General features: G+C 37.7%; 4 protein-coding genes across 14 annotated transcripts in view; 2 read left to right on the plus strand and 2 right to left on the minus strand.

The window, feature by feature from the left end:
- The window catches only part of LOC113530861 (teashirt homolog 2), a 47,876-nt gene extending 34,124 nt beyond the window's left edge, over window positions 1-13,752 (plus strand). Inside the window, exon 2 of the mRNA XM_034312065.2 lies at window positions 9,926-13,752. Within this exon, the coding sequence (XP_034167956.2) occupies window positions 9,926-12,951 (3,026 nt within the window). The 3' untranslated portion in view covers window positions 12,952-13,752. The remainder of the gene's footprint in view (window positions 1-9,925) is intronic.
- Window positions 13,753-58,335: 44,583 nt separating this feature from the next.
- Window positions 58,336-73,472, minus strand: znf217 (zinc finger protein 217). 6 transcript variants are annotated; one of them, XM_034312078.2, is made up of 8 exons: window positions 73,231-73,472; window positions 71,770-71,788; window positions 66,925-68,540; window positions 65,909-66,031; window positions 64,490-65,243; window positions 62,565-63,118; window positions 60,855-60,946; window positions 58,336-60,137 (listed from the first exon to the last, which is right to left on the minus strand). In XM_034312078.2, exons 3-7 carry the CDS (start codon window positions 68,246-68,248, stop codon window positions 60,861-60,863), a joined length of 2,841 nt encoding a protein of 946 aa, XP_034167969.2. In that variant the 5' UTR covers window positions 68,249-68,540; window positions 71,770-71,788; window positions 73,231-73,472; the 3' UTR covers window positions 58,336-60,137; window positions 60,855-60,860. The 6 variants fall into 6 exon arrangements, 5 of the variants coding, with proteins under 5 accessions (XP_034167969.2, XP_026777222.3, XP_026777223.3 ...); XR_004579746.2 differs by lacking the exon at window positions 71,770-71,788 and having other exon boundaries at window positions 62,552-63,118; XM_026921421.3 differs by lacking the exon at window positions 71,770-71,788.
- Window positions 73,473-81,039: 7,567 nt separating this feature from the next.
- On the minus strand, window positions 81,040-107,533 carry bcas1 (brain enriched myelin associated protein 1). Of its 6 annotated transcripts, none has more exons than XM_053240918.1 (21): window positions 107,430-107,533; window positions 106,606-106,709; window positions 105,957-106,035; window positions 104,441-104,793; window positions 102,343-102,630; window positions 99,880-100,167; window positions 98,242-98,529; window positions 97,362-97,649; window positions 94,877-95,164; window positions 93,226-93,513; window positions 89,661-90,215; window positions 88,634-88,786; window positions 86,990-87,049; window positions 86,224-86,259; window positions 85,946-86,137; window positions 85,671-85,751; window positions 85,067-85,105; window positions 84,637-84,762; window positions 84,460-84,543; window positions 83,799-84,017; window positions 81,040-82,318 (listed from the first exon to the last, which is right to left on the minus strand). In XM_053240918.1, exons 2-21 carry the CDS (start codon window positions 106,642-106,644, stop codon window positions 82,253-82,255), a joined length of 3,810 nt encoding a protein of 1,269 aa, XP_053096893.1. In that variant the 5' UTR covers window positions 106,645-106,709; window positions 107,430-107,533; the 3' UTR covers window positions 81,040-82,252. The 6 variants fall into 6 exon arrangements, with proteins under 6 accessions (XP_053096893.1, XP_053096894.1, XP_053096895.1 ...); XM_053240919.1 differs by having other exon boundaries at window positions 106,606-106,644; window positions 107,430-107,527; XM_053240920.1 differs by lacking the exon at window positions 85,671-85,751.
- A 7,385-nt stretch (window positions 107,534-114,918) lies between these two features.
- Window positions 114,919-119,679, plus strand: pfdn4 (prefoldin subunit 4). The gene is made up of 4 exons (XM_026920971.3): window positions 114,919-114,990; window positions 116,985-117,092; window positions 117,191-117,331; window positions 119,313-119,679. The coding sequence occupies exons 1-4, from the start codon at window positions 114,964-114,966 to the stop codon at window positions 119,442-119,444; spliced, it is 408 nt and encodes a 135-aa protein (XP_026776772.1). The 5' UTR covers window positions 114,919-114,963; the 3' UTR covers window positions 119,445-119,679.
- Window positions 119,680-125,994: the final 6,315 nt, after the last annotated feature.

Consider the following 125,994-nt stretch of genomic DNA (forward strand, 5'->3'; position numbering starts at 1 on the left):
TTCACCAGCTCAGCTCTGAAGACTAGAACGGACAAGATATGACAGGAGCAAGAACATTCAGGAGCGTTTGAAGGAAGAAAATGATTCGTCCACATGACATAATGAGGCTAAGCATGCATATACTGCATATTAAACAAACACGAAGTTCATGTTAAACAAAAATGGCTTTACAAAATTAGACATCTGTCTAATTTTACTAATGGTTAAGTGTCTGATTTCACTCAGAGGGAGAATTCCAGCCTGATGGATTATTCACTGTAGCATAATTTAACTCTGATTAAGCACATGTCCTTTACAAATGTGACTACTTACCTTTTTCATCACCATGCAGATCGAAGGCACAGAACAAATAATGTGTTTTTCTGCTGCCAAAACATCGCAGAAGTGGATTAGTCATTCATGTGCTGGAACTGATTTATCCACCATGTCAGAATGAGAGTTAAGGAAATGACTCATGGTATTTCATTGGGTGTTGAGGGATCAGGGAAAATGGACAAGGATGGGACTGACATTTATTACTAACCGCCAAGTATTCTGGGTTCTGGAGGTTCCCATAAACGCTCTGTGCTCTGTAAGGAGTGCATACAGGAGTTAGTCTTTCATGAAGTAGTGAATAGTTTAACTCCAGGAAGGTCTGTCATTCTCCCACACTTCACTAAGAGAAGCTTTGTGGCCTTTCAGTTGTTTGGCTTCCTTTTTCATTCTAATCAACTTGATATCAACGTGACAAAATATCCACTAACTGCAGAAATACAGCTTTAAGGGGTGGAGAGGGGGGGGTCTTTTTTTTTTTTTCCCAGGGACGAGCTTGCCAACCCATCTCACAATACGGGCCGCCATTGTGTGCTGTCATGGATTGACAATGCTCACCAGGCGAATCTTGAAGTCAGTGCTTCGCAGCGACTAGCGGGCCTAATCATTACGCCGAGGGTGCCTGACAACAGCTCGCGACAAATTTGCCATTAAAATGAATGCCAATGGAGAGGACTATGTTTTGGAGGCATTTTCTCTCCCCTTCAGTGCATCTCCCTACTAGCTTTTTGGCGGGACAGCCTTCCTTCCATTTCTTTTCACTCGTGCCACCAAACAGCCTTTGGTCTCTCCAGAAACTGACAGCACCACGCTCCTGGCGCAGATTTACCTGCGAGCCTCATTGCATTTAATGAAAGCGGGAGAAAGTGGCAATCTCCTATTAATGAACTTGGAATATAAAAAAATGCCTTCTTTGCTGAAAACTGAACAAAAAATGCTTGTATAAGGCAAAGTGGTGTCTGGAGCCTGGCCAGAATCTAATGAAAGATCCACCGAGGGCTAGAGGGAGGGTTCGGAGGAAAGGGGAGTCAGGAAAAATACAAATTGTTATAATCTCTCTTTTCCTCGGAGTGCGAGAACTGCCATGAGTTGACTTTAATGAGAGATTTCAGAGCCTGTGTCGAAAAATACTTTATATACAGGAGTGTCCTAACGTAAATGACTGATTCCTGTGTGAGTGGAAAATCAGCCAGATGTCACCACTGTCACTCATACACTGTCAAAGCAATTTCCTTAAGCTGTCATATAGGCCTTCGAAGTGGCGACCATCAGCCCAAACATGTTGTCTATCCATGGAGTCAGTTTGAAATCAATTAACACTTCCAGACAAAATCTGTGAAAATTAAACATCAAATCCTTAGGCAGATGAAGGCTGACATATTTAAAGTAGTTTGCCACATGTTCTGCGAGCCTACTTCTTTGTCTTTTGAAAGTCATCTTTACGTCCAGGCTTCTATATGTGTCAGCGAAGGTGACTGAGACAAAGGCCACGCAAGAGCTTTGTTTCATATCAAGCACAGAGGACAGGCTCGGGAGTCCCAGCGGATCTGCTTCCGCTAGCAGTTCTTGCCTACTTCCACTCGGAGCTCGTCGAGGACACTGCCAAGCGCACACAATACCTCCACATGGAGCTCAGGGTGAGCATTGAAAAACGAAAAACAATGTGCAGGTTCTCCCATTCTCTCCCCTCTCATGGTGTGACATTTGATAATGTCATGATCTAGTACTAGCTTGATCCGTTCTGAATATCTTAGCATGCTAGATGGTTAAATCCATTTATGAAACATTGCGTTCCATATACCCAAACTTCTCACAATAGCAGACTGTTGTGAGAAATCCATAGGTAAATATCAAGTGGAACAGCAGACAGTGTGTTAGCCTACGCTGAGGTGCTCGTGTTTGTCTAATCCTCTCTGCAGGTGTCGTGAGATGCATTGTAAACCTCAGCGCCGCTCAGCCAGGCTACATGGGCTATATCCTCCTCTCGTTTCAGCTCGTAAAAAAAAAAAGAGGCTAAACAAAAGCAAGGCTAATCAGGCTCAGAGGAGGAGACGGCTGCCTTAAAACGAAAAAAAAAAAGTGCTTTCTGTCTCTCAGCCATGCAAACATTCCTGAGTGACATTCGATCAGGGAAATTGGAAGCGAAGCAAGATGGGCTTTTATTAGCGCTGCCCCTGTTTGCTTGACTGGTCAGGTGTGTGAGAGGGAGGAGGAGAGAGGAGGTACAGTCTGGGGTTTTGGGTTTTAAGCTTGATAAAGGTGAATAAGTACTCAAAGAAGACACTTCTCTGTTCAGCAGTTCTTTCACACAAGTTTATGTTGGATAGAAACGGATCCTAGACACTGGGAGTGAAGTGGGAAAGGATATTGGACGATGATAAGTGTGACCTGAATGGTGCATTATTCATTATGAGTAATAAATGTGTTCCACATCCAGACTTTCAGTCTGATTCTGAGTGACTTTACAGGAATCTTAGGTTATTGTCTGTCGGAAACAGATTGGTCATCGTTTACAGTTTCAGTTACACATTCAGTTTATGCTGACAAGGACATGTCTCAGCATAGGCCTCAGTTTTACAGTAAAACTGAAACTGATTGTAAGGAAGTTAATGGGAGATTCAGCAGGAGTTAAAAAAAATAGAACAGGTCAGTCACTCCGGATTTGAGACATTTCGTTGGTAGTTTTGTTAAACCTCTTGCTTTCTTTGTTTATCTAAAGCTTGTTAAACGTTTTCTGACTCACACAAGGCAGTCACTTTGACATCTGGTGCAGTACGCCTGTTAACACTAGTGGTGTAACGGTCAGGATGATCCCGACGATCGTGATAGATGCATGGAATTAAAAGGCAATGATTGAAATTCACCAATGCAACAATCATAATTTGGAAAAAAAAAAAATCCAAACTGATGCGTAAATAATTTAATAGGCTAGCAAGGCGATTTGCCATTAACTCTGATACTTTTAAAATAGTCCTTCTCTATGTCATCATTCATGATTTAATTGTGGTGTAATCCAGATTCTGAAAAAAATTGGTCACGTATCAATCTGATGCTACTAAATCATATGTATCGGAGCAGATTCAGCGATATCATTCGTAATTGATATGCTTAGCGTGTGGAAGCCTGCGATTTCTTTTGTAAATACTATACAGAGTGTCTGAAAAGTCCAGCGAGGTAAAAAAAGAACCAGTGAGAGTAAAACTACATATACTTCATTTGGCATTTATTATTTACAACATATGCGCTACATGTTCACCCTTACGCCCTATGCATTTTCTCAGTATCATGTTGTTGAGGAATTTGCTCAACATATTCGGATCGACATATTTGCTCAACATGTTCCCATTGGACTTTTCGGACACTCTTTAGATTCTACGCAAGGTTTGAGTAAGAGGAAAAAGGGCCACCTTTCTCCTCATGATAAGAATATAGGAGTGTATCCTCAGAGCTCTTCAGCCACAGATGCCGAGTGGCACAACTGCGATTCAGACCCAAGCCATACCTCTGCGTTTGCCTACTCTACCTTTACTGGGTGAGAAGTGATAGGAAGCATCTTTCATTCGTTTGATGCGGCAAAGTGCACAGCTGGAGTCGCCGTTCATCCGCGAGCATTGCAGCAATTCCACTGTTGTGCACGCCTCTGCAATTCTCCCCGTGTCCTCCTCGACTTGGGAACCTGAAGTTGATTATATTAGAGCATTAAATATTTAATGTGCGGTTGTATGAAAGCCAGGCATTTATCCGCATGAACGGCTCGTGTTTAGTGAAGGACGTAATGCACTTTAAGTAACATCTCCTTCATGCATACAAAAATGAACTCTATTCTAGTGCGTGTCCACTTTCCAGTCTGAAACCTGGAAGAGCAAAAAAAAAAAAAAAAATAGTGCACAGCAGACAGGGGCTTCCTGCCGACTACAATAGCTCTGTAATCAGCTGTAATGTCTGCATGTATGCATGACTGTCTGGCTTCAGAGCAGCACATTAGCCTACAAAAACATGTCTGTGGAGAAAGATGTGAAAATGACCTGGAATATAATATTACACTCTGAATTAGATCTGATTTCCAGCCATGTTATAATGCTTTGTGTATGTTTTTGGCAGCCATAAAGTGATTATGAGCTTTTTAACCAGTACCTCTGGCAATTCTCACCTCATCTTGACACATAGCAGAGCTGGCAAATGTTTGCACAGCTCTGTCTTTGCCGGCTGCTCAATATTGGTAAATGGTTTAATTGAGCCTGTTACGGATTAACCGAGGAAGCGTGAGCAGAGGAGGCGTATGGATTTCTTAAAAAAAGAAAAGAAAAGCTTTAGATAATTTAATGAAAAGTGAAATACCTGAGCTTGGCTTGTTAATTATGGAAATTTAATCAGACGGTGTCAGAAAAGAAAGTCTTGTAACCATAAATGAGTAAATAAATAATTTCATTAATTAAAGCTAAATAACCAAATGAAGCCATTTGAAGTGATTGTTAGGACTAAGGTCATTTCTCTTTATGGGTTCGCACCATTTTTTTTTCTTCTGAGTGCACAGTAGGGCTGGGCGATATGATGATAAAATATCGATATTATGATAAATTATGTCACAGTATGCTTTTCTGAAAGATCATTGACATTGTGATATATTTTTGTAATTTATAATTAAAAATAATTGCAAACTGTCTAGACACTGATTTTTTTTTTACATTTTGTACGTAATATTGAAAATTGTAAAATGTAAAAAAAAAAAAAACAATTTCTCCCTTTCAATGTTATTAAATTAAATTAAAAAAAAAAAAACATTAAATAAATGTATTTTTGTAGACATTAAATAAAGTATCATCAAGCAGTTTTTGTGCGCAAACTTATATATCATGATACATAAGGTGTATCGTAGAAATGCCTGTGAGAATCATGATATGATATTTTTCTCATATCGCCCACCCCTAGTGCACACGGACCTTTCATGCCCACTCAGAACTTTGCCCACATCTAACACAGAACGTTTGCATCCGCCGTATTTTTTTGTGCTACATAGCAAGAAAGGAAGCAGGCCAGAATAAATGAGAGCTTCTTGGTGCTACTGCGATTTATCAAAGTCTCCTTGTGCTGCAACTCTGCTGGCTGTAAGACTCTTGAACTCTATATAGGGCACCGTCAGGTAAATCCACAGCGGACTTGGCTGTCATAGCTGATGACAAAAATCAATAACCAAACCAATATATCCAACAAAGGTATGCCTCTGTACGGCCGAGTCTAGCACGAGATTTCACCAATCACCTGACCTGGGTCATTAGCATATGTCAGTGTATGCGTAGTGTATGTGTGTACGTGCGCACTGCATTCTTATGTGAGACACGACAACCCTGTCTGTCTGTTCCCCCTCTCTCTGTCTGTCTCTCTCTCTCTCTCTCTCTCTCTCTCTTTTTTAAAGCATGGCATAAATCCAGGAGATGAAAATGTCATGGAGCAGGTTCATTTTGCAAAGAGGTTTTGATTGCCATGCGCGTGTAATTGATTGTCCCAAGGACAGGGGGAAATCTAGAAATGTCATAACAGCCTCTGCTTAGGTCGCTCCCACTGCTAGGCAATCAATGAGAAGTAAAAAGAGCTATCGATTGGCGTGGGGCAAAAGAAAAAAAAGAACCCTGTAGCCTGAGATGGGCAAGCGAGCCATGGCGAAAGTGCCCTAGACGTGCAGACCTGTCAGCGGCACCTCGAAATTAGAGCGTCTCGCGTGAAGATAGTGTTACCTCTTGGGCCCTGAATGCTTCTGCTGTCTCCTGGACACAAACGTGCTCCTGATGGAAATGTTACAGCTACAGGGATGTATGTTGAATGCTAGTAACACTACCAGAAGGGCACTTGGGAAGGACACAGAACTCTAGCTGAACTCTGAGGGTGAAGGATGTAGTGATGTTGTTTCCCAAGAACTGCAGTGATACAATACTGTAAATACTGTAAATGCTCTCTAAATGAATGCAAATCAAGCCGCTGACAGGTTTACTTCTAGCTTGTTTCAAAACACACTCCCAGTGTGAAATACTAGCAGTATTACTATAAGAGCAGTTAAAGAGCACTTGTAATTAGGCAGGCGTAGCAGCAATACTACAGAAGGCTGTAGTTTCACAATGGTTTATATGCTCTCAGGCCCTTGATTGACAGATTTACACCAAACACAACTTGGGCTGTCTCATCAAGAGCGATTAGCCTACAGTGTTGTAATTCCTAAACGCCAGCTCCATTGAGAATTAAGATATTGACCACCCTTGGTTTAACCCAGTGTCAAAATGTGTGACTGAGTTGCATAATGTTTTGCACTCCCTTAAAAAACAGTTGGAGTGAAACGAGCTATTTTTGTTATGGCTGTTTTGGATTAAAACGCGTGATCAATCAAACATTGCATGGATATCCAGAAACAAAATCTTTTAGTCACCAATTACAAGTGTACAAGGAATTTGCCTTGGCGTTGGACTCAACAACAGAGAGTACAATTCACACAATATACAGTAATTTACAGTAAACAGAGTTCTTTCAGAATATTTGCAAAGCCCCTAATATATTATAAGAGCTTATGTGAGTTTAAAAATAAAAACAAATGCACAAGACATCAAAACACTGAGACTGCTTCTCTTGTCGCTATGATGAACATCATATCCAGTGAGAAGCAATATTTTAGTTGGCCTATTAATCCTGATGATATTTTCTTTTTTTTAACTGTGAGCATTGTTGAATTTAGTATGCCAGATTGGGTAGTGGAACATTCAGTGTTTTGTGATTTTCGTTTTAGCATTGCCTTTCTATTGACCAAGGGAGGAGAACTTACAGGGCAGGGATTTAAGACTAGTTACCTAGCACCCTCTTTCGAGAAAAGGAAATGACTTTATGGTCTTTGGTTGATAACAATTAAAGCAGACTCTTACACAAGCTGAATACACACCTTTCATATGAATCATACGTGAACTGCCCAGTGTACGCTCTGCTGTCTAGTCCTGCACAGCCATTTGGCCGACAACCAGGAAGCTCTTGAAATCGAGGTCTTGTTATGCCAAGAGTCCGTTCCAATGGATTAATGTTATAAACACTTCAAGTGGCTGATTTATGACAGACACCTTAGGTTTCTTGACCTTTGCATATCTCAGTCTGAAGATATAAATTTGTTTTGACACAGATTGGAGGGTTTACAGGAGTTTATGACATGCTAAATCTCAGCATCAGCATGCCAGCCCCTTATTTTGCGCGCCTATTTAAATCGAAGGCAGCCTTCACGAGTTTGAAAGAGCGCAGAGCACCAAAACAGCCTCATATCATCACTTCGTCTGATAGCTATTCCCAAATTCAAAGAGGGTTAAAACACAAGGGTGATCCTCACATTTATGCACCGCTTAGGCTAAATTAAAATAATATATAGTCTGGTGAACGTTAATAAAAACGAATACAAATGGTCACTGTCTTGGTTCTAGTTATGCTTTACTTGTTTTATTGACTAAAACATCAATGATTGATGGTAACAGCATGGGATATCATTGTAATTACCCCGGCTGTGGTATTGTGTCCTGATGTCGCCGTAGCAGTTTAGCACGGCAGACTGGCCTAACTCTTAATGTCTTGAGGGCCTGTGCCCTTGCATTTGATCTTGTATTCTGGATCCCTGCTGCTTGGCAGAGATCAGAGGCTGGCAAAAAGAAGCTTACTCTTACAAATGGCTTAGGGAGGAAAGACTAAGGGATTTTTTTTTTCAAGACATCTGGGGAGGCTTGAGGTTAATTTGTGCTTTTGGTGGTATTAAAATACAGCGACACATGCAGCTTAAAAACAGTGGTTCAGTGTTAGAAAGAGTGGCTGTTTTATATTTAGTATCAAATCATGATTATAAGATCTAATCTAAGTTGAAATTAATCGTTAACATGTTTGGTTTTAGGTAAAACTGTTGCAATTAATTGGAAAGTTCAAGGTAACATTAGAATGCAAGTGCTTTACATTTACTTAGAGTTCAGACAATTAATAGCTGCGTTGGTATATCCATGGTGTCAAAAAGCATAATTTATTAATGCTTTATTACTTTAGTAAAGAGAATTCGCCCTCAGCCTCTGTTATAGGTTAAACTACATGTAGCAGTTGTACACTGTATGTTCCCCTGCTTGTTCTTACAGTGTAGCTCACGAAAACATAATGTTTTCCTCATACAGTTAAAAGTTCATCAGAGCAATCCTGTGCCTACAGAGAGAATATTTGTAAACAGTTTTGTTCCCATCATTACAGCGCTATTAAAAATGTCACGAACACGCAGAAATATTCCAGTCTGTTTTTAAGACCTGAAAGCCTCCATGAAACTACAATTACCTGAATTGTTTGTTAATACCTGGCATTGTGTATCCGGTTATAGCTATGCAATTTGCTAATAATGCTATTATTACATGTGCCAAATCACAGAGAGATTTTATACATATATAAATCTAACATCACAAAAAGGAAGAAACATCAACCAGTCATAGTCTCTAAAGTTATGTGAAATCTATATATACTGTTTACACCCATTTCAATACATAAAACATGATTTCCTTCTCGAGCACCAGGAGATGGTAAGAGTATTCCATGAAGCATTCACTCATCTTGGTCTGCTGGATGTAAAATCTTGATGGTGTTGGATCGAGGTCACCACACACTGGGAGTCCGTTTGCCTGTGTGCAAGGCCTCCATTCTCCATGCATTCTCCATGTTTGTTTTCAGAGTCTGAATCCCGTTTCCATCTTCATCCATTAGCTGGCAGCAGTTCACCTCCAGGCTTCCTCTTGAGGCACCTCTAAAATATTGATAAAAAAAGTCTTATTTTCAGAGTCCAAATGCTGAAGGCCTAGAGGGGGCTGCACAGAGTAGTACTTTTAAAGCTTACAATCGACAGTTCTCCGTGTTGAGTGTAACTCAAAATGGAATATTAACCAGAGGAAATGCAAGTGTCTGGTCCTATATATATTTCACTAAAAGCTCTTATGCCTATAACCACTTTTGAATTTTTTGAACGGGCAACTAAATGTGTAGTTGTTGGAATATATACATATACACAGTATAGTACAGAAATCCGAAATCTATGTCTAAAAAAAGAGAGAATCGAATGAATCTTTTTTTTCCAGTTGCAAAATTTTTCTTTTTTTTTTTTTTTCTTTTTTTTTTTTTTTGGTAGTCTTACCTTCTTGTACATTTTACAGTCCTTAAAAGACCTTATTTGCTTTTATTATTAGCATTTTAGATCCTTCAACTCTATCAATTCTGTTCACCTCTAATTGAATTTTGGAAGAGATTTCATATGGAAAACAGTGCACTATAAGATTGTTATGCACCTTAACTTTAATCAGTTGGGAATAGATTATATAGTACATTTGGAATAATATTTATCTAAATCGAAAAAATTAATTGCTTTTTATCACACTGGTGCCAGATCATTTCTTGACCTATACCATGATGTACACAGGACAGGCTTTTACAGCACTGTTTAGATCTTTCTGAATAACAGATACATCACAATATCTCTCATGCTACAGCCAGAACTCAAAGCTGTATACTGACAAATGTTTATATGTATATATGATTATATGTAAAAATGTTTATATGTATATATTTTTTTTTGCTTTTTCAGTGTATGAGCCAGATGATGATGTTGGTGCCCCCGAACCAGTGGCAGAAGACGATGGGGGAAATGACATGCAGAATGAAGAAGAGGGGTCTGAAAAGCCCAGCACTAAGATTCCTGAGGACAAGGAAACCGACAACAAGAGCAGCTACAGCTTCCAGAATTCCCCTGTCAGTGTCTTGTCCAACCAGGAGGTCGAACTAGAGTCCCGTCTGAGTGATGGCAGCGACAGACTATCTGACTTCAAGGCCTCTTCACCACCAGAGAGCCTGAGGGACAATGAGAATCATGGTTCAAAACCGAAAGACGAGATGTACAGCAGCCTTGAGAAAATGAGGGCAACTTATGTCAACTTCCTCTCAGACTCCTACTGGACAAATATTGGACTAGACCTTAAGGTTGGTAACACCAGCAGCAAGCCAAACTGCGACAGCTCCAATGCAAGCACTAAGCGTGAGTTTGACTGGCATCAGGATGCACTGTCCAAAACCTTACAGCAAACACTGTCCCCAAAACCTGTCTCAAAACCCAACCTGTTCAGCTCAGTGCACCTGTACAGGCAAAGCAGCAAAGCATGTGGTACAGTCTTCACAGGGGCCAGTCGCTTCCGTTGCAAAGACTGCAGTGCAGCATATGACACCTTGGTAGAATTGACAGTGCATATGAACAAGAGCGGTCACTACCAAGATGATAACCACAGCAGACAAGGAATTGCCTCCACTTCATCTTCCAAAAGTCGGAAGAGGAACCTACAAGACATGGAAGGCAAGGAGGATGCCCAGAAAGTGCTGAAATGCATGTTTTGTGGCCATTCTTTTGACTCTCTCCAAGACCTAAGTGTTCACATGATAAAAACTAAACATTACCAGAAAGTGCCTTTGAAAGAACCTATTCCAGTAATCACTCCTAAATTAGTTCCACCAGCAAAGAAGCGTGCCTTTGAAGCTACAAGGCCTTGTTCCCCTGACTCCACCACTGGTACTATAGGCTACAGTGAAGCCCAAAGGTCATCTGGTCTTACAAATGCTCCAAACAACAGATATGGCTATCAGAATGGTGCTAGCTACACATGGCAGTTTGAAACATGCAAATCTCAGATTCTAAAGTGCATGGAATGTGGAAGTTCACATGATACTCTTCAACAGCTGACCACTCATATGATGGTCACTGGCCATTTCATCAAAGTGACAAATTCAGCATCCAAGAAGGGTAAACAGTTAACTCTTGATCCATTAGCAATAGAGAAGATGCAGACACTAGTGGAACCCACTGTTAATGATTCTGAGGGACAAAAGGCCTCCCCAAAAAGTCCTGCCTCTGGGGATTCTCAGAAATCTTCCCCAAAGGAAAAGAGATCTGACCAAGAAGAAGAGAGAAATAAAGATGACCAGCAAGATGGGGCAGATCAAAAGTGTACTGATGCTAGTTTTAAATATCCATACCTACGAGAGGAGGACCTGGAACAAGGAGCTAGTGGAGGGGGTGATATACTGAAATCTTTAGCCAACACAGTGGCCACAGCAATTAATAAGGCTCAGACGGGGACACCCAGCTGGAGTGCTTACCCCAGCATACATGCAGCTTACCAGCTATCAGGCGTAATTAAGAGCGCCCCTCTTTCTGCCTCTCCCCCCATACAGGTTAAACAGAGTCACAGCCACAGATTGAGGCTCATTGCCCCCAAAGGAAAGTTTTATCAGGGACTTCGAGGACACGAGAGTTTCCAGGGACATCACAGTCCGGACATCAAAAAGGAGAGGGGTGGTGCATCCGATGACAAAGAGAGCCAGAACAGCAAGTTTGATCTGGCAGAGAATGATGACAGTGATTGTCAGGATGATTCCTCTTCCTCTTCAAAGCTGGATGCAGACTGGGTAAGTGAAGGGAATGACACGATCAAAGGGAAGTTGAGCCCAGCTTTCTCTGACACAGCCAACCATTCACCAAGCCCTCCTGCCAGCAATGGGCACAGCAGTTCCTCAGACCTTGTCAGCGACTCTCAGGAAGTCCCTACTATAAACCCTTTAAGTGCACTACAGTCTGTCCTGAACAATCATTTGGGGAAGGCAAATAAGCCAAGGCAAGAGGGGGTTTTGTCTCAACGCATCCAACCTATATTCTCAGAACTAAGCCGAGGCCTTGAGAAACCAGGCTCAATCCTCACATCCTCTGCTGTCATCAGGGCCAACAGCAACTTCATGTTCACAAATAATGACCAGCCAATAGACTTAACAAAAAACAAACATAAACTGAGTTCCTCTGTCTCGTCGCAGTCCTCCACGCCTATGCCTCAGAAACATGCACTGTCTGACATTGCTGACATGGTAAAGGTTCTTCCCAAAGCCACAACGCCAAAGCCCTCAATACCATCTAGAGTGCCTGCAATGAAACTGGAGTCAGACGTGAGGCGGTTTGAAGATGTATCCAGTGAGGTGTATTCTGTCCACAAACGTAAAGGCAGGCAATCAAACTGGAACCCTCAGCACTTGCTCATTCTTCAAGCCCAGTTTGCTTCCAGTCTCTTTCAGACCTCCGAGGGCAAGTATCTTCTCTCTGATCTTGGTCCTCAGGAACGGATGCACATCTCCAAGTTTACTGGACTCTCTATGACTACCATCAGCCACTGGCTAGCCAATGTTAAATACCAACTTAGGAAAACAGGTGGGACCAAATTTTTAAAGAACATGGACACAGGCCACCCGGTCTTCTACTGCAACGACTGCGCATCCCAGTTTAGAATGCCGTCTGCTTTCATTTCCCATCTTGAATCCCATCTTGGTTTTCAGATCAAAGACATGAGCAAACTGCCAGTTGAGCACCAGACAAAGGTAGCAGAGCCTGAACTGGCGAAAACTTTCAGTGTTAGAGTGACAGAAGCACTGGTGACAGAGGAAGACATTGACTCTAAATTCAAATGCAAGCTTTGTAGTCGGACATTTGCCAGCAACCATGCAGTCAAACTTCACTTGAGTAAAACCCACAGCAAATCTCCAGAGAATCATTCACAATTTGTTGAGATGGACAAAGAGTAGCCTGGTTGGTTTTTATTATATGTAGTTTTGTTGTTAATAACTGTAATTGCTCTGCTTTTATATATATAAAAAATAACGGGTGAAATTATTTTTTTCATGTTACATGTAGCATTAAGTAGTATGCTCATAAATTTAAAATGAAACATTTCATCATGTTAAAGAAAAATGGACACACTGGCTGGATTAGAAGGAAGTGTAAGTAAATGCATTACAGAAGATTCTGAAATGAATCCATTGACATAAGTCTTTGCACTCTGCTCAATTGCATCACCAGTAATGAACTGTATTATTGCTTGAAACATAACTGCAGATGTTTGCATGCGGTAGCTCTGGCTATGACTATTTATTTGTATGATATGGCAAGTTTTAATTGTAATACTTTTAACAGCAAATTGATTGATGCATTAACTGTAAGCTCTGATGATGCACCTGAATGGACAAATGTTCAAACAGGTAGCCAAACACACATTTCCAAAAAAATAAATAAATAAAAATGCAAATAAAAAATAATAATAAATGAAAAAAAGAAAAAAGAAAGAAAAATAAATGTACAGTACATTATTCTGTAAAATATATGTGTTGCAATGATAGAACAGACAAGCACTTTAATAAATGTTTAATCACCAGTTTAGGCTCAGATTCGGTATGTGAGTTAACAGATTTAGACAACTTTGACATAAAGATGTCTCACATCAATGTATATATAGCACTGCAGAAAAATGTGTCTCATCAAAAGGAGGATAGTGAGACAGAACATACTGCACCTTTTATACCAGTAAAAATAAATCATTAACATTTTTCTACCTGCCTTCCTGCATTTATTTTAAATATGGCAACAATATTATGAGTTGTTTTCAGGGGAAATAGACGAAGACATGAGGAAAATAAGTTGGACAATTGCATTTTTTTTTGTGTTGTTTTGGCTCTTGTTTTAGCACATTTGACTGGTTTGTTGGCCTGCTATGTGGCATAATGACAATCCATGAATGCATAAAAAAAGCTACAGGTCTTTACATCTGTAGCCTGTTACAGCTATTAACCAAAAAAAAAGTTTTGCTGTATTAAAATTTGCTGGTACAAGGTTAAATACACACTTGAAATTTTAGCAATAGCAGATTAGAAGAACACGGTAGTTATTTCTCTTCCACCGAATGTTTTTTTTTTTAACCACTAATATCTTAGATATGCTAATGAACCTTCATTTCATTACTGCATATGCTATGAACCGTGCCTATATCATAACAATTAAAAATATCTCCCTCAGCCTCTCTCGTTTCAGAGCTATTAAAGAATAATTACCGTCTAAGTACATAAACACTTTATGCTTTTTTATTTCTTTTTTTCCCCTAGCAGTCAAGTCCTCAATTACTACTCCCTATCATATCTGTTTTATAACTGGCAACTGACATTTGATGGCAAATGGGAGGAAGCATCTGTGCTTTGGTGATTTGAGCATTCTGACACCAACTCGCCCTCCATTGCTGAAAATGAGGAGGCAATCACGCCGTTCATCAGACGACTCCTAATGCAGTTCTAGTGTTCAGCAATAATTCCACCTTGCATTTATAATTGCAGGCATAGATCCCACACCTCAGTGCACAGATTAAAGCCATAAATTATTTAGTGCCTTGCTTCGCCGATGGATCCACAATTCCCCTCTGTCAAGGCATTATCCTTCAGCTTAGCAACTTCTTTTCAAATGGAAGCCAGAGGATGATTTAAGATATGGTTGAATAATATGACAAAATAAATGCGATATTCTGGCCATTTGTGTTCCTTAATTAAAACCGAGAGTCTCTGAAGTGGCTCGTCAAATGGAAGTGTGCCGTGACTGCAGTAAGTCACAGCCGAGTCATTTAGCCTTTTGCGCTTAATGGGGAAATTTTAAATGACCATGCTAGTGGATGGGCATTTGTGGCATGAGGGCATTTGAAATGGCTTTTGGAGGTAGCAGCTCAATGTCAGCGATTCACATTAAGCCATAGAAAGAATATCCTTTCATCAATGTACTCAGGGCTAGGAAATTAGCTGTTTCTAATATTAATTCAGGCCAATAATTCAAAGTCATTTGAGATTTATTGCCACATTAAAGGCGTGCTTGAATCGGATGCACAATCATGAGCTAAAACAACCCAACAATTAATTGTGCCTTGTATGTTTGTGCACAAAGCAGAGGGGGAAAAAAAGGACTAAACAAATAAATAAAAGTGCTGATTATGATACTAACAGCACCATCGTGCCTAAGAAATATAACAATTTTATTAATGTTGCATTTCAAGAACCTAATCTTTGCATATGTAAACAATTTGAGAGTATGTACCCATGCATTTGTCTCATTTTCTTGCAAATAGATCAACACAGACAGATTATTTTCGAATGCTTAATCCAGCAAATGGGCTCCACTTCTTTTTTTTTTCTCCAGGCCCGTGTGTATCAGCTTGTCAGGCTGCCACTTGAAAAGTGTCAGTCCTCCACCTAATTAAGTCACCGTGCTGGAAAAGGGCTGTGTGCATCTAGACACTGATTTAAAACCACGCAGAAATAAAACATTTTAACTGCACTAACTGGACTGAAAATACACTCGAATTTATTGGGGAAAATGTCATGGAGCAGTTAAGTGTCACATGTCAAATGAGCAGCAAAATAATAGGAAGAACCCAGAGATGGATGTAGGAACCAAATGATTTTATTAGGACATTTCGGTGGTTTTTACATATTCCCCAAGACAGATGCAAAATTGGTCATATTGTTTAACCTTGGCTGTCAATTATTGTGAATCTTTTTTTTCCATCTAAGTGTGCATCACAGTCTCACTAGGTGCTGACGATTTTCTCCCACATCATGGTTAAGATTACAGCTCTTCCTGTTATAAATCGTTTTCAGTTTCTTGAACTCAAAATCATCAAAAAAAAAAAATACAGTTGGCCTGTTGAAGGCACTTCAGACATAGAGAACGGCGCTGTTTCTTTAGGAAACGGTTGGAGGTGGGAAATGCAGGGATCGCAGCTGCAACCTTGGCAGACGGGCCATGTTTGAGCTTTAGGTCAGCGAACTCTGGCTGTGTTTACAGGACGAAGGGGAACGGCTGAAATCTGTTGGAGTCGCTGCTGATTCATGTCACAGTGAGTGGCAGATAACCTGGAGGCGACCGGAGCCTGACAGCCAAAGCTATTACAGCCCCACATAAGACCAACATCCCTCTGGTGCACCCCGACGCCTTCCTGCCTTCCTGCCTTCCTGCCATCCTGCCTGTGCACCCCATCAGAGCCAGCATATGCCAGAAGGATCGAGCATCACACTTACTGTACGGGGTTGAGCACACGCCCTAACAGGAGGGTCAAAAATAGATTTTAACGCAATGTTCATTCTAATACATCACGTTCAACTTGAAAATAGCCTTAATATACACTCACCACTTTATTAGGAACCTCATCCCCTTTCATGCAACTATCCAATCAGCCAATCATGTGACAGCAGCACAATGCATAAAATCATGCAGATACAGGTCAAGAGCTTCAGGTAATGTTCACATCATTGATCTCAATGACTTTGACCATGGCAGGGATGTTGATGCCAGATGGGCTGGGAATGATGTGAAAAAAAAAAAAAACATCCATTGTGTGAAAAAGCATAAACAAATATTACAAGATAAGATACAAGACACACATATACTAAATAAGTGGCAAAAAATGTTGTTATAAATAAAACTGAGTATTGCACTGTGCTAAAGGAAGGTGTAAAGTGACAATAGAAGTACACTGGACATGTAAAGTGACTCAATAGACTTAATATCTACATGTGCAGTTTCAGGCCTTAACCTGTTTTTGCACATGATCACATGACATTATCAAATATAAGAAACCATATAATTGATTTTTTTTTTCATAAGGGTAGAGAGATCTCATTTAAAAACCTACTAATGTTTTAGAAATCAATCAAAACGAGTGAATTATTCTAGAATTTGTGCTAAATAGTAAGTATTGTATGGGGAGTGTTTTGACGCACTGCTGTGTGTGGCAACAGGCCGCGTTCTGGCTCTGCGCTCTGCTAGCTAGAAGCATCTGGAGAGCTGCAGGCTGGCGGCAGAGCTCATTGTGGCAGTCATGATTGTGCTGACGACAGCACAGGGGCCCGGCCGGGAGATTAGGGCCCGACTAAGGAGTATGATTTGTTGCTTTCATATTTTGGGCGATGTCAGCTTCAATCGGAGGCAGTGCAGTGCCCTGGGCTAGGCACACTGACACATCTGCGAGACGCACTGATGAACTGCTGGCAATCAAGTGTGAGCTCTGCTCTATCCAGCCTGAGTACACTTCCACTCTCTCTCTCTCTCTCTCTCACACACACACACACACACACACACACACACACTGTTGTTCAGCTGTAGAGTCAGCATGCCTCTGCTGCTTTCCAGATGGAGTATTAAAACTCCTACAAACTGATGTAATAATGTTTCGGCACCTCCGATGAAAAGGAAAGCACACTGTAAAAGTCTCACTGTGAGTTGAAATGATTACAGGATCCATTGGTTGATGCAGTACCAGCACCAGTCTGCAGGGTGCAGCAATTCCCGACTAGAACCTTTTGAACTGCCAGTGGCAACAGATTAAATGTAGCATTAGAGAGATGTAGTTTCTGGCAGTGTAAAGGTTACTGAATCAACCAACAGTGTATAGAGTGTGTAACATTGATACCATGCTCGAAAGTGTATTATGTCCACATTAATGTCCTGTGTGTGGGATCAGCTTCCTCACAATAAAAGACTGTAATAAAATGTTCTTAACAATAACCCCTGACACCACCCACACACCACTTTTTTAAAATAATATTTATGGATATTATCATTATGCAATATCAGTAGGTGGGTCCTTTTCCATTTGCTCATTCCGAATTAGTTTTTTTTTTAAATTATTATTCCTGAAGTTCTCTTCCAAAGTAAAGTGAGTATTTTCAGCCATCTTTCAGCTATAGTTACATTCATGTTGTGCAGTGAAGCCAGACATTCAGTCCCCAATATGGTGACTGCAAGAGAAAAATCACATGACTTGGATTAGACATGTTAAAGTTATTAGGACCCGATTAGCCAAAAATTAATAATACTGAAGCATTAATGTTAACGTTGTTACAAATAAAAAAGGAACGGCTGAAAAAGGAACCATTATATAACATACTCAGTACAGCCAGAAAAAAATGGAAAGATTGATTATTCTTGGAAACAAATGAATTGCAACATTCATAAAACATTTAGAAAATGTTCTGAAAATATTGCACATCAAAAAAATAAATAAAAAAATAAATAATGTCCATAGAAAAAAGTAAAGGCCTGTTTGTAGAAAAATGAAAGAATTTATAGGCTTTCTAGAAATGATAGAATATGTAAAAATCTTTATCAAATTTCTGTGGTGCTCTCTTCTCATTTTTCTAATAAAACAGTGGCTAAAATAATACTTCATCATTTCAATCCTGCTTTTCTTTTTAAAGAACCTGCACTCATCTCCTACACACAGAGCCACGGAGGCACTTCTACTGGCCTTGTTGGTTTCAGTTCAGAATTACCTGAACATACTCAGAAGTAAAATAAGTTTTGAGACAAGCACATTTTTGTCAAGAGACATTCTCATGTACATTGAGTCACAAGGCTTTAACCAGTATATAAAGGTGAAAAATACATTCCTTGTTGAAGTCAGTGAACAGTGGTGGCTCGTCCATAGGGGCAGGTGAGGCAGAACCCCACCATATATATAAGCCATTCAACTAATTTTAAATCTTCATAAAGTCCACATTTACAACTCCATACATTTTGAATTAAATTGGAATAATTATTACCACTTTTGAGTGTCCAAAGATTAAAAAAAGTTTTGCTATTTGACAGATATAATCTGATTTTTCTTTGATTTATTCGCCTTTCTAGATGTTGCACAATTGTGGGGCAACTCACTGCTCCATAGGAACTACAACAAGCTAACAGAGGCCAGCTGGGGCAGGAATCACCCCGCCCTATGCTCAGGGGAGGAGCAAAGGACAGGACAGGTAATGACAGGGCTGCCACAACAAACAAAATTGGGTTAGTTTAAAAAATGTGGCTTTTTGTTGTTATCTTGCTTTATAGCAAGTAATCTGAATTAAATCTAATCAATTTCTACAAACAAAGGCAAAGTGCAAGTGCAGACAGTGTGTTTATTATGCACAGAACCATTTCTATTTTAAGATTTTTTTGCAAAGACTGGGAGAGGGAAAGGGGGATTATGGAGTGGATAATGTCCGTACATCAGAAATGTGTATGCACCACAGTGCTGCTAGACTGTATGCTGAATGTTGTAGAATCTCACCTGCCTATTATGGAGTTACTCAAAAAAGTTAACTATATAGTAGCCTATAGATTAAGTCAAGTGTGAAAACCTGTCAAGTTAATTTTATTTGAGGTTATGTTGCTATTAATCTCATCCTGCCCCATGAAAATATATGGCCATGAATGTTAAAAGGAGAAACAACAACAGTTTATATATATATATATATATATATATATATATATATATATATATATATATATATATATATCATGACGTTATAAGTGTGTCTTTAGTACCTGGTAAAATCCTAAATCATTTAGAGTCTGTATTACAGTAAATGAACAGAATATAACAGATAGAACATTAACACATTATTCCATTTTTAAACACAGGAAGTGTTCTAACTAGACTGTCAGCCATTCTGAGTAAAAGTTCAAAATATTTTAATCTGTAGACTATTGTTCACATGGTGTAATTCCTGTTTCTGACGGACTCACTAACTCAGCTTTTCCCACAATGAACTGCAAGCAAGCATTGATTTTAAGACTAAGAAATGCAACCTGCAGAGTTGTTTAAGCATAAAATTAGTTCTTATTCTTTCAGATCCTGTATCTTCAGTTAGGCTTGGCTGAAAGTTTTTTTTTTTACATGAACTGGTGATGAATACATTAGCTTGCTTTACTGTATTTCCTGTAATAATGGTTTGTTTCACAATGTTATTCTTGTGTGACATCACACTGCATAATGGTTGCTATTTTGAAGACTGAGTCAGGGACTGCATTAATGTTGTTGAGTCTGTGTATCTAAAATTATTACTTGGGAATGCCGCCGAACGACAGATTCTCTCGAGATCTATCGTTAGTATGAATTCTCATAAGAATTCCCATAGCAAATAGGATGCCTAAGTGTTAAGGATACGCTAAGAGCTTTAAGTCTACACACATATTTCCTGTCTGGTTCATGTTGCTGTCTCTGCTCCTTGGCATTGCACTCTGTTGCTGACTGTGCAACATACTTTCTGAGTCTCATGTTTGAAAGATTACTTGAATTGAGTGATGCCCTGCCTAAGACTTTCAAACACTTTCTCACAGGTAGACGATATCAAGCGTGTCTTTTTGGGTCTGCCCAGTGACGACCATAGAAATGAAACGTGATGAATATTTAAAGATCACCATTACATGTCAAGCTCACCACAATGGAGACATAAAAAGAGGAAGCTGCAAGAGGAAAATAGCAACAGCCCTGAAAATTATGACCCTGACAGTTTAAAATAGTATGATGAAGAGCTGTGAGGAAGAACCTGAAGCTCAGCACTGCCATTATGAGACTTCCTGAATTTGAAACATTTTATTAAGGGATTTGGGTGGGTTTTAGATTGATAGTTATGCGATGGCAGTTGTGCTTCTTGTGCAAGATTTTGCAGATTAAGAGAGGAAATGAACTTTTAAAAAATGGATTGCGGTAGATAAGTAAGGAATAAAACACGATGGGTCATGCAGGTTACAGGAAAATAATCAACATGTAATGTGGTTTAATCAACATATAATACACCAAACAAGTGCAAGTTAAAATGTATTTTAGCTGACTAAGAAGCCTATCTTTAAACGTTTTGATATTCTCTACACCCTTGTCTTTAAAGCCTAATTCCTGAACGTAAACAACATACAGTAGCTGTGAGGACTGTTTAAGCCATGTTAACTTATGAAAGCACATTGTCATCTAGCTCAGAAAAGAACCACTGTGAGGCAGACAGGAAGTTTCGAGTGTATTCAACCGAGGAAAATTTGATGCCTATTTGTCCCATTACAGCACATCAGCGTCAGAGACAGAAGCGAGACGCTGGATTTGTCCTTATTTCATAACATGTTTAATGACAGATTGACAGAATTTGCAAATGCGATCTGCCACGAATGTTGCTAACTCAGGCCCTCTGTGAAGCGAGCATGCCTATGTGCATAATTTGATTTTGCAATGGACTTTGTAGGATTTTAAAATCAACTCGAATCATGCTAATGTTTTGAAGCCATCAGACAATAAATAATAAGAATTATGACATTGTAGCAGCTTCATATGATTGTGCAGATAAACAGAAAGTATATGATGGTGTAGGCAAGCTGTTGCTTCTGATTGCAAAAATAAATCCATCCAAAGTAGAATCTGAGCTGTAATGTTTCCTCGTGTCACAAACAAAACCTAATACACTGTTCAGAATATGATAAATGTATTTATAAGGTTGAGTTATCATGCACTATTTTGCCTTCTCACTTCGTACACTTCGAATTGTTGTTTGGAGCATTGAGCTACTTAGTTGGCAGGACAAAAAACTACATAAAATACATAAAAATTATTGTATATTATTATATAATAACATATAATAATTCTGAGGTAGTGATCGTATTGTTGATAAATGATAAGAGACTAATTTTATTGGGGCTGAGATATTGTCGAGAGTAAAAGATGGACTATAGTCATTTTCATAGTCAGTTATTTACACCCACAAAGTCACCTATATAGTAGATTTACCTGTACCAGTGAGCGTAGAGCGTAGTATGTAATAACCTCTAAATTCAGTGTCAAGAGATATATGTGCTAGCAGGAAATATATAAATTTATAAAATATATATACAAATACAAATTGTTACAAATCGCAGTTATCATTTTCTGAAGGAAAGAAAGTAATTCTAGGTTCAAAATGGCAACTACTTTTTGCATATGTAATGTGTTTTTGTCAATTTTATAAATAACAATGTGTCAGAAACTATAATCAGGTCTGTTTGAGACAACTTGATGTTGTTTAAGTTCAGTGTGTAATTGAGGCTTGCAGTTTGCATGATGCTAAACTGGATGCTATAAGGTCCTCTTCTTTGTTAGCAACATTACACTTTCAGTTCCTGCGCACAACTAAACAAGCAAATGACTGTGAGCTCAACGACAACATTTGGGGTGAGGGGAAAGTTGTCTACATCGCATTTTTGGCTAAAATATTTAATTGAAGCAACGTGGAGTTTCCCACCACTTTTACAATCACAAAATCACAGAATCGCTGACTTATAAACCCGTTCTTATTTTTAAAGCAAGTGCACATTGAGGGGGGAAAAAATCAAGATAAAATAGCTTGATTGCTTTCACTGTTACATGCAAATAAATCTTAAAAGTTAAAGTTAAATGCTAACAGTCTCAACATACCATTATGTGTAATTTACATATAAAAATGAAACAATAGTAGGATCCATTTTTGTGCATTTATGCAATCTAACCACAATGATTTGCAGCAGCAGCTCCTGACCACAGATTTTCATAAGCCAGGAAGACATTAATAATGACATCGCCTCAAACAAATTTAAGTCGAGATGCTATCACACTTGACTTATGCTATAAGCTACTATCTAGTGAATTTTTAGAGTGATACTGTAATAGGCGGTTGAGTGTTGACAACATACAGTCATCCAGGATACAGTCTAGCAGCTCATTTGGAACAGTTTTAAATGTACCTTTGTTAAACTGGGTTCCCTACAGCAGGTTCGTGTTCTATCGCCATTGAGGAGCACACAAGAATTAATCATCATTATCCAGGGTTGCTAAGTTTCAGCAAAACTTCCAGCCCAACTACATCTTAAAAACCACACAAAAGACCTGAAACTAGCACAAAAAATCCAGGCATTGGAAAAGGGAGTCAAATGTTTCTTCTTTTTCTAAGCCATTGCGTGGGAAACAAGGTCACCATTGTGCACACGCATTTCTCATGTATGGAGATTTTCCTCTCCATAATCCCCTTTCCCTCTCCTAATCATCGCAATATATCTTACAACAGAATTAGTTCTGTACTTCGTAGACACACTGTCTGCTCTTATACTTTACCTTTGTTTGAAGAAATGAATTAGATTGAATTCCAATTATTTACTATAGATAATTTATAAATGAGTATTTTTAAACCAATTGTACATAAATATTTTGACAACCCTGTCATTAACTGCTCTTTCTGCTGTTCCTCCTTCACTGAAAATGTTCGCAGAGCAAGTATGGGGCAGTAAGATTCCCACCCCAGTGGACCTCTATTAGTGCATGATGTAGTTCCATTTTTTACCACTAGGTGCAATACCAACTGTATGGATCTGTCAAGCATTTTTTTTTTTTAACATTTGCAGTGTAAATGAATTAGCATTATATTGATACACATATTGTAGATGTACAGTTGTACACATATAATAGCAACATTTGTTATGTGCAATTATTCTAGAATTGTATATTTTATTGCCTACAATAAGCTAAATTGCAATATATACCAGTATATTTCATTTCCGTGTGAGTGAGCGAATGAAAACGCTCCCTCTTTGTCTCATGCTCAGTGCACAGATTGCTGTAGATGAAGGTTAGGGAGAAGAAAGGCTGTAATTAAGGAGGACATGTTAGATATTAGATTAACTATATTAATATGAAAGCACCTGAATTGAATAAACATGAACCTTCCGATAAATTGCTTGCCAATTGCTTGACACTCATTTGACAGAGAAATTTGCAGACATAGAGAATTTATGTGTTCTGATAATAATAATAATAATAATAATAATAATAATAATAATAATAATAATAGAAATCATGATAATTGTAAAAAGTATATATTTAATGTAAGCTTGCAAATTTTAATGTAAGATTTAAATAAAGTCAGTTTGAAGGTAAAATAAAAGCATGGAGCATACACTGTACCTAAAAAAGAATTATGCATGCCATGGAGTCATTAAATTAAAAAAAAAGAGAGAGAGAGAGAGAGAGAGAGAGAGAAAATGGCAGGGAAATCACTATAACATTTTATTATCCATCTTTATATCAGCATTTAAAGAGAAAGATTATATGTCAGGCCCCGGTCAGACCGGACCGAAGCAGACATATGTCACTGTAAAGAATATGCAGCCTTTTGTGTGTAAATCACGTGTCACATGGTCAGCAAGTTCATCCTAAGGCCACAGAATACATTTCGAATGCAAACACAGGTCTTCATTTTTCTCTTTTGATTGGCTGCTTCCTGCAGACTAAGTAGATTATTTCACAGCAGTGTATTTCCCAGATATTCATTGCCATCAAACTGGGCATATTTCATACACTGACTTTGGAGACTATTGTTATCTGTTGTGCTCATGTAATGGGTTCATTTTTAGAGACCATTACAAAACATGAATCTTCCTGATACACAAATAAAGGAAGATATCATTGGATGGTGGGGGTAAGAGTATTACTGCCAGAGGAAAATAATAATAATAAAAAAAAAACTCATCTCTGAGCATCTTAGCTTTCAGATAATCCTCCTTCATCTAAACCCTTGTATACAAAAGCATTGGAAAAAAAAGACTTTACAGATTTAGATCAGAAAAGAAATTTTTGTCACTATGATATGTGCAGTATATTAAAGGTTAAAAGGTGAAAATAAGGATTGCACATTTGCCAAAAAATGCTCTTGGCCACTACGTTTAAAAAATTTACCCAAGAAAATCAGCTGATGGTTGAAAATAGATGATTCATCAAATGTAACTACAAACACAAAATAAACACAGACATGACATGTTTTAGGGAGGTGGGAGGAACCTGGAGAACCTGGAGGAACCCCACGTGGACAACATGCACAAGACAGTAACATAAGCTCAGGATCAAACTGAGGACCCTGAAGCTGTGAGGTGGCAATGCCATGGATATTAAAAAATCTACACACCCCTGTTACAAGTGCAGGTTTTTGTGATTGATCACTCCAAGGTGGAAGGGGAGGGGCACAATATCAAATTATAATAAATATAGTTTGTGGTTAAATATATGGAGTGGATATAAAAGGTCTGAACACCCCTGTTACAGTTGCAGGTTTTTGTGATGTAAAAATTAAACCATTAATATAATTTAATTTAATATTTAATATTGAATATTTAATTTAATTTAATTTAATATAGCAACCAACAAAATTCAAGTGAAAAGCAAACAAACATTGTAGGGAAAAAAAGAAAAACTTACAATAACCTGACATGATTTATTTTGATTTAATTTTTTTTAGATCACAAATAACTGCAATTGTAACAGGGAAGTGTAGACTTTTTATATCAACTGTAAATATTTTACCACAAACTATCTTTTCTGGCGCACGGAAAACGGCACACGGAAGTGCAGAGAGCCAATCAGATTGCAACCTTCAACACTGAGAGCTGCAGCCAGAAAAGTGTACAAAAGATGTACAGACAATACAATGATTCATAATAATAATATACTTTTTTATTTTAACATAAAAAGGTTACGAAAGGTAAGTACCGGTTAGGACGACTTCCTTTATGCATGCACAGGTGGGGAAAAACAATATTAACCAATAATATCATGCCATCTTTCATCTCCACTTCCCTCACCATCAGCTGTCACTGAGGAAAAACACTGAGCCAGTTTCAGTATAGCATTGTGAAAGAAAAAAATGCACTTTTTATTTCACTTTGCCTATAAGATATAAGCGACAGCAAATGAGTTAGACATTTCACCCTCACTGTCTCTTTAAACCCCCTTTTGCTCCTCTTCACAGAGTTTCCTACACATGCAGGACACAAACCGCTGAGAGAGCAATCACTCAGTGTTACAAGTGTCACCACAATTGTGTTGAAAAAGGAGCTTACAAACTGAGTCAACTCAGTCGGTTTGAGCTGCGAGTCATCACAGTGCTGAAAAAGTCAGCGAGAGCTGTAATTGGCAGCCTGCTGCAGCTCTAAAGCATCCTCTATTAAATTGAAGTGTGCTGCAAAGCACTTTCATTTCGATTTAATGAAGTTTTTAAAAGTTTGACTGAGCTGGAGTGTAAGTCATCGAGAGCAGCAGACCATTTGTGTTCAGCTCTCTCTCTTTTTTCATTATCGCTCTCTCCGTTATGATTCTCTCTGTGAGCTTTGGCACGGTTATATACTAAAAAAAAAATGGCGGCCTCTCTGTCTTTGTGGCTAAGGCCCGATGCTTTAACACTTTGTCTCCAGTCACCTATGTCCTTACAAGGAACAAAGGCAATCCTGATGATGGGCTCGAATTCTTCGTGGCGACCTGGGAAAACTTTTCAAATTTGAACATTTTCTACTATATATAGTTTTGAGAACTACACATTTTGCTGAGCTGAAATCTTTCTCTTTTGGATGCATTTCAACAACAAATGAAATTATGGCATTGTAAACAGTGAAAATGGAGAAAATCAAATTTAAAAATGTATTCATTTCAACTCCACTGAAAAACTCCCTGCCTCTACAGTCATAACCTACTGTACTTATGGAAAAACAACATTTTAAAGAATTATAAATGTACAACGGGAAATGTGTTCTTACTTTGATTATCAGCATTATCCACATTAATGTCATCACCTGAGGTAAGTCACTGCCAGCATTTGTCCCACCCACCATGGACAATCCCCCTCCCACTAGTCTAGTCCTTTGCTTTTTTGATAGTTTTGTTCCTTTCACTGCCATAGTTTTATTTGTTAGTGTTTAAGAAAGACTGTCTGCACTGCATCTCAACCCGCTTGGATTTGTTACAGCATTTAAACACAAGCCTTATCGTCAGCTCTTCAACTAAACTCTGTTCAAGCTAATATCAGTAGGAAATAATTGATGATTTATTCACTCACTTCTTTCCTGTTGGCTAAATTTCTTGTTAGTACTGTCTTTTTATTAGGTCATTGAAACATTTCAAAACGTTGCTGTTATCTGTACAGTGTGTAAATGCTCTTCTCTATTTTGATGATCATGTGATGGTGCAGGAGCATTACAGACAATTTGCCAGAATCTGATTACAAACTGAACTAAATAGACTTATGTCCATTTCACTATGGCACGTAACTATCCAAAAAACTCGATCATATCATGAGAAAAGTACATTTAGCTAACAAGGTTTTAGACCAGTTTTTGGGCAAACTGACTGCATTTACTTCTGTGGTTGTTAAACGTTCTCATTACCCAACATGATCTTTGCAGGCTGACTTAAACATAACCTAAACTAAAACCATTATCATGTCTTTTCTGTAAAACATATTTATGCTTTCTTAAAGTTGAAGTGTTTGGCACTGAGGGCATGGTCAAGCCCTGGCTGTGAAAAGAGTTGCAGAGGGCAAGCGGGTACTGAATGAGTGGTTACACCTCTGTGTGGTTATGAATGAAATTTATTTATAGTCTCTTTGTGTTGCAGTGAGTGTCTTGAACCTGCAAGATAGAGCCATTGGACAAGAGAGACCAACAACAATGACAATGTTGTTTGTTTTTGTTTTTGTATTGTTAAAAATACAGCTTGTTTGGCTGTTTTTCAAGAAAGAGACATTTGATGGATTTTCCTAGCCCACCACACTGCCAGCAATGTCAGTAGGTAACATCAGTAGTAACATCACTTTTTACTATTGGTTCACATGATTTAATGCTGTGTGATATCCAGAGTAGATCAATTTCACTTTGAGAATATCAGTAAGAGCTAGAGAACAATTGTCCAAAATCCGCTTTCACAGTTTGAGGCTTTCACAGACTGCATAAACATGTCAGTTCTACAATATTGACTAGAGTCCATCTGAAGGAATACTTGATCATAATGAATATGAATACATTGAAGCCATGGAGGCTTTCAGCTGGCAGATCATGACGCAGGAAAGAAAAGCATTTGAAGGCCTAAAGGCTTCCACTAATACAAAAAGTCTAATCAGACCAGCAATCCCTGATGTTAATGAAGGTGTCACGCGTCGCACAAAGAAAGTTGTGCCTGGCAATCTTCCATTTTTCGGCTGCCTACACCAGTGACATTTCATCTCACATTCAAAGAGCGCCCGGGCCCTTAATGAAATGCATAATTAACATATTCTAATTGTGCTGAGCACCGTGATGGTTTTGACAGAGCTCACTTTCCATGTCTAATTCAATGCTAATTTAATCTGTTCTTTTCCCGCCGACATGACCTTTCTTGATTGAGTTTCACCGCGAAGAATTTTTTGATGGATTGATTTATCAACCTCACGGAATGCAACAAAAGTGTCGCCTGGAGACAGGAGAGGAAGGGGAGAAAGAGAGAGAGAGAAGAGAAAAAAAACAATTAAAGGAGTAAAGTCACGCTGCCTGAAGAGTGTGTTACTGATGTTTTGCTGTGCTATTAACCCTCTCACAGGTAACGCATGGCTTCATTTTTCTTCATTCAGCCTGAATGGCGAATTTTACTCAGCCGTTTAATCTTGCTAGAGTGTGGTGAAGGCAATGCCAATGCTTTAGCATGAACATGTGAATTAGTGAGTATGGCTGAGAAAGACTGAGCGAGTGTCGGGCCTTCAGCTGGAGAAAGATGAACTGAAACCTCTCAGGACCATACATTTTATTTTCAGTGGGAATATTCAGTCTGGCTTGGAAAAATGCAGCACAGCAAAAAAAAAATTACAGTAATATTGTGATTCATTCTGTGAAGGTTTACTGTTTTATAGCAAATGACTGGAAATCAGCTTTTTTTTTTTTTTCAAAATAATTGTGGGATTGATATTTCATTTTTTTTGCCTTGTTTGCATGAAGGCTGAGCTCATTAAAAAAAAAACATAACTTTTTTCTTTTCAGAATGTTATCGTTTTTATTGTTGTAGCAAAGACCATTATTATTATTACTGTTATTGTAAATTACTGTCAATGCGAGTTGCCAGTACAATTCTGTATGAAATGTGATTGATTTCAACAACTAATAACTAAATTGATATTACTGTAAAATAACTGTATTGTAGTTTTCTTGAACTGTGAAATTACAGCATTGTGCAATAAGTACATTATTACCGTTGCTTGTAATTTTATTCAAAAGCTTGTAATTTTTACAGTAGCTTTCTGTCAACTTACTTATATATACTGTATATCGTAAGAATATACTGTAAAATCTACAGAATATTTTTACAGGAACATTCAAAAAGAAGTTCAGCGTAGTGCAGTTCTAGTCCAGACAGTGTTTGTAAGACTGATGTTTTCCCACATTCAGCCAATTTTTCCAAAGCTGAAATCTTATGACATGCCACCTGAGAGAACCCAGGTACCTGCATTCAATGTGAGCACTACAATGTGAAAATCACATGACGCTTTATTTCTGCTGTGGCAGGTTATTGCTATCATAATGATAGACCCAATTACTACCGACTGCGTATAAGCATCAAAATGCCTAAAAAGTACTTTTAGTCTTTCAAAGCTCACACACACAAAATCTCTCTCTTGCTATTTCAGAACAACAGGATCTCTCTCACCCACCTAGATTTTACTCACCTTTAGATTCCATCAACAAATACAAATTTCGCTGCTGCCAGGACAGCTGACACCTGCACACAATAGTGCATAAAGCACGAAAAGCGTGAAGTTCGGCTTCACTTCTAATTCCCTTCACCTGCCTTTCTGCTTACTGCCACATTTAGTATGTGGGTTCAAGCTGGAGCAAGGCTGGGGAGTTGCATTAGAACTGCAGCTGTCTGTCATCAATGGAGACAGGGGATTATGCACCCATACACACAGACTCACAAATACACGTGCATGCACACACAGCTGTACGTTACCCACCCTTCATTTGCATTGCTCCCTTCTGCCTGCTTTTGATTGGCACCTGTACATGAAATGCCACAGCGGCTGAAAGTACGCTGCAAAGCTGGCACTAACAATCCAGTGGCTCCGGGGAGACCTGCCATATTGTAATTTGGTTATCAGGTATGAAGGAAGTAATTCCGAGTGCCAGGAAATGTGAGGCAGAATAAGTGCTTCATTCCTGTATGTTGCCCAGGGTGACAGTTCTTATTTAATGTACAAGAGCGTCCTGTTGTCAGACGGATTTGGGGAAAGGATCAAGGGAAAGTGGGGGAATTGGGTATGGAAGGAAAGAGGAAGGTAACATCTTTAATTTTTTTTAAAGCACTGGGAGAAGTAGAGAGGAAAATTGGAATTCCAGTGGGTTTTCAATGCCGGAAACTTGGTGCATGAGAGAATGTTCTTCTTCATTGGGCCGACAGGTTTACAGAGACATCATCCCCTTACGTTTACCTTCATCAAGTCAGCAAACACAGAATACAATCTAAGCATATAGCTGAGCGTGTAAAAGTTAAGGGCCTCGCTTGAGGTCTTGCCAAAAGTAGCTCTTTGGCAGTTTTGGGATCTGACCTCACAGTGGTAGTGGGAAAAGTTACCACTGCCCACATCATTGACTTTGAGAGATTGCACTGAATTGCGTGCCAGCCTTGCCATACTGCCTTCCAAGAGAGGGAGAGTGACTACAGTGGATTAGCACATGTACTCTTGCATCACTGGGCCTGATGTGTTGTGAAGAGGAGAATGGGAGTTGATCGCTCTTCTGTCTCTTAAGTGGCTGGGGCTTTATTTGGTTTGAAGCACTGGTTTTGCATGGGAAGGCAGAACCCTGGAGACAGAGCTGTCACACTGCAAATGGAGGCCCCCGATGCTGGCAGGAGCCCTCTGGCAAAATGAAAATAAGTAAGTGGCACAGATACATCATGCCAGCCAACTGTATATCTGAAGAATCCGGTGAGACTGGAGACAAGCTAGAACAAACGGGTGTAATGGAGAGTCAAATGGCAATAACCTAAGTTTACTGCCATGAATGTAAGGGGAAATGAATGGATGGGTGGGTGGATGGATGGAAGAATGGATGGATTAATGTAAGGACAGATGACAGATGGATGGGTGGATTCTAAAAGTTTATTGAGAAACAGTTGTGTTGTTCCAGAATGTTTAAATATTTTCTGAATATTTCCATTTTCATTAAGCACAGGCACAGACAGATAGATAAACAGACTAATGGGCAGACAGACAGACATACAGATAGATAGATAGATAGATAGATAGATAGAAGGATGGATGGGTGGATGGATAGATAGATTCTTACAGTTTCTTGGAAAACAGTTGTGCAGTTCCAGAATGCTTGAAAATATACGGAGTATTTCAAACTTTCTATTAAGTACAGCACAGGCAGAGATAGATAGAGAAACAGACTGACAGACGAACAGACAGACATAGATAGATAGATAGATAGATAGATAGATAGATAGATAGATAGATAGATAGAGTCTCTGCTATTCAGGTATTCAGATGATGTCTGGGATTTGGTCACCCTCTGCTTCTTCACACAATTAAGCTAATTATTAATGAATTCGTGGGTTAAGAGAGCAGGCCCAGCCAGCGTCCTTCAGGTGAGCTGATTGAAAGTTTGACATTCCCTGGCAGAGCACAGATCATTTGTCCAGGGGGATCAGAGGCGCTCTGTTCCAAATGCCATGAGTGGGGGGCCACACACAATGGGCCCAATGCGCTGCTATTATCTCTGGTGTCAGCCACTGGTGCCCTCCTGCTTGAAGAGGTCCCCTTCGTCTGCAACTGTTGCCACTCAGGAACACATCATTAGCCAGTCTGTCAATTCCCCCACCCCACCTGAATGTTATCAGAGCTGCTATAAATACAGCAGATAAATACAGCACAGTCATCCTGAACTTCCTTCATAGTAGTGTTCATTTATCTGAGTGTCTTCATGTGCTGCTTCACTGATCTAGATGGGTAACATTCGATGCGTGTACGAAGCTTCAGTTCAGTCTTACATGAATGGAAGCCTGCATGGAAAGTAACAGAACTGGATGAAAGTGACAAGTTCAGTTACTTTGATTTTTGTATGCCATTTGTGCATGTTATATAATGATATTTTTATTAGAAGTTTTAAATATCACAAAGTGTATGTAAATGTAACTAGCAAATTTGGTTATTTTTGAATCAATTTGGTTATTTTTAAATTAATTTGGTTATTTTTGAATAATACAGTCCAATTAAATGTGCCATAAAACTTCGACAGATTTTTTTACTTCCTCATTTAGAAGTGTTTCTTACATAAGGTCTGAACCAGCCTAAAGTGAACTGAGTGCTAACTCCATATAAATCTTAACACAAACACTTGTACCTATTATTTTCATTACTCTCACCTTCAATGCAAAGATATCTAATTTAAAGTAAATCTGCATAAATGTTCCCTAGTTAGACCATACTTTTCTATCCCAAGTCACTTTACGTATTCCTTGATCAGAGAAAAAAGATTCTCTCCCTTAAGCAAAAAATGAAAACCTCAGACCCGATGACCTCGCTCCCAGAGCCTGACTGACTGGCAAATGAAGAAAAGATGATTGATCTGATGCCAGACTGCTCAGAAGCTCAGAGTTCGCTTTGTGGTTAGGGGCGATATCTGTGGAGATCACTACGCTGTTGTACATGGGCACTACCTGATCAAACAGACCCCACAAAGTGCCCTCGCTCAGGACATCATTAGCAGGCTGGGTACCAGTCATGCTTTGTTGATGCCTGGAGAGATGCACGGCTATGTGGGTGGTCCACTACACGATCCTTCACTTCAGGGGAAGCAGAAGGCCTCTTATTAACTATCAGTCAAGAACTACAGCCTCACTATAAAGAACTGTGAAGGCCTAAAAAGATTTGGCTAGTACTCATCAAATGTCATGTTTTCCAATTGCTATGATCCTAAACCTTTTTTTTTTTTTTTTGCAGTACACTAGATGGAACCATCTACACAATGCCATATGGTAAAATCATTAAATGTTACACAGTCTTTCACTGGCATCCACAAGGCCTCAAATTTATGACAGCTCATATACTTTTAGTGAACTGGCAAGGTACACTAGAACATGAAGTTAACAGCTAGCTGAATGACGTACTGTACATCTAAGGTTCGGTTTTCCTATATGGAGATTGGTGTAGGATTTACACATAGCACATGACAGCTTCCCCATACTCGTTCTCACAGGAAGTCTTTGTTTTTCCCTTTGGCATTGCCAGACTAAGTTATGTGGATTTCTCAAGATGAGGAGCAGTGCAAGCGTTCCGACAGCCTCATGGGAATTATCATCTTGAGGGGAGGAATAGACTTTGTCACCAAGGGTTTTCAAGATGCAAGACCATGTTTACATTCTAGTATTCTCTGTAACGTTGACTGATAATCTAAACCAGAAGACGTCACTTTGGATTATCACAGAAAATAATGTTAATAATACATTAAGAGCACCAACAGAAATGATTGATTGATTGATGAAACTATATGCACTAAAGAAAGCTTTCATTGATTCATTCATCTTCGGTAACCATTTTATCCTGGTCAGGGTCACGGTGGAACACTGGGTGTCAGATGGGAACACATCGCAGGGCACCATGGCATGTTTTTGGGAGGAATCATCTGGAGAACCTGGAGAAAGCCCATGCGGATACGGGGAGAAACAAAAGAGTAACCTGAGCTCAGGATCAAACCAGGGACCCTGGAGATGGCACCACACGAATATTAACAAGACGCACAATAAATGTACAGAAATCATGTAGTGGGCCAATACTTATTATATAATAAGTATTGTAATTAAAATCTTTCAGTTAACAATGCTTGGTATAGTATAATTGCTTGCCTGGACATAATCTTAAAATATGTACAAATGTAGTGTCTAAATTAAGGATGCACAGTATTAAAACAGAGCTATGACTGAAACTGATTAATGTCAATGTGCATAGAATTATTATATACTAAGAAACTAAAAAAAAAAAAAACATGTGTTCTTTACTCATAAGTGAGAATCCAAGCACTTGCCCCACTCCTCCTTTTATTATGGACTTCAAACCATCAAGGCTGACTTTTGATGCAGGCGTGGCAGTGCGGAACTTCACGTTTAGCTTTGACATCTCAGACAATTGGTGGAGAAAGAGAGAAAGAGAGAGAGACAGAGAGACAGAGAGAGGCAACCTTCACAACTTTGAAGCACACATAAAACTTAGATCAATTGTATTTTTAAAGGTGCAGTGGGGAGAAACTCGCCATCCTCAAACCAGGCCTAAATCAACATTTCAAAGTCTTTACAGAGCTCTGTGCTTTCATGGCAGATCAGAGAGTGGTGGATTGGCATGGCTTCATTTACATGGTTGTGAAATAGGCTGCTATTCCATCTCTGAGAGGAGAAAGTGGAACTCTATCAGATAGCCATTACAGGACTGTAAAAATGCCTTTCTTTCCTCTTTTGCACAAGGGGGCAAAGTTGAAAAAATAAATAGAAATAGACAGCACTTTTCCTGACAAAAAATTGATATGTTACATACGTTTAAAAGGACTGAAGTTCAGGAAGACTTCAGAGAATGAAACCCATGGCACTGAAGAACACTTCTGTAGATCTCCTGTAAACATGAGAGATATGACCTGAATTGGAGCGGAAAGAATGAAAGCGAGAAAGAATCGAGAGAAAAGTTTGAGTGACTCATCGAGAGAGCCGGATCTGTGGACCTGTCACTTGATTAGTCCTCTTGATTAGCATTTATAAGAGGCCCTGGTGCTCTATTATTTGCATTCCTATTTAGCCATGATTTTGTGGAGGGCACTCCGTGATTAAACTTGTCACTAGGCCTGATTGACAGGGTCAAATCTTCAGATTCCATTTGCCTGAATAAAAGGCAGAGAGAGAGAAAGAGAGAGAGAGAGAGAGAGAACTAAAATGAGGAGGGGAGGGGGGGTGAACATGTCAGCTTTTCTTTGCGCTCCTACCGAGTTTTATGTGGATTCTCTTTCCTCTCTTAACCCTTCCCCTCTCTCTAGATCTCTCTTCTCACTCACCGTCTCGGTGTTTTGTCATTTCACATGGGTCAGGAATGTTTTAATTTTAAGGATAGACTCCATCTGTCATCAGTGGAAGTGGAGTGGCATGTACATCAGGAAATGAAAACTGAAGGATTAAAAACAAACACACAAACAAATAAATAATTAAAGTAAATATTAATAATAATAATAATAATATTAATAATAATATTAAAATGGAGAACAAAGATAAAAAGAACCCGTGTTATTGGACAGATTTAATTATTATGAACAGAGATTTAAACAGGCAGTTCACTGGCTGTGAAAATAACCCTTGATTACTGATGAATCTTTAAATCTTGGCAAAACCACATTTTTTTCTTTCAGCTGTAATTGTTTTTGGAAAGGGGATCTCATTTCCCTTTAATTTCTACATACCATTGCCAGAACAGGCTGATGCTAGGTGACTACATCACTAACCACGGCCAAATTGCTAACTGAGGAGGACACGACATTATGTGCAATCCAGAGCAGCGGTTGCATCAGGTAGCACTAAACTCAGAGGGCCTGGGCTCGCTCCCAGAGGACAGGCTCTGGAGAAAAACACCACAACAATTAAACACAGTGTGCTGCATAAGGCGCTTTAGATCCGATTTCCTCTTTTTGTTTCAGATTCAGTACGATTGGAGCTTGAGATATTAAAAATAACCAATAAATAAATAAAGCATACACTGGCCTGATTTATTGATTCACACTGGCAACACTGGCTTTATGATAAATCAGCAGGAAGAGCTGCAGTGTTAACATAAACAGCATTTTCAGCAGAGAATCATCACACTGTATATTTCCAGACAAATAATATTCAGTGTTTTGTTTCAGATCCAGTGTAATTTCAGCATGAAACCCTAGAAATAATCAAATGGTAAACTGCATGTTCCATTGATTTATTGATTCACATGTTTGTGGGTTGTTGAAATGACAGTAGCCAGTTCTCCATGACCTGACATGGGTTGCTCTTGTATGTGTCGTATGACAAATGATAGATTTCTGTGGGCTCTTCTATTGAACTTTGTGATTCCTTAGTGAATACGACCAGTTCTAAACAAATGGGTGATATTTAATTACTGGTGTAATTGCATATATGGTGGCGAATCCTCAGATAAAGCTAAAGCACGTGTGCATTTTGACCTTGAGGCTTTGCCATTGAGCTCATCACATGCATCCCACTGTAAGCCAAACAAGGCCTTTTCTTCAAAACTGAATCAGGATTTCTTTCACCTGATATACTGAGGGGTTTTGAAAAATTGTACAAGAATAATCCCTGACTGTCTGACTCCTCACTATGGAAAAATAAGGCAGTTTGTGGATTGTAAATGATAACATATTGATGACCTGCCCCCTATTGTGGCTCCAAAATGAATAATATTTGGGTCATTTCTTATATGCAATGTCTTTTGCAGGAATTTAAAACTTAACAGTGATGATATACTGTATATATAACATTATATAATTATACCACAGCACTGCTGAATTCTCAAATCTGATTGGTCAGAAGGTGTTAATTTTAATTTTTTATAACAGCAGCTTTGACAATAGGTCTGGCATCATCTAAGCCAAATAATAGACAGTTTAGGAAAAATATATTATAATTTAACAAAGAAAATCATTAGAATGTTGAAGTTTTCTCTAAGGAGATGTTTACTTAACATTTATGGAAGGAGTCTCCAGTGTCAGTGATTGTACACTGCAAAAAATGACATCTTAGCAAATACAAATATCATAAATATACTCAAATTTAGCTAGAATACTAATATAAAACATACTTCTTTTAAATATATTTTAATTTATCTTTCCTACTGTAAGATTACAATAAACCAAAGATATAATTATTAAACTTATTTTGAACATTTTTGCTCATTTCAGGTTTGAAATAGTCTTATTCTATTGGCAGATAAAATCTTATATTTAATTGATAATCTCATAATAAGAAATATTAGATAAATATGAGATATTTTCACTTGCTAAGATATATATTTTTTGCAGTATAATGATCTGTAAGTTTTTCAACACAGGAAAATCTTCAGGACTTTGAACCTTCTGGTTTCTTGGTAATATGACAAGCTGCGTTTTATTATTATTATTATTATTATTATTACTATTATTATTATTAACTTCAAGAGAAAAAACAGCCTGCTCAGGAAATGACTGTTTATAGCTGTTATAATATAACAGATAACAGGCCTAAGCTCTCTCACAGACATTTCATAACTATAAATGGATAAAAAGTATGATATAGTATTCTTTAATAAATTAAAAAATCTGACTAATTTTTGTGGCATAAGAGGAATAAATAGATTCAGGACATGCTGTTTTAGGAAGATAAACTTTGGGGTGGTAACAGTAACCCCGCTTCCTTACATATATTACACTATTCGAAATGAATTACTGGTGTGAGAGGAATATTTACATATCATGTATATGTGATTTCCTGTGTATAATTTGAGTGTGAATGAGTGGGACATACCAAATGTCATCGTAAACTACCAAAAATAATAAAAAAGAAAGAGTGTTAGGACTTAACCAGCTTAGAAAGTTGAAATTAATTGAAAGGACTCAACCAGTTAAAATTTTTTTTAAAAAACATGAAATATAATTTATTAAAAATGAAACATTTGTTATTAAAGACAAATACACATAAAAGTTCAGTGGTGCAAAATCCACAGGTCCTGGTCTACAGAGATGTGGAAAAAGTGATGTGGTCAGATGAGTCATCCTTCACCACATTTTCGACGAATGGGTGAGTGGATGTGTGGCATAACGCCAAGAGAATGGTACAGGCCCTGAACCCCTACAGTGAGGGGATCTGGTGGCTATGTTATGCTGTGAGGTGATTTTACTGCCGTGGTTTGGGCCCACTTGTGCGAAGAGGCACTGCAATTCAACAAAAAAGTTTTCTGACTTAACCTATGATGAAACATTTCTATCCTGATAGGAGTGGTCTCTTCCAGGATGACCCCACCCCCATCATGTTAGCCAGCTCTTTACAACACCATCATCAAAACACCAACTGAAGGAATATCTTTTGGGAGAATGGTGTTCTTCCATCCATTACACTTCCACAGACGTGTAGATTATATCACAAGGTGCATTGAAGGTGCTCTGAATCTTTGTATATACAGACTGAATGTAGTAAAAAGCAGTCTAAAGTTAGGGTATATAGTTACACGAGATATAAGAAATGACCCACTAAACACATTAAATGGCTTTCTGCTATAAAGAGGGATGACTGTGCTCTTAATAATCATAAAATTATAGGTAGCTAATTAAACAGATGAATAACATTCAAGATATTCAGTGATAATTTCAACCTATTTTTAAGATTATTACTTGTCAGATTGTATGAGATCCCAATAAAATCTTGGCCGAATTCTATAACAGACTGTGTGATAATGTGTTCTCCATGTCATTTACAGTATATGACGAAGATCTTTTAGCGATAAACCTGCAATTAATGAAAATTAAAGACAATTCTGCTTACTTCACCAATCAGTGTGATCGGACTTGTGCAGAAAATGGAGTCACATAAACGCAAACATTGTTCAAAGTGAACTTGAAGTAAGAAGGATTTTTTTTCTCTCCATTAGCACATTTCATTTACAATTTCAACATTGCCACTTTTGTATTTGTTGTATTTGTACCGTGAGTTAGTTGTAGAGTCCCGTGAATCATTTTTACACAAGGGTCATAGCAGAGCTCACACTCTGAGATTTTAATCTAAAATTTCTGACACTCTCAGAATTTTGTTGCCAGTTTTTGATTATGATTCTTTGTCTGACACTGGCTGTGTTTACATGGACACTAATAATCCGATTGTAATAGGACTAGAAGCACAATCAGATTTAAAAAGTCACATGTAAACACGTCAATCGGAATGAATTGGCCAAAACTGATTAAAATTTCATTCGGATCGTAAGGGGTGGTTTAAACCTTTTCTAATCCGATGGAGAGGACATGTTAACACTTCATCGGATTGAAAGTGAAACCAGATAGTTCTGCGCATGTGCAATGACGTACAAACACGTAATGACGTATGACGCACGGCTGTCAGCGGTATTGGGGCTCTGACCGTAGCCTCACCAGGTGCCATGTACCCCTCCACCATTGAGCATAGTGTCATAAATGACTGTCGTGTCATCCCAAAATTCTCCTTCCACTCCTCGTCTGTGAAGTGGTACAAGACGACGTCGTCCCACCGGTCCTTGCTTCAGACCCTCATCCACAGACGCCTTGTTCTGTGCTCGGGAAGGGGCATTTTAATTGCTTGATAAATACACGTAGTACCGCACAAGACATCACGCGCTCGCCGTCTTCTAATTAGCAGCTGAAATAGGCAAATGTTAAGTCTGCTTTTTAAAACGAAAAAAAGAAGCAATGGCAAGAGAGTAGCTGCTAGTATCTGCATGTTGGAACGGCGGGAAACGTGTATTCGTGCACTGTGCGCATGTCAGAAGATCAAATCTGATTCTGTCATGTAAACGCGCATATCAACCCGATTACTTTATTCAGCGTTCTTGTAAACACTGCGATCGGATTAATCAATCTGATTGATTTCATTCCAATTGAAACAAAAAGTGTCCATGTAAACGTGACTAGTGGCACAATATGAAACAAAGTTAGCCACATTGTCAAACAAAGCTACGAATGACAGCTAGCTACAGTGTCTAGCTTTGTTTTGGGAATAAACAATAACAGCTAGCTGACTAGCAAATGCTGACTGTGAGATGTTGGTAGAAGGTGATAGCCTTATGCATGCTAACGTGTAATGTTTCAGAATAAATTCTTAGCTTTGGTTTGCTGAGTATGAAGGACAATTTCTTGTCACTTTCTCTGTATCACTTCTGAACACAAACTCCTGGGTCAAAAAATTAAGGTTCTCTTAGACAAAGTGCACCGCTGATGCTTTTCAAGTCCCACTGTTTTACTATGCATGCTCTGAACAACTTCTCAAATATCCAATCAGTGGACTGCAGTACAGCTATAATGAGGCTTGTGGAGGTCATATAAGTGGTACAACGGTGTCTAGACAGAGACTAGATACACTGATAACAGGCTGAAGGTCACAGCTGGGAGACTGATGTATGGATAAAATTCAAAATTCAAATACAGATGTGGATGCTTCAACAAAAGTGTGTGTGCGTGCATGTTCATATAATTAGTGGTAATTAATGAAGAGAAAGTGAAGACTCGTTTGTATTTCAAATTATCCCATTAGCTCTTGTCATACCCGTGTACACAAAACAGCTTGAGTTCAATTAGTTTTTTGTCACACAAAAGTGATTATAAGCGGTGTGCAACCTGATTCATGAGGTAGTGCCTGTCTAATTTCAACAGCTGATGGAGCATAGACATTGGTACACATTCACTGTGACCTTCTTAAAAATGACCTTTCTTTGACCTTTGAGATAGTTCATGTATGACAGGCATGATAATATATGATGATATATGATTAAAGTGTATAATAGACAAGTTTAAAATGGTAACAAGTATTGACAGACTTAAAATTATGGTCCAAACTCTGACAAGTACTGGCTGTTCACAGTACTGAATGGGAGAGCTAAAGAAATCTGCTACTTATCAGTAACTCAGTGTTACTATTATAAGCCTTATAGCATGGCGTCTCGTGATAGGCATAAACCAATTACGCATACACACAGGACACATATCCAATACCATTCATGAATGCAAAGTGTTTCAAGTCTGTAATCATGCCATGTCTCTTCCGAATAGGAATGTATGGAGACTTTTGGGGCACCTGTAGTGCAGCTGAACTCTTAAAGTGGTCACTTAAAATTACATAATGTTAGTCAGTCGGTCTTAGTCAGTGCATGCTGATCTTATTTAGATCCTTTTTGGATATATTATTATTTTTTCAGGAATAATCCTGATACAGTATGTCTATAACTTAATTAATATAATAATATAACTTTCTTTAGTGCTGCATTATACCATTTGTAATATTGTACCAATACATTATAATAACCTGGTGGCAGTGGTAGCTCAGTAAAGACAGTAAAGACTGCTGTTTGTAAGGTCGTGAGTTCAAATCCCAGCGCTGTTACTGCTGGGACTTTGAGCAAGGCCCTTAACCCTCAACTGCTCAGATGTATAAATGAGATAAATGTAAGCCACTCTGGATAAGGGTGTCTACCAAATGCCTGAAATGTAAACTTGGATATAACATAGCAAATTGGAAATTCAGTCAAATTGGACAATGTGAATGTGTTCCATCTGAAACTGCGGCTTATGAATGAATGACCAATGCTTCTTGTTGTCCTACTAACTGTAAAAGACCTCTGCGTTACTCTCTACTTGTCTCCTTTACAGCTTATGTGAAAACCTCTTTCTTAATCTTCCTAAATGTGTATGTTTGTACTGTGTGTCTGGATGAGCAATTTGATGATATAATATCTAAATTAACTGAATATTAAATATTAAATATTTTATTTTTGTAGATATTAAATAAAGGTATCATCAAACTGTTTATTATTATTGCAACACTACTATTTTCCTGGCAGTTTGTTTTCAAACGTTCTGTATATACTGTGATACATATATATGATACATACAATATTTTGGTCATATCACTCACCCCTAGCTCTATGGTTGCAATAAGTAATTATTTTACACACTGGCACGCCTTATATTAATGTCCCTTACTGGCTGAGAAACATATTTCAATCAATCGTGTTAAAGCTATACTGCTGATTTATATTTTCTATATTTGCTTAGCTGTGTATTGTAAACCAGTGAAAGCAGTTTCCTCACTGTTCTTCTGAATGGCGAGTCTCAGCATTTGGTGTGTGTCTGCGTTCGTCCCAGTGTGCTTGCACTGGCCTGCTATTCAGAGGCGGAATAAAACTTTAACAGATGTTGCTGTTAATTACAACAGGAGGGGGAAATGCAATTCAAACACTTTTATTAATTAGTTCCATTGGAAGTGCAGGGCCAACGAGAAAGAAAAGCTTGGGGGGATAGTGTGAACCAGAGGTGCGTCATAAACAGTATCAATGTCTTAGATCAAAATAAAATGCTTCAGATGTGGCAGGAATGTTCAGATGGCCTGTAATGATATTAAACATACATATTAAACAATAACAGCATAAACATGTGACTGGTCGGAAAGTTGGCAGGCTTGGGGTAGGAATTACTTGAATGACTTTAATGCTGGCACCTCTAGCTCAAAGCTGAAGTCAGAAGAATATATTGAAGATTGTTCTGATTCATAAAATCACAGGCAGCCGCATGGGGTGAATATTAAAAATACCCTTAACTGTATGTTTTTCTAGGCAGCACACACCTCCTGTGCCTCTGGCTCCAGTCAGCATATGCTAAGTAAAACATTTACAAAACCCTATATTGAAATGTTTGTAATGAATTTAATGAACCTGTGCTAGTTTTTTGGTTGGTGTCGTATTTTCGCTATTTTTGTGAAACTTGTGCAGACTGACGTCACAGGAAATGGTGTTAATAACAGAAAAAATTCAACAAACATAAGGAATAATAGTCAGCTTTGGCTGGTAGCTCCTAAAAACAAAAGTACAAGAGCTTCTTTTCTCATTCACTATTTTCAAGCTATGTTCAACATCATAATAATAAGAAATCCAGCATAGAAATATGACATACCAAACATGTTTCTATTGATGATTGTATTAGTGTGGAAGCTGAAGCTTTGGAAGCTGATCAGCATTTGAGCAAAGTGTACAGAATGGGAGGTAAAAGAGCTAAAGGACTAAAGTGCTGCTGCATCGCTCTCTTCAGGTAGAGATGCAATCCCACTAGCGCCACTATCAGCAAGTAGTTCAACAGCGTTCGAAACCGTTAACCAAAGTGAAATAGACTAACGTGTTGATAAAAGAAGTCTAAAAACTTGAAATACAGTGAAATACAGTGCCATAATGAATCTAAAAGGCATAACAGATGACTTGAGAGAAGCAAGGTAGGACCTAATTCATGTTAATACATTTAATGCTTCATGACAGCCTGTCAATCATCAGTCTATCATTTCAGTAATCTGGAATGGAGTTTAGAAATTAAAAATACTTAATTTCCTGCACTTTTTTGCTTAGCCAACTATGGGGCCAAAAAAATAAAAATTGGGCCAAGCAAAAAAGTACATGAAATTTAGTAGCTTTGATTGAAGAATGAATAAGTAAAGACTGAAGCAATGTGGAACATAAGTTAATATTGAATATCTTTTCTTTTAGATATTTTCAAATAGTGAAGTCTTTTGGGGTAAGCTTAAAGGTAGCCTTTTAGACATGGACGTGTCAGTGTTGTTCCATTCAGTATTAATGGCCTCCCACAGATGACAGACAGGCTGTCAAGTGTATTAACATGAGATTAAATGAAACTTTAAATGATCTGCACCTTGTCTGTAGCAAAAAAAAAAGCTCATCTTTTTTTTGCAACTGAGTGTACAGATGAATAAGTTTCTGTATAAATGAGACACAAAAATGGACACAGACTTAAAAGGGTGAGTGGAGAGAAGAAAAGTGAGCCCATGTGCAGGGCTTTGTGAAGAAAGGTAAGATAATCAATTAATCGTGGCAGTAATTGGATGGCGGGTAAAGGCATAATGCTGGAGCCTAATGAAAGTCATCCGTTGTACAGATTCTCGCTCGTCGGCCTACCCAACTAACCCCCCCCCCAATCATCGGCGGGATCTCAGGTGCTTAGCCATGCAGATCTGTCTGACAGCCCAGTACATCTCTGTCTGCCTAATTGGACAGTATAGAGTTGTTTATGGATATTGAAGACATTTAGGGCTCAGTCGGGGGCTGCTCAAAAAATCATTAGCGCAGGGCCTCTGAAACTGGACTATCTGCTTCCCACTACAAAACGCTGCCTTTGTCATCCACGCAAAAATGGGCTTTTTAAAATTTCACAACCAACATTTGAATATGGGAGTGTGTGAAAAGTCCAGGCTAGTGAGGCAGCGGTGGTCCAATTAGTGGTGTCTGGAATTCGAACGCTCCATTACAATATCGAATAAGATTTTTCTGCTTGTCAGGGATAATTTCATTTCCTCGGCTTACATAAATGCAATTCTAGTCCAAATGTTATGAAAAGCTGATTAATAAACTCAACTGTCATTTTATTAAGGAAACCTACCATATAGGTGCACTTTATTATTAACTATAACCCATCTGTTTCTATACAAAGCTCTTCAGCCACCTTCTACTGAGTCCAATACTGCAAACGCAACACCACAGGACTATCACTAACCAGATATCATTTGGAAGGTGGACAATTCTCAGCACAGTAATGACACAGGAATGGTAGTGGTGTGTTAGTGTGTGGCGAGGGTTTTAAACACTCAGGTTTACTGCTGAGATGGGAATCAAAATGATCCAGCTAACAGCAGCCCTGAGGTCAGAACAAGGGCTAGAGGACACACTACCATGTCAGTATCACTTATGTTGTGAGAATGGTCCACCACCCAAATAATATTTGGTCAGTGGTGGTCACATGGTGGTCCCTTGTTAGATGGGATACAAGGGGCTGATAAACTGCATAATAAAGGATGGGCCGTAGGTGTTCCTGATCAAATGGCTGTTGAGTATAGCTAGAAGGGAGGTGTGAATAATAAAATAGCCACTAAGTGTAGACCCTTGGCTCTCAAATTGGGCTATGGGGAGCCCCAGAGGTCTGTGAAACATGCCAGGGGGGTCCATGATTTTTTTTTTTTTTAATTTTGTTACAACAGTGTAAACCACAGCCCAACGAGTTATTGTTGTTGTTTTTTTATTGTTATTAACTGACCATTGCCAGTTATAGCTATTTGACTGGTCAGTTTAATTGAATGGGTTTAATCCAAACCTCAGTAACTCAAATACAAGTAGTACCAAGGGGGTCTCTGAAATTGAATTCAATTCCACTAACTGGATATCTGTATCTGTTGAGTGCTTCAAATATTTGTATCTGTATCTGTATCTGTTTTTGGATTTAAACCTGATGTGTTGTGGCCAAAACTGCATTTTTTTAATTACATATGAACCCTGTCACTATGCCCCCAGGAAACACTGGGAATAAAAGGGGGGAAAAAAACAGAGAGGAAGAAATGCCAGGACTATCAGCATGGTGTTCATAATATTTTTTTTAATCACAATCACACAGTTATTATTTTTGTTTGCACCTGCCTGTGATATTTTGTAATGAATTTAGTTGGTTCTATTTCCCAAAATATAAAGAAACTAATAGCCTAATTTAAACCACTGCAACCCTGACCAGGCAGGTACTAAGGATGAATGAATGAATGAATGAATGAATGAATATGTTAATGAATGAATGGTCTCTGTTTGTGATGAAAGTTTCAAATGACCACTGACTGCTCACTCAAAACTACATGAAAGTAAAAAACTTCCTCTGGTCTGATTTTTTTTTTTTTGTTTTATCCCGTAAGACTCCAGTCCTGATGCACATTTCAGTTCTCAACTAGATGCCCTATGAACACAATATCTGTTCATTCCAAATAATGTATTCATTCATTCCAAATAATATATTCGGTTACAGCCCTAGTGTAGACCATATTTTCGGACTACAGAAAATAAAAAACACTTTACACTGCAGGGGGGCAACCGCAATCATACACAAAGCCAAAATCTGCAGCATAAAGTGTGAAGAGAAGGAAAAACCTGTGTCTCTTTATCTCTTTCACAGCTATAGAGCAAGGCCAAATAAAATAAAGACGCAATCTATTGTCTCTACTCTCTCTCTCTCTCTCTCTCTCTCTCTCTCTCTCTCTCTCTTACACACATATACACAGAGCCACACACACACACTACAGAAACATTTCTACCCATCAGTGCCTTTACTTATCACTTGCCCGGTGACATTGAACTTCCCATGCCCTGGCCACCGAGACACATCTCTGAACCCGCACAATCACTCTTCATCCTCTCTAACAATTTAGTAATGAAGTATTGATTTCCAGATTCCCCTCTTATGGATGATATTAGATTTGGTTTGATAAACTGTGTCGAGGCCCCCTAATCTGCACTGTCCCTTTTCCCCCCTGCTGTCTGTAAAACAAAGTGCCACTGGAGAGATAATGACCGGGGAACATCGATGAACTCATTTCATCAATTTGTAACACTTGACAATGAAAAAAGACTCCCATTTTTCACGCCACCAATGTCAAAGTTTATTGCTCAGGGTAGGGTCTTATTGGAAACTCGACATCTTGGCTGTAATGTATGGGCCCCCGTGTGCCGCTTACTTTGAAAGGAAATGTTTGGCTACAGCGAGGATATTAGTGTTGCACCTGGGTTGGCTGGTTGCACGTGGCCACCAGGGATCCATGCATCACGTCAGCAAATATAACAACAACAACACAGAAAGAGGCTGGAACTACTTGGCCGTTAGGAGCTAGTGGAGGGGGCTTATGACATGCATAAGTCATGAAGCGATGCTCTATCTTGGTCAAGCAGACTGCTGAAAGAACAAAAATAATGCCAAGCCAGTAACAAAGGTCCTTGTTCCTGGAACCTCATACACAAATCCTGCAATTTCTGTGCAGCTTAAAAGACTTAAACACAACTGATCTGTCAATTTTCTGTCTATCTATCGCACATATCCTGGAAAATCTCACAAACTGCTTATGATATGAAACAAAAGTATGATGAGGACTTGAATGAGATGAATTCTGACTTTATGATGCTTCATATGCCAGATATAAACCCAAGTTTGAATGGATAAGAAGTCAGGAGACGGTACTGACATCAGCTCTGTTTCTGAAACACTGCACTTTGAGCTAATCCTGCAGCCGAACCCGATGATGGACAGCTGAATCTCTTTAGGCTTTGTTCTTTATTTACGACAGCCGGGCTGTACTACAGACCAGCGTGATTTCACAGGTGAATGCACACCAGTCCTAAAGAAAAAGCAATGGGGGGGAGGGGGGGGAGGAGGGGGGAGGAGGAGGAATGAAGAGATAAAGACAGTGTATCTGAAGTGTAGATAGATGATATCTCACTTAAACAGCCTGCAAACCCCCATAACACACTTCCTCTGCATTCAATAAACCCAGCTTATTCCTGCTTCTTGGTACAAACCATTAGCAGAGTGAATGTCGTTACATGGTTGGGGAGTCGAACGGCTGCTTTGCTTTTGTCTTTTTTTAAGTGCGTTTGTTAGTACGGAGAGCTAGACTCCTTCCTTGGAGCTACAGAAGCCTTTCCCCAAGACTCCAGAGTGTTCAGTCCTGCTCGCAGTAATTTCATTCCCTCTCCCACCCATCCCCCAGTGATCTACATGCATAGTGCTTATCAACTGGATTACCGGCAGGTAAAGACACGTAACCCAATTTGTGGCTTCTCGTTTCGCGTGTGTGTAGTATTCAGTGTCAAGGCGCATTAGCCAATGCAGGGGATTGTTTCGGTGGATAGATGGTGCAGCAGCCTCCTTTCCAGCAAGCAAGCAGGGGACATCATACTGATGCTCATGTGTGTGAAATTAAAAACCTGGCCCCTGAATGCAAATAATATCTCAAACTTGCGATTCGCTTGCAACCACAAAGTAGTCACCTGAGCGAGCCAAAAACAAAAAAGCTATTAGGCCTTAATTTAATATTTCGTTCATGTCTGCCAATAAATAAAACATAATTCCTGGATAACACCATAGTGGAAGTGATTTTTAGTCCCCTCAAAGGGCCATCTACTGTGTTGTTTCTATTCCTCGCACGTCAACACAAAGTGGTTGGTGGCGGCTCCTACAGCAACGACCCATAACATGCTTCTTTATTATTGATTGCTTCACTGTCCATCCAGCTACTGAGGTCAGCCTTCCTCAAACAGGTGCTGCGCTGCCCCCTGCAGTGATTACTGATAAAAGATGACATAAACAGAACAAGGAAATATGCACAATGTCCAAGTTTTTTTTTTTTTTCTGGATGCTGCATACCTTAGCGGAGAGAGGCCCAGCGTAATAAAGAAACACAGGAGGCGAGTTTCGCCTTCATTCATCAGCCTCATCATCGTTCACTCTCAAGCAACGGAGTGTGGACAGAGTGGAATCATTAGATATTCAATTCAATTTTATTTGCATAGCACTTTTAAGAATAGACATTGCCACAAAGCAGATTTAGATTTAGCATTGTATCCCTAATGAGCAAGGCAGAGGCAACAGTGGAAAGATAAAACTTCCTGAGATGACATGAGGAGGAAACCTTGAGACTCAAAAAAAGGAGCCCATCATCTTCTGGGTGACACTGGATTATTAATCATTACTCTTCTACAAGTATATAGTGTAAAGTCAAATGGTCAAAAGATGTTCAGGATGAGCATATTTTGAATAAAAGTAAAAGATGAAATGAATGAAAAGTGAAAATAAAAGTCCTGGGATGAACACAGGACAGTCATTATGATTACAGCAGCAGTTCTTCGGTATAAATCTGCAGTATCCAGGTGAGTTTCTGTGAAGCAGGGGTGAGACTTAAACTGTTTTTGGGGAGTGCGATCTTGGGAAATGACAAAAATTGGCCAGAGATCTGTGACTACAGTTTTCTAAACAAGAGCCAGCTTCTGTAGCAGATCCTCTGGTGAGCTTATCCAATCACATAAGTGCATGGCACTAGTCAAAAGTGTTAGGGTAAAGCACCACTAAGAAACAAAATGCTTTGAATTGTTTTATTTATAGCCATAAACTAATCCTTAATGGTTAAGCATTAAGAGATAACTGCTGTTGTCTATAAGCAGTCATGTTAGTAGCTTAGCTGAACTGTTGTAAGCAAGAAAATTAATGTAACAGGACCTTTACAAATTTTAGTTCAATACCCCTGCTTTAGGGTATCCATTATACACAGAGGCTTTGGGAACAGACGCTGCTGATGGGGCCCAGGCTGTTCTTCCTGAAATAATATAGGGGAGCTTTATAAAGAGAAGCTATTTTGCTGTCCTGGTAAAACAAATAGCACAATGTCATTGTGTATCAAAATGAAACACTAATAAAAGTACACTTGGTCTTTTCAACTAAATGGGCTTTTTAAGTTCAGCCTACAGTATACTGCCTACAGTATGTGACCACTTCATCTTTTGCACTCGTTATTGTGGGGGACTGTATGCAATATAGTGAACATAATTTAAAAAAAAAAAAAAAAAAAAAAAGACAATGAAGATATCCTTAAGATAAGGATATTCATTTTACATATTTCGACAACTTTATAAAAAACAGTGGAGGAGAAAGGCTGTACTGAAAAAGCTTGTGCATGCACACATGAGCATGTTTGAAATATTAGGTTGTTAGCAAGCAACATTATGAAGTGAGAAAGTGAGGCAAATGAAGAGTGATTCTTCAGCGAGGAGGTGCCATGTCCTAGCCATCACAGTCCAATGGCACCTGAGGGGGAATCTCATGGCTGTCATCCCAGAAAGCCTCCTGCACTGATGCAGGCCTGCCATCTGCTCTCCATATGAGATAAAAATGAGAGATTGTCTCTGAAAAAGCATCTTTCGCTCTCCCTCACACACGCTTGCTCTCCCCCCCCACCCCCCCACCCCCCTCCTTGGGTTAGCACATGCATCTGATAAATTGCTAAGACAACAGTTTGGATTTAAAAAATAGACTAGCACACAGAGTTAGGCCAACAACATGGCAACAAATCATTTGATTCTTTTTTGCGCAGTTCTGTCTCAGGATGTGAGGTGTGCAAAAATGGAAGACTAATGCAGTACCTTTCCAGATACATCCCAAACTTATCTATCCATGTCTTTAGTTTTAGAGTTCTGCACAAATTATTCTCAGCCCCAAATGAGTCGAGAAGAAACAGCATTATTTTATGACACAGAGAGAGAAGCAGAAGAAGGGGGGAAAAAATGTTAAAAAAAGGAGAAGAGTGAGGGAGAGGAAAAAAAGGAAGATGGGCAAAAGGGGAAAAAAAAGGTCCTTCAGGGAACATGGTGTAAATGAACTTCCAGGAATGACACTGGCGAGCAATGAGGCGTGGATAGAAAATATACGCTGCACATCATCGGATAGAGATGCCGGTGGAAATGGCTTCATTGAAGTGTCAGCCCTCATCCATCAATCAATCATCCGCGAGAAACAATAACGGCCGCAGCGGCGGGGCGGCTTTTATGGGGCTTACTCATGGGTATCGGCAACAGCACTTAAGTGTGCCTCTGACACAGGCAGAGAGAGCAGGCCTGAGGTGTGTGCAGGTAGGGAGGGAGCACACTTAGCAGACATGTGCTCCTGTTAAAAAAAAAAAAGAAAGAAAAAAAAAAACGAAGCAAAAAGAGTCCCTATGGCTGAAAAGAGAAGTCCCATGCCTGACTCAGAGCAAGAGAAGATTAAAAACAAAGTGTGTGTGGTTCATTAGAGTTCATTATTTATGGCAAATGAAAAGAAAGAAGATGAGTTACTGGTAGCTGGAGTGGAAGCTGTCGAACACAGATTAGGGATGTAACCTAATATGAATACATTATTCAGAATAAACACATTTTTTTTGTGAAAGCTCACCAGAAAGATTCGCAGGCCTAGAGGTATGTATCTGGACCGGTATCCTGCAGGATGCATCAAAAATGTTGCATGAGCAGGAGATTCTTCCTTTCATGCAGATGTGAGATGCGAGAGGTCAGGTATAAGGCTTGTGGGAAAAACAAAGACTAGTGTTCATTCAGCAAACTTTAATAGCTGCCTGGTCAGGGTCACAGTGGTTTAAATTAGGTTGCTAGGTTGTTTCTATTATGGCAAACTTAATTTGTTAGAAAATACTGGAAGCAGGTATAAGTAAAAAATAATAACTGCACGAGCCACACATCTGTAGTTGAGACCAGTTGTGAATTGGAGTGATGCAGCTGAGGTACACTGTCAGAGCCACAATTCGCACACCATGCTGACACTGCTGGCGTCTCTACCTCGGGTATCTCGCAGTGTTTTCCGGTAGGGTATTTACTTCAGGATGTTTGAAGCACTAAACAGATACTGATACAGATCGACAAAGTGGCTTTTTGTTACACGCGTTGTCTAAATCAACTTCAAGCCCTGATTTCATAATCATAATCATGTGTTTTTCCTTAAGCGGTAGCAAGAACAAAGCTAAGTAGCATCTGACTGAGGCTTCAAAACTGTGCTTTATCTATACCTGTGTTATCACAGAACTGGCCTAAGTGCCTCGGGGAATACGCTATTGTTCAAAAAGAATAACATTTCAGATCTATTCCCCTGCTGATCCACCTTTACAACAGAGATGAAGATACTCACTTAAATTATCATTCCATTAACGGCGACTACAAACCGTTGAGTTAAAGAACGAGTGAAACACTGCAACAGTCACTTTTACTGTACGTGTGCCTTTTGATTTCCCCAAACTGAGTCTCTTGATGGCTTCTCGGCAACATGAAACATGACACATCATCCATTATTCGGAACGCATGCCTTGCTATCATAAGCCCGCTCCATATGGCCCTGGTTGTCTCCAGACACCCAAATCCCTTTCCTGAGGCCAGGGGCTGTTTTTTAGCAGGAGCCATTACATCGCTCGTCTTTCTCACAGGGATCCGCTGACAATGATGAGCACTTGCGGCGAACGCCATCTTCCTGCCCAAAAATGTGACAGCACATTCTGATGATCAGACCATGGCATGCTCTGGTGGCCCAATTGCTAATTCATGCAAGTTCACAATCTGGAGGCAACCAATCTGAACCAAAACAGAGAACAATGTATAGCAGCTAGCCATTTAAACAATAAATTCAGCAAAGTTTCCCAGTTACTTAACAACCTTAAAAAGCTCACATGATAGGAAAAACTAAGAACGTATCTCAAATGCTTGTGATTGATGGAAGTTTGGTTCTAAAAAAAAATTTTAAAAAGCACATCATACTGAACAAAAAGGGGCACTAGAAAAAGGAAACGTCATAACTTGCTAGCTAATCAAAAATAAACATCTCCTTAAAGCTAGCTTTACCATCTCAATGATTATACATCATACTTTTTTCTTTAACAACAATAACAACACATTTTTAATCGGTTTATTATTAGTCTTAGGGTATTTGGTGCATCTGCCATACATACAAATCCCTGTAGATGAGCTGTTACTATAGAAACAGTAACATATTAGAACCAGCACATTAATATAAACCTGTTAATTGAATTACAGCCAGAACTATTGTCAGAGCTGCTATTCTAGAAAATGAATCTGACCAATCAGAATTGAGTATTCAACAGCACTGTGGTATATACACGGGAAACTTTGAGTTACTTCATTACAAATCATTTGGATGTTAGATTTGTAAGCCAGTTCACAGCTTGTAGTCATTTCTCAAGCATTCTCGGTCCAGCAGTGCATTATGGGTAATACACACAGCCTTTTGATTACTGACTCCACATCATAGGAAAACTTGGCAGTAATGATTATTAAATTGTCTTGTTAGACAGGATTTTATGCGTTAAATTCCCTAAAATGGCTGGTGTTCTAGTAGAAACACTTACTAGGTGTGGCATTTGGTAAAGATCCTGATCCAAATTATTGGAAGGAGATTTGATATGCTCTGAAGATTTTCTACTGAATTTTTATAAGTGCCTCATATGAATAAAATATGTTAAATTTGTCGAGGGCTATACAAACTCTTTGAAAGATCAGTTAATAGAATATTTGAGATGATGATATTGTTACATGACATCTGAACATTTTCATAAACAGCCTGTCAAGTCAGGTTTTGGCCTTCCATTTCCAAACAACCATATGTAGTAGTCTCTGAGGTGCACTGAGAGTCTGAGCAGCAGCTAGAGTTTTACTGTATACATATATATATATATATATATATATATATATATATATATATATATATATATATATATATATATGTAGACACATATGTTTGCGATGAAGGGAGGCGTCCCTAGAGAAATCCTCGCTGCACTTCTACACGTGTAGACCGTCTCGAATATTTCACTCTGTTGTACGTGAATATAGTTTTTCGTACAGCTGAGCAACTACTAAGGTAGGCATGAAAGAATATTGGGAAGTGATTTGTGCACTAAACTAGCTACAGATTGGGCAAAATGGTGGAGATGAGTCAGTTAGGAACAGAGCCATTAAAACACAATGGGTGCTTTGTAAATGAACAGTGGAACAAATTGAGAATCTGTCCTCAGTGGAGATCAGCCTAAAGTAAAGCACTCGAACCAAATAAGGTAGGTAATGAAATGGGTTTCGAATTCTATTACAGATCATACTAAACACTAAAACTGGTATCACTGTAATAAAATGAAACTGATTCCATAATAGTATAAAAATAATAATATTTATACCACAGCGCTGTTGAATTCTCAGATCTGACTGGCCAATAATGTCGGCTGGAATATAAACCACAGGTTTATATTAGTATAAATATGTATATGTATGTATCCCTTCTATAGTAATAGCTGATTCACTTGGCATTGTATTGTGGAGACTCCACGTGATCTATGCCTAATAATAAAAAAAACAATAAATAATAAAATAAATAATGAAATAAAACATTGTTAAATAAACAAATTGTTTATTTAACATTTATGGAATGACTTCAGTTTCAGCAGTTTGTCACAGTCAGAGTTAGAAAACTGATGCATGACATTTTCTGCTACAGGAAAGTTTTCAGCACAGAGGATATGGCGTTTGTGGGTTCTCGTTAACGTGCTGCATTTTTTAAAATCTAATTAACTTCAAGAGAATGTAAGGGAACAATAACAGGAGCGAACTTGTTTCGCAGATGTTCCACAACATTAACCTAACTGTAAACAGATATGTAATATGACACATTGTTCTTTATTTAAATAAAACATTTTCATGTTTGGCAAATTGCTGTTTGCTGTGGTGTAAGATGAATAAAATATTTCGGGACATGCTGTTAATGGGAAATAATCAAAATAATCAGCTTTGCGTCAAGATCCATGGCACTACCCCATCTTTGATTATTTTCCTATCACAGCATACCTTGTGGTATTTTATTTTTTTATTCCTTACATAATACTCTTTTTAAGAGTACACACAGGCAGGAGATCTCTATGTAGCAACTAATTTGTGGAGACTAAAAATGAAATTATTTACATTTTTAGTCTCTACAAATTAGTTGCTACATAGAGATCTCCTGCCTGTGTTTACTCCTGTGTACTCTTAAAAAGAGCATGCCTTGTGACTAAAATATGGATTGTGGATGGACGGTAACAAATAAATAACCATTTACGGTGTGCGCATGACGGATTACAATGCCTAATAGAGGCAAAATAATCTCAGTAAAATAGCCCTACATCTTCTGCAGGATCTTTACTGTTTCTTTTTTTTTGTCTGCAGGGAAAACACTTTGCCCCATTTTTCCCCCCTAACAACTCCTCTACCTTTCATGCCACAAATGGTAAAGCCTGCCTCCCAAATACTACAGGAGGCAATGGGATAACGACATGTGCCGCAGCCCCTGGTTGCACATAACTCTAATTAAGATCTAACAGTGTTACTATTCATTCTGTACATTACCTGCTGTGTGCCGGCCCCATTGTGCATGGCCCAGCATGCGTTGCAGAGGATGCCTGCGTCAGCAAAAAAAAAAAAAAAAAAAAAAAAAAAGCACCTCCTGGAGTGAATAAAGCAAGACTCCAAGGAAATTTATCTCTAGTCCTCGGGTGCAACCTCCGGCACAAAATGGCCTCCATTCGCTTCACAATAAACAAAGTAGAGAGGGAAAAATATTTAATCATTAATAGGGCTGAACTAATAGGATGTAGATTAGGTATCAAATATATATTATAATATTGTAAGACATGTTTCATTTATCAGCTTTGTATATTCACTGGCAAATGCATTATAGTTTTATTTCAATGAGATTGATTCACCTTTTCAGGCCTTGTATTCTGTTTTATATATACATTATGAGCCATATTATATTTCTATAGCATGGGCACAGGCACACCATATTAGACATTTAGATGACTACAACCATCTAAAATAGAATAAGCACACAGATGTATGTATAATGTGGGGTCTGCAGAAAGTGCAGGATTATTTAGCCCGGTAAAAGAATCCACTTACTCCACAACACAGGTGATGCAACTTCCAACACAAATACGGTAACATTTGGGGCTTCCAATTAGAGTGAATAATTTATATGGAGTTTATTATGTGCGCTCGAAATATTAAGAAATTAAACACTGAGGTTGGTACCACATACTGGACACAGTAGACCCACTGTGCTGCATGGGGTGAAAGCAAATAAACACAGGAAGAGGAGGGGAAGAAGAGTGTAAACCACTGCTCGTTAAAATCACATCTTTTTGACATAGAACCCTTGAGCAAGACTTGAGAGGCGGAAAACTACGAGAATCATCATGGACTTGTGGGGGGGGGGTGCAAAACAGGAAGCGTGTCAGAGGCAGAGGCAGAAGTCGAGCTTCCTTTTCTTCTCTCTCTCACACACACACACACACACATACACATTTGTCTTACTCTCTTTGTGAGGAGTTTGCACTGGCATATTTATTAATGCAGCTACTTAATGCTGTGTCTACACCTAAATCTAACCCTAACCTTCACCTCAGTGACTTTAAGGCTCTTTTAGTTTAGTCTTAACACTTTCTATGGAACGTCACATGTATAATATCATGTTATAATGGATTCATCATGCATCTTGCTAATGCATTACACTTTATAGCTATCTTTATTGTACTATGAACTATTTCTTGATAACTAGGGTTCATACCATATTATATTACCAATACCAAAGGAACCCAGCTCACCTATTTGTAGCATATAATGAGACCTGCCTTGATTTTTGTTCTCTAATAAATGAAATATACCAGAGACATTACCAGGAAAGCATCCTATAGAACGTTTACAAATTCTGAAAGAACTTTTGTCTAAGACTAAATACAACAGGGCTGAATGTCTTTGGTTCTGGCAAAATAATGTGTGATATAAACCATTCTGTTAAAAAAAATACAAATACATTATAAGAATAGCTATAAACTGTAATTATAATTATAATAATGTGTATAATAATTATAATAATGTGTATAATACCTTGTTATGAACATGTTATGAATGCATTTCTAGGTCATTCTACATGTGTATGGCCTTCACAGAAAGTGAGATTACTTAGTCTCGTGAGGACCAGCCACATGGTCAAAAATGTCAGATATTTCTATCCTTGTGGGGACATTTGGTCCCTAGCAAGATTCAAAAGCATGTGCACACACATACACACACACACACACACATACACACAAAAACACGTTGAGCCTGGGTATGAAGGGCTGCCAGGGTGACGCTAAGTGAAACGCTCATTTTGTGTTTGTGATTATCTGGGCCCATGGGCGATATGCCCACTAATGTGAACTAATGCAATAGATTACACAGCCAAGGCCCTGGGGAGACGACAGCTAGCAGATGTGCTGTGGTTAAAAAAAACTGGAGGAGGAGAAAAGAAAAAGGAAAAAAAAAAAAGATAGAGTGGCTCTCGGGAGTGTTTAATGTGCCGAAGACTGTCCCTTGTAATTTGCTGTCGTCAGGATGCGCCAGTGTGAAATGCCCTGCCACAAGCATCACATCAGTGCGGTTCAAAGCATGTCAGCCATTCTTCAAAACACCATTCATTAATGAAGCATTACAAACACTGCAAACTTTTGCCCAAGTTACAGTTTTCTCTTGTGATTTATTATCAAAGAAATCCTACTAATCATATGGCTTTGCAATAGGACCCTATTGTCTAAACATTTTGTCAAAGAAGTCAGTGCTTTCACTTGTTGGCAAAGCACGACACCTAGTGGACACTACGACCCAGTGCACATTGGGAGCAATTGATCGATACACTTTTATATATTACACCACCAGAATTATACACGCAGTTCAATTTTGGGTTGTACATGTACACGCTTGAGACATATACCACAAAACTGGATGTCTGGATTAGCAGTATTTGGTTTAACTAAAAGTACAGCGTGTTTAAATGCCCCAGTGTCACAGATTGTGCGATATCAAACTCATACAGGCCGAAACTCTTGAACTAATTTGTGGCTACAACAGTAAAGAATGCAATATGTGGGTTTATGTGTGGTGACCTGGGAAAACTATATACAGTATAGTTCTAAAAACTTTCCAGACTTTCTTGAACTGAAATACGGTTCACTTTTTTCTCAGGTTCTAGCATTTTTATCGTCTGATTCCCTGCAAAAGTGAAAGGGGAGAACGTTGCATTTAAAGATTCCATTCCTGCATGTTCTTTCCGTACTTCGGGGGGTTTCCTCTGGGTACTCCGGTTTCCTCCCCCAGTCCAAAGACCTGCGCAGGCTGAGTAGCATTTCCAAGTTCTCCGTAGTGTGTGAATGGGTGTGTGAATGTGTATGATTGTGCCTTGCAATGGGTTGGCATCCCATCCAGGGTATCTCCCGCCTTGTGTAGGATAAGCGGTACAGAAAATGGATGAATGGCCGGATGGAAGATTGAATTCCTACTGTGACACAGGAACATTACGGACATTTTGACAGCCGGTATCTGATTACGAAACAAAATGATCTAGCTTATGTCTGTTTCACTGTGGCATGCAGCTATCCAATCAAAGTGTGCCTTTTGCTGTCTGATGAAAAATCACACTTATAGCTAGCAAGCTTCTGGACATCTTTAGGTAGACTGACTGTTTTTACCACATTTATTAAACTGTAAAGTAGCATTTAATGAATAGCCTAGGCAAAACTTATAAAGAAATTTAAAAAAAAAACAGTTCCATGCCTCCTTAGTGACATATATTTATGGTTTCTTAAAGTATTTCATAGGCAGAAAGCCTTGATTTTTCAGGTTTTTTAGGCGGGGTTGTTTTCCAGAATTCCGCCGCCGTGACATCCAACTGACCAACTTTCCAGGATGGCACACGTCCTATTAAAAGGAAAAAGGATACTGCGACATGCATTCACAAAAATGCAGGCTAAAATCATGCAGCTCTAAAATAAAAGATTATTTTGGGTTTAAATCTAGTAGAGAATTGACATTCAGCTCCTGTAAGTAGAAGACATACAATCAAAAAAGTCCCTGTAATGGAAAACACTGATATTTTACATTTTGGTTAGTGCAATGACAAATATAAATTCCAATACACACACTTCAACCTCATTATTTTTTAGAGAACTTCGAAATCTAAAACCAGAAATAGTAAATAATTAAATACTAATAGAATTCTTTAAAAATTCATCATCAGTATCTACTTTAGCTGTGGTCAGTTTAATCCACCATGCGTTGTGAGAATATACTCACAAAGCACCATGCACACACTTTCTCTCTCATTCACATCTAGGGGCAAATTAGCATTGCTAATCCTCCTACTCTAATTTTTTTTGGGAAGTGGAAGGAAACCCACAGTAACCCCAGTGACATCATTACCCTGTTGTTCCTCCATGCTGCACACTACAAGCAAATGTAATTTACAATTCACAGTACTAACCATCATGTTTAATTTTTGCAACTTAAAAATAAAAGAGCAAATCAGACATGTCCGCTAGCACACACCATTGCTTTATTCTGCAACTGAACAGTCAGAAATACACTCGTAAGTCTCATGAGCATGGTTACAAAGGTATAGAAAAATGGGAAAGACCGGAATATACATACTGAACAACAGAGCTGAAATCTTTGCTCGTAATTATGTTTGTGTTTTCCTGTATAGCTGTAGTCTGTAGAAGTTCTGGGGAGACGATTGCATTTACACTGCTCTGCTCAGTGCATGGTGTTCCCAGAACTGGGAGAGGGCAAAAACCGCTCCAACTGATCGTACAAAAAAAAAAAAAAAAAAAAAATTAGTAGTGAAAGTGCAGAAGAATAAAAATAACAATGGAGGGCAGAATAATCAAAAACACACGTATTTACATATGGCGCATATCAGTGATGTATCCATCTTAGCTAAGCAAAAACAATATTAAACACTGACAGAATCCAATACTGAGAGACAACAGAGGTTAAACAAACACTCAAGCTACACGTACAAATATTACTCAATTTGAGCCACGTTAGTGGCCAGCATGTTAAACGTCGACAGCAGGCTTTTCTCCCAGTTTAACAGATTACACATATGGTGAAAAAGCACAAAAGGCAAAGAAGGAGAGGGAAAGAAGAAAAAAAAAAAAAAAAAAAAAAAAAAAAAAAAAGAGGTGGCCTTTCCATTGAACTGCCAAAACAAAAACATATTTCAAGTTTATCTGATGCAGCTCACAAAAGTCCCCTAAATATAAGCAAATAAATTAACATTCTGGTGCTATGAAACAATGCAACTGTAGGGTAGGTGGGTAAGGTAGTTTCAGAAAAGCAGACCATAACACAAGTTGGTCAGTAAATAAGCCACTATCACAGGCTCCGAGAATGCCATATTCGCATCCACTATCTTTTCCACACACAAATGACTACAAAACAGACAAAGCAGGACATTCGCTAGAAAAATAAATATATATCCTTGACCCAAAAAAAAAAAGGATATAAATCAAAGTGTGTGAAAATGTAACATCAAACCAATGGAAGCCCTCGACAGAGAGTTCTATCATCCATCTGTTCCAGTTCTGCCGTCCATCAGACCTGAGGATGCCGTGGATGCGTATCACAGTGAGAGGTTCCAAGCAAAGTCCCCATACAAAGAAAGTACACAGTACGTCACCATTATTTTGTGTGTCTCAGTTTTGAGACGGGAGGAAAAACAAAACAAAACAAAAAAAACAGCAGCTTTCATTTGCACAAATGGGGGGGAAACTGAAACGGTTTTAACTGCGATATAAAACTCTGCCAGAAGCTGCACGGCATAAAGTCGACCCTTTTTCAGCACAGCCTAAATAGAAATGTCTTAACATTTACAAAATATAGTTTATCTATCTGAACCAAACGTGGGTCAAGTTTATTTGGTCTATCCTACCTTTGTGTAACAGCATTTAGATCAAGTAGAAGAGGCACTTATTTGATGTAATATTGTGGGCAAATCAAAGCTCTGCCCCAAAAGCATTTGATTTTGAAACATGTCCAAATTTTTACAGTAAACAGGAGTGCATGATATGTTGTGTTTTGCGTTAAGTGCAATACCACATCTGTACGCTGTTGATATACTGGAACGTTATGACGTGTAAAATGCAACACTGTTCAAGGCCAAGTTCTGAGTTCACGCTGCCTCTTAACCAAGGTCGAGATAACAAATGAAACCCCCACACAGCCTTAATATCACATCTTGGTCACATGTCTGTCTCTAGAAGTAGTGTCAGGAGTAAACTTTTCTTCCAGTCATAGTTCCCATGGTTGGTTTTTTTCAAAACAGGTCAAACCTAAGAAAAAAAAAGTGAGGAAAATGAAAAAGCATTAGCATTCATCTAAAATAACCTGGATGAAACAGATTAGTATATCTGCTAGTGAAATAGCAGCGTAACGCAATTACACCAAGGGTCTGCTTAGTGCTCCAAATATTCATCTGTATTAGGATTTAAACACGAAGTGGGTGTGGCCTAAACATACAGCTTTTTAAAAAGAACATTATTCCCATGGAAATAATGAAAAGCACTGGAAAATACCCCAGAGGTAGAAATGCTAGCACTTAGCCTCAGCTATATCATTTGAAAGATGTAATTGTTTTTTTTTTTTTAATCTCACTTAATCGCACAGTTAATATTTTTGTTTGTATCTGTGTGAGATATTTTCTAACAAATTCAGCAGGTTCTGTTTCCCAAAAGAGAAACAAAGTAGTAGCCTAATTTAAACTACCCTAACCAGGCAGTTACTAAGGATGAATAAATGAATGCTAAATAAATAAATGATCGAATGTAGCGCCTCATGAACGTGGTCTTTCTTGGTCCTGCAAGCTTCATATGTGACTGCTTGACCGCTTGAAGTAAAAATTTCCCACTTGTGTCCAACAGTGACACCTCTCAACCAGATGTCCTGTGCGGGCAAGCTTTCCTCTTATTTGACTTTGTTTAGAACACGCTATCTGTTCGCTCTGAGAAATGTACTGATATTCAGCTACACCCCAAATGTGACAAATTTACCATGTTCTAAGAGGTGGCGTCAGGAGGGTTGGGGTGGCTTCTCCGCTGAATGATGTTACCCGGGTAATGTGAGAAGGGCAGAGCCCTGCTTCCTAAAGAGACAGACACATAAAGGACAGTCATTAATGACACACAACCACCAACAAGTTAACCAGCAGAAAGGTTGTGGTTCATATTACAGAGGAAAAAAAAAAAAAAACACTTTCAAATTTGCCTTCTGTTAATTTCTAACAAAGAAATCGATACTAATTAATAGCGTAGGCTATAAGGCTAAATGACCCCTGATCAATACGGATGCCTTTGTACGGCTCTTAAGGCTTTTCTCGATTTAAAAGATGCAAAGAATCAACATCATATATCGCTCATTATAGGAAACAAGTTGCATCACATAGCCATAAGAGAGAATCGTGAAGTATGAAATAACAATTATGCAGTTTTCCTACAATTGAGGCCTACGCTATGCCAGACACAATCATGTGCAATCAAATTTGTGCTCCAATATTTCCCCTCACACTTCAGAATTCATCCTGCTACTTCTATCAACAGTCACATTATCAATAAACCCCAGTGACCCAGTTCCATTGGCAGCCAAACATGCCCATGCCATAACACTGCCTCCACATGTTTGACGGATGATGTGGTATGCTTTGGATCATGAGCCCTTCCTTTCCTTCTCCATACTTTTCTCTTCCCATCATTCTGGTACAAGTTAATCTTGCATCAGAACTGGTCAGGCTTTTTTTTAGAGGTTTTTTAGCAAAGTCTAATCCGGCCTTTGTGTTCTTGAGTGTTACCAGCGGTTTGCATCTTGAGGTAAACCGTCTGTATTTACATTCATGAAGGTGGCTCTTGATTGTAGACTTTGACAATGATAGGCCTACCTCCTCCAGAGTGTTCCTGACTTGGCTAGATGTTGTGAAGGGGTTGTTCTTCAGTAAGAAAAGAATTCTGCAATCATTCACTTTAGTTGTTTTCTGTGGTCTCCCAGGCCTTTTGGTGTTGCTCGCCAGTGCATTCCTTCTTTTTAAGAATGTACCAAATTGTTGATTTGGCCCTCCTAAAGTTTCTGCTATCTCTCTGATAGGTCTGTTTTGGTTTTTCAGCCTAATGATGGCCTCCTTCACTTGCATCAACACCTCTTTGGACGGCATATTGAGAGTTCCCATGAACAGCTACCAAATGCAAATTCAACACTTGGAATCAGCTCCAGACCTTTTATCTCCTTAATTTATCATGATATAAGGAGGAAACAGGCCACAGCTGGCCATGAAACTGCTTATCAGTCAATTGTCCCATTACTTTTGAGCCTGTGAAAATGGAGGAACTCTGTAAAAAATGGCTGTAATTCCTAAACAGTTAATGCAATATTTTTGTTAAACCCCTTGAATTAAAGCTGAAAGTCTACGCTTCAGTCACATCTTGACTGCTTCATTTCAAATCCACTGTGGTGGTGTACAGAGGCAAAATTACCAAAACTGTGTCACTGTCCCAATATTTATGGACCTCACTGTATGTAACACAAAACCATATCATTTCATGCATCAATACTATGTCAAGCCTGAAATCTGAAAAGACTAACCTAGGCTTGCTTTACAATTCAGGCTTTGCCAGAAATAAAGACAAAAACGTATTACACAATTCTTCACAAGTGAGTACTAGTCCAAATCACTGCTCAGTGTCATGGTTGCTTCACGTACAGTATTTGCTTACCAGCAGCGGGCGAATTTCCAGTCACAGCATGGCTGGAGCCTGGAATAGCGGGTTGGTACAGGGATGCCAGCTCATTGGGCGTGTATGTGCGTAGCAGGTTGATTACATTCCAGTCAGTGTCCAGGCTACTTCCTGATCCTGAGGGTGACACACGAACAGAAGCCAAGGGCAGGAAGTTTTTCACGTTCCTGTCCGAGGGCAGCTCCGCGATTCTCCCTGCACCCTGCAGAGGCTCAGAAGGTCTCAACCTTTTGCTGGAGGGTTCACCCAAGTCCGTTTGTGCCAGGTTCCTGAATCGATCGGACAGACACAGCCTGTTTGCTTCCGAGGGCCAGACGACACCATTTTTAACTGGAGCGGGCTTCTGAGAGACCGCGGGAGAGTTAAATTTCCGGTTAGTTTCAGCCACTGACTCTGGAAACCTGTTTTGGACGCCTATAACAGATTCGGCAGCCCTGAACTTCTGGGTTGCTTTCTGCTGCTCTCTCCAGGTCTCCTTTGCAGGGGACATCTTTGAAATCTCTGGTTTCTTCGTACCAATCCCTGGAAGAGTCCTGTCATAATAAAGGTCACAGTTCAATGAGTACAAGGTTGAGTTGATGTTTTACATGGACATATTTTATAAGAAAAACATAAAAGAATTTTGTGTAATAACACAAATGACGTGTATAGCTGAATTAAAAAAAAAAAAAAAAAAAGAAGAGAAATGAAGTTTACTTGAAACCCCTTATGATGGAAATCTAAGGCCTGGTTTATACTTGACATGTTGCGTGTGTACTAGCAACACGAGCGCATTGTTCACCTATTGTTCACATATACTTCATGTACGTATTGGTGATTAAAACCATCATCCACTAGATGGCACATCAGAGCCAAAATATCCCAGGTTTCCAGGTCAAACTGTAAAATGTTAACGATTTCATGCACAGCAGTATTAAACACAACGATGAAGTCTGTTTCTCTATAAAAGCGTCGTCGTGACTGTTCTCATGATCTGCGTCTCAAATTTGAAAAATGTGATCTTATATTCAGACGTATTAACTAATCCAGAAGCTGAGACGTAAAACAAACTTTTGGTAGGTGTGAAGGCTACATGAGAGGTTCAGATTCAAACACTAACCACAACAGGAAAATCATTTAAAGTTAGTACTCAATAACGGTCTGGAATAGTACATATGTATGCGATTTGATACACAACGCTAGTTTGTTTAGCGAGTTGCGGAGACAGGGTCACAAGTGACGCAAGAAATGACAGTAAATGTAAGTAAACAGGCAGTAAATAAACATTTTTTTATTTGAGTTCATTTTATTGTATTGTATTTTTGTTCATTATTTATAATCAAACACCCTGAGATGGCCTCTCTCTGATGAAAATGCAATCCCACACTGACTGCTTTTCATGTAACGACATATGTCACATGTCACATATTCTCTGTTCACACATTTTCTGTTCTGCATTTCAGAGTTTTGCTGGAGATTTTTCAGACCTGGTACAGATTCTACTCCGTACTGAACAACTTTTTTTAAAAATAAATATTTTAAGCATTACTTTTATTAGACCTACAACTAAACATTTGCCATCTTCGATTCATTACACTGGAATCTTTTTTAATTATGCTTTCTACATAAGATATAAGGTAATGGTGTTACACACCTCGTGTAATGCACAAACTACAAGCGCGCCTCTACTTTTTGGCTCCAATTCCTCCTCACATAGTCTTGCTCCTCACTGGTTATTTAGTATTTTGCCAAACAGCAACAATTTCTTTCAGTCTAATAGCTAACAGCAGTGAGCTTTCAGTGATGTTCTTATATCCAACTTTTAAACCCTTCACAATGTGTTTATTGTGATCATAATAAAAATATGATTAATCATGCAAGCCTATAAGCAATCATATGAGAAGGTGATTCATCAGATTCAATACCTGTACGTGTCCTGAGGAGGTTTGGAAGATTTTCCAGGTTGGGGTGTTGGGGATTTGGTCCGGCGAGGATGTTTTCGGTTGATGTGAGCCAAAGGGGCCACGTCTTTGCCTTCGAGCGCCGGGGGACACCCAGTGTAGCGCTTCAGCTTTAGTGGGGGTCTGTACGAATTCTTTTTTGCATCAGATTTCTCCTTATGAAGAAGTTTCCTGTGCATGAGCAGGACTTCGGGATAGAGGGTTTCATAAGGACAGGAAGTGCAGGTGTTGGTCAGTAACATATTCCTAGGTATGGAGGTAGCAGATAAAGACAGAGACGCTTTGAGGGAGAGGTTTAATGGTGCCTCAGAGGCTTCTTTCCCCTCTGACTTCGGGTTGACTGGCAAAGAGCCATTCACGTGCGGCTCGTTAGGAGGAGTGTAAGGAGTCGTTGCGGCCATGTTGGCACACTCCTCTTTGACACGGGCAACAGGGCTGGTGATGGCAATGCCTGCCTGGCTGGGGACTGCTTCATGTTTGACGCTTGCACACACAGCGCTAGGGGCAGGCCATTGTTTAGCTGGTTTTGAGGCTGGCTTGTCATCCATGTTGTTAGGAGACTCTTGACCTTTGGCACTGTTAGCAGCAGGTGCCGTCACTGGAATGTTGGGGATCTCAGTATAAGGCTTGTCTTTGTGACGTCGGTCCAGGTGATACCTCAGAGAGGTCTTCTGAGCTGCAGCATAGTCACAGTATTCACATTTGTAAGGTTTTTCACCTGGATAAAGAGAGGCAGTGAGATGATCAGTTAGCGCTTACAACAAACAGTATCAAGCTGTAGAGCTGTAGTAGTTGATCAAAATCAAAACAATAAAAATCATTATTGTTGTGTGAAAATGACCGACTTCAATCTGAAGTACATAACACATGAATGTAATAATAATAAAAATAATAATAATAATAATACATACACAAAGTGCTTATCTAATATATTTGGTCTATACCTGAAGCTTTAAAATTAGCGTTTGGTTATTGCTAATTGGAAACTCCATTATTACACCATTATTCTCTTGCTGGATAGAGCAACAGAGTCTTGACATAGACTCAACAGGCTCAGGTTCACCATGCAGCTCAGTCAGAACAGCGTTAAGTGTGGGTTTTATAAAGAGCTACTGTACACCAATATTTAATATTTACAAATGCATCTTAAGTAAAGTGACTAGCTTATTAGTTAAAGCATTGTTTGTTGAAATCCTAACAACCTCTGACACACCTAGTTCCAAAGATATGTTTTGTCAACAGTGTAATAAGATACACTAAGACTTCCCATTCGAAATGGTAAGCAGTGTAATTACTACAGAAATTGTTTACAATAAATCTGTTTTAAAAGTTTACTACAAATTTATCTAATGACCATATCTGCGTGGTTGTTGTTCTATGTACCTGTATGCGTCCTGAGATGAATATTGAGGTAATAGTTGGAGCGGAAGGTCTTGCCACAGTAACAACACTTCCTTGGAGCAAGAATTTTCAGTTTCATTTTGTGTGAGCCTTCTTCAATTTTATCTGCAAACAACAAAAACATTAATTCAGACATAGTTCTTCCAACCGAAGTGTAAAAAATATATATATACATTATATATACATTTTCCAAATGGAACGGCAGTACTGAAAGAAAAACGGTATCTTTTACTAACTGAGCCATTTTTAAACAACCAGAAGAGGGCGCTGTTGAGGACTAATATTTGCCCCAGTCATGTCATGGCTGGGCAGGTATGCAAGAGTTGTTACTTCAAACAAAAAGTTAATGTGCAAGCCTCACTACACTTTTGAAACACCACAATCATGAACTTTATCAGTAATATAACTGTAAATGTATTTATAATAAGTCCTTACAGGTCAAACTGAATCCCCACTGTAGTGTATGTAGGCCTTCGATTTAATGTAATTTTATACTAGACGTGTACTTACTGTATTTTTTTAAACAGATTCCTCTTTACAGCTGACACAAGGAGACTATTTCAAGTATTCAGAAGCCATGCATTATAATCACAAATAGTCACCTGTATCACCTATATTATCTTTACACAAGATCTTTTATTCAGAAGTCATTCCTTACAAAACTCTCTTTTAAATAGAACAAGCTATACTGGGCCTACTTATTATATCTATTCTTTATCTATGATAGATTCACATACACTGAATTACACACAAATAAAAAACTGGAAATAAAGCCACACCCAAGCTACTGCGACTGGGCTGCATTCATAAACTAAATGTCATCTGGAAAATCGGGATGTTGCCAGCTGTAGTACAGTGATGCCAAGTCGTCTTCTGTTACCAATTGTAATTTGTTGCATTGAGAACTTTCAACCGGATAGATCAGCCAAGAATGTATAAATGAGTCTGGAAAAACACCTATAAATGTGTGGTTTGAAAAAGCATTTCAGAAATATTACCTGACTGAAAAGCTTCAACAGGCACACCTTCTTCATAGCCGTCCTCAGAGCCATCTTCCGCTCGATCCAGTGACGGACTCCCGGCGGAGCTGACGCTCGGAGTCCTCCCATCTACGGGTGTGGTGGGGCTCTCGGCTCCTCCTCTCTCTCTTTTGTGAACTCTGGAGTGCAGGACCAGCTGATGGTAGGTTCTGAATGTTTTGCCGCACTCCTCGCAGTCTGTGGGCTTGTCTTTGCGCAGACTCAGACTCTTCTGCTCTGTCAAATCACCACCACTGAGTTTGGCCTTCAGCTCACTCCTCAGGCCCCGTCTCACCAGTTTATCACCGCTGCTAGAGTCCCAGATAGAGCCGAGCTCCTCTTTGTCTGAACCAGACTCCTCGTTGTCAGAATTGGAGTCGGCATTGAGCTCTTTGCTCAGGTTCGGCCCTGCGGCAATCTTGCCTTTGGTGGCCAACTGCCAGGCCTGGTAGGTGTTGAACGGGTCCAGCTGCGAGATCCAGCGGCCGGGTTGGCATTTTTGCTCAGCATTCTCAGATGTTCTCTGTAAATTGACGCACTGAAGAAAGCATTCCTGAGAGACAGGCACCTCCGGATTCAGCTGGCTTTTATCACACACATTCTCCTCAGCTTCCGGCTCTCGATTGTGCACTTTGCTGTGCTCCGCTAGCACTTCCTTGTTGAGGAAGAAAAACCCGCAGACCATGCACATTTTGTAAGCTGTCATCACAGGTGACACTGGTCGATCTTGGACGACGCCGTTGACAGTGATGGGCACCTCGGCGTCCTGGCCCTTGCTGGATTTGGATTTGCCGTGGGTCCTCATGTGATTCTTGAGGAACCAGGGCTCCTTGAAGCGCCTGCCACACAGGCTACAGGAGTAAATGAATGAGTCCTTATGCTTCCGCATGTGAGCCTCGAGCACAGCAATATTTTCAGTTGCTTGGCCACACACATCACAGCTCAGCTCCTCGTTCGGCTCGTTTTGGCATGTTTTGGAGCGAGTCCTCTCGCTGGGCGTTAAGAACTCGGCCTCGACACGCAGCACAGCAGGAGCGTGGAACGTGGTGGGGTGCTGGGAGAGGAGGTGCGGCCCGAGCTCATCCTCATGCTCAAATGTCTCCTCACAGAACATACAGGCCAGGGGTGAGCCGCCTGGTACTGGCACTGCCAACTGCATTTCAACCTTCTCTGCCAGGCTCACGTGGGCTTTTATACTAGAGCTGGAGCCAGAGCTAGGCATAGTGGCACTGCTGTGGTTGAGGACATCATGGCCTAGCCCATCAGGACTCTCCACATGTGGAATCAATGGGTGTGTGGGCATGGCAATGACAATCCTTACTCAACACCTTCAGAAAATACGTATCGAGACTGCAGGCTCTGTGAGGCACGCTCATGTAATACAATTCTTGGAAGACACGAATGTGGAATTCCCTTTCCAAAGAACAGACTGACAGTCAGATTTCACACAAACCTCCAAAAAAGTGGATCCTCCGAGAGTTTCATTATGAACCACGCAAAATAGTTAGGGCTTGTCACCAGAAGGTGTTTACAAGTGAAATCTCTTCAGATATCTTGTGATTCACACAAAGGAATTATGTCCTGGCAGGCAGAACCTGAAATGAAAGCAAGAGTAAAGAGAATGTCAGGTGTGGCCTTTTCTGTGCAACATGATCTTCAAGTTTAACAATGAATTATCATCAAAAATATTCCCAATAAGTACTCAATATGCATGCAATGACATGACATGCAATGACATTAACACAATCCATCAGAAACCTCTCAAAATGTTTTAAACCTTCTATATGAAAAGGTTTTTTTTTTTTTTTCTTTCAATTTTGGGGTGAAAATCAATTTTTATTATTACCTCTGATGAGGGTTAGTAAAAACATGTTGTTTGGTATACAAACACAACAACGTTTGATTTTGAAATGGGACTGCCTTTAGTTTGGTAAATTTTAACATTTTATGCACTATATGATGAGTGAAAAAAGTAAAAAAAATACAAGTTTGCAATAATTTTACATTTACTCCCCAAAACATGCAAACAATGTTAGAACAATACCATTAGGAAGTGTCAGTTTAGAAACTACCAGATTAGTGAACTAAAACCATAAGTTTCAAGTCTTGCTTGACATCAATAAATTAATGAATAAAAATATCCAATATAATAAAATCTTCTTCAAAATTCTCTTAAAAGGCAACGATAGTGTGTAAGTTTTAATTTCAGTAAAGATATTCTTTTGAAAACAAATACATGCGTCAATGAAATACTGGGTTAAAATTTGAAAATATTTATTTTCAAGTAATGATTAACCAAGCAAGACATAATGAAATATTAAAACTGATTGAGTTTCTCATGTCAAAACACATGTTTTTAGCACCCCTCATATTGTATATGCTCACTTTTACAAAATTGGCACACCCTAATATTACGGTAAATAATGCTGATTTGAATCAGAGAGTCAAGTGCAGCTTTACTCATTACAAACTCATACACATGGAGCAGGAAAAATGCTTCCAGCCTTCATATTCTCTACCAACAATCCTGTTTAGCCTATTTAAAATTGTGTCCCTGTTTACCTACACCAAATAAAGTGAAAAGAATATACAGCACACAACATTTCAGACGTCTACTTTCACATCTGCAAATAACAGGATCCAAAATCAGAAGAGGACAAAACCGTTTTCTCTCTCTAAAGGAAAAATGTTGAGTATGGTAGCGACACAAACTGCACCACAAATCTACCCTAACCATAGAATTTCTCAAAAATGTCCCAAAAGTAGAGCTCAGTAGATCTCTTCTGCACTAAAGTGCAACAAAGGAAAAAAAATCCACCCTGAACGACTTAAATAACAATCATAACACAACAGTCAGTTCTGGTCCAAGCGGCATTCCAAGAGGGCTGATATTTTGTTTTCAGCACTGGTACTTTTCAATTCAGTTTTATTTGTATAGTGCTTTTAACAATGGACATTGTCACAAAGCAGCTTTACAGAAATAAATACATTCAAATTAAATTAAATCAAAATAAATTGTAAATATGTGAATTTATCCCTCATGAGCAAGCCAGAGTTGACGGTGGCAAGGAAAAGCTCCCTGAGATGATATGAGGAAGAAACCTTGAGAGGAATCAGACTCAAAAGGGAACCCGTCCTCATCTGGGTGATAACGGACAGTGCAATTATAAATAATTCCCTTCTATAACTATGGACAAATAGTGCAATTGTGCAACCAGTAAATTCAGCACAGTTTTCAGAGGAAGTCTGGTTTGTCGAGCCTATTCATTGTCCACTGATGATGATGTACTTTTCACTCGTTGTATCACTCTGCTGGTCTGCGTTTACTACATAAAAATCTAATTCTAGCAATAGTTCATTACACTGAAACCGTTACTACACTTACTACGGGCTGTCAATCAGTGTAGTAAGCATGGCAAGATACAATGCTCAATCCAAAAAAATTGCCATATTGTGCCTGAAATGTCAGATTTTCCGATGAAATTCTGAGTTGACCTTTTCTTTCATCGACAAGTTGGTCTATTATCACTCTGATTAATGGTTTACTACATCACCCAAGATGCTGTTCGACTACTCTCTAATCGTGGTTCAAAGGGATTAAGCCATTGCGTCATCTCTACCTAAACACAGCGATGCAGCAGTGCTTTAGTCCTTCAGTCTATCCAGCTCTCTCACCTCCTCATCTGTACAATCAAACAGATAAAATTCATAAAATTCATCTCTAACTATGTCTCCAAAGCTTCTGCATCGGATTTCTCATTACTATGACATAGCTAGAAAAATGTGACTGAGTAAAGCAGCTCATTGTAACTGTGCCAGAAATGTCTTTCTGTGATATCAATACAGCAGACAAGCACTAACTTCTCACAGGAATAAATTTGCAACAGAATTGCTCAACTCATCACAAATATTTCAGATTTTGAGTGGATTTTTCCTTTAAGATTTAATTTTCTCAAACAAAGAAAGTACAGAACAATTCTCTTTTTAACTTTTTTGATCTTGTAAACAAATGTTTTTTTTTAATCTTCCAGTCAGCACTCAAATTCAGTATTACACAAAAAAACTCTCTCTCAAAACATACATATATATATATATATATATATACACACATATATACACACACACACATATATATATACACATTATATAAACAGAATATACCCTTGGATGATTTTAATCTTTTGAGCAAGACTAATGTTTTTGTAAAACTACATAACTAAGGTGTGGTTTGGGGAAAAAAATCTGTTTAAGAAAGCTTCACTGTTTAGTTATCTCTTAAATTCATTTCCTCTCTCTCCTTCACTTTTGTGCTCTTCATTGCATAAACCTGCTTCACAAACAGGCTTGTGATAACGTTTGTGATAACATTCCTAGCTATAGCCTGGACAGTATGCATTCACCATCAACCAAAGCTAGTGAATTCAGCTCTATAGTACTATTCATTCATTTCATCCTGCTATAGCACACTGAAACCACCAGAAGAGAAAAGGCGACACAGTGCATGAATCACTTGTTGAACTTCAACTACAGAAAAGGTGTCTGTCAAAAGCCCATGTGTTTTAGAAGCCTGTGGTGGAATAATTAGTATAATCACTGCTGATAATATGAAAGAAAAAAAAAACAAAAAACACACACACCTCGACTGTGACATACTTCAAAACAAAGAAGAAGAAGAAGAAAAAAAAACATTAGCAAAGGAGCAGCTGTTGCTTGTCTTGCTCATTCTTTTGTGAGGGCTTTACCATGCGGCCACAGGAAAGAGGAAAAAAAAAAAAAAAGGCCATCGTGGGAGTAACAAAAGCACCCAAGTTCATCGATACTTACACACCGGCTTTCAGAAATGCTGAAAAGTTTAAAAAAAGTCAGATTTTCAGTTGAGCTCTTTCCAGCAGTAGCACTGTTTCTCTATCGTGGCATTGTGTGCATTAGGAACGAGCTGTGCACAGAAATGACAAAACTATACATGTAAAACCTGTAGAAGCTAGCCCGTTTGAAACTTGATTAGTTTACTTGGGAAAATATAAAAAAATATAACAAACACATTCCCAAAAGGCTAATAAGCCTTCGCAGACATTTTTTTTACCTTTAAAAAAAAAACAGTCACATTCATGTTAAGCGAACTATTCGCAGTGGTCAATTCTTTTTCCGACATGAAAATAAAACTGTCGTAAAACTGGCGCAAATCAATACTCTTCATTAACCATTACAAAACCCTCGCCTGATGTCTTCATCCTCAAACTGTACTCACATATTCACACCCAGTTAAATATACATCAGCTATAAATATATAGCGACTGACCGAATGGAGGGTTAACGTTTAGTGTTACTCTAGCTTGTGAAGAGAAAAACATCCGCGAAATAAAAGAATAGAAAAAAGAAGAGAAGGGGAAAAAAAGGAAAGGAAAGCAAATCACCACCCAAACTCACATAATGTTAAAGGCTCGACACAAGCCGTGGAAGCATTTGGGGCCATAATTTCCTGACACGTGATCATCTTAAACCTGATCAGCAACTTACTCTCCAAACTGTTTTAATGCCTTTGAAGAATAACATATTGGCTCGTACAGACCATAAGGATAAAGAACAAGCTTTACAAATTTCATGGGGGTGTTTATAATCAATCACGTGACCTGTTTATCATCTCGCTAAATTATAGGTTACTGTAGCTAATTCAGTCTAGCTCAATAACAAGCTACTTCCCTGCTAATAAAGAAAGATACATCGATGAATTAGTCAGATATATTATTATTATAACACTATAGCATAAATCAACTTTGTAGTTCATAATTTCGTTATTCGAGCTTCATTTTCAAGAATTACAGCCCTGCTTTGCATGGTTACATAATTTGTGTTGCATAAAAGTCATCCTTTATTGTATAATTTGTGTTAGACATGAGTATAGTTGTATTCTTTTGTAGCTCGGATTGTTAAATTAGTCGCCAAGAGAGGATTTGGTGAGAAAGAAAGTAGGTGGAAACTAGCAGAAGAAAACTAGCAAACGAATTAGTCACAGGTTCGTTTCAATTCACCATTCCTTGTGGGTTAAGAGCAGCATCAACTGCCTACTATGCAGTTCCTGCCTTAACTTTCTAAATAAGATAAGTTTCCTATCGCTTACCACTTCCTAGCTTCTCCAACATTATCGACGAACTGAGCCGACTTGCTAAGCGACTCACTTAAACACGTTAACCTTAGTATGATATTGATAACAAAAATGGCTAACGTTAGCCAGAAGTCCAACTTAATAGCTACCGAAAAAAAAATAGGGAACTCACCAATACCTACCAATATGTCCACTCGTCAGGTACTCTCAAGCTATTATATCAAGTTATTCGAATATATACATAACGACACTTATCCCGGACTTGTAGACAGATAACTTATCCGGAAAATAAGTTGTATTGTCAGTAGCTGCGTTAGCCAATTGTTCGCTGGCCAAAAAAGCTCGCTTTCAATGTTTGCAAATCTCGCTCACTATGCAGCTGTTGCATTCAGAAGCGCGCTCCCGAGTCGCTCTCCATGGAACGTCACGGCGACGGCGCGCTCACATAGAGGATACCTAAAGTCACGTGTTCCACTAACTATTCTTCATCAGAACTAGTTTAGCCGAGATGCCATGCTATATCAACTCCATCGCCTTTATATCATATTTTATTGTATTAATATTACATTTTAAATGTATTAGCAGCCAGTAGATCACGGATAGACACAAAGACACAAAGAATAAGAGGAAGCTGCTGTTGACAGTTTTCCTCTTGCACTATGCAGAGAAATTGCAGGCTTAACATTATGTTACCAGTACATACATATATATATATATATATATATATATATATATATATATATATATATATATATATATATATATATATATATATATATATATAGATAGATAGATAGATAGAGATATATATGTTAACATAATGTTAAGCCTGCATTGTGTTTGTGTGTGTGTGTGTGTGTGTATATATATATATAATTTCAGAGTGCTGTGTGATACATGTTCTATATAATATATACATATATTGTATATATAATAAGTAACATTATATATATGTGTGTATGTATATATATAACATAATGTTAAGCCTGCATTTTGTCTGTGTATATATGTATATATATGTGTGTGTTTGTGTGTGTGTGTGTGTGTGTATATATATATATATATATATATATATATATATATATATATATATATATATATATATATATATACAATTTCAGAGTGCTGTGTGGTACATGTTCTACATATTGCTTGAGTGTTATGTGACTATGTGACTTTAACCACACCATATCCTGTTAGGATTTCAGAAGTGCAATATGCTACACATCCTATAAACTGACAGCATTTGTCGTATATTCTATACATCACCTATCTTAATCAATTCATGGCATGTATGATAAACCTGGCGCTGAAAAATCTCTCTGAAAAAAAGTCACAAACCAGCAGGAAACAGTTGTTTGCAAGAGCAGGGACTAACATGTCTCCTGCGCTACACACTAATGCTACACACACACACACACACACACACACAGACACACCATGTGGGGCTGGGGGAGGGGGGAACACACAGAGGTAATAACAGCCCTAAGTCAACTTATGCTATAGGTTTCTTTGTAATTTCTTTTTTTTTTTTTTTTGCCGAGTGTTCTTGAAATGATAAATGGAGATGGCATTATTTAAATGTTAAACTAGTACAGCTAGTTTCAGGTTTCGTAATGACTTTGCCATTTAGTGCAAAAAATATATATACAGAATTAGTAAGGATTATACTGTAAGTAAAACTAAAACCTGTTCAATAACTGTGATCTTTATTTTTATTTTATAAAACTTTATAGATATTTATAGGTTATATAAGCTATATACAGTTTCACATAGAATGTGTCTTTGTACATGGCTGTTGTATGAAGAGAAGGTTAGCTTATCTCTGTGTACACTTCACATGAAGGATATATACAGAACATTTTAATTTTTAAAAGTATAACCCAAAACTCCAGAGGAGAACCTAAGGCAAAAGATCTGAAACTTTTGGCTACCACTGAGAATTAAAAAAAGCACAGGCAATATTGATTTTTGCCATAACCCCCACCCCCCTCTCTGGGTGCTGTAGTAGGCTGTGGTTTGCAGTTTACACTACAGAGGTACAACTTGACCTATAAACCTAGCTGTCCTTTAACATGTAACAAGGTGGTGTGATGTTGAAATTGTTGGGGGGAAAGAAAAGTTGACCTGGCAATCTGTGGCCCGGATCACCTTGCATTGCCTCCTTAATATTATATGCATGTGAATGAACGTGCACACACACACACACACACACACTCACACACACGCCCCCCTCCCCCATACTTCCACCCCCATGGAGCACAAGATGAAGAGTTTTGGAATCTCCCTAAGGACCTTCTTCATTTGACTATTGTTCTTTAAGGACAACTCACAGCCATTAAAATAGGATAGATATTTTTCCTCTTCCCCTGAGGTCCACTAATCAGCTAATTCTAGCTTTTGATTTATTTATTTTTTTTCATTTCTAGCTATTTTTGTCTTCTCAATTTTATATGTAATCAACACATCTTTATCCTTTATATCCTCAGTGAAATAAGTCTTTCATTTACTGCAGTATGTCACTTCCTTTACATGAGGAAAACAGCATGAAAATAAAAAATAATATATAATAGGTTGGCAGGAACTACAAACTCTTGCATGTATTGTCTTGTCTTGATGTCTACTAAGAAGTTTCTTCCAGCTTTTTTTCTTTATTATAAACTTATTAAAGTTCTAGCCATATACTCATATAATGTGTATATATATATATATATATATATATATATATATATATATATATATATATATATATATATATATATATATATATATATATATATATATATACACACACATACACACACATTTAAGCAATAAACTATAGAACTTTTATCATTTGTATGGATTGAATCTGTAAAGTATTCAAAGCTCTTTAACCACAAAGCTTTATCTTTAACCATTATATCTTCATTCATATCTTCAATGTCTAGTATTGATATCTAATAATAAGCATCTGCCCATCAGATCGGTGGTGCAGCGGGTAGCGTTGCGCCTCACAGCTCCAGAGTTCCCAGTTTGGTCTTGAGCTCGGGTTACTGTCTGTGTGGAGTCTCTGTACATGTTCTTCCCTTGTCCTCCAGGTTTTCCCATTTCCTCCCACTTCCAATAAACATGCCAGTAGGTAGATTGGATACTTTAAACAATACAACTTTTATTATTTATATCAATGATATATGTAAAGTATTTGAAGAAGATGTTCTTTATCATTATCCCTTATATCTTTATAATGTTTTCTCATTTACTACACTGGTGCTTCCTTTATATGAGGAAAGCAGCATGAAAAAAAATTAATGGATGTTCTTCATCTTTATCCTTTATATCTTTAGTGATATAACGGTTTCTCAATTTTACACTGGTGCTTCCTTTATATGAGGAAAGCAGCATGAAAAAAATTAATGGATGGCTAAGAACTACAAATGATGTAAGGATAATACACTTGTAAAAAAAAAGTCATCAAAAAGGTAGATTTAGCAATTCAGCTGTACTTTTAAAGTTAAAAAAAAAAATTACAGAGGAGAAACATTAAGGTACAGTCTTAATATAATGAGATAGCAGATTACAATAAGTGCACTATAGTGAATATAATTAACTTAAAAGAAAGAGGAAGTATGTACACCAAAGGATTTACTTAGTCTTAACATCTTACTGACACTACAAATACCCCTTTATTCTGGGTTATATAGTATCTCTTTGATGAGAACCAGAAATGTCTGTTACCAAATCAAAACCTGCCATTCATTCCTTGCTACAGTAATTCCATTGAACAACGTGCTGACTGAGTAAACTCTGTGTTGTTGCTATTCATTTTTACAAGCTCATGGCTGGCTACTGTCTTTTCTTCTTTTCTCATTAGAAAGAGGGAGCTCTTAGGCAATGGCCGCAGCTGCTGGGGAAGAGATAAGTTGAACAAATCCACATCAGGCTATGTTAGTCAGCATTTGCCCAAACACCTCGATGAGCTGAACGCCTCCCACTCCACTTCCTTGTGCTGTGTTTAATGAGGGCAAAACAAACCTAAGGCTCTCAAACATAAGTTCATAACATCTTATAACTTGCTTAAGCTCATAAAAGACAATTTAAAAATCCATTAAATGTCTGGTATACAGTTTGTGCAGTGTTGTGTGAAATATGTAGTACAGGCAAAGATGTGACTTCCTCTTAAACTTCAGCTATAATTCCAAAAGCCTGAACTAACTTTCTTTCATGTCATTGCATAATACAAGTGTGGTAACGATGTTTAAGTATGCCATATATATATACTGTATAGATAGATAGATAGATAGATAGATAGATATGCTCTCCCAGATGAATACGTGTATGTATATATATATATATATATATATATATATATATATATATATATATATATATATATATATATATATAGAAAGATAGATAGATAGATTGATTGATTGATAGATAGATTTGCTCTCCCAGATGAATGGTTAAGTAATTTATTATAATTTTCATAATATAATCTTTACATACTATTTTTTGTGTTTGGCAAGTACTTTACAAACAAGCATGGTAAAATAGGCAACTTGGTATGAGGCAATAATACTTTTAGGATAAAATAAGATATGAAAAAACTGTTTTCAGTGTTTATGATACAACTGGAAACTTTCCAAGAGCACAAAACCTATTATTTCCTATTATTACTTACTTTTCAGCTGCAGGGATTGTTCTGTATTATGTGGACATGGGACATGTTTCAAATAATACGTGGATCCCTTTCACCTTTGGAGAATTCTTGCTTCTTCCTGAGTTTCTGTCATACAAACAAGTCTAGAATGGTAATCAAAGGCACCACGTGTGACATGCCGAGGCCTCCTGCTCATTTGCTATTGTTGTGGCACCACAAAAGCTCTGTGAGCAGCTAGTAATCTGGAATGGGGTTATTATCTCTGGGGGGGGGGAGATGAAGCTGCCTGAAAAAGATATGTGTAGAAGTAAAAAAAAAAAAAAATGTAACAGTATAAAGCATGTAACAGTAAAAAGTCAAAGGTGTGCTATAGCACTCTTGTGTATATAAAGTGTAAGTAATCAGCCAAAAAAAAGTTTATCATGTACATTAGAGCATGTTATTTTTGCAATTACCTGTAAGTACAGTGTACATTTGGAGTTATCTAGCATTTATGGAAGAGGTCATGATAAACAGGTGAGGAAGAATGGCGTGTTTGTTCAATCTGGTGATTAGCTTAGCTCAAATTTTCTCATGCTGCCAGTCATGTCACCTGATCCATATGTATTTACACACAAAATCATCCAGCCAAAGCCAAAATGTTCAAGGAGTGCTTGTGACATTTTACATGTTTTAATGCGACTGTAGCATGACAGCACAGCAGAATTGTCCTTTTCAGCGAGTGTGAAGTTGTCACAGTTGGGCCACAGGGGAGGGGGTGGATTCCCTCGGGGATTAAATCAGCCTGAATAGCTGCTCAAATCAGTAGGTAACAAAAGCATGAAATAGAACAGAATGTGTTCTTATTTCTTCTGATTGATTAGATTAAAAAAACTAAAAGAAAGATCAGAGAATATGTTTGTTAATACTTCAGATATAATAAAAAACCTGGTGATCTACTATATGTAGAAATAGATATAAGATATAATTATGAAAGAATAAATTATTCTACTCTACTCTTCTCTTCTCTGTTCTATTCTCTACATATGTATGAAGTATGTCAAGTATGAAGTTAGTCTTTACACTGTACACTGTACACTAACTATACAGTTTACTGAAAAGTATTGATTAATTAAACACCGTTGGTCTATGAATATGTAATATTAAAATCAATTTTAACTCCTTAAATAAAAGCGTAATTATTCTATTCTATTCTATTCTATGGGGGTTATATTATAATATTTTATGGGAAAACTTTAGAGTTAACACTTAACACTTCAGACTTAACACTTTAACACTTAGCTCTATGTTACTGAAATCTTTGTGTGTAGTGTGAGTGTGGTTGTATATTCAACGACTAGCTCGTGTGTGTAATGGCTGCCTGAGAGATGTGTGTGTGTGTGTGTGTGTGTGTGTGTGGTGAAGTCTGGTTTTGTCTTAATGTGTCAGGAGCAGCTGACTTCATTGTTCTCCCTATGACTCTTGCCATAGCCTGCTTGGAATGGAATGTCTGCTAGATATTACTATTATTATTATTATTATTATTATTATTATTAGTTTATTTTTTATTATTATTTATTTATTTTGTTTAGCTCCATAAGAAGCAGACAGATAAAAAAAAATAAAACTATTTTCCTACAATACAGAACTTTAATAAACAAAGAGAGAGAAATGAAATGATTAGTATGACTAAATCACATGGTTACTTAAAGCATAAACAGTTCTTAAGAACACAAGTAACACAACATAGCAATTTGGGTCTCAAAATATACACATATACTGTTAAACTGCATGTACTGAGGACTATAATTACATTAAACTCCAGACAAATAAATGACTTATATTTGTTGTTTAAACATTATTTAATATAGAGGTTTTTTTGTCTTTCACATCAAGTTTAATTTTCACTTCTGTCTGCATATATATACATATATATATATATATATATATATGTGGTGTGTGTGTGTGTGTGTGTGTGTGTATATATATATATATATATATATATATATATATATATATATATATATATATGTGTGTGTGTGTGTGTGTGTGTGTGTGTCTGTCATATATATATATATATATATATATATATATATATATATATATATATATATATATATATATGCAGACAGAAGTGAAAATTAAACTTAATGTGAAATATATATATAGAGAGAGGTTTATAAAGGTCAGAGAAATTAGTAATAAGCACAGGCAGAATGAACCCTGAGAACAAATGCGACAGGTTAGGGGCCAAGCAAGTCCTTTGTTCTGCAAATCTATCACTGAAGTTGCAGCTCAAGCCCAAACAGGCGGCTTTTGAAATGGAAACGTTGCTGTTGGATGCACTGTGACACGACAAGTGGGGGTAAATGTTATTGAGCTAAAAGGCCGGGCCATCTCACTATCCCGGCCATTGTGCCTACTGGCTTAGGATGAGCACTCGGCTTGGCAACATACGCTGACTTTTTAATGGATGTGTCCTTTTGTATTATGGAAAATCTCACTGATCCAAAAAGGGAAAAGAAATTCTCATTGTCAAACTATACAAAAATGGTTAGATACAATGTATACAGAAAATAAATATCTATGTGAATAACTGTGGTTGAATGAAGTTCAACTCAACAGGATGTGGTTTGAGAGTCTAAGGCTTTCAGACACCATGTTGTAGAACAAAGTGTATGAAGAATAAGTATTTGCAGAAGATTTCATATTATTTTCAACTTATGACTAAATTAGAACTAACTGACTAAGACAAAGAGACTGAGAACACATAGCATTTGTACTCATATATTCATTTTGTAGCTTGACATACTGTATATATGTATTCACAACTAATTGGTTGTTACCTTCCTGCCAGGAAAATGGAGCAATTTCTATAATTCACATTATCCTGCAATTCATGTGATTCATACCAACCACAATTCATTAATGAGTCCATACAATTTCATAAGATTGTGCTCTAGTCAGTCACTCTTGTTGGAATTCCTACTAATTTGGAAATATAACAGGTCCCATTATTCATAAAAGTGGTTTGGGACCACTAGGGTCTTGAAATCTGATGCCTACAGCCTCTCCCTTCCTCTCTCCCTCCTTCTCTCTCTCTATCAAACAGAGGGCTTTGAGGCAGTTCTGGCTGTGACACACATTAACACTGACATGGGGGCCTCCAGGCCTACTGCCACCCCCCTGCAATGGCCTCCCTCCCTTTATTGCCCAGCAGCTGATAACACTGACAATACAACTCTTTTGCCCTAATCAAAGTGCTTTTTTTCATCGGATCAGAATGCCTGGAAGCATGTATTGATCTGACATATTTGTTTGTATGGATCGGAATAAAATCCAGGCCTGCATGAAAAAAATGTTTTCACCATGTTGTACCCTTACATTTTATTAACAAAGACTGCATAATTACAATTACAGAGACAGAAGATTTCATTTTTTGACATTAGTTGATTACAAGCAAAAAAATAATAATAATGCAAGTCTGTGTCTCTCAAATTCAGAAATAAAATTAAAATTCAGAACATGTAAAATTGGGAAAGTTTCTCTTTAAATGTGCAGTAAGAGCAGACAGAAATTCTCATACTCAATACCATTTCACAGAAAGCAATTAAACTGGATCCACCAAAAGCTACTGAGAATTCAGTAAGAGAGAGTAAGAGAAACCAGATGGATTTTTTTCCCCATATGAACAGTGTGCTAATTTCAATATATTCCATATAGTTAGTAAAGATTTGGTTACAGATAGCATATGTTTTCAGTAGTACAAAAAAAAAAGGAGTGCCCATTTTGAAAAGCTAATAACTAACCTATTCAATAATTAAGCCTGTATGCGATAGTGTGACATGATAATATGTTAGTAAAATATGCGTTAGCACGACATACTAGCAATGGGCAATGGGTCTGAATGTTTTAAAAGATAACATTTTAAGTATTGTTACCACCAAACAACAAGTGAGTGACATTGGAGGTTTTGATGAGACGCCATAATGGAATGAGTAAGTCTTTGCGGATTGTTTTTACAGCCGTATGAATGATTATTGTGCACTCATGTGCAAAAAATCAGATGTTCCATCTTTAAAAAAAACACAGAAGCTGGAAACAAGACAGTGGTTGTAATACATCCTGCATGTGATAAAGACCATATTGAGGAGTTAAGTGTGACTATATAGACAGGGTTGACTTTTACATTAATGTTCCCGTTTAAGAGGAACAGCATGTTATCGTACTGTTGCATAATCCCTTTTTCAGCTCTTCTCCATCACACTTTCTTTAAAAGTCTTGCAAAACTTGCAAAGCCTTAAGCCTTTCTATTGCATTTCAACATACATCTTGCAAACCTTTAAAGAACCAACCTTTTCTAAGTGACTTTGATAGTATTTAAGGTCAACCCAAGAAGTCTTGGCAATGGTAATGAATCATTGGAATGGCCAGTTTTATGATACTTTAGTTCTCAGTTCACCTCAGTAGTGGAGATTAAACAGGAATTAATCCCTGGTCTCTGGTCAGGACATTCAGATAAGGATACCTATGTACAAGCAAAGCGTGTTTTCTGTGCAGATGATGAAACCAAAGCAAGGTTTTTATTTGGCCTTCTCCGGTGCCGCGGGCTCCGTTTGCACTCCGGCGTCAGAATGGCGTTTCTGACCCTGAGAAACAGTCAAAAGGCACAAGAAGATGGAGACTTAGTTTTTAGAGACTTAGTTTGCTTTTGGTAAGTTTCACAGCCTTGAGCACAACTGATCACAACCTGTCTGACAACTGGATTCTTATTTAAATAAGCTTCCTTTATGCATCTAGCTCAAACATGTCCTCACTGAAGCTCACTGCTGGCACTATGACTGATATATTTACTCTCTTTAGTGTACTGTCTTGGCTATTGTGTACTCTCCACTGACTTAATATAGAGATGAGAAAACATTAAATACACTCAACATGTGGACTTTTTGACAATGCACTAAAATATGACTACTGTTCTTCTCTTGAAATACCACTGCCTTTTATAACTTATTTATTTATTTATTTATTTATTTATTTATTTACCATATACAATTTGGAGCAATGTGGAGAGGAATCCAGGTATAATTAAAACCTTTTTGGAACAGCACTAACAATAGTGTGTGAGCTTACAAGTCTATTTTTGCCAGATGAGGTCACCTAGTGGTTAGGGCTCGTCACTGTTTGTCAGACACTCAACATGAAACAGAACTAGAAGAAGTGACTTAACAGAAGTGCCTCATTTTTCAAAATATTTCAAAATGTTGCGTAAAGTTTTTTAATTTTTTTATGATAACCAGACACATACCCACTCAATAAAGCTCAGCAAGGAGTATGTAATATTAAATTATACCTCAGTTTTGTTGAATGCTCGATTCTGATTGGTCAAAACCTAATGCTCTCATTCTAATGTTATTGTGTCTATAGTAACATCTTGCTTAGCATTTACTTCAGTAAAAGGGAATCTGGTGAGGGAATGACTGTTTATAGCTGCTATAACATAAGTGAGAACAGAAACAAACTATAAATGAAATAAAAAAGTATGAATGTGCAATTCTTTAATTAATAAACATTGTAATTGTTGGCAAACTGCTGTGGTATAAGACAAATAAAACACTTGGTAATGTGTTGTTTTTGGAAAATACTGGACTTTGGCCACATCACACCATCCTGTCTTTGATTATTTTCCTCTAACTGCAAACCCTGTCATGTTTTATTTCTAACTTAATTAAGGCAATGTCATTATAAGGCAGTTAAACTATACAAATGGCAGTAAAGACTACACTGTTATTACAACACCTTGTGATTAAATTTTATAGGAAATTAAATATTACAATACTGTGATGTAAATATTGCAATATAAAATACTAGTCCCTAAGTTCTAAGTAAAGCATACAGAGCATTTTATATACACTGCAAAAACAAGCAGATCTTTTAATCCTTGATACGTACACAGTTCATTAACTTTTTAAAAATAATGTTTATTCTACTATCCTTAATATTGTGTGTTATCATTTCTATGTCCATGTCACTGTAATTGATCTGTTACTTGACATGGTTATGCAATGCCTGCCTTCTACCTGACCTTAACATAACATAACCAACTACTTGTTAGGGTTATTTTTACTTTACCAGGTTTTTAAAGAACAGGTGGATGGAGTTCCTCTTCTCTAGTTTGCGTGAGGTGCTGGGTGAAGAATTATCTGTACTCCCCACCGACTTGTTGTCTGCAGAGGCGGCAGCAGGAGCAGCAGCCGCAGCTGCTTTGGGCTCTTCTTTGGTCTTGGTGCTTGGGGCAGCCTCTGCGGGTGCGGTGGGGGCTGCAGGGGCTTCCTTCTTGGACTCTGTAGCCTTGATAAAAATAAATAAATAAATAAATCATGTTTAAAATGGCATATTACCTATTTCACAAACCACAAACTCCATGGCTTTTGTTATCTACAATGCAAAGGCTTAGAAAAGATGAAAGAACAAGAGCACAGAGCGAAAAGGAATTAATGTGATTAAAAAAAAAAGTCAAGAAAAAGCCATTGCTATGACAAGATAGTTTTGCATCAAAAGTAGGGTTATTGGTAAGTCATAAAAAGTGTAAAAAGTGACAACAAGTAGTCCTGGTGTGTGTGTTATAATACATGAATCCACATACAACATAATTATGCAAATGTCTGAGTCAAAATGAAGCATTTGACAATAATAAAGAGCCACAAAATCAAATCAGGAGTTAATCTGAACTCAGCAATTTTTTTGTAATTCAGTCAGTGTTAACGAACAAAAATGGCCACTGGGAATTTACCGCTCCTCCAGCACCAAGGGAGATGCCGGCTGCGGCGCTCGATGCAGCTGCATGGATCTTAGAGCTCACTTGGCCTAGCAGTACCTCAAATTCATACAAGTTATTTTACTTCATGCAATCAGTCATACCACATGTTTGATAAGCGCGACTCTGAGTTTTGCCTCCAATTGTATTTACCTTTGGTTTGAGCAAGTTGGCAAAAGGTGATGGCTTCTTCTCTGCTTTCTTTTCTTCTGGTTTGGGTGCTGGAGGAGGTTCGGATTTGGCGCTGGCCTCAAGGGTGCTGGTCTTGGATGCATCTACCTTAAATAAGGAGCAGAAGAAAGTTTGAATATGAGAAGAAATAAGACTCATGAAGAAGGAAATGAATAAGAATAGATAGGAAAGAGGAACAAAGGGGCAAGATTTAAAGCAGTATTGCAAGAGGAAGCAATGAAGTAAGTAAATTTTAAAAACAAACATAACTGGCTGTAAATGTAACCTGAATAAAAGATGCCATTTCTGAATTTCTTATAGAAGACAGACCCATATTCAGAACTTAGCCCAAAAGGAGACAAAAGAATTTGTCAGCAGCTGATCATATTGAAACAGTGCTGAACTTATTTACCTGCATCTCAACTGGCTTTGCTTCCTCCTTCACCCCAGACTGTAGGTAAGCAGATATTTGGATTAACTAGACACGAAACTACAATACCCATAAGCCTTTTCTTCAATCTCACAAGAACACTAACTAAGCTGTTTGGAATACAATGCCGCTGTATCAATAAACGTGACGTCATTATTGAGTGAGATGAAATGGAGTGAATAAAACCCAAAGTTCATGGTTTAGTTGGCCGACAGTGATAATATGAGGTAATGGCTGCTGTCAGAATGATGTCACTGCAATGAAGGCTCAGCTGTTTATTCATTATCATGGGTGGTATTTTACATCTCGTTGTTATGGCACAGTATAGACTCTTTTCATCGATATTGGAATATTACTAAGACCTATAGACTATACACTAAGACTGCAATGACAAATGTCTACACTCCGATTATACTGTAGGTATAAAGGAAACAAATAATCATAATAATTAGACACACAGGAAGTTCTTATTCTCAGAATCAGCTGCTAAACACTTGCAGGTGAAAGGATGCAATTAATTAACCCGATGGTATAAGTGATGGATAAACACTGAATGGATTATGTTAATTATGTTGCTCTTGTTTACCCCTGATGATGTCTTGGCAGACACCCTGGCTCCACCAGCTGTTGAGACCTGACCTTTTGACACCTTCTTGCCTAGCAATGCCTCAAATTCACATCATTCTGTTATATTGTGCAACACAGTAGTCCAAAAAAGAACAACTAATAACCTACCACTAGGTGTTCTGTATGAAAATTAAATATTGCAATATGTAAATGACATGCATTTCTAAATGTTTGCAGAAAAAGTAATAGATTTTCAGTATATTCTGTATATGGAAGTAACGGATAGGTGCCTACCTTTGTACGGAAGAGTTTGCCAAATGGGCTGTCTTTAGTTTTGGCCTTGCTGGGGGTTTCTGGTTCTTTGGCTGTGGCGGCTGCTACTTCTACAGGTGGGGCCTCCTCTTTCTTTACAGCTGGCTCTGCTTTACTCTCCATCTTGGGTGGTGCTGGCGGTGGAGGAGGGGGGACCTTTGATGCTTCCTGTACCTTACGAGACAGACAGTTGGAGAATTGGAGCACAATTTGCAACTCACTGCCAGGTTTAACATTGTATTACGGAAGGAGCTTCTTACATTTGCAGCTGGAGCTGGTGGAGTTTCTTTCTGTGACTGCACATTGAAAAAAAAGGAGACACAAAAAGCTGAGAGTATTTTTTTGTTGTTGTTGTTGTTATTTGAGAATATAGAGTATTCTGTACATTTGTGTTTGATTGCAAATGTACACAGACTCTAACAATATACAGCATGTTTCTGTTCATCTTTTTGTCCCAGGACTTTGGTTAGATGTCATGCAGTGAGGCATGTAGAGGCATTGTTTGTAGAAGGCTCTTCTTTTGATTCAGCTGCTAGTGTAGAAGGCCATGACACAGCAGGAGTCGTTGATAAAGGACAAACACATACAGTAGTTCCAATCTGACAAGTCATAAAACTTTCTTTTCCACCCAATAAAGGATTAATCAGTCAGCTGAGGATTACTATAAATGACTATCAAGAACCAAAATGGCTTTCTTCGGGTCGCAGTCTATCACGATGCATTAACTTCCACAAATTGAACTGCAGGAAATAGAGATCTGACTAAGCAACTGAAGAAAATTAATAGTGCCAATAACTTTGGCAGTGAAGGAAAAAAAATTGTAAAACCTCATTACACACACAGAGTGCAACAATGCGCAAATGAGAATCAGATACACAATCAGAGTGGCTGTCACAGTTACGATCTGAAGAGAAAAAAATCATTCAAATGAAAATATTTTATTAACCTTTGCATTAAAATCAGCCAAACTACTATTGGAAATGATCTTGTTTGAATGGTGCAATTGAAGTATATCAAGCTATTTACCTGTTCTTTTGAGACATCAGGACTAGCCGTCGCTTCTTTTGTCGTTTTGGTTGAAGTCACCTTTGAATGGAAAGAAGAATGTTTGGGTGACTGTGAAAAACCATGAAGCCTGCGTGTTTTAGCAAACTGTTTCATTTTCAAATCTGTTTGGTCAGATGATGTTGATTAGTTGTAGATTTTTATTAATGTGCTCATTTGAATATTAGTGTTTCTATAGCAACAACTCATTCACAGGGATTTGTATATAATTCCTCACATAATCTAAGCCTAATAATAAACAGATAAAAAACGTGTTATTATTCAAGACAAAAGACAAAAAAACCACTATATAATCAATGATATAATGAAGTGTTCTGTAAGGATAGGAGTCTTAGGTGTGAGTGCTTTGTAAATGTTTTACAACATGGAAAGTCTTCAGGACGGAGAATGTTGTGCTTTCTAGTCTCTCAGTAACATGACAAGTTCATTTTTTTGTCTTATTAACTTCAAGAAAAAAGAGAAACTGGTGAGGGAACGATTGTTTGTAGCTGCTATAATGTAAGTGATAACAGGAAATAACTATAAATGGTTAATGTGTCGCTTATTAAAAAATTATAAATTGCTGGTGCTGGCAAACTGCTGTGGTGTAAGAGAAATAAAACCCTTCAGGGCATGCTGTTATTGAAAAATAATCATTAATTATTAATCGATTATTTCCTTTTATATCACACCTAGAGGTATTTTATTGCTTAATTAATGTACTCCATCCAGATATATCTCCAACTGGTGTCTGCCAGGATAGTAGTACTAGGTCTAGACATCTGAGATACATATCTATTTTTAAAAAACTGTATTTTTAGAGTGCAATGTCTCACTGTCAAGTCTCACAAACTTGAACCACAAACACACAAAGGGCTCCATGGCAAGGCTCACAGTGAACATGGTCTCTCATATTGAGTCAGCCATTGTCCTCTAGAGATGGCGTAGGCCTGCCCATGCTTTATCACAGCCCATCACTACTTCCAAATACACAGACCTCTCTTGTGAGCACACATTATGCAGCAAAACAAAAGGCTGCCACATTCTGACATGTTCAAAGGCTTGATTTAGCACTGTGCCAGGGAATAGTTTACGTCTTGACAGAGATCAACTTCAGGGCAGTCAGGAAATTATAAATCTCCTGAAAAGCAGCAGGCACTTCATGGAGGGTGTAGTGTACATGGCACTGATATTTATACAGTTCTTATTTAATTTATCATTTACATTTTTTTTTCAGTGCAGCAGTATGAATGACTACAGACGTAGCGATGACTGTACCACAAAAAGAAATACTATTGTTTTTATTCCTGGGTAATTTTAAAACCTAAGAATTTAAACAACATTACTGGGTTAAGTGTTAGCAATTTCTTCTTATTCATTCTTTTTAAGCACATTCAGTAGATTTGATACATGAGCCAATTAGAAGCCATTATGAACTGTACATATTCTTGATTATAAACCATTTCAAATCTTAAAAACATTTCTGTTCTTAATCAAAAAAAAAAAAAAAAACTAACAACGTAATAATAAATTCCTGACATTCCTCAATTAAGCGTCTCCCTCACGCTAACATTTACAGTATAAAATGGCTGCTATTTGGATTAGATAAAAATAAAATGTACTTACAAGTGTTTTGAAAAAGTTCATAACTGACTTTTCCTCGGTGCTGGTCTGCTCAGTTTGGGTGCTGTCTTGCGTGACCTCAGTGGTGCTGGATTTGAGAGCTTCACCCTGTGGCTCTTTCTCAGCCTGTGTACTTGCCTTTATGTCTGTAGGCTCCTATAGACAAATGTAGAGAATTAGCGCGTGCAAATGCGTTACGGCCCTACAGCTGATGTGCAGTAGCTGTTAATCGGCGCATTGAAGCACTGCACAATTCCAGCCATGCCTCTGCCTACTCGGGACTCCGGCAACAATCACCCTTTCATTAATGCCCGCTTTTTCCCCCTCACTCATTGATATTCAGCAATGTTCTGGACTTAAGGCCTGTGTGTGTTCCATGCCTGCCAGTGTTGCTACTGTATGTCATCTTTATTTAATTAACACAATTCAGATTTATATTAGTTGCAAACGTCCAACATAAATTATATAGTATATAGTTAGTACAGTATAATTAGTATATACAGCAAGTATATAGGTTATTTGTCTTTATGGTGCATTGTTAGAGAAAAGATCTCAGTACCACACAAAGGAAGCTCAACTCAATGTTATTTTATTTTACTTCAGTTTAATTTGGTTAGTTATCTCTGAACTCAGGAAGACTGCTGTCGAACCCTCGAGCTAGGATTAACCTGAAGTTGCTCCAGATCATTTCAAGATGGTATCCATCAAGATGATCCCATGCCCCTAACAGCATTTTACTATAAATTAGAGTAAAATGGTTTACTCCAATGTTTTAAGTATTGCTTATGATCAGTTGAGATGACTTTTTTTGTGTTTTTGCAGTTTCAGTAAACTAACGAAGATATACTAATAAATTATGTTCTTGAGTGAGCCTGATGGTGTAATGTACCGTAGATTAGCTTTATTAAAATATTACATGTTAGTGCATTGGTGAATCGCTTCATGCAATGAGTTCATCCATGCAACAGATCTCCAGTTTCTAGTTCCCAAATCCAAGGTTCCATGCGTTTATCGGAGACGTCAGACTTACGCTACTCCACACATTGTGATCTTCTGGGATTTCAGTGGTGAGCTGTTCTTCCTCTGCTGTTGATTTGACATTTACAATGTCCATGTCACAACTGGCCTCATCCCCACATTTTGTCTCATTGTCCATGCTCGAGCAAACATCAATTGTAATCTGAATGGATCTTCTCTTAGTACGGACATTCACACTGACAGGATTATAGGAAAAGTCTTCCACAGTCTCAATGCACACGGACTTTAACCGACAGAGCAGCTGCGTGTATTCTGCTGAATCACCTGCACACACTGGATCTTCAATAAGCACCCAGGTTTCATCTTCAATGCACTCAGGAGTATCAGTCTCATTCTTCGCATCCTCCCCTTCCACCGATCCAGCATTATCACCTGAGGTGTTCTGAGTAATATCTTCGGACATGACTGCAGACTGAGTGGAGGCAATTAGCTGCAGAATCAACCTCTCTGCAGCTTCCATAATTTCATAATCAGGGTCAAGCGACAACTGCAGAGATACATCATCACCTTCTTCTATGTTTTCTTCTATGTCCTGTGTATCTGTGTCCTTTTAAAGTGAGGGAGTAACAAACAAGTAAATCGAAATACCCTATTTCTTTACATGGATACATTACAGGTCTCTGGTGTAGCATGTCTGCCCCACAAGAAGTGGATTTGGAAGCTGTTAATCCACTCATCAGAAACAGCATACGTGTAGAATTGTCTATTATTAGAGATGTGCCATTATGAAATCACTCATGTTCCCAGTCATAATATATAAATCTTGGGTAATGAGCATAAAACATATGGATTTTTTTTTTTTTTTTTGCATGTGTTTAAAGCAAGACCCTACAGGTGAATAGAGTAATATTACAATCTAACCTTGCCAGTTGATTGCTGATACTCTTACATGTATTTTTATACTTATATACTGTACTATATTACATTTTTAGAGGGTTTTAATGTCCATTTATGAAAAATGAGTTTTGCAGAAATGTTGGTGAGAATACTTCTTTATTGTTCAATCAAGAAAATAATTTTTTTAAATATTAATCCTAATGTAAAACCAATAATAATCAACATTTTGGGAAATTCCTCTTTAAGATCCTTCTAATTAGGGATAGGGATGAACGTGTGAAATTTCATGAATGCTGGTCATCTAGAAACTGAGAATTTTGGTTCTGAATATAGAAAAAAAAAAAGATTTTGAGAAAAAACTGTTTTAAAAATACAGTACCAATACCACTCTAGTTAGTATGGTTTATAAAGTTTATAAAGGAAATTGACATTTACATCATAATGACACATAATAGCAGGAATATATGACTGTGCCAAGTGATGTGACTTCATCAAAGTTGGTGGTTGTGTGTCGACAAAAACAGTGGCATAAACTGTTAAGAGAAGACATGTCATAAAAGCAATGTATGCAATATATATATATATATATACACACACATATATATATATATATATATATATATATATATATATAAATAGGTGCCATTTGATCATTTCATCCTGTAGTGCCTTGTCATCTAATTCATTTCCTGTGTTCAACTGTTTAAGATTAGCAGGATTGTTTGATTGAATGATGTTTCATTGTCTCACTTGGAATGATTACAGTATTCTATAAATAATTGACAACAAAGTGTAGCCAAACCCTTATAACCCTTAAGAATATATCCATGTTTCCATGACTGTGCAAACCAAGCAGCATGATGAAACCTTAAGAAATGATTAAATGATTTGTACTATCAAAAACCAGAGGTGGGACGTAACAGAGTGCATTTACTTTGCTACTGTACAAAGGTCTGGTTTTTAAGTATCTGTACTTTACTTTCACCTAACTTCACTTTTAAATACTTTACTACAAAAATCTCCACTATATTTCAGTACATTTTCAAACACTGCAATACTACACTTCTCTGTAATTATATATTTGTAAACACATAAGGTGACTGAAAATTCTAACACACTTTAGAATGAAGCCTAATACCCATCACTGTAATCTATCTGCTGCTATGTGTTTATCACGGCAGTTTGTATTGTGACAGCTAGCTATTAGCATTCAGTTAGTTTGTATGGTCATGCTAGCTGACATTTCAGAGATTAAGCTGTCAGTAAAGCTGTTGTTTATTAGCCTTAGCTAATGTTTTCCCACGTTACAAATTTATCATGGGTACCTAAAGTCAGTGTGTGATTTGAGACAGGTATCTTTTTCTTTTGGGAATCTCTCCTGTATTTTACTTTCACACTTTAAGTAAATTTAAAAGTTTATACTTTTGTGGTTTAACCCGAGTGAAGAAGCTGTTCTTCAATTTTTTTTTTTTACCAGAGTATTTATTTAGATGATTAATTGAATAAAGAATTTGTGTACTTTTGCCATCTCTGTTAAAAATGCATGGACATAACTTTCTGAGATTCTGCTTTCATCACAGTTGTCTTTACTGTACACACTCCGGTGATGTTGCTTCACTGTGGATTTAAGGACATCAAATCAATTTTCCTTTTGCAGATTACAAAGTCAACAAGGATTTAACACTGAAACTACAACTAAGCAGAATCTGTTTTCAGAAACTGGTGTAAACATGTCTTCCATCTACAGGTGCAATAATGAGTACCAAATGTTACAATATTAACAATGGGCCTTACAATATTAACAATTGTTTTCATTTATAATATTATTATTAAAATAATTAAAGTTGGTTCCTCGTAACATACTCGCTTTTAATCCAGATTTGCAGCATTTCCAAATCTTAAATGAACAATTTAAACTTGTTTAACTGTAGCAAATATTACACATTTTACATTAAAGCTACAGTGTGTAGCATTTTTCTGTTTGTTAAAAAAGCGAAAAAAAAGTATTCTTGAGTCGCGAGACAAAAAATACTCTATTTTATGAGGTTCCTGCTGTATGTTGCCTGACAATCATGCAATAATTCACAGTCAGTGCTCCGTCAGAGGATATTTGTCCTCATACATCATACACCGAATGGTTATGATGTCATCATACACCAGATACATAAGATGTGATCATGGCCAATAAAGTCAGACTGCACAGTAACATGTCAGAGCCAGCAGCCAATCAGGGGAGAGAGAGTAAGAGCATGAAAGTGTAAAGCAATAGGAGTCGACGTAATAGTCAAGATTATACTATAAGTGGAAAATGGCTTCAGGACTGATGGAGGTTAGTTTTTTCTTGCTGAACAGACTTTTTTTCCCCCAGAGGTTTCACTCTAGTATTGTAACTGTCTAGTATTCAGTTACAATGACACTCAAACTGATATGTACACTAAATTTATTTTTTTGTATTTTCATAATGCTTCTGTACTATTGCAAACAACCAATGGTGATATTACCATTTAGACAGTCTACTTAGTATGCATTATGCCATTTGGGACACGTTATGAAATATTCAGTAGTAGCTTTCAAAAACATTTTTCTACCAGAGAGGGAAATTCCAAAATCCTACCTTCACTAGCTTTAAATAAATCATATAAGCTCATTAATTTTCCACAGTAACACTTACGAGAAACAGAAGTGAAACAAGTATAACACTCATGAGGTGATGTACTTACAGACTTCTGGCTCTCGGTCTCTACTGCAGGGACGATCTGTACTTCAGCTGCCACATTAGCCTCAGATGCAGGTAAAACAAGCATGGTCTTCTTCTTGAACATCTTACTGAACACGGTGGGAGTCTCAGCTTGTTTAGGTGCGTCTTTGGCTGGTGTACTGGACTCTGCTGGAACTTTTTGTTCAGCTGATACAGTTGTAGCACTGACTTGGATACCATCTGCTTCCACAGACACAGCTGGAGCTTTTGCTTGGGTGCCATTAACTTCTGCTGACGCTGATGATGGCTTCTGTAATATTGAGGAAACTTAAGCATATAATTATATATTTGGGCATCTGAAAGTACTAATTAACTTTAGTATGCATTATGCTATTTGGTACATGTAAAAAATATTCATAGGCAACTAGCCTGTAATAAGATTTTTCTACCAGAGAGAGAAATTACAAAATCTTCCTTCTGACAGCTTTAAATAAACATCTACATTTGTTTGCATATTTTTTGTACTGTGGCAAGTAAATATAAAATATTAATTACGTAAGGTTACATTTTTAAATTATTATTAGTAGTAGGGGACCAAGCACTGAAGGTGCGTAGGGACCCTATTGTTATTCTACCTTTTCTTAGTATTATTCTTCTTCTGCATCTTCTTCTTCTGGTTAGATTGTGTATGGCAGCCCCTAGAACCATCTGGTAAAAAGTTGTGCAATTTGGCACAATGATTGGGGAGGGTCTAAGGAACATTCTGCCCAAATTTGGGCCAAGTGCTGCCAACACGCTAGCACAATTATTGGATCAAATTTGGGCCTAATTTGGAAGTACATTAATGGTCATAACTTTTGAGCCATGAGAACAAAATGTAAAAGCCAGACATCCCAGGATTCACTGGGTCGAGACGAGTTCAAAGCATCCTATGATGTCAATTTCGGCTTAATTAGAGTTTCTGCCATCTTGGACATCATCTTCAGAGTAAACCTCACAAAATTTGTCAGAAGAATTGTGATACTCCAAACAGTTTGCCTGTAATGTTCCAACAAATCTGATGGCGAATCTACCAAACAGGAAGTGAGGCTGTATCTCAGCAAGGACCTTGCGCACTGACACGAATCTTGGTAGGCATCTTCAGGACCATGACCTGAGGCTATGCAACAAATTCCGTGACAGCGCCAGTTACTTGTCAAAGGTTACAATAACATGCCAAAAATGATTCCATCTTAGTGCCATTTTTGGTTCTCCTCCTCCAAACTCTATCCAATCTCCACCAAATTTGGTTCACATCATTGGAAAAAAGAACAGACTAATGAGGAGAAACAAAAATACCACAGATTGGGGGCCAGGTGCTTGGCCCCCAAAAATGCTGCTTGCAGCTTTTGTTATTATGACTATTGTTATTATCATGTAGAAATTAATTACATAAGGCATTCATCAGAATGTTTGGTGGAAAATGTTCGTGCGTAATTTGTAATGCAGACAAATATAAAGAGTTGTCAGTGATCAGAATGGTTTTCAATCTAAAATATGTATTCTATATAAATTGGGACAAAATGGAGGCTCTTTCTCCCAGAAAGCTCATATAAGCTCATTAACTTTCAGCTGTAACACTTACGAAGAAAAGAAGTGAAACATGTATAACACTCATGAGGTGATGTACTTACAGACTTCTGGCTCTCGGTCTCTACTGCAGGGACGATCTGTACTTCAGCTGCCACATTAGCCTCAGATGCAGGTAAAACAAGCATGGTCTTCTTCTTGAACATCTTACTGAACACGGTGGGAGTCTCAGCTTGTTTAGGTGCGTCTTTGGCTGGTGTACTGGACTCTGCTGGAACTTTTTGTTCAGCTGATACAGTTGTAGCACTGACTTGGATACCATCTGCTTCCACAGACACAGCTGGAGCTTTTGCTTGGGTGCCATTAGCTTCTACTGACGCTGGTGCTGGCTTCTGTAATATTCAGGAAACTTAATTTGTTTTTGTTAATTGATTTTGCCTTTATACACCACCACAATGGATTTGAAATAAAACAATCAAGGTGTGATTTAGTTTAAGAGGTTCCACAAAAATATGGCCTTTCCCATTTAGGAATTACAGCCATTTTAAACAAAGCACTTCCATTTTCAGGGGCTCAAAGGTATTTGGACAAAATGACATAATTGTAAATATAACCATAATTTTAATACTTGGGTGAAAATCCTTTGCAGTCAATGACTGCCTGAAGTCTGGAGCCCATGTTCTCAAAACTCAAAATCTGAGTTTCCTCCCTGGAGATGCTTTGCCAGGCCTTCACTGCAGCCACCTTCAGTTGCTGAGTCTTCCTGCCTTCAGTCTTGTCTTCAGTAAGTGAATAGCATCCTCTATTGGATTGAGATCAGGTGACTGACTTGGCCATTGAAGAATATTCCATTTCTTTGCCTTCAAAAAGTCTTGAGTTGCTTTCACAGTATGTTTAGGGTCATTATCCACCTGCACTGTGAAGTGGCATCCTATCAGTTTTGTAGCAATTGGCTGAATGTGAGCAGAGAGTATAGCCCTATACACCTCAGAATTCATCTTGCTACTTCTGTCAACACTCACATCATCAATAAACACCATTGAGCCTGTTCCATTGGAAGCCATACATGCCCATGCCATAACACTGTCTCCACCATGTTTGACACATGATATGGTATACTTTGAATCATGAGCTGTTCCTTTCTTTCACCATACTTTTCTCTTCCCATCATTCTGGTACAAGTTAATCTTGGTTTCATCAGTCCAAAGAATCTTATTCCAGAACATGTGAGGCTTTTTTAGATGTTTTCTGGCAAAGTCTAATCTGGCTTTCCTGTTCTTGAATGTTACCAGTGGTTTGCACCTTGTTGTAAACCCTCTGTATTTACATTCATAAGGCATCTCTTGATTGTAGATTTGGGCAATGGTAAGCCTACCTTCTCCAGAATATTATTGACTTCTGTTGATGTTGTGAAGGGGTTTTTCTTCACCAAGGAAAGGATTCTGCGATCATCCACTTTAGTTGTCTTCCGTGGTCTTCCAGGCCTTTTGATGTTGTTGAGCTCACCAGTGCATTCCTTCTTTTTAAGAATGTACCAAATTGTTGATTTGGCCACTCTTAAAGTTTTCGCTATCTCTCTTATAGATTTATGTTGTTTTTTTTATGCCTAATGATGGCATCCTTCACTTGCATTGAGATCTCCTTGGACTTCATATTGGTAGCTCCAGTCGAACAGCTGCCAAATGCCAACTCAGTACCTGATATCAACCCCAGACCTTTTATCTGCTTCATTTGTCTTGAAGTAACAAGGGAATGGACTGCACCTGGTCAATTAACTTCTTGTCAGTCAATTATCCAAATACCTTTGAGCCCCTGAAAATGGAAGTACTTTGCTTAAAATGGCTGTAATTCCTAAATGGTAAATGCCATGTTTCTGTGGAACCTCTTAAAATAAAGCTGAAAGTCTACACTTCGATCACATCTTGATTGTTTTATTTCAAATCCATTGAGGTGGTGTATAAAGGCAAAATCACAAAAACTCTGTCATTGTCCAAATACTTCTGGACCTAACTGTAATTATATATTTGGGCATCTGAAAGTGCATAGCACTGTACTAAATAGTACACCATTGGTGTCATTACTACTTAGCGTTACTACTGAGCATGCATTATGCTATTTGGGACATGTTACAAAATATTCATAGGCAAGTAGCTTGTAATAAGATTTTTCTACCAGAGAGGGAAATTCCAAAATCTTACCTCCGACAGCTTTAAGTAAACATCTACCCTTGTTTGCTTATATTTTTTTACCATGGCAAATAAGTATATTAAATTATGTAAGGTTACATTATTATTATTATTATTATTATTATTATTATTATTATTATTACTATGTAGAAATTCATTACATAAGGCATTCATCAGAATGTTTGGTGGAAAATGTTCATGTGTAATTTGTAATGCAGACAAATATAAAGAGTTGTCAGTGATCAGAATGGTTTTCAATCTAAAATATGTATTCTATATAAATAGGGACAAAATGGAGGCTCTTTCTCCCAGAGAGCTCATATAAGCTTATTAACTTTCCACTGTAACACTTATGAGGAACAGAAGTGAAATATGTATAACACTCATGAGGTGATGTACTTACAGACTTCTGGCTCTCGGTCTCTACTGCAGGGACGATCTGTACTTCAGCTGCCACATTAGCCTCAGATGCAGGTAAAACAAGCATGGTCTTCTTCTTGAACATCTTACTGAACACGGTGGGAGTCTCAGCTTGTTTAGGTGCGTCTTTGGCTGGTGTACTGGACTCTGCTGGAAGTTTTTGTTCAGCTGATACAGTTGTAGCACTGACTTGGATACCATCTGCTTCCACAGACACAGCTGGAGCTTTTGCTTGGGTGCCATTAACTTCTGCTGACGCTGATGTTGGCTTCTGTAATATTGAGGAAACTTAAGCATATAATTATATATTTGGGCATCTGAAAGTGCAAAGCACAGTACTAAATAGTACACCATTGGTGTCATTATTAATTAGCATTACTACTTAGTATGCATTAGGCTATTTGGGACATGTTAAAAATATTCATAAGCAAGTAGCTTGTAATAAGATTTTTCTACCAGAGAGGAAAATTCCAAAGTCTTATATCCGACAGCTTTAAATAAACATCTACGTTTGTTTGCATAATTTTTTTATTACGGCAAATAAGTATATTAAATTATGTAAGGTTACATTATTATTATTATTTTTATTATCGTTATTATTATTATGTAGAAATTAATTACATAAGGCATTCATCAGAATGTTTGGTGGATAACAATCATGTGTAATTTGTAATGCAGACAAATATAAAGAGTTGTCAATGATCAGAATGGTTTTCAATCTAAAATATGTATTCTATAAAAATAGGGACAAAATGGAGGCTATTTCTCCCAGAGAGCTCATATAAGCTCATTAAATTTCAACTGTAACACTTACGAGGAACAGAAGTGAAATATGTATAACACTCATGAGGTGATGTACTTACAGACTTCTGGCTCTCGGTCTCTACTGCAGGGACGATCTGTACTTCAGCTGCCACATTAGCCTCAGATGCAGGTAAAACAAGCATGGTCTTCTTCTTGAACATCTTACTGAACACGGTGGGAGTCTCAGCTTGTTTAGGTGCGTCTTTGGCTGGTGTACTGGACTCTGCTGGAACTTTTTGTTCAGCTGATACAGTTGTAGCACTGACTTGGACACCATCTGCTTCCACAGACACAGATGGAGCTTTTGCTTGGGTGCCATTAACTTCTACTGACGCTGATGATGGCTTCTGTAATATTGAGGAAACTTAAGCATATAATTATATATTTGGGCATCTGAAAGTACTAATTAACTTTAGTATGCATTATGCTATTTGGTACATGTAAAAAATATTCATAGGCAACTAGCCTGTAATTTTTCTACCAGAGAGAGAAATTACAAAATCTTCCTTCTGACAGCTTTAAATAAACATCTACATTTGTTTGCATATTTTTTGTACTGTGGCAAGTAAATATAAAATATTATTTATGTAAGGTTACCTTTTTAAATTATTATTAGTAGTAGGGGACCAAGCACTGAAGGTGCGTATGGACCCTATTGTTATTCTACCTTTTCTTAGTATTATTATCCTTCTGCATCTTCTTCTTCTGGTTAGATTGTGTATGGCAGCCCCTAGAACCATCTGGTAAAAAGTTGTGCAATTTGGCACACTGATTGGGGAGGGTCTAAGGAACATTCTGCCCAAATTTGGGCCAAGTGCTGCCAACACGCTAGCACAATTATTGGATCAAATTTGGGCCTAATTTGGAAGTACATTAATGGTCATAACTTTTGAGCCATGAGAACAAAATGTAAAAGCCAGACATCCCTGGATTCACTGGGTCGAGACGAGTTCAAAGCATCCTATGATGTCAATTTCGGCTTAATTAGAGTTTCTGCCATCTTGGACATCGTCTTCAGAGTAAACCTCACAAAATTTGTCAGCAGAATTTTGACACGGTTTGCCTGTAATGTTCCAACAAATCTGATGGCGAATCTACCAAACAGGAAGTGAGGCTGTATCTCAGCAAGGACCTTGCGCACTGACACGAATCTTGGTAGGCATCTTCAGGACCATGACCTGAGGCTATGCAACAAATTCCGTGACAGCGCCAGTTACTTGTCAAAGGTTACAATAACATGCCAAAAATGCTTCCATCTTAGTGCCATTTTTGGTTCTCCTCCTCCAAACTCTATCCAATCTTTACCAAATTTGGTTCACATCATTGGAAAAAAGAACAGACTGATGAGGAGAAACAAAAATACCATAGATTGGGGGCCAGGTGCTTGGGCCCAAAAATGCTGCTTGCAGCTTTTGTTATTATTACTATTGTTATTATCATGTAGAAATTAATTGCATAAGGCATTCATCAGAATGTTTGGTGGAAAATGTTTGTGCGTAATTTGAAATGCAGACAAATATAAAGAGTTGTCAGTGATCAGAATGGTTTTCAATCTAAAATATGTATTCTATATAAATAGGGACAAAATGGAGGCTCTTTCTCCCAGAGAGCTCATATAAGCTCATTAACTTTCAGCTGTAACACTTACGAAGAAAAGAAGTGAAACATGTATAACACTCATGAGGTGATGTACTTACAGACTTCTGGCTCTCGGTCTCTACTGCAGGGACGATCTGTACTTCAGCTGCCACATTAGCCTCAGATGCAGGTAAAACAAGCATGGTCTTCTTCTTGAACATCTTACTGAACACGGTGGGAGTCTCAGCTTGTTTAGGTGTGTCTTTGGCTGGTGTACTGGACTCTGCTGGAAGTTTTTGTTCAGCTGATACAGTTGTAGCACTGACTTGGATACCATCTGCTTCCACAGACACAGCTGGAGCTTTTGCTTGGGTGCCATTAGCTTCTACTGACGCTGGTGCTGGCTTCTGTAATATTCAGGAAACTTAATTTGTTTTTGTTAATTGATTTTGCCTTTATACACCACCACAATGGATTTGAAATAAAACAATCAAGGTGTGATTTAGTTTAAGAGGTTCCACAAAAATATGGCCTTTCCCATTTAGGAATTACAGCCATTTTAAACAAAGCACTTCCATTTTCAGGGGCTCAAAGGTATTTGGACAAAATGACATAATTGTAAATATAACCATAATTTTAATACTTGGGTGAAAATCCTTTGCAGTCAATGACTGCCTGAAGTCTGGAGCCCATGTTCTCAAAACTCAAAATCTGAGTTTCCTCCCTGAAGATGCTTTGCCAGGCCTTCACTGCAGCCACCTTCAGTTGCTGAGTCTTCCTGCCTTCAGTCTTGTCTTCAGTAAGTGAATAGCATGCTCTATTGGATTGAGATCAGGTGACTGACTTGGCCATTGAAGAATATTCCATTTCTTTGCCTTCAAAAAGTCTCGAGTTGCTTTCACAGTATGTTTAGGGTCATTATCCACCTGCACTGTGAAGTGGCATCCTATCAGTTTTGTAGCAATTGGCTGAATGTGAGCAGAGAGTATAGCCCTATACACCTCAGAATTCATCTTGCTACTTCTGTCAACACTCACATCATCAATAAACACCATTGAGCCTGTTCCATTGGAAGCCATACATGCCCATGCCATAACACTGTCTCCACCATGTTTGACACATGATATGGTATACTTTGAATCATGAGCTGTTCCTTTCTTTCACCATACTTTTCTCTTCCCATCATTCTGGTACAAGTTAATCTTGGTTTCATCAGTCCAAAGAATCTTATTCCAGAACATGTGAGGCTTTTTTAGATGTTTTCTGGCAAAGTCTAATCTGGCTTTCCTGTTCTTGAATGTTACCAGTGGTTTGCACCTTGTTGTAAACCCTCTGTATTTACATTCATAAGGCATCTCTTGATTGTAGATTTGGGCAATGGTAAGCCTACCTTCTCCAGAATATTCTTGACTTCTGTTGATGTTGTGAAGGGGTTTTTCTTCACCAAGGAAAGGATTCTGCGATCATCCACTTTAGTTGTCTTCCGTGGTCTTCCAGGCCTTTTGATGTTGTTGAGCTCACCAGTGCATTCCTTCTTTTTAAGAATGTACCAAATTGTTGATTTGGCCACTCTTAAAGTTTTCGCTATCTCACTTATAGATTTATGTTGTTTTTTTTATGCCTAATGATGGCATCCTTCACTTGCATTGAGATCTCCTTGGACTTCATATTGGTAGCTCCAGTCGAACAGCTGCCAAATGCCAACTCAGTACCTGATATCAACCCCAGACCTTTTATCTGCTTCATTTGTCTTGAAGTAACGAGGGAATGGACTGCACCTGGTCAATTAACTTCTTGTCAGTCAATTATCCAAATACCTTTGAGCCCCTGAAAATGGAAGTACTTTGCTTAAAATGGCTGTAATTCCTAAATGGTAAATGCCATGTTTCTGTGGAATCTCTTAAAATAAAGCTGAAAGTCTACACTTCGATCACATCTTGATTGTTTTATTTCAAATCCATTGAGGTGGTGTATAAAGGCAAAATCACAAAAACTCTGTCATTGTCCAAATACTTCTGGACCTAACTGTAATTATATATTTGGGCATCTGAAAGTGCATAGCACTGTACTAAATAGTACACCATTGGTGTCATTACTACTTAGCGTTACTACTGAGCATGCATTATGCTATTTGGGACATGTTACAAAATATTCATAGGCAAGTAGCTTGTAATAAGATTTTTCTACCAGAGAGGGAAATTCCAAAATCTTACCTCCGACAGCTTTAAGTAAACATCTACCCTTGTTTGCGTATTTTTTTTTTTACCACGGCAAATAAGTATATTAAATTATGTAAGGTTACATTATTATTATTATTATTATTTTGTGAAAATCGATCACATAATTCATTCATCAGAATGCTTGGTGGAAAATGTTTGTGTCTAATTTGTAATGCAGACAAATTTAAAGAGATGTCAGTGATCAGAATGGTTTTCAATCTAAAATATGTATTCTATAAAAATAGGGACAAAATGGAGGCTATTTCTCCCAGAGAGCTCATATAAGCTCATTAAATTTCCACTGTAACACTTACGAGGAACAGAAGTGAAATATGTATAACACTCATGAGGTGATGTACTTACAGACTTCTGGCTCTCGGTCTCTACTGCAGGGACGATCTGTACTTCAGCTGCCACATTAGCCTCAGATGCAGGTAAAACAAGCATGGTCTTCTTCTTGAACATCTTACTGAACACGGTGGGAGTCTCAGCTTGTTTAGGTGCGTCTTTGGCTGGTGTGCTGGACTCTGCTGGAACTTTTTGTTCAGCTGATACAGTTGTAGCACTGACTTGGACACCATCTGCTTCCACAGACACAGCTGGAGCTTTTGCTTGGGTGCCATTAACTTCTACTGACGCTGGTGTTGGCTTCTGTAATATTGAGGAAACTTAAGCATATAATTATATATTTGGGCATCTGAAAGTGCGCAGCACTGTACTAAATAGTTCACCATTGGTGTCATTACTAATTAGAATTACTACTTAGCATGCATTATGCTATTTGGGACATGATAAAAATATTCATAGGCAACTAGCCTGTAATTTTTCTACCAGAGAGAGAAATTACAAAATCTTCCTTCTGACAGCTTTAAATAAACATCTATGTTTGTTTGCATATTTTTTGCACTGTGGCAAGTAAATATAAAATATTATTTATGTAAGGTTACCTTTTTAAATTATTATTGTTATTAATAGGGGACCAAGCACTGAAGGTGCGTAGGGAGCCTATTGTTATTCTACCTTTTCTTAGTATTATTCTTCTTCTGCATCTTCTTCTTCTGGTTAGATTGTGTATGGCAGCCCCTAGAACCATCCAGTAAAAAGTTGTGCAATTTGGCACAATGATTGGGGAGGGTCTAACGAACATTCTGCCCAAATTTGGGCCAAGTGCTGCCAACACGTTAGCACCAATATCAGGTAAATTTGGGCCTAATTTGGAAGTACGTTTAAGGTCATAACTTTTGAGCCATGAGAACAAAATGTAAAAGCCAGACATCCCTGGATTCCCTGGGTCGAGACGAGTTCAACGCATCCTATGACGTCAATTTCAGCCTAATTAGAGTTTCTGCCATCTTGGACTTTTTTTTGCAACTCCTCAAAACAAATTTTGTCCAATCATCACCAAATTTGGCACACATCATCTTCCAAATAAACCTCATACAAATCGTCAGCAGAATTGTGATACTCCAAACAGTTTGCCTGTAATGTTCCAACAAATCTGATGGCAAATCCACCAAACAGGAAGTGAGGCTGTATCTCAGCAAGGACCTTGCGCACTGACACGAATCTTGGTAGGCATCTTCAGGACCATGACCTGAGGCTATACAACAAATTCTGTGACAGCGCCACATACTGGTCAAAGGTTACAATAACATGCCAAAAATGCTTCCATCTTAGTGCCATTTTTTGTTCTTCTCCTCCAAGTTCTATTCAATCTTCACCAAATTTGGTTCACATCATTGGAAAAAAAGAACAGACTGATGAGGAGAAACAAAAATACCACAGAAGCTTTTAACTTGCAAGAAGAAAAAATTTTCAGGTCAGAGCAGTAGCAGTCAAGACCACAGGTCAAAGTAACAACAGGCAACACCACAGGTCACAGCAGCAGGGTGGCAGCTGCAGCAACAATCCCACCCTGCTGCCCATTTGTTCATCTAGACCTTTCTTCCTACAGTCAGAGAATTCTACCCCTGTCCGTGGTCAAAACATACACATCATGAATGAAACTACAAATCACTCTTGAATCCCTTTACCTAAAGTTATGGCTCTGCTTTCCTGTGATTGCTGAGGCAACAATTGTAGTGTGTCTTTGAATGTGTGGCTCACATGAGTCTGGGTGCTTGGGCCCCAAAAATGCTGCTTGCAGCTTTTGTTATTATTATTATTATTATTATTATTATCATTATCATTATTATTATTACTATGTAGAAATTCATCACATAAGGCATTCATCAGAATCTTTGGTGGATAACGCTCATGTGTAATTTGTAATGCAGACAAATATAAAGAGTTGTCAGTGATCAGAATGGTTTTCAATCTAAAATATGTATTCTATATAAATAGGGACAAAATGGGGGCTCTTTCTCCCAGAGAGCTCATATAAGCTTATTAACTTTCCACTGTAACACTTATGAGGAACAGAAGTGAAATATGTATAACACTTATGAGGTGATGTACTTACAGACTTCTGGCTCTCGGTCTCTACTGCAGGGACGATCTGTACTTCAGCTGCCACATTAGCCTCAGATGCAGGTAAAACAAGCATGGTCTTCTTCTTGAACATCTTACTGAACACGGTGGGAGTCTCAGCTTGTTTAGGTGCGTCTTTGGCTGGTGTACTGGACTCTGCTGGAACTTTTTGTTCAGCTGATACAGTTGTAGCACTGACTTGGTTACCATCTGCTTCCACAGACACAGCTGGAGCTTTTGCTTGGGTGCCATTAGGTTCTAATGACGCTGATGTAGGCTTGACATTAATTGTGAAAGTCGCAGGTGGAGGTTCAGAGTTCTGCTGCACTGATGCCTCACAGGTTACTAAAAGTGAGTAATAGATGAATAAAAAAAGAGACAATCCAACAAACATGTACCAGTGGATTAATAAGCACTGATATACATTTGAGACTTCAAACCTGTCAAAAAAACTGGCAACTACTTGCCTTTCATCTAACAAAAAAATACAGTCTGGACCCAACATCCATGCCACTGTGATCACATCTTTCCCCATTCTGATGTGTGATGTGAATAATAACTGAAGCTCTTGACCTGTGACTGTATGATTTTATGCATTATACTGCAGCCGCATTTTATGATTGGTTGATTGGATAATTGCGTTAATGTGCAGGGGTAAAGGTTTCTCTAATAAAAAAATGTTGTGTTTATGTATTAGTATTAATAGTTAGTCTTCTTCAGCTTGTAATATTGTGTCATTGACCGACAGCGTCGTGACTAGTTTTTGGAACACACCTAGGAAATAGCACTAGGATTCTTGTGCCAGACTCTTGGTTCCACATTTGCGTATGATTAAGTGGATAAAAACTTATACGACTGCCAACAGTAATTAATGAGGTACTGTCTTATTTGCATGCCATGTCCAACACTAAAACCCATATGGCTGACACTCGCATTCCAGACATGATTGTATTACTCCTATAATGTAGAGCTTAGACTCTAGCTCTAGTTTGTGGGTTTGATAACCACTCCCTAATGAAAGCTTTGTCAAAGGTGTTACCAGAAGTTGCAAACAGCTTATCCAACACTAGTGTAAGTGTACACAAAGCCTATTGGACTTGTACCGGAGTGTTTTCCAGTACATATAAATGCCGTGAGCTAACTATACACTTATGAGTCATTGCTAATGACCCAAGCAGTCTCTGATTCCACCTCAAATTTTGCCATAACATCAATATTTTCTCAATGCATCATTCTCTGTGCCGCTTATTTATTCTTAATCCTACAGAGCGAGATGGTGTATGCACAAGAGAAACTCAAACAATATTTTGTCTCACCAGTCTACGCCCAAAGTTTATATAGCAACATCATGGCCCACTGAAAACGCCCTAAACACATGTATGGAGAGGAATTTGTTTGTAACCTTTTTTAAAATGCTAGTCTGAGTATGAGAGGAAATCTTCCCAAATAATGATACACCCCACAACCCATAAGCTTACATTCAGGTTCTGTTACAATAAAGTGCCTACCAGCATCAGTCAAATCCAAACCAGACATCGCATGCCCATTTGCTTCATCTTTTTTAACTTGTTTTCCATCACTGTCCACCTGGAAAAAACAAAGATAATAAATATATTTTTATGTTATAATATATAATCTGTTCAAACATTTAGCTTGTGCGCTTTGACTATCGCACTACTTCATATTTAATTATAATAGCTGAGGAACTTTTCGACTTATCAACAGATAATTCATCAGTCCTTTACAGAAATGTAATAGCTATGCAGAAGATCATTAATAATTACCAAGCATTATTTATATACTGTAAAAATATTCTTTTTGTTATCATAACTTTTTTCATTTTGTCAACTCAATCAGATTCACCAATATAGCACAATATTGGTTTTTTAATGACTTTTGAGCACATTTAAGGCTATCAGGAGGCATTTTTTTTCTTTAAACTATGCATTTGTATATCGGTAACAAATAAATGAAAGGAGAAAAACAGGTTGCAACATCCTGGATGTGGCTTTCCTTAAAAGTGTGTTGTTTGAAACAACAGCATTGCTCAGTATAGGGGAGGGACTTTACAATCTGCAGCTGATACAAAGCCAGCTGATACAACAGCTTATACACAGACACAATACGTTTTAAGAAATGCACATAAATGTTTGATACCTTTTCATGCGTTATTGTAACAGACTGCCTATTCCCCATCTTGATATCAGCGTTGGCAGAACAAAAAAAAAAAAAAAAAAAAAAGAAAAGAAAAATCGGAAAGCCTGTGTAAGAAAACAGAGAAAGATATCTGTGTTCTGATTTCAGAATCACACATTTTGTCTGTTTTGCACAAAAACTTCTGAGTCAGCGTTGTCATTTTGGTGCAAAGAATATTTTTGTTGATTTCATTTCTGCATTTTAGACACGAAAAAAATAGGTTATCATGCCTAAATTATTTTCTAATATGATGCAATTTGATTCATTTATTTTCACATGTGATTCTATACACACGATTCATTTATTTTCACTTGATTCTTTACACATGATTCATTTATTTTCACATGTGATTCTATACACATGATCCGTTTTTCACATGTGATTCTTTACACACGATTCATTTATTTTCACTTGATTCTTTACACATGATTTATTTCTTTTCACAAGTTAATTTTTCACACATGATTAATTTCTTTTCACGTTATTTTTTTTTACATGTGATTCTTTACGCATGATTCAATTCTTTTCACATGTGATTTGTTACACGATTCATTTATTTTCACAAGTTAACTATTGTTTTTTTTACACGATTCATTTCTTTTCAGAAGTTTTTTTTTACCTGTGATTTTTTTTTTTTACCTGCGATTTTATTTATCACATATTATTCACATGATGTCACTTGTGGTTACTTGGGTTCACGTGTGTAATTTTAGGGCCAAATTTTTTTTCCACATGAGCAATTTTAATTTAAAAAAAAAAAAAAAGAAAAAGATGCTTGATCTTACCTTTCTAATGTTCGTCTGGCTTTTTTGCCCACTTAGGCAGTAGTTTGTCCTGAGCCTGTGAACAGTAATCCAGGTTCTGAGAGCGTGACCATCAGTAATGTGCAACTAAATCAAACAGAGCACACATATACCTACCCTAAAAGTGGGTTGGGCCCAAAATTCGGCAGCAATATAAGAGCCTGGTTCCTGCTTGCAGCTCAGCCCACCAATGGTGTTATCTCTCACTGATAGCCCTTTCCAATACCTATTGTTCTTCAGTAAAGAGAACTTCAACCCTGCAAGAGAATCCTACAAACTAGCAAGCTTTAACTCATGCATTAATCAATACATGCAGTACATGTAGAACAACTTTCGGCACATGGTGCATTCATACCTACAAGACTCCTAGTGTAAGATCAGTGCTAAAAAGTTTTCAGGTTATCCTGAGAACACCTTATTAGGAAGACGTTCTTTTTGCCTTAGGCGTGGCTGTCCTTAAACAGGATGTATGAAGGATATTCATGCACTGGGTGAGCCACTGAAAACAAGGTGTATTTGCTCGGCATGGCTCTTGCCCAGAAGAGGAACACGTGCTTCCTTGGCGCTACTTCAATATAGTACATATCATATGACAACATAGTACATATGATAGAAAATATAATTCCATACATTAACATGCAAAAACAAAATAACAAATATTTAATAACAAGTATCTGATCAAAACTATTAAACAAATACAGTATAGTTTACTGATCACAGGTAATCATATGTTTCTCACACGTTTCCCACTTATGCAAACAATATGAGATTACATGTGGAAAAATGTGTGTGCCCTAAAATTACACATGCGAACTCAAGTAACCACACGTGACATCATGTGAATAATATGTGATAAATAAAATCACAGGTCCTATATGTAAAAAAATAACTTGAATCATGTGTAAAGAATCACATGCGAAAAGAACTGAATCATGTGTAAAGAATCACATGTAAAAATAAATGACTTGTGTAAAGAGTTACATGTGAATATAAACAAATCATGTGTAAAGAATCACATGTAAAAATAAGTGACTTGTGTAAAGAATCACATGTGAATATAAACGAATCATGTGTAAAGAATCACATGTAAAAATAAATGACTCATGTAAAGAATCACATGTGAAAATAAACGAATCATGTGTAAAGAATCACATGTAAAAATAAATGACCCATGTAAAGAATCACATGTGAATATAAAGGAATCATGTGTAAAGAATCACATGTAAAAATAAATGACTCATGTAAAGAATCACATGTGAAAATAAACGAATCATGTGTAAAGAATCACGTGTAAAAATAAATGACTCGTGTAAAGAATCACATGTGAATATAAAGGAATCATGTGTAAAGAATCATATGTAAAAATAAATGACTCGTGTAAAGAATCACATGTGAATATAAACGAATCATGTGTAAAGAATCACATGTAAAAATAAATGACTCATGTAAAGAATCACATGTGAAAATAAACGAATCATGTGTAAAGAATCACATGAAAAATAAATGACTCATGTAAAGAATCACACGCGAAAATAAACGAATCATGTGTAAAGAATCATATGTAAAAATAAATTACTTATGTAAAGAATTGCATGAAAATAAACAAATCATTTGCACAGAATCACAGGTGAAAAGAAATAATTTATGTGTAAAGAATCACATATAAATGAATCTTGTATAAAGAATCACATATGAATATAAATAACTCATGCTTAAAGAATCATGTGAATATGAATGAATCATATAAAAAATGACAAGTGCAAACAAATGAATCATTTGTAAAAAAAAAAAAAATGTGAAAAACTCACATGTGGAAAAAACAATGCAGTATATGTGTCTAAATATCTATATATGTTATGGGTAAAAATGTAAAATATATATGTAAAATTAAAAAAATAATAATCTAATTGTACTCCAACATGTGTGTCTTGAAATCTAAAGCTTACAAGCAATGATTATAGTTTATTATGTGAGCATAAGAGTCAATTTTGCTTGAGGTTTATCATCTTTACATTTTGAAGTTGGCGGCGTTCCGGTTTCTTGGGAGAAGTTGTGTCTCACTCTAGCCTTATAACGTACAAAAAAGCCCCCACATAAATTACCCAGAATCCATCTGGAACACACTATACACTCTTATTAAAAAGTGTTACTCAGGGTTTGGATAGATTCTTCACTTCCTGGACGTGTGCTAGTTGGAAGACTCTCTGAAAAGGAAAACATTTACATGTGGGAACCTTTATGGGTTCCCCTAGAGAGCCAAACCAAAGAACCCTCTAGCGTCGAAATCTAACCATTTATTTTCTAATATGCATTTCCTTGTGCAAACATATTTCCCGAGCAAAAGATAACGACTCCAAAACAAACATAGCACAAATGTGAAATCATAATCGAGATCCACTGGTGATACAATTTATGTTTTTACGTTTGATATTAGAGAGGGTTTCTTTAAGTTTAAGCCACATTCAGATATCCACAGTCGCTAGCTAGGCTGTCAGTAATGATGGAGAATGTGAGAATGTAAGAATGCTTCCCCCATTACAAATGTATCAGTGTCAGTAATATTTTTTCCATGAGTGCATTAAGTTATAAATGTCGAGGTAGGCGGGTCTTTCAGTGGAATAAGATGCTGTAAGTTTTGAGAAATGCATTTTTATCCTATTGTTTGATTTGTTATTGTAAAAGACTGCCTATTCCCCATCTTTATGTCAGCAATGGCAAAAAAATTTGAAAGCCTGTGCTAAGAATACACACTTTTTCTTGATCCACATGTGACAACGGCTTTCTTGTTCTTAATTTAGAATCCCACATTTTGTCAGTGTTGCAGAAAAAAAATCCTGAATCAGCCGTTTTCATGTTGAAACAAAGAAATATTTTTGTTGATTATTTCCTTTCTGCATTTCAGACATACCAAAATGAGCTTTTTTGCTTAAATTATTTCATAATTTGGTACAATTTGCCTCCCGTATTGTATATGGTTAAACATTTTTAATAAAACGGTGCATGCTCTGCATCTAATGTTTGCGCACTTAGGCAGTAGTTTCTCCTGAACCTATGAACAGTAATCCAGCTTCTGAGAGTGTGACCATCACTAATGTGTGACTCAATCAAACAGCATAATTGTACTCAAACCTTTGTGCTTTGAAATGCGAGCATTGACTATAGTTCATTATCTGAGCACAAGATATCATCAAAATCATGTTTAGCTTTTGAAACACTCCAGTCAGTGGCTAGGACACTCTATATGTAACGGTTTCTTGAGAGACTTTGTTTTTCATGCCAACCTTATGAAGGAAAAAACACATGTCTGACCCAGAATCCATCTAGAACACAATATACGCTCTTAAAAAGAGTTTCTCTGGGTTTGGATAAGTTCTTGGACATGTGCTATGTGGAAGACTCTCTTACATCCTGGACATGTCCTATTTGGAAGACTTTCTGAATAGAAAAACAGTTTTGTATGTGGGAAACTTCACGGGTTCTCCTAGAGAGCCAAACCAAAGAACCCTCTAGCATCGAAATCGAACAATATTTTTTTCCTAATATGTATTTAAAGTGAAATTAGAATGAAATCTTTAAATGTGATTTTCTCCCTTTTCACTTGAGATACATGCAAAAGAGAAACATTTCAGTTCAGGAGAGCTTTCAGAACTATATATACAGTACTGTGCAAAAGTCTTAGGCACCCTTTTTTTAGTACAAACTTTATTATAGATTTTTATTTTATTACTTCTATGTTATCGAGGCAGTACAAAAACATTTTAGATTTCCAAACATTAAATTTCCAGCACAAAGAAAATTCCAGAAAGCAGCATATTACATAAGAGACCACTTTTCAGACAAAAAACATAATGAAAAATAAGAAGCAAGTGCGACCGTCAAAGTCTCCAGAGGAACTGTGGCTGCTTCTGCAAGATGCTCAGTAAAACTTACAGCTCATTTCCTTATAAAACTGCACACACTGTACCTGAGACTACTATTTTTTTTTAAGCAAAGTGTCATCACACCAAATATTGACATTGTTTCATTTATTACTGTTTACTGCTCTTTATAGTATTTTTTAAATGTAGAAACTTTTATATATATATATATATGGCTTCTTGTATGTGAAGTCATTAGTGGAAATCACAACACGCCATTCTCAAAGTTACATGTTATATTCATTTGTGAATTCTTAAACTTATTAACCAGTTTGACTGACCGCTGGAATTGAATTGGTTTAATACAAATCTCAATAAATCAAAAACAAGCTGGACTGTAAACAACATCTACTTGGATCTGTTGTACTTTCTCGTTGGAGCATTCAAAAATAAAAAGCTCTATGGCTGTAATAAATAGACATTAAATTATTGTACACATTTAAATAATATTTATGGAATAAATATGTGCGATGGGGTCTGTGGAATTTATTTTACAGTAACAGAGTCCCTTGCTAAAAATGTTTGAGAATTTACAGTGTCTCTAAAGTTTTTTTTTTTTTCATCTGGGCTCTGAATCAACAATACACAGACTATTCTTTAAATTCAGTCATGCAATTATTCTGCTGCTCACATCCAGTCCAGGAATTTAGTCCATTCTCATGCATTCCTATAGTGTAGATGCTTGAATTTAATTAATGGATGTCTGAAAGTAAGAAAACAAGAAAGAACATTTCCTTTCACTCAAACTAATCTTTATTTAAAAAATAATGTGCCCCCTGAACAAAGAAGTCTACATGCCTAAAGTTTATAACCCCATCCACAGTATAATGTGAACAAAGGCGTAAAGTGCCTCAGACTGATCAGCTGTTGCTCAGAGTTAATAATGTGGTAATAAATGGAGGCTGGAGTTACAGTGTAAATGTCACATTGTGAATGTACACAGTGGAGGCGGAAGAGAAATTCCTTTCTGGTTGCCCTCTGCCATCATGAAAGGAATTCTTCAGACATGCGAGGCATTGAAGTCCTTAAAGGCCCTCTAGGAATTCCAGTGTGTGTAGATTCACCAGTCCAAAAATCCACATTTTTGATATCCATACATTCAAATAAACCAATAGCCTTATGCGGCTGAGTATTTAACAAAAAAATACATTTTTGCAAAATAAATAAATAAAAATGATGATGTCCCTGCACAGCCGTAATATGTATTGCTGTATATATTAGCTAAGTCTGACCTGGTATGCATAAATCTAAATCAATAATAAAATCATCATAAAACAGGCTGCGAGCATTGTGCTAATATTTGCCTTAGGGTGCAGCAAGCTTGCAGTTTACAAAGAGGATGTTTACTAAAGGGACACCGAGGAAGAAGATTCAACCAAAAGAGTCAAGTCAAATCAAGTCAAGTCAAGTGGAGTTTATTGTCATTTCAACCATATACAAGTACATATTGAAACGAAACAACATTTCTCCAGGACCCAGGTGCTACATAAAACAAACACAGAACAACACAGAACAACAAGGGACTACATAAATTTATACATAAAGTGCACAAGTGCAAACGTGCAGACAGCACAAGACAGTACAATGACTACTGGGACAGACAATTGGCACAGTAAGTCCCAGTGCAGCGCCGACCAATACACAGTTCTGTTTAAAAGTGAACCTAGTGACAATAGTGCAAAGAGTACAAGAGCACAATACAAGTAGCTGAAACAGTGTAAACATAAGAGTAGCAGCCTATGTACAGTATAATAAGTATTGTAGCAGCATAAACATGTGCAAAAACTTGCAAAGAGGATGGAGGATGCTCAGTTGTGGGTGTATATATATGTATGTGTGTGTTCAGTCCAGTTTCTGAGTATTGAAGAGTCTGATGGCATGGAGGAAGAAACTGTTGCACAGTCTGCAGATCATCTATAATGAAAATAAATGTTGTTTAGCTTTTAAGCCAGAAATTGGCTCTGTTTACTAAATTATATGTATGTATTATATGTATGTATATCAAATAATATATGTAATATCAGTTTAGTGATTCGTTTTCTGAACATTTTTCTAAACAACATATGTGAAGCAACCAAGAGGCCAAGGGTAACTCTGAAGGAGCTGGAGAGAACCCCACAGTATATTGGAGAAGATGTTCACAGGACTTATGTGGAACAGGTTCTCATCTGGAAAAGGTTCTCTGGTCTGATGAGACAAAATACAGTGAATATTTTATTCACTGTTTTTTTCTGGCCTTGGAACCGAGCATTACATTTGCTGCGTATCTCCCTGAAAACTGCATTCCCACTATGAAGCATGATGGTGGTAGCATCAGGTTGAGCATTACCCTTGGCTTCATGCTTACTTCTCTGACTAACACCATCCTTACCCAGGCACTGACTTTTGGTGGACAGCCTCCTCGAGGCAGAATATGATATAAATTCATATAATATATATGAATGTTGTACCATATTATTTCCATCTTTAATGGAAATTTAATGGTGCTAAAGGTTTGGGGCAAATTTAAAGCTGCTTAATGTTTAGTATTTTAATAATAAGCAAACATATCATAACTGATACATTTGATACATGAACTTCCTCCTGGACTTGTTTTGATATCTCCAAGGCTTTCATGATGCTGTCTGTTAGGGTGTGATCTCTAACAAACACTGGGGCCTTCCAGGAACAGGTTCAAGGGGGGTGAATACTTATGCAATGCACTGGACAAGGGTATTGGAAGGTTTGTTCACATAGAAATGCACTGAGATTCATAAACCCCCTGACTAGTGAACAGAACTAATAATTTAATGCAGCCTTTAAATGTGTCCAAAATAAGGGACTTTTATAGGGAAATGCAGCTCTGGGTATACAATACTTAAGCATTACATTTACATGTACTTAAATTTATAAAAACATTTTACTTGCTTATATATATTTTAATTTACACACACACACACACACACACACACACACACACACACATATATATATATATATATATATATATATATATATATATATATATATATATATATATATATATATATATATATATCTTTCTGTCACTGGTATTATTATTATTATTATTATTATTATTATTATTATTATTATTATTATTATTATTATACTATTTGACCATTTCACTATTTTATTTTTGACCACTTTTTGTTTCTTTATTTGTTTTTATTTTATTCACTGTTTTGTCCAATAGATGTCAGTATTTCTCCAACGTTCTTATTTCACCCCAAATGTATAGCACAGGAACATTAGTGTGTTTGTTAACTGTTATAAATACATTTGCCCAGAAAGCACACAACTTATTCAAATTCTGTTTGATAATTCGTAACAATTTGGTACTAAAAATCGAAGCAGGCTGACAGAAATTAAATGTTGGACTTAATCATCGCCACTTTCTGCGTCACTCACCGTTTACTGACAATGCCATTATTTTCCCCACCCGCATTTCGATCAATTCCGGTTTCTGCTCTAGGATTGATTAAGTGAATTGTCCAATCAGATTGTGAGTATGAACTATTAAGCCAATCCTAGCGAGGGAGGCGGGATTTGTTAGAAATACGGGTTGGAAGAACGCCATAAGGACTTCCACTTCCGTTTAGATGGCCGCCACCGTCAAGAAATCTGTTGTAAGTCTGTTTGAGCTTTGTGTTAGTTTTATAAATATCTTTCGGATTTTTGATTAGGTTTACTTAGCGTTTTTGGTTTTATATAAATGGTAGTTTGTATGTGTGATTGTGTAGAAGTTTAATTCTGTTGCTAATTCTGTTGCTAATTCTGTTGCTAGACCGTTAGCTAGCGAGCCATGCCCATTAGGACCAGGTCCAGCATTAACACCTCCCTATTTAGCCACACTATACTGCATTTCTAAGCCATTTTATACACTATACACTAACAAGTGCACTTCGATTTATAACTCTGTGCCCTGAATCTGAGAGTGATATAAAATGAATCTTATCCAGTTTGTACATATGAAGCTTGTTTCTGCATGCGGCTAATTATAATCAAATCTATTAAAGGGAAAGTCCATTCTCCAACCCTTTCAGAATGTCTGTATTGAAATGGTTGTGTTATTTAGTGATTCTGGTGGTAATGTGTTAGTTGATGCTGTATTTTCATTATCTTTGCGTGACTTGTGTTAGTGATTGTGTGCTGCCATGACGACACAGGAGGACACTTATCCCTGGGGCAGTTACAGTGGTGGCTGATGGGATGAAGTTTTTCAGTGATAATGATTAAACATAACAGTCAGGTTACGGTTAGCTCCTAAAAAAAAATAACTAAATAAATAAAAATAAAAAAAAATGAGGAAGAGCTTCGTTTCTCACTCAACATTTTCCAACGACGATTTATTACGATCTAATGTCATAATAAAGAGAAATTCAGCATAGAAGTAGGTACGAGTGCATGTACAGTGTAACTGCACATTTGCGTGTGTTTATTTATTTATATATATAATGAACGTAGTGTGTGTGTGTGTGTGTGTGTGTGTAAAATCAACTCTGCAGTTATTGGCACCCTATTTATCTAGCTATCCAACCAAAACTACGAGTACTGGCACCTTATGCACCCAAAATGGACTGTGGAAGACTGGAAAAAGATCCATGTAATGATTTTTTTTTTTTCTTTTTCTTCCCCTCCTAATCTTCAACTGTCCCGTTTGGGTGAGTCTGTGCCCATGATAGCCTCAGATTCCTGTTCTTGGCTGACAGGAGTGGAACCTGATGTGGTCTTCTGCTGTTGTAGCCCAAGGTTAAATGTTGTAGCTCAAGGTTAAATGTTTTGTGCATTCTGAGATGCTTTTCTGCTCACCACGGTTGTAAAGAGTGTTGATTTGTTTTACTGTAGACTTCCGGTCAGGTCAATCCAGTCTGGTCATTCTCTTCTGATCTCGCTTATCAACAAGGCGTTTCCATCCACAGGACTGTCGCTCACTCAATGTTTTTTTTGTTTGTTTGTTTCTTGCATCATTCTATGCAAACTCTAGAGACTGTTGTGTGTGAAAATCCCAGGAGATCAGCAGTTTCTGGAATACTCAGTCCAGCCCATCTGGCAACAACAACCTTGCCATGATCAAAGTCACAGAGATCACACTTTTTTTTTCTTCATTCTGATGTTTGATGTGAACATTACCTGAAGCTCTTGACCTGTATCTGCATGATTTTATGCATTGTGCTGATTGGATAAGTGGCTAAGTGAGCAGGTGTACAGGTGTTCGTATTAAATGGAAGGTGCGTGTACGCTGACTTCCGTCAGAAACTGGGCGTAGCTGGTTAGTGATCTATGAGACGATGAGTGCAGTGCTGTTGACCGCGGCATTAGCTTTGGAAGCTGATCTGTTTAACCAGAGTATACATTAAAAGATTTAAGGTCTCTTTAGCTAGACGTGAATTCCCACTGGTGCCGCAGGTAGTCGAACGGCATTGTGGGTAATGTAGGAAACTGTTAAAGTAAAAAAAAAATAGACTTGTGGAATAAGGAAGTTTAAAGTAACTTAGGATTTAGTCATGTATTGATTATCCAAGTCATTGAGGGTGTATATTTTTTCTTTAACGCTTTCTTTACAAATGAACAGACGTCCTGTTTTTAGACGGTAGTTATTAAGCACCTGTCTCCTTCTCAGGCGGTCGAAGATGTCAATGTTACTTTTGAAGACCAGCAGAAGATTAACAAGTTTGCTAGGAGCACAAATCGGATGACCGAGCTGAAAGATGAAATAGAAGCCAAAAAAGTAAGCCTATGATTTTGCTATTGACTGAAATATTAATATTCTGATGCTCCACACTGATAATTATCATATTTACCTGGATGTTTTTTTTCCCTTCTCAGAAATCATTACAGAATTTAGAGGATGCAAGCGATGACCTTATGATGCTGGAGGACGATGATCTCCTGATCCCATATCATATCGGAGATGTTTTCATCAGTCACACGCAGGAGGAGACGCAGGAGATGCTAGAGGCCGCTAAGGTCAGCAAGTACCCTTTAAAGCGCAGCTCTCGCAAATGTCATGAGCAGCAAAAACTGTTTTTATCATTTATATCGATCATGTGATTTTAATCAAAAGTGATATTCCATTACGGCCTACACTTCTGGGCAAAAACAATGGGCCAAGCCCAACATGGCATAATATTAAGCTTTTAATGCTCTTAACAACAAATCATTGGTCAGAAAATGAGCAAGAATTAAACAACTGCACTCCTGAAGCTCCTGTGCCTCCATTTACTCGTTTACTTTTACTTTTACTTGCTGCAGTGGGCTGTTTGATGAAAAGATAGAAACAGGAAAATTCCCTTATACGGTCTTCTTATACGCAAAGGTAAAATCATGATAATGATTAAAATGTTTGATGTAAAATTCAAACTAACACATGTCTGGGTGTGCAAAATTTTCCAAAAATATCGTAGGGGATTTTTTTTTTTTCTTCTTCATAAAAGATTAGTCATTATTTGGTTATCTGCCACACCTGATGCAACCCATCAAGGGCCTGATAACAAGCTCATAAATGGAACCAGGATTGATCGACAATATTTGTTTAATTCTTGCTAATTTCTTGACCGATGATTTGTTGTTAAGACCATTAAAAGCTTAATATTTTGCCATTTTGGGCTTTTTTTTTTTCTCCCCCAGACGTGTATTTTATGAAGAAATTTGCCTTAGACTGGAGTGGAGTAAGGTGACTTGTACTAGAAAGCGGGGCTTATTTCATTCCCGTGCTGTCAAAACACATCACTACGCTAATCTATTTGACACACTCAGACACACACACTCATCTACACAACACTATTACGGACTAGTGAATATTAGGCTTCATGAATGTATAGTTTTAGAGATCAGTCAGTGATGGGAAGTTTAAGCTGTTTAGAGTTTAGAAGTTAGAAAAGCAAGTTAGAAAAGAAGTTAGAGATTTTAGGAAAGACAATCGATGTGTTTCTTAGATCAGTTGCAGCTGTGGGTTCTGAACTCCTAAAGACTTTTCTCTGTATTGCTGAGAAACTGGTAAGCACAAAATCCATTCTCACTCTCATGGTTGAAAACCTACTGTGCTGATACTGGAGACTCCTTCCATAAATAAGTGGATTCGTACAAAAACTTTCACCAATCAACAATAATATGCCATAAAGGTCCCTGTGAGTGATTTGGTTTCTATAGAAATGATAAAGCATTCGAATTATTAATTAACTATAAATATAAATGTGTTATTTGACATGCAGCTGCTATAAGGGAAACACCTGAATACATCAATACTGTGGTTTATTAGGCTTCATAGATCAGCAGTCAGGACTCGCTCACAGTAATGAAGGTGTTTAGCAGCCAGAAATGCACATGGTTTTTGACAACAGGGGAAAGAAAGGCAGCTGGTTCTAAGATACTCTTTATTTCACACACAGAGCTGCAGTATTTGCTGTTTTCAAGAACTGAAGCTTGAATGCAGTAATGTCAGTGTACTCACACAGTCTAGAAGTTATTTATTTACATATGTGGCAGCCTGGGAAAACCTTTCACATGTCAAAGTATCAGATTTTGACATTTTCTATATATTTTGTTCTGAAAACTTTATGCTTTCCTGACCTGAAATATGTTTCTCTTTTGCATGCAACTAGAAGTAAAGTTATAGCATTAGATGTACAAATATATATATATATATATATATATATATATATATATATATATATATATATATATATATATATATATATATATATATATATGTATATGTAAAATTTGGTAAGCTCTTAGGTTTGTGCTTTAAAAGTAAATAAAAACGTTGTTTTGGTAAAAATATATTTTTGGTTTCTTATAGTTGACGTCAATTTGACGTCATTTTTCCAGGATTCAGCCACACTGATACATTGACAGGTTTTCCCAGGCCACTACACATGAGCTAAATAAAGTAGACTTTGCCATCTAGGCCAACATTTTAATGCTCTTGATCTTCCCATGTCTACAGGAAGCTCTGAAGGAGGAGATCAAATCTCTGGAAAGTCGAGTGACATCAATACAGGAAGTGCTCGGAGATCTCAAGGTCCAGTTGTACGCCAAGTTTGGGAACAACATTAATCTGGAAGCTGATGAAAGCTGAATGCTTCGGTATTTGGACTATTTCACAAACTGACAACACCAGTTTCCTATATGGAGCTTACAACCAGATCTGTTTGATGATTTTACGGCACTAATCATTGCTTCAGTCTTGTATGGGTGGTTATGTTTCTGTACTTAAAGCATAGGAGGTGGAATTTTTACAGGAGAGGTTGGTCATGAGCACTCATAGTACAAAACAGTTACTGCTGTTAAAATAAAAAGTATGAACCGATGAATTCACTTGAGTGTTCCATTATTTTCTAGTGCTCAGTTTGTGAGTTGACATGCCCAGACTTGGTTTTCCACGTGTTTGGTTGTGTGTTCCCACAGGCTTTCAAATTTATCTTACAGCTATAAATGCCACCCTATTTAAAGGTTTTTAGAAAGTTTATGAATCTCTGTGAAGCTAGATTAAATCCATGCATTAATTAAGCACTAGGCATTTACAGAAGAGGTAAAAAGTTTCCTGTGAAGACAATGTCTGAAAAAACGTCCATGAATAATACAAAGAGGATGATTAATGTAGTGTTTGAGATCTTGTGAACCCATGAGATTCAAACAGCAGCATTGCAATAACACTATTCCCAAAGAACAAGCCAAAAAACATCTGACGTAACGTGACCAGAATAACTAAGTCGTACTGCTCATAAACAGACTATGAAAGTGTAAGACTCTTATTATGGCTATGTGGGAAATGACCTATAATTAACTCTTGTGTAATATCAATGCTAGATTTCATGTGTATTACATTAACTAGAATATTGGTTGTTTTAAGAAATGACTTAACCCTAGATTGCATGCTAAGCTGTAATTCATGCTAAGATTTCCTCATGGAATAGTTTAGATGATCGTATTCATTGCAAATGCTGTAGCCTACAGTGTGTTGGAAAATATTTAGACTCCTCCTCATTCAGTACTTTTGTAGAAGCACCTTTGGCAGCAATTACAGCTACGAGTCTTCTAGGGTAAGTCTCTACAAACTTTCCACACCTGGATTTGGGCAGTTTCTCATTCTTCCTGGCAGAATCTCTCAAGTGCAATCAAATTAAATTGTGAACTGCTATCTTCAGTTATCAACACTGATGTTCTGTGGGGTTCAAGTCTGGGGTTTGGTTGGACCACTCAAGGACATGCAGAGACTTGTCTCAGAGCCACTCCAGTGTTGTCTTGGCTGTATGGTTTGGGTCGTAATTGTGCTCAAAGGTGAAACAACACTCCAGTCTGAGGTTGTGTAATATCTGGAGAAGGTTTTCTTCAAGGACCTCCCTGTATTTGGCTGCATTTTTCCTTCCCTCAATTCTGACCAGACTCCCCATCCCTGCCTTTGAGATGTACCCCTATAGCATGATGCCACCACCACCATGCTTCACCATAGGGATGGTAATAGCCAGTTGCTAAGCAGTACCTGGTTTTGCCAGATATAGCACTTTGAATTCAGCCCAAAGACTTTGTTTTTTGCTCTCAAGTGATTTCCATAAGCCTTGTACTCAGGAGTGGCTTATACATCCAGCCAGTCTACCGTAAAGGCTTGATTGAGGGAATATTTGTGCAGGTCCTGCCATCTCTCCTCTCCCTTAGAGAGAGCTCCTGACTTAACAAGGCCCTCGTACCCCTGTTACTAAGTTACAGAGCTCTAGCTGGTTCCAAACTTCTTCCATTTCACAAAGATGGAGCCCACTGTGCTCCTGGGAACATTCAGAGCATTAGAAATTGTTTTACACCTTTGCCCAGATCTAAGTCTCGACACAATTTAATCAGAGAGGTCTACAGAGAGATCCTTGGACTTCGTACACTGTGAATTGTGGGACCTTGTACACACAGGTATGTGCCTTTCTAAATCATGTCCAGGCAAATCAATTTTCCACAGGTGAACACCAGTCAAGTTCTAGAGACATCACAAAATAATCAAAGTAAACAGGATGCACCTGAGCTTAATTTGGTGTGCCTTAGCCAAGGGTCTGAATACTTGGCTAAATGAACTATTTCAATATTTCAGTTTTTGATTTTTAATATATTTGCAAAAATTTCTAAAAGCATGTTGTGTGTAGATTAATGGCGAAATAAATTGATTTTAATAGAAAAATTGATTTTAATTAAATCTATAACAAAGAAATGTGCAAAAAGTGAAGGTGTCTGAATACTTTCTGAACCCATAGTATATGCCAGTTTTAACACTGTGAAATAGCTGCAAGTTGATACACATTTGTAGCATTCAAATAATTGTGTAATAGAATTAAACAAAGTAAAAGGTAGCTAAGGTATTATTTAGTTAGAGGTCATATTTTCATATATTTGTCAGCTGCACATATTTTCATGCTGTAAATCTCCCATTCTACCACATCCCAAAGGTGCTCTATTGGATTCAGATCTGGTGACTGTGGAGGCCAGTGAATTACACTGAACTCATTGTCATTCTCATGGAACCTGTTTGAGACAACTTTTGCTTTGTGACATGGTGCATTATCATGCTAGAAGTAGCCATTGTAAGATGGGTAAATTATGGCCATAAAGGGATACACATGTTCAGCAACAGTATTCAGATTGGTGATATTGATGTGTGGTATTCAAACAATGCTTAACTGGTATTAAGGGGCCCAAATGTGTGCCAAGAAAACATTCCACACACCATTACACCACCACCAGCAGCAGCCTAAACTGTTGATACAAAGCAGGTCAGGTCCATGGATTCATGCTGGTGATGGCAAATTCTGACCCTACCATCTGGATGTTGTAGCAGAAATTGAGTTTCATCAGACCAGGTGACATTTTTCTAATCTTTCACTGTCCAGTTTCGTGAGTCTGTGTCCACTGTAGTCTCAGATTCCCATTCTTGGAAGACGGGACTGGAACCCAAGGTGGTCTTTTACTGTTGTAGCCCATGTACCTCAAGGTTCGATGTGTTGTGCATTCTGAGATGCTTGTCAGGTCACCGTGGTTGTAAAGAGTAGTTATTAGAGTCACTATAGCCTTCCTGTCAGCTCGCTCGAGTCTCTCATCAACAAAGTGTTTCTGCACGCAAAACTGATGTTTACTTGGTGTTTTTTTTGTTGTTGTTTTATGCACTATTCTGTTTAAACTCTAGAGACCGTTGTGCGTGAAAATCCCAGGAGATACTCAAATACTCAAACCAGCCTGTGTAGCACCAACAATCATGCCACGATCAAAGACACTGAGATCCGGTACGTACTTGATTCACTGGATAATTACATGAATGAGCAGGCGTTCCTAATAATGTGTCTAGTAAGTGTGTGTATGTTTGTCTGTGTGGTGCCATTGTGCTAATTAGCATATAGCAGGCTATTAGCTAGGTACTTGATAAGCCATAACTACAGTGTTTACAGTAATCTTTATACGACATGTTCATGTTAATGTGCTCCTTTGAAAACGTTATCGTTTCTATAGTAACAACTTACATAGTGAATGCTCCACGTAACAGATTAAACTGTGTGTAATTGTTGATATGGTGTCGTTTTCTGTGAGGAGGCATTATTTAGCATTTTTGGAAGGAGTCTCCAGTGTTAGCGCATTGTAACAGTCAGAAGTAAAACTGTTCCAGTAAATAATCGACTTCGGGGTGGTAACAGTGAGCACGTTTCACATCGGGGTGCATCACACTACAGTTTTCAATATCAGCATGCCTCCAAGTGTTTTATTTCTTGCATATATCCAGCACTGACACGGCACATTATACTGTGTCCAATCAAAATATAGTGTATTCCTCTTAATGAAAAAGGAGACATTGAGTCTCTTGAGCCTGTGGCTAATTGATTGAACTAATGGCTGTTGAAATCATTGTGGTCTCAGGCACATGGTGGAGCAACCTTATAATTAATTAACTTGATCTAATTAGGCAATATATCATGGTTAATTAAGTCTGAGTGTTTGTGGGTTCAGAAAACAAATGAACACATTTGTGTTCAGTAATTCACTATATTGTAGACTAAACTATGCAGCTGAAAAACTATATAAAAAAAAAACTCCTTGTGGTAAAACTTTTATCAGTTCACATTTTCAAGGACAAGTTTGAATGAAACACTGTAAATATTAAAATTATTTAGTTTTGATTTTTTTTTTTCCAAGCATTATTTAAGAGAATCAGTCTTAGCCTTAAATAATCTCTCAAATCAATGTAGAAATATAGTTTGTTCTGATCCTGTAGCATATTTCAAAGCATGTGCCACTCCTGTGAATATTAATAATATTTCTGTGTGATTATAGAAATCATATTTCTATATGTAAGCATTAATGGTACCCTTTGTGACAGCTGTAATTTAAATCACAGGTTTCTAATACATTATTGTTTCTATAGTAACAACTCATTCACAGGGACTTGTATGGCAGATGCTCCACATAATTTAAGGCTAATAATAAATGGATTGGAAATGTTATTTAACAAAGAAAATCACATCATTTAACAATAATAATAATAATAATAATAATAATAATAATAATTGTTTACCATTTAAAAAGGGATTATTTTTTTCATACCCAGTTCATATTATATATATATTTTTTCAGATAGCCTTTAAGAAAGCCTTTGACAGAAGAAGAAAGTATTGAAATTACTCTCATGGCTGAATCAGGAAGCTGTCGCAAGGTTCCGATGGACTTTAACAGGAAACATGGCAAGCACATCACACACACGACACTGTTGCCAAACTGGGAGCCAAAGTTGGGAGAGACGACTCTGTGTGTATTTACAGAAAAAAAAAAAGACAATCATGTATAGAGTGTTTTGTAAATAAAGTTACATTTTGCTAAAAATTGTTAATTTCTCATATATATATATATATATATAGAGAGACTTTTGAGACACTCTGTATAAAGTTGCTGTGGTGTAAGAGGAATAAAACACTTCAGAACATGTTATTGGAAAATACCACATCACACCACCCTGTTGTTGATTATTTTCCTATAACATCATGCCCTGTCATGTTTTATTTCTTATATATCTACATATATAGTTGACTTACATATATAGATTTATAACTGCTGCTGCTGCTATAATTAGCTGCCATGACAAAGTATAGAAAAACTTATAATAGATATGATTATTGTGTAATTCTGTAAAGATGTCTTCCCTGAAGTTCTCTAAAACACTGAGTAAATGAATTCTGAATGTTCTGATTGAAAGAGGAAAAAAAGGTTTTGTTTTGTTCGGTTTAGTGTGAGGCAGCAGGTTATTCCTGCATTCAAACACACGTTGCCTGAGGACAGCCTGAGGACCCTGAACTCTGAGTTAAAAGTGGCGAGTATAACCAACATCCGGAAATATATTGCAGCCTTAGAACTGGCATAAATTCATTACAGAATAAAACAGTAACAGTATTATTCTCTGACAAAAAAAAAAAAAGTGGTGTGCATTTCCACAGGCGCTGAACAGTTTTCTCATGTTTTCTGCCACATTAAAGCCTGTGATTGTATTCTGCAACATTTTCACCACTGTGCTTTGAGTGTTAACTATATGTATATGGGTTAAAATACTTTCTAAGAAAATAGCACTACATGTACAAAAGTCTGCACTTCAGGATTGCTTATTTGCACAACTAGATATTTTCTCCTGTGATTCAAGTCAAGTCACGTGGCTTTATTGTCATTTCAACCATATACAGCTGGTACAGTACACAGTGAAACGAAATATCGTTCCTCCAGGACCATGGTGCTACATAAAACCTCACAGAACTACATGAGACTACACAGAACTAAAAAGTCCTACACACAACTACGTAAAGTGCACGTGTGCAAATGTGTGCAAACAGCATAAGATAGTACAATAATTACTCAAACAAGACGATAGGCACAGTGAGATGCAGCAGTGCCGTCCAGTACACAGTTCTAGCGCAGATAAGATTCAGATGTAACAGGTAGTACAAAAAGATTTAACAATATCATAATAAAAAAATGCTGTGAATGTAAACATAACATACTATGACATAATATTCAGCAGATAAGCATATACCATATTTGAACATTGCAGTTATTGGGGTAGCAGCAGAATCTAAAAAATACAGTATACAATATCCATAACCACAATGTATTAATCTGAAAAAAAAAAACCCTTTGCTGAGTGCAGGAACATAAACAAGAGCTGAAAAAATTCATTTTCTAAACACATCCTGTGTACTCCTGGCTAGAAGGGGAACATGGCAACAGGCACAGGCCTAATTAAACCATGCCTGCGAGTGTGGCCTGCTTGAGCTAATGAAATATCAGATAAATAAATGGAGTTTGACGTTCCGGTGGCTAACCTCAGGAGGATCGAGATCTCAATTAACAAGTTCCTGCGCCCCGTGGGCATCCTGCTAGCCAGCGCCAGCTTAAGAGCAGGCCCGCCTTCGCTTGCTCAGCCTTTATAAGTGCAGCTTGTTAAAGTCTAGCTTCAAATAGCACAGGGAAATAACTGCCCTTATTTCCCGCAAGGCCTTCATGTGTTCAGTTCTGCAGTGCAGCCAAATGCTCTCTCTCTCTCTCTCTCTCTCTCTCATTCTTTCTCTTTTCTCTCTGGCCTCAGTGAAACCGTAATCTCAGAACAGTTTAGCATTGTATAATTA

This window comes from Pangasianodon hypophthalmus, chromosome 16, assembly GCF_027358585.1.
Source record: "Pangasianodon hypophthalmus isolate fPanHyp1 chromosome 16, fPanHyp1.pri, whole genome shotgun sequence".
NCBI lineage: Eukaryota > Metazoa > Chordata > Actinopteri > Siluriformes > Pangasiidae > Pangasianodon > Pangasianodon hypophthalmus.

What these genes read in the sequence shown, in the direction of transcription:
- bcas1 (XM_053240918.1), bottom strand. Translation starts at nt 106,644, where the DNA reads ATGGGGAATAGGCAGTCTGTTACAATAACGCATGAAAAG. An exon ending in TTTGGATTTGACTGATGCTG is followed by an intron (nt 104,794 to 105,956) that starts GTAGGCACTTTA and finishes ACTCACTTTTAG; the next exon opens with TAACCTGTGAGGCATCAGTG. An exon ending in AGACCGAGAGCCAGAAGTCT is followed by an intron (nt 102,631 to 104,440) that starts GTAAGTACATCA and finishes TCAATATTACAG; the next exon opens with AAGCCAACACCAGCGTCAGT.
- znf217 (XM_026921421.3), bottom strand. Translation starts at nt 68,248, where the DNA reads ATGCCCACACACCCATTGATTCCACATGTGGAGAGTCCTGATGGGCTA. An exon ending in TGTTGAAGCTTTTCAGTCAG is followed by an intron (nt 66,032 to 66,924) that starts GTAATATTTCTG and finishes TGTTGTTTGCAG; the next exon opens with ATAAAATTGAAGAAGGCTCA. An exon ending in CCTCCTCAGGACACGTACAG is followed by an intron (nt 63,119 to 64,489) that starts GTATTGAATCTG and finishes TTATTATGACAG; the next exon opens with GACTCTTCCAGGGATTGGTA.
- pfdn4 (XM_026920971.3), top strand. Translation starts at nt 114,964, where the DNA reads ATGGCCGCCACCGTCAAGAAATCTGTT. An exon ending in CCACCGTCAAGAAATCTGTT is followed by an intron (nt 114,991 to 116,984) that starts GTAAGTCTGTTT and finishes TCTCCTTCTCAG; the next exon opens with GCGGTCGAAGATGTCAATGT. An exon ending in ATGAAATAGAAGCCAAAAAA is followed by an intron (nt 117,093 to 117,190) that starts GTAAGCCTATGA and finishes TTCCCTTCTCAG; the next exon opens with AAATCATTACAGAATTTAGA.